The sequence below is a fragment of the Xiphophorus hellerii genome, chromosome 14 (assembly GCF_003331165.1).
Source record: "Xiphophorus hellerii strain 12219 chromosome 14, Xiphophorus_hellerii-4.1, whole genome shotgun sequence".
In the NCBI taxonomy this organism is placed as follows: Eukaryota; Metazoa; Chordata; class Actinopteri; order Cyprinodontiformes; family Poeciliidae; genus Xiphophorus; species Xiphophorus hellerii.
This window is the reverse complement of record NC_045685.1, coordinates 22804237-22917970: the sequence shown is the minus strand read 5'-3', so window position 1 is coordinate 22917970 and position 113734 is coordinate 22804237. Positions and strand designations below refer to the sequence as shown.

The window sequence follows — 113734 nt, the reverse complement described above, 5'->3', positions numbered from 1 at the left end:
ATGTAGCTAAAGAGCATTTAAATATCCAGTATTTAAACTGTATTAGTGCAAATAACCAAACCAAAGATGGAAACCTAACAAAAAAATAGGATATTATGTTTAAACAGGTTTATGTAATACAAATAAATATTAAGGACAGCAGTAGAGCAATTTCTGCAACTAGCCAAGCGGTGCTAGCCATCAGCTAGCTATTCAGTCATTTTTCATTTAGTAATAAAGCCCAGTGTCTGTTGTTGCTAGCCAACATTTGGGAAGTTTTAACCTGTTAAAGTATAACAATGTTTGTAATCATGTTAGAAAAATGTGGCAGAACACACAAAGGATTCCTAAAAACTGAAATAGGTCATTTTGAAAATGAAAATGTTTCAAAACAAAGACACAAAGGCAACTTCGTCCCGTTTGTGTTTTTATATAAATGTGTTTATAGGTATTTTGAATTGTTTGTCCGGCGTGGGTTCAGACACACAGGTGCTTTATTGGCTTATGAATTATTCTCAGTGTCACAAAAAGCATCACAAAAAGAGCTGCTAATTGAAAAGATGGAATAATAAAAAAAAAAAAATCATTGAATTATGTTAATTTGATCACTTTAATTAGCCTCTACCAATAACACGCCACTCGGTGTAAAAATGTGGTGAATATATTGGAAAGAAATTATGAGAAGCTTGCAGAAATTCACAATTTAACCAGGTTAAATTCTTTTAAAGCATGGTTCGTATTACATATTAGTTACAGTTTCATTCTGCCAGAGTAAAACCAGATATTTGGTTAAAATACAAATCAAAATTAATCAGATCACGAAACTGGACCTGAAACAATTCCTCAGTTTAAGTTATTCTGAACAAAAATGAAACAAAACTTAAAAAACATAAAGACAGTGAACATTAGTTAACTGGAAGTAGGTTTAAAAAAATACAAATTTGTATGTTTCCATTTATTTTCCAAAGCTAAAATGGATAAAATGTTTGATAAAACTGCAGATTTGATTTAATTGGTTGATAAAAATTACTGATTGTTTGCAAACATTTATTAAATTTCTTTAATACTGTGTTTTAAATAATTCCTTTAAAACACACTGACATTTGTAGAAGGGTTTCTCCATTGGGGAAAGAAAAAAAAAACTCAGCTTAATTCATTACATTATAATAATTAATTATTACTAATTAATTAAGCAGAGTGCTCAAGTTTTAGGTTTTGTTTTTTTTTTTTTAGCAATGATCCAGTTTTGCCTCTTTAAGGGCTTTTTATGTCCTGAGTGAAACTTTAGTGAGTTTAAATGTTTGTTCAGGTTTCATTTGAGAAATGGGAAAACAAAACGATTCAGATGTAAAAAGTGTTCATATTAAAAGTAATTTCTCATTTTCATTGAGCTTCTTCAGACTCAGCAGTTCTCTGGGTTCAGTTGAACAGAAGCTGCTGTTCTGCTGGTAGTTTGTATGATCCTAACATGATTTCTGAAGGTTTCTCATAACTTCTGTCCGCTGTGGTAAATCCTGGTCCGGTTCTGGTTCTGTGTGTGAAGGTTCATGTTTTATACTGACTCGTTATGAAGGGAATCGTCAATGAGTCTCTGAGATATTTATTAGGATTTCTAACATTGTCGTTTTGTAAAAAGGTTTGAAAGGGAAAGGAAACTCAAAGATTTATTATTTGAAGTTGAATTTATTTTAGTGAACCACCTGAAAATATTTCAGACTCTTGTTTTTGTGTGTGTGTGTGTGTGTGTGTGTGTGTGTGTGTGTGTGGGGGTGTGTGTGTGTGTGTGTGTGTGTGTGTGGGTGTGTGGGTGCTATCAGGGTGCTGGTTTCCTTGGTTGTGATAAATGCAGTTGATCTGTTTTTACGTTTTTATTTTGTTTTATTAGGGTGCGCTTGTTTTGATTCATCTCAGCTCTCCATTACACTGCAAAAACTCAAAGTCTTACAAGTATATCGGGTCTAGTTTCTACTGCAGATATCTCAGTTTTCTCTTATTTCAAATGTACTGTAATTTCTTGATATTGATGGAAAAAGTTCCAGTACATTATTTCACTTATAATAAGGAAAAAATCTGCCTGTGGAACTTTTACTTACTCTGAACTTTTTATGAATTTGTTTACTTAAAACAAGCTCCTATTTCTTGCTGAAAAGTTATTTGTAAGTTAGTTTTATCTTATTTCAAGTGTATTGAGATATTTTGACTAGAAACTAAACAAAAAGAGTTTGTTTTTGCAGTGTAGAGGGTAGTTTTAAGTCAATAATTCCTTAATATTGATTTATTTTTTAAAAGTCCAAGATAATTTCACTTATAACAAGACAATTTTCTCATGTTATAAGTGAAAAACTCTAATCAATATTAAGGAATTATTGACTTAAAACAAGTTTATATTTCTTGCTGAAAAGTTTCTTATAAGCTTTGTCTTATTTTAAGAGTATTGAGACATTTGCAATAGGTGATATTTTGTTTTTGCAGTGTCTAACACTAATTAAGATAAAAATCCAACACAGGTGAACAAAACAAGCGCACTCCAACTAGCGTGAAGGAAGAAGCTAACAGTTAGCTGCCACCCAGACAGTCTTTTGGCTCATAAAACCTGTTTTTTTAAATTTAAACAAACCCAAAAGTGTCTAATCTAGAACTGTTGTCACACATTAAAACCCAGTAAAAAATGTTTTTATTTGGAAAACTCTGAGGGGAACATTTTACTGTGCAGTTTAGAAGAAGTAGCTCTGAAGCTGACAGAATGTCTTTTCTTAAATAGAGGTCAGCGTTTGTATGTTTCTCCTGCAACGGTTGGTTTTGAGTGAAAACCGAGTTTGATATCTTGTGGTTTCTTGTTGAACAAGTTTACAGCTGAACTCTGTTTGCTTTAAGATGTTGTTACAATCTTGATACCGTGACCGGTGTATTTTTTTCTTTCTTGACATGCTGCTCGTTATAATCCAAATAAAACCGATGTCTTTTAATCTACTCTGCCTCAACTTGACGTGTCTGACCCACGGATTTATACACTTTAAATTTTGCTGATTTAAATACACAGAAAGTGACATGTTTCATATAATCTGGTTAGTTGAGAGAAAGGGAAAATAAGGCTGATGGAATATTAAAGTCTAACACAAGACAAGAGACAGACCATAGTCAAAATGTTTTATTTTATTGAAGTTACCTAACGTTAAAGAGTGTCTGCCTAAAACTATTTAGTATGATTTATCAAAGTCAAAGCGAAGCAGAAAAATATATGCAAACCTAAGTAGAATAAAAAAAAAATACAAGGCATAAATTGCGGATTAAATCGGTAAATATATTCAAATCAAGGATGAAAAATATAAAAGCTGCAGCAGTACAACTCCTGAAATGAGAGCAGAAAGAGAAAGTTTGAGGAAATATGCAGGAAAATATATGTAAATAAAAAAAATAAAATCACATATACCTGCCTGGACACCTTGCACTTTCCATGATTAAACACCAGATGTCGCTGTTGCATTGGCTAGCGTCCTGCTGCTTTTCAGAAGAAGCAGAGCGCTGTCGGATGGCAGCCCCATGCTCACCAGCTCATCTTTAATCTGGAAAATAATTCATTTATTTAAAAAAAATCTAAAATCTATCACTTTGTTCAAACTCAAAATGGTTTTGCTTTTGCCTGCAGATTAAACAAAAACTAATCTGCGTAAACTTTGTTTTAACTTATTAAACGTATTAAACATTGGTGTAACGAACGTAGTCATATGGGGGTTTTTTTTTGTACATATTTTGGGGGTACCGTTTGATTGGTGGCGTCATCTGACCACCTCGGTAATTGGGTCGTCACTTGGTCACGTGATGCTTTTGGTAGAGAACTTTAAGTTTCGTTTTATGCTCAGTTGGTGTGCGCGGGCGGCAACGAGAAAGACAAAGAACTGAAATAAGGAAGAGGTGGACTTCTAGCGGCTCCTAACCTTCTGGTTGGAGGGGCATACGGTATGGACAATTGAGTGGAATGTTCTTGTGTTTGTACATGTGTAATAAGTTTCATTTGAATAATTCCTATAAGGGAACATGACGGTTTTATTGATGTATATTTGTCACCGTGTATTTTATTGCAGTGTTCACGGTGGTCTTGGACGTTTATGCGGCAAAAATTCATTTAATAAAACGTTTGAAACCATCAGTCGAAGTGTTGCACCTTCATCAACCAGCGAGAAAAAGTTGGGAGCAGCTACAGTGAACACGTGCACCGTGTGCAGCTCAGCTCGACGACAGAGAACAACGAGGGAGGCCGCGAGGTGAAAACAAGCTGTAAACTTCTCGCCAGCCATGTTGAGATGGATGGAAAAGGACCGTTGCAGCTTGAAGACTACAACTCGCCTGCAGCTTAAAGAAAACTACCGCTCGTCTTTCAACCTTGCAATCTGCTCGGACCGTTGCGATTGCAGTGACTTGCAAAATATGGTGTCGGCGTGCAATGAGGACAAGGATTGAGACTGCGCCGTTTCCACAAGTCATCACAAGAGAGCAACAGCGCGCGTGGTTGTGAGTGATATTACCAAGCCCTTGGCTTTCAGGTTTTCAGTTGATAAGAAACATTATCACTTGTAAATATTTGAATTTTAAGCGTGAAGGCCATCGTGTGTATATTTTGTGTGAATATTTCTGGCCTGTGTTATTAAGGAACTTGATATTCCTACTTTGGATTTCTTGTTTGGTTTTATATGTGTGTGCTTGGTATTTGAAATTAATACTGAGGATTACTTATAGCACAAGTTGAGGTTAAGGTTTTGCTTAAGATTTTGATTATTAATAATTCAGAAAATGGATCAAAGTGAAGAGAGTGCTCTTGTATTTGAGGGAGTAATGCAGGCCCTTGAAGAAGAAAAAATAAACTTACAAACCAAGTTAGGAAATGAAACAGATGCAACATTAAGAGACCAAATGACAGAACGCATTGTTGAAATTGATTACACTTTGCAAGCACATAGCGTAGAGAGTCAGAAACCAATTTCTGAATCTGAACAACCTAGGCGATCAGAAAGAGAGCGTAGACCAACGGAAAAGTGGCTTAACTATGCAAAAGAAGAGAGTGCAAAAAAGGAAAGAAAGTTTATGTTAACTTATGTAAGTTTCAAAGGTGAGGTGCAGTACATTAGGAGCCAACTCAAAAAAGAATGTGACAAAGAGAGTCTTGAAAGTATGACAGCTACTTTAGAAGGATATGAGTCACACCTAAAGCAGGAGTACGAAAGCTTACGTGCATTGACCACACCAAGCCACGACATAAGACGGCGAATGGATAGCTGCACCTTAGTAACTAATGAAGTAGTTGCTCTGTTGAAAATGCGTTGCTCAGAAATAGGCAAAGAGTTCGATGCTGCCGCAGTGAAGGAATCACTCGTTAAATTACTTCAGATAGACAATGCGAAATCAATATATGGGTCTACTGTATCGAGAGCTGGCGCAAGTAGCGTAGCAGGAAGTCAACTATCAATAAAAAGAACAGAAGTAGCTGCACGCTTAGCATCTAAACGTGCTGAAATAAACAGAGAGAGAGAAATAGCTGCACAAAGAAAGGAAGTGTTTGCTCAACAAGAGAGGTTGAAAATGCTGGAAAACCAAAGGGATCTGGAAGCTATGCAAGCTGAATATGATGTGTATGAGGAAGAGGAAATGAAAATGGATGTTGAAGCTGGAGAAAGGCAAGAAATAACTCTGCCTCCAAGTCAGTTCCAAACTCAGTATAACTCAGTGCCATGTGCTCAGATTGTCCATGAAACACCAGTCCCTCCTCGTTCTGAAAAACAGTCAGAGCAAAAGTTGAATGATGCGACACTAGTGCAAGCCTTCAAAGAATCTCTGATGATGACAAGACTTCCGGTACCAGAGCCATCCGTTTTTACTGGTGATCCTCTGAAATTCACTGAATGGCGTACCAGCTTTAAAGCCTTGATAGAGACTAGCTGTACAAACCCAGCTCATAGACTGTTTTATCTCAGAAAATACATAAGCGGAGATGCGCTGTCTGTGCTGGAAGGAACATTTTACCGAAGTGATGATGAAGCATATACGCAAGCCTGGGATGCACTGAACAAGCGCTACGGACACCCATTCATAGTGCAAAGAGCCTTTAGGGGTAAACTTAGTAGCTGGCCCAAGATAGGACCAAAAGAGCCACTAAAACTAAGAGAGTTCAGTGATTTTCTTGTGTCATGCAAAAATGCAATGCCTCATATATCAGGTCTTAAAGTTCTAGACGATTGTGAGGAGAATCAAAAGTTACTCCAGAAACTTCCTGACTGGGCAACAACTCGATGGAATCGAATTGTCACCAAGGAATTGGATGACTGCAAGCCATACCCAAGTTTTGAAGCATTCTCAAACTTCTTAGCTGAGGAGGCACGCATTGCCTGCAACCCGGTTTCCTCGCTTCATGCTTTGAAGAAGACAGACGAGAAATCAGGCACAGAAGTAACGCGCATCAAAGCTAGAACCCTAGTGACAACAACAAAGGTTGCTCAAAGGAAAGATCCTCCAGCTAAGGATTCAGGTGAATCAGCAGGCTCGACAGATAATTCATCTGCTGCTCAAACAAAGAAGCAAATAAAATGCATATGTTGTCAAGAGAACCATTTCATTTACAAATGTGAGAGGTTTGCTGCTCTGACTTTTGAAGAAAAGAAAGCGTTTGTGAGAACCAATAAAATGTGCTTCGCCTGCTTGAGAGTTGGCCATGTTGCAAAGGATTGTCGGAAAAGGGCTACATGCAATGTTTGTAGAAAAGGCCATCCAACTCCGCTTCATGACGAACCGGTTCAAGAGGAGAAGTCTGAAGTTAACCAACAGAGAGACAGTACCGCCGCTGCTTCGTGTAGTATGAACATGGTGAATGCTGACCGCACTTCAATGATAGTCCCAGTGTGGCTGTCTAGTACTGTCAAGAGTAGCCCAGAGATCTTAGTGTATGCTCTGTTAGATACACAAAGTAGCAATACGTTTGTTACTGAAGACGTGTGTGAAAAACTAGAAGCACACACTGAGCCAGTTAAGCTCAAGTTGTCAACAATGACTGGCAGGTCAATAGTGAATTGTCACAGAGCCTGTGGGTTAAAGGTCAGAGGATACAGTTCCGAAGAATGCATTGAACTACCACCAACTTACACTCGAGACGATATTCCGTTGGAGAAGACCAGCATTCCAACTCGGAAAACAGCTAAAGGATGGACACACTTGCTTAGTATAGCTGAAGAGTTGCCAGACTTGCTAGACTGTCCTGCTGGACTGCTAATAGGCTACGATTGCTTCAGAGCTCTAAAACCGAAAGAAGTCGTATCCGGAGCGGAGCATGAGCCATATGCAGTGAAAACAGACCTCGGGTGGAGCGTGGTTGGTGCCAAAGTGCCTAATACTGGTGGAGGAACAAATGCAGGATTCTGCTATCGCATCTCTGTAAAGGAAATTCCACCTATTACACCTGCATGTGCGATTAAGGCTCTTGAGAGAGATTTTCAGGATACAAATCCTACAGATGGAACGGTTTCTCAAGAAGATATTCAGTTCCTACAAATTATGAAAGAGGGAATCCATCATAATGACAATGGTCATCTGGAGATGCCTCTGCCTTTCAGAGAGCGTCCCCAGCTTCCTAACAACAAGCATTTAGCCACAGTTCGGCTGGAACATCTGAAAAGAAAAATGGAAAAAAATCCCAAATACAAGAAGGACTATGGTCAGTTCATGGTCAATATTTTCAAAGATGGTGATGCAGAGGAAGTCCACGCAACATCAAAGGATGGGAACACCTGGTACATACCACACCATGGAGTGTACCACCCGCGAAAGCCAGACAAGATTAGAATTGTCTTCGATTGCTCTGCCAAATATGAAGGCACTTCGTTGAATGACCACCTTCTCACGGGACCGGATTTAACCAACGCCTTGACTGGAGTGCTGTGTCGGTTCCGACAGTATCCAGTTGCGATCAACTGTGACGTGGAGAAAATGTTCCACCGCTTTCATGTTACTCCAGAAGATCGGGATTTCATGAGGTTCCTGTGGTGGGAGAATGGGAACACAGCGAGTGAGGCCAAGGAATACCGCATGAAGGTGCACATATTTGGAGCGGCGTCATCGCCAGGTTGTGCGAATTATGGCATGAAATACCTCGCCACCAAATATGAGCATGAGTACCCCATGGCAGCAAGCTTCATCCGTAGGAACTTTTATGTGGATGATGGTCTTGTCAGTTTGGATACCGTGGAAAAGGCCAAGCAACTTGTCCATGAAGCAAGAGAAGTCTGTCAGAAGGGACAGCTGCGTCTGCACAAGTTTATTTGCAATAACGAAGTGGTCTCGGAAAGCATTCCAGAGAGTGAGCGTACTCCACAAGTCAAGGACGTGGACTTAAACTATGCAGAGCTACCAGCTCAGAGAGTGCTGGGAGTTAAGTGGAACATCGAAAAGGATGTTTTCTCTTTCAATGTGGTTGAACAAGAAAGAACAGCCACTCGAAGAGGCATCTTATCCACAGTCGCCAGCATATATGATCCGCTAGGATTTCTGGCCCCCTACATCTTGACTGGGAAAAGAATCTTGCAAGAAATGTGCAAGCGAGGTGTAGGTTGGGATGAGCCTGTCCCGCCAGAGCTAAATACGAAGTGGGAGACATGGCTCAATGACCTGAACAATCTTCAAACCATTCAAATAGCAAGGTGCTTTGTTCCCAACAATCTTGGCACGATCCAGAAGATAGAGCTGCATCACTTTTCCGATGCATGTAACGATGGCTATGGGCAGTGCTCATATATCAGGATCGTGGCTGAAGAACAAGTGCATTGCACTTTAGTTATGGCCAAGGCTAGGGTAGCACCCATGAAGATTGTCAGTATCCCACGTCTAGAGCTCACCGCAGCCACTATCTCGGCAGCCGTAAGTAAAGTTCTCAGAGGAGAGCTTGATTTGAAAATCGATGCTGAGTACTTTTGGACGGATTCACAAGTGGTACTGGGATATATCAAGAATGAGGCCCGGCGTTTTCACGTCTTTGTTGCGAATCGGATCCAGAAGATCATAGACTCTACTGACCCCAATCGATGGTTTTACGTTGAAACAAGTCAAAACCCAGCAGATTATGCATCTAGAGGACTCAAGGTGGCAGATCTAATGACATCAGATTGGCTAAAGGGACCTAAGTTCTTATGGGAACAGGAAATTGTGACTAATCCAACAATCTCAGAGCTTCTTATAGGTGACCCAGAGGTCAAAGTCCTGAAAACTGATGTTGTGCAGAAAGATGACCTTCTGATAAGGCTGGCAAGGTTTTCAGACTGGGTCACTTGCCTTAACGTCATTGCTCGCATTCGGAGGCTGGCTCATGGAGACATATCTGGGCCTGTTACAGTAGAGGAGCGAAAGAAAGCAGCTCTCGTGCTGATCAAGGCGGCGCAAAAGGAAGCATTTGGAGAAGAGCTGAAGCTGCTAAGCCAATCACAGAAACTCAGGAGAACTCACAAGATGTATGAACTCGATCCGTTTCTTGAGTACGGAGTGCTCAGAGTTGGTGGCAGGTTGAGAAGGTCATCAGCGTCGCTAGAGTTCAAACATCCCATAATACTCCCGAAAGAAGGCATCGTAACGCATCTGATACTTGATCATTGCCATAAAAGAACACAACACCAAGGCCGAGGGCAAACACTGAACGATCTCAGAGCCAACGGCTACTGGATTATGGGTGCTAGTAAAGTTGTGGCCAAGCACATCAGGAGTTGCGTGACCTGTAGGAGGGTGCGGGGTCGACCTGAAGGACAGCGTATGGCTGACTTGCCTGTTGATCGCATAGAACCATCTCCTCCTTTCTCATATACAGGCATCGACTGTTTTGGCCCTTTTTACACGAAGCAAGGTAGAAAAGAGTACAAGAGATATGGGCTGTTGTTAACATGCCTAGGCTCTAGGGCTATTCACATCGAAATGCTCGAGGACATGACAACTGATGCATTTCTAAATGCATTAAGATGTTTCATTGCAATAAGAGGAACAGTCAGACAAATTAGATCTGACCAAGGTACAAATTTCGTAGGAGCAAAGAGTGAGTTGGGAAAATGCTTGATGGAACTTGACAAGGAAAGGATTGCGACCTATCTCGCAAGAAAGGAATGTGACTTCCTTATGAATGTTCCCGAAGCCAGTCATATGGGAGGCATATGGGAGCGTCAGATTCGGACGACAAGGAGCGTGCTGAGCTCTGTCCTAGCCCAGGCTGCCGGAAGACTGGATGACTCCTCATTAAGAACGTTCTTCTACGAGGCCATGGCCATAGTCAACAGTCGCCCGCTGACAACAGACACCCTAACAGATCCCAAGGGAGCTGAACCCTTGACACCCAATCACTTGCTTACTATGAAATCTACAATACCCCTTCCACCTCCAGGAAAATTCGTTCAAGAAGATCTGTATGCAAGGAAACGGTGGCGCAAAGTACAGTATCTCTCAGAACAGTTCTGGAACAGGTGGCGTCGAGAATACTTAACTAGCATCAGCCTTCGTCAGCAGTGGCATACAACCAGACGAAACGTGCAGGTTGGGGATGTAGTCATCGTTAATGATGAAAACACTCCCAGAAATGAGTGGCCACTAGCTAGAGTAGTTGAGGCACAGGAAGATGATGATGGTCTCGTGCGAAAGGTGAAAATACAAGTAGGCCAAACTAAATTAGGACCAAAGGGTGAACGCTTAACACAACCTTCATTTCTTGAGCGTCCAGTGCAGAAATTAGTTGTATTGGTTGAATATTATTCAAAATAGCTCAGCATTAACATGAAAATCGGTCACTTGTTGTAAGACCTATTGATGGACATTTTGGGTGAAGGTTAATTTGAAGTTGTTGAAAATTACATGTTTTGCTTCTTTGAATATGGTGAAGGTAAACCTTTTGTAATTTTGGTGGCAGTGTAACGAACGTAGTCATATGGGGGTTTTTTTTTGTACATATTTTGGGGGTACCGTTTGATTGGTGGCGTCATCTGACCACCTCGGTAATTGGGTCGTCACTTGGTCACGTGATGCTTTTGGTAGAGAACTTTAAGTTTCGTTTTATGCTCAGTTGGTGTGCGCGGGCGGCAACGAGAAAGACAAAGAACTGAAATAAGGAAGAGGTGGACTTCTAGCGGCTCCTAACCTTCTGGTTGGAGGGGCATACGGTATGGACAATTGAGTGGAATGTTCTTGTGTTTGTACATGTGTAATAAGTTTCATTTGAATAATTCCTATAAGGGAACATGACGGTTTTATTGATGTATATTTGTCACCGTGTATTTTATTGCAGTGTTCACGGTGGTCTTGGACGTTTATGCGGCAAAAATTCATTTAATAAAACGTTTGAAACCATCAGTCGAAGTGTTGCACCTTCATCAACCAGCGAGAAAAAGTTGGGAGCAGCTACAATTGGCCCTAGGGATGTTAGACTCAATCTGAAAACGAAGAGATTAACAGATTATATCAATTTCTATGCAAAGTCCATCAAAGAACATGATGTTGGTTATTCAAGAAAGAGCAGCTGTACGTAAACATATTTTTACTCAAGTAAAAGTAAAAAGTATTTGGTCAAAAGGCGACTCAAGTCCTGAGTAACTAATCAAATTATCAATCATTTAATATTTAAAAAATACATCATCAGACGGACCAAAACATAAAGTTAAATGGACATTTTGATATTTTAAGTACAAAAGTGACAGTAATTCTTATAAGTAACTAAAAAAATAACAAAATCAGGCAAAAGAAAATTTTTCCAAATCGGTGTTTTTAAAATAAAAAACTTATGAAACTTTAACAGAACTGCAGGTGTGTGTCTGTCTGGTGAATATTTGATTAAAACATGTTTGTTTTTCATTCACTGGGAAGAAAATCCAGAAGTTTTACTCAAGTAAGACCAGAAATACTTCATAATTCAATTACTCAAGTACCGTGATCCTAAAAATTTATTTATTTATTTTTTTCAAAAAACTTACTCAAGTAAATGTAAATTTAACTGGCTACTACCTAACTCTGTTGGTAATAATTTCACCATCATTACAAATTAAAACTCTTTATCTGCATCTATGTGCCAAATTCGTATCGTTTTTGAATGGCAGTCGTTCAAAAACGAACGACTGCCATTCGTCGTTTGTTCGGCCACACAAAAATCAGTCCAAGTTCCAGGAACGGCCCCCGGGCCACCCTTTGGACACCCCTTATTGTAAGTGATAAGAAATGGGGAGAAGCAGCAACACTCTGTAGTTTTCAGCCAAAAAATCACCTTTTGCAGGACGACTTCGTTGACGCTTCCTCCTTGTGACAATGAAGACAAAACCTTCATGTTCAATCGAACCACCATCCCTAAAGGATAGCAGGTTCAGAGCAAGTCAGTGGAGATTTGAACCAGATCATGCGTTTAATAAACAAGCATAACTGAACTGAAAGTACTTGGACTGACAGATCAAGATGAGATCGAGGAGTTTACTCACCAAGCTCGACTTGCACAATGACGCATCGGAGCTCAGAGTGATACTTCGCTGAACTGTGACAAGAGAGAATTGATTCAATGAACTGCAGACCAGCGGTGTGCAAAGTGCACAAGCAGTGTTTTTAAAGCTATAGCATCATTTCTAGTAGAAATATGTTAATACACTTGAAATAAGACAAAACTATGTTAAAAGATATGGGAGCTTGTTTTAAGTAAACAATTTCTTAATTGTGATGAAAAGGGACTAATTTTATTGGCAGATAAATTCACTTATAACAAGACGATTTCCCCATGTTACAAGTGAAATAATCTGCCAATGGATCTAATACTTTTTCATTAATATCAAGTAATTGTTTACATAAAACAAACTCCTGATAAGTTACTTTTGTCTTAATTCAACTGTGCTAAGATATTTGTGCTAGAAACTGGACAAAAATCCTTGATTGTGTGTTTATGTAGAGCTGATATGCAGGTTTTATTGTTGAGCAGAGAATCACAGTAAGCTAATTTTTGCATTTTTAATTTAATGAATTTTGTGACCCTACAGTAGTTTAAATTTGCTAGTTTTGGACACCACTGGTGTAGAGCACAGTTAACCTCTTTCAAAAAGCTGAATATAGATCTCTAGACTTTAAGTATTTGAGCCAACTATTAGAACAGGAAACCAAATAAACTATATATTGAACAAAGAACCGTCGTTATGTTGCAGATCAGAACGTTACCTTTCCATTATCCTGCTTACCTGCCTTTCTTCCACCGAGCTCCAGAGATTAATGCACACTTTTCTTGTGTCCCAACATGCTTGAAACAGGCAATAGTTCAATCTGGACCAGACTTTCTCAAACTGTGCACTGGTTATTTGACATAGCATGAGCTTAAAGTGCAACAGTTGGCTTAGGAAAAGGATTGTGTTAAAGATAATAATGATAAGTGGCTTATCACCAAGTCATTCGAAAGAAAAGCTGATCATACCAGTGACAAAAACACAATGCCATCGGCAGACAGGTCAGGAATGTTTATGTTAAGATTTGAGCGCTATGAGAAACTCTGAGAGTCTTTGACAGCCCAGCAGTCAGTTTTTATCTCAAACAAAGAAGTTTGAGTATTGTGACGTCTTGCTGGCCATAGCTGGAACAAGAAGCAGGAGATGGACAGATACAAAGCAGAGCTTGCGATTTACCGGCATGTCTACGTTCCAACCCTGATCTGTAGTCAAAGGATCTAGATCACGACCAAAAGAATGAGATTCCAGATAAAAGTGGCTGAAGTTAATTTCCTTCAGAAATCTACCAAACAATACAGAACCGAGTTCAGTAACTAAACTATGTCTTCAGTGCAGGTTGGCATTCAAATCCTTTCAGTGTTTGTCCTGTTTTTGAGAAAAACAAAAAGCTGCCAAACAACCAATCAAACATCTGAGGAGGGCGGAGCCACTGAGAGTGAGAGCTGAGCACCGAAAGGGAAAAAAAGTGGAAACTTGCTCATGTGATGAAAGTCGGCTTTTTTTGCTCACTATAAAGAAAGGATTCTCAGATTTAGATAATTTATGGGCTTTTTCCCTAAAAATAATATCCCTATTTATTGATTATTACATTTCACATATTTGGGGTTTGACTAATAATTTCTTGTGTTATTTATACATATTGTACATTTTAAAAAATCCAGCTGATACTTTATTAGAAGATACTCACTTCAGCGTTGCCTGGACAACGAAACAGATGGGGTGGCTCTCTCCTTCTTCATTAACTGATGGCGTCCATGTCAGAGTGAAGTTTCCAGATCCTGATGAATTCTTAACCACACCGGCCGGCCCGCTGAACAGCAGCTCAGAGATTCTTTAAAACAGAAAAGAAAACATACATTTCATAGAACAATGACATCAATAAGTGAACTTATGATTACAGCAATACTATCAATCATATCAAACCTTTGATTCATATTTCTGAAGTTATTGTTAGTCAAAAACAAACTATTTTGTTTGGTTCTTTGTCTTGATTTAACCTTTATTTCATTGAAAACAATTGAAATATTTTTTTTTCTTGATGACACAGACCTGTGATATTCTAGAAACAGGTTGAATACTTAAGATTTTTTTTAAAAATTCAAAGCAGTGAGGAATTTCAGATGACATTTTCAATGAAACAGGGTGAAGCTATCACTAGGAACATTTTTTGTTTCAAAAGTACCAATAAAATGTGCCAAATATGTACCATCAGTGCCTGTTGATGCATATTTTACACACACCAAAGACTAAATTGGAGGCACTTTACCATCTAGTGGTTAAAGTTATGCCACCTTTTTACTTGGCTAAATTAATATCTATGAATTTAGATAGGTTTGCTAATATTAAACTTCTACCAAATAGACATTAGTAATACTAAAACTTATAACTGGTAAAAGAGTTTGTACAAAAGGTACAACTGGATTTTGCATGAAGTATTTAAGGTCAAGCCACATTTCGAATGGAGGAGATGTTTTGGTCTTCACTCACGTAGCATTAGCAGCCTCGGCAGCGATGCTAATTGTCAGGGGTTGATTCACGTTGGAGAGAAACGTGGCTCTGTGTTCTGGAGTTGGAGGAAGAAACTTTGGAAGAAACAATCCTTCTGTGCAGGATGGTACCACAGGGTCCACTGTAATGAAACAGAGAAGCACCTCAGTCAATGTAAAAAAAAAAAAATAAAAAAATGCAGGTGATATAACCTAAAATCAATTTATTGGGCGGATCATCTTGAACTTCCCGTCAAGGTAATTCAAATGTTTTATCTATTATCAAACTATTTGTGTTGAAAGTGTGAAGTTTTATTTCTCCTCTTTGCTGAACATAATTTGCACTCATCTTTTGTCACCTTCGTTCACCTGGAAATGCCTCCATGCCGCCGGCATAGCTCCTCTTCTTCAACCCGGCTGGTTAAAGTCTTTTATAAATACAGTACAACTACACACACGGTATCGGACGATGTCGGCATCGGCTCATCCCTATTTAAAGTCACAGTACCGCCCAAACTGCTATGTCTGTGCGATGTTACAAGCTCTATTGAGAGTTTAAGATAGAAACTCTTACCACGTAAAACAAACTGGAGTGGTATTTTGCTGATTGCCTGACTGGTCGTTTTGGTTTGTTGAGCCCCATAAATACTAGTCAATGTAATAGTTTGCTGTGGGAAATCCTCCAGTACCAGCTGCACTGCGTACAGACCTTCACTGGTGCTATTGGTGCTGTTGAAGGAGAGAGTGCAGGACTGCACAGAAAACCATTGGTTTAGTCAGAGGAAGCATTTCATGGTGCATAAACCTGCATAGAGGTGGAAGGTTTTACTGCTTGTCACTCACTGATGTCAGGTTTAGGACAGATGGAGGAGCACAAGGGTCACATTCATACAACGAATCAGATCCAAATCTGCATTTCACGTTGTCTCCATCAGGGTCAAACGCCATCAAGTTGAAATCTCTTTGACAGTTTGAAGGAACCCTGAAAGACAAAAGTTACTGGCTGTTGTCTTCACTCAGCTTTTCATTCTGATCCCAGCTTTTGTTTTTCAGCGTTGAACTGGAACACAAACGTCTTTATGTCTCGCTGAACCTGTCACCCTTCTGGTTTTCTCAAAGTTTCTGCCTTTCTGACGCTCTGTTCACGTTACCCTTATTTCTGACAAGTTCTGACTGTTTTATTTTATTTAGGTGTTATCCATCTTTGTCTGTCTTCAAACTCACACATTTTCATCGTCGGAACAAAAGCACATTTTTGGCAGTTATCCTCAATAAGATCAAAACATCTCAAATTCCAATCAACTGACGGATCTTTGTGGTTGTTGTTAGTCGACTAACAGGTTCTTCAAGGAAGCTTCTGTTGAACTTTGGGATAAACAGTAAACATATTGTAAGAGTTTGTTATGTATACTGCTCTTTCTTTTTTAAGTTATTCTCAGTTATCTCTGTAAACTTCATCCAAAAAAATGTACACTGCAAAAACGAAAAGTCCTACCAAGTATTGTTGGTCTAGTTTCTAGTAAAAATATCTCACTACACTTAAAATAAGACAAAACTAACTTACAAGTTACTTTTCAGCAAGACATAGGAGCATGTTTCCAGTAAATAATTCCTTAAAATTGATAAAGAAGTACTAATTAGATTGACAGATTATCATTACAAAACATTTTCCCCTTGTTATAATTAAATAATCTCCCAATGGAACGAGAACTTTTTCAATATTAAGGATTTACTTGCTTAAAACAAGCTCCTATTTCTTGCTGAAAAGATACTTGTAAGTTAATTTATAAATTTCTAGGCAAGGCCCATGTGAACTTAACTGTCTTTTTTAATGTTAATATAACCAGTAAGCACTGGGTAGACTTCCTGTGAACCTGTAATGTGGGAATCTGAACCACAATAACTATTCAGGTGCAGAACATGACATGAACTGGGACATCAACGCAGCAATCATGGAGTAAAACACGCTAAAAACATGCAGCTACTTCAGCTTAGGAGGCAAATCCAGAGAAAATTTAGATAACTGGAACAGAAATGATCTTAGCAGCTACGTATTTTAAGTGTATTCGGATATTTACTCTAGAAACTCCAACAAAAATACTTGGTAATATTTATTGTTTTTGGAGTGCAGTGAAGATGCGTACCTCACAGCTGGAATGATGGTGCTCTGAGGGGAAATGTTTGGCTTTTTGGTATCCGATCGTATTCCCAGTTCGACAGAAGTCAAAGCTCTCCAAGCCACAACGTTATTTTGGGTATAATATACCCAGTCGCCACCCGCAAGCCTTTAGTGGAAAAAGAAACTCATATAAAACAAATATGGTAATAAGGCTGTTTCTGAGTCTTGAAAATGATAATATAGCTTTTATAAAAAAGTAGCTTAATGTTCTTGTGCTTTTTCTGACAAACAATTTGTTGTTCCAGACAGAAGCTGATCACAAAAAAGTCTGTTTACTGCTAGAAAAGTAACTAAAATGTATTTTTTGACTAAAGAAAATGACAGATAAACCAAAACCAATCATTAACAACACTATAACTCAAAATATTTCACTTTATGACGTGAACGATTTACCCCCAAGATGTAGGTAAATGTTAAAAGCAACTGCAACGCGTGTTTTTTAAAAGCGCCCTTACACAAGCTGGGCTAAATAGTATGGATAAATAACTGTAGTCATCGTTCCTTCTCGCTGACACCATTCACCGCTGGGCTCCATGTCGATCTTCTGCAGTGTGGGAATCAGGTTCCCACAGTAACCATTGCAGTACCAGAAGTCATAGTGGCTGCAGGAGGTGTAGGCCAGCTTGTAGCGTAAACTCACCTGCAGAGTTAGAGGCAAAAATGTTCAAATAAACACAACCCCACCTGTAGATGCTAATAAATGGAGTTATTAGGTACCGTTACGTATCCATCTTTATGAACTTGCTTTGGGTAGTAGGTCATCATTGTGCCCAAAAAGTGAGAGGCGTGTGTGCCGCTGAGCAGCAGCAGCAGCACCAAGCGCAGCATCGTGACTGTTGGAGGTCAAGAGGAAGAATGTCAAATTAAAGGAACAACTCAGACACCTCGTCTTCTGCCACGCCTTTCTCAGCAGCAATCAGGTTGGACAAGATGTTTGTCTTCTTTTATCTGCTCTGATAAAACAAGACATACATCTTTTATCATTTTTGGACATATATCTTTTATCACCAGCTTTTACACTCAGGTGAAGCTCCCCAAACATCTGCCCCCCGTGGTTCCCTCTTTCCTTGGTTTGGTCCAAAGTTACTGGACGACAGTAACGTTGGACTGTCTTGCAGTCCAAAGTGTTTTTGTCTCTCTTGATGGCAAAAACATGTTTGTTTTCCTTTCGAATTCGATCACTGCAACCTTTGGAAGAAGCGTCATCTCTGAGTTCTGAGATCGGTTTTACCCGGCAGACGTCACAGAGAACAATGAAGAGATACTTTATGGTTCTCCACCCAGAAAGGAGCTTTCGCTTTGAGCCACATACCATCCGCAGCACAATGCTCTGCTACAAACACAGCAGAGAACTGAATCAGTCGTAACAAAATGCTCCACCATTTCACTGTGGTTCTGATATCAACCAACAAAACTTTTTAAAATTTGTCTTGTGTCCATGAATGTGCATCTTTCTGCCTAGACTCGATTGTATGGAAGCTTCCCAGCAGATAAATGTTTTCCTTAAGTTTATTTTTTGCTTTTTTTCAAACTTTTTTACTAGATTTTTGTAGGTTTACAAACACATTCACATAACAATAGCAACCACACACAAAGTTTTTATTTTAATTGGACCTTTTTGATAGAGTTTATTAAATATATCAATGTGTTTTAATCAGGTAAAGTGTATGAAGGGGGGGGGGCTCTTAAAGAGACAGAGGCCCAATTTCAGAGTGCTTTTAATGGACACTATTAAATATCAATAAGCTGGACATTTTTATAAAAGAACCAGGTCAAGTTTTGAATTTTGTTCACAGATAAACTCTTAATGAATTTCTGTTTCTAAACAACATGTTTGTGACCTTTGCATCTGGACATTTTCTATTTCCTCTTATGAATATTATCTCTGGCTTTCAGAAATTTTCCCCAAACCAGGTAACATCCTGGTCCGTCATGCAAATCCAGACCAGGACGTTTTCCATGAATGGACCAGAGGTTGTCTGGTGACGTTTAACTGCATTTGCCTCTGAAAACTTTAGTTTTTGATCTGGAGGCTTTAACTCTGTCAACATGTTGCCGCCTGTGAGGCTGCTGCTGTTAATCAGCGGAGCTCAGGCTGCTTATTATGGTGCAGTCTTTACCTACGCCGTTGGAAACCTTCCGCCAGGTGGATATCCAGTAAGTTGAGCTTCCTTATTAATACCGTATTATATTTTATTCTGGTAAAAAAAGAGCAAGATGTATTTACGAACTCTTCACTGTGAATCCACAGGCAGTCAAAGACTTTAAGGCGAGCTTCAGCTCATGTGAAGAGTTCGACTCTCGGGTTTGTTATGGAGACTGTAGTGGGATGCCAGTTTATCCAGTCGATGAAATCAGAGGTGAATGGTGTCAGAAGGGATACACTTGGACTTACTACCCTTCATATCTGGGTGTAAACAATGGAGAGTAAGTCTACTTCAGCATTAAATGGAAACTTATTTTAATATGTTCGTATTATTGTAACCAAGAACAGTGTTTCCTAAACTCCTGCAGGACAGATTCATCAGTTGGGCTGATTAGGTTATAATCAGATGGTAGAAAATATCAAGTTTTGTCTGTTTTTAGAGAGAGAGAGCGTTACATGCTTACATTGCAGAACTGTATCATCCACTGTAGGTTTGATGCTACAAACTGGATAGGAAACAGAAACGGGATTGAAACGTCAAAAGCAGTTTTGCACTTTGACTATAGAAAACGTTCTGACATCAACAAACCAAACTCATCACCCCAAACCGCCATCATCCCCATGTTCAGGTAATTCTGGTTGTCATTTTTAATTTCATTAAAAACAGACCTTTTTATTGACAGCAGAGTATTTAGATGACTATTGTTTATGTTTTGTTTCATAATCATTACAGGTGAAACTCTGTGAATCCGTCATACTGAACCAGAGGCCAGAGTTACACGAAGCTACAGATTGTTATCGTCATAAAAAATTGACAGTTGTTCCTATTTCTTTTAAAACAAAATCAGATGAGTTCACTTTGAACCAAAATTCGTTTTGGTTCAGAGTGAACATTAATCAATTTAAAACAAGTGATTGGATAAATCAGTGTTACATAAATTTAACTAAATTTGTTCTGTAGAGACAGCTCACTAAGAAACTAAAACATAAAATGATAAAAAACAGAATATTCTGGAGAAAATAACCTTTTATTTTTTAAAATAATCAAACACATGAGAGGACTGGATGTAACTTGTGTTCTGTGTTTCTTTTTCTGTCAGAGTTCCTTCAAACTGCCAGAGAAACATCAACTTGTCGGTTTCTGACCCAGATGGAGACGACGTTCGATGCAGATATGCAGCTGATCCAGAGTGTTTCACTTGCACACCTCCACCTGTCCTCAACGTTTCATCAGTGAGTATCAAATGTTGACATTAAAGAAACCAGGTTTTCTTATTTTTTTATTACATGTGACCATTGAGTGAATTAGAAAGAGTTCACCTCTCTGGGACGCATTACTTAACTTTTTAAAACTCTCATGAAGCTGGAAAACCTGAGAGCAAAGTGGTTTTCTTAAGTCAAGATGAAAATATTAGTTATATATATTAATATTAGTTTGAGGTGTCTTGAACCTGTCGAGCATCTGTCTAAAAGTAAAATATGTTTATCTGTTTCATTATCTGTTGAATGATCTCACTGGAACCTGACATGTTTTGTTGAATCTTATTTATAGTAAAATCACAATAAATAAATGTAAGTATTTAAATTCAGTTTTAATTTGGATCTTTTTCTTCTCCTTTCTGTTCTCTTCCAGTCTTGTTCTCTGTCATTCAGTCCCACTAACAGCAGCGTTGAAGGTCCGTATGCGGTTCAGATGGTGGTGGAGGATTTTCCCAGACAGAACGTCACTCTGACTGATAGCAGTGGTGGACAGGAAGTGAAAACTACCAGCGCTGCCATCAGCAGAATCCCTGTCCAGTTTGTTTTCAGAGGTAAAACTGCATCATTTGATTCACCTAAAGTACATGAAGGAATGTGAAAACAAAATTTAACCACAGCGAGAAATATCTGGTTAGATTAAATACTCTCCTTCCGGCATCACGTTCTTTGATTTAATGACCAAACCGACCAGTTCCTTTCAGCTTGAATTAATTTGTTTCTTTGTTATTTTCTTCCAGTGGATCCTGCAGCTCCATCCTGCACAGAAAGTGAATATCTGCCCAGGTTTCTGCCTCCAACTCCTGAACATGGAGCTCAGATCCTCACCAACTTTAAGCAGGCTCTGAAAATCAGCATCAGAGCAGAAGCAAGCCAAGCTGTGTGAGTGACTAATACAGGAACTTCATAAAATTAACTTTTCAGACAGAGGTGAAGCTAATCTGATGTATTAAATAACCCCAATCCATTTAAGTAACATTGATGCTTCAAAAATAAAATGAACTAGCAAAAGATTTGGAATTGTCCAAACATTACTGATGTTATTGAAAACATGCTGCCAATGGCAACACAAACGGTTGTTTTTGCATGTAGAGACGCTTTGGACATGTCAGTGCAACAAACTGTTTATTTCCTGTTTATTAAAGGATCTCTGAGCTCCTGTTCAGCGGACCGCCCCGTTTAGCCAAGAGTTCATCTGGATCAGGAAACTTCACCCTGACATGGACACCACCTGCCAGTGACGGAGGACTGAAACAAACTATCTGCTTTGTTGTCCAGGCAAAGTTAGGGCTTTATCTTATTAATGCAAGGAGAAAAAGCTTAAATTATAAATTTAGCTCTGTGCAGCTTATTGAAATAAAGCTGGTTCACAACAAAGGCTTTGCAGTACATGAGCCCTGTTAGGTCTAGCTGAGGGTTCATCTCAGTCTTTGCATGTTTGGTACCAAAACCAATGATAATCTATGTGGTTTACATGAAAATGAAGGATAATTCTGACCCATCTGCTCATTTAAACTTTAGAAACACTGAGTGTAGAGACACCGAGACATAAAGTTATGAGCTGGCTGGAAATATTGTGGTTTTCTCTCACAGTGGTCCAAGACTGGAACCTTGAGGAACTTCAGAAATAATTTTAGTTCACCCAGTTCAACCATTAAAACTGGTAAAATTTAATGGTGCTACTGTGTGCTACTGTGGGTCTGAACCATTTTGGATAAACACTGAAGCATGCAAATGAATTGGAAACACTCCTTGTTATGTTCTGGATCAAAACATAAGGGGAAAAAAACTCATCTAACCTGTTTCTGATACACACAAGGAGAGAAAAAAGTCAAATGAGTAAACAAATTAGTACCTATTTTATTACGTTGCATTTACTGTAGGAAATAACAAATGTTAAAACAAACAGTTTTAATTAAAACATGGAAGTCTCATGTGCTGGTGCTGTTTACCAGCAGTTAAAAAAAACCTTATGCTGAAGGTTTCATGTCTTAGATGCAACTTATTTTGACTCCTAAAGATTAAAACTTACATCCAGCAGCAGTTTAACACGTCACCTGGATTCCAGCCAGATTACTTTTGCACAAATTTAGATGCTGAAGCCAAGATTTTACATTTTTACATTTTGATCACAACAGAATCATAACTGTGTTGAGCTAAAATCTTAAATCTTTAGCAGAGATTTTTGCACTGTATTGATTTTGTTGAAGTTGTTGTTTTAAGACTTAAACTGAAACGATTAGTTGTTTTAATAATTTTCCATCTAAGCTGTTGCTCTAATTACCTCCCCAGTTCCTCCGGCTCTGTGTACCAGTCTGACCTTCGATGCGTCTTTGTGAAAACTGGGAACAGTGAGTGGAAATCTCAGTTTGGTCTTTAGGAGGAATTCAATTTGACTTTTTCCTTAATGATAACATTAATCTGCTGCTCTGTTACAGCGCCTGTTCCCCCTCCAACTACAGCTGCACCCACACCACCACCACCCAGTTATAGACTCATGTCTAGTTTAACAACCCAACCTTCAGTTACCCCTCCACCACCAACAACTACACTCACAACTACAACTACATCTCCACCAACTACAACTACACTCACAACTACAACTACATCTCCACCAACTACAACTACAACCAGCCAACTCACCACAAACCACCACAACTACACCTCCACCTACTACATCTACGACTATGCTCACTCCTACTACCAGTCTACTCCACCAACTGCACCCCCAACTACAACCAGCCAAACCACCACATCTCCACCAACTACAACTCTCACAACTACAACTACACTCACAACTACAACTACACCAACTGCAACTTCGGTCACAACTACAACCAGCCAACCCACCACAACTACATCTCCACCACCAACAACTACACTCACAACTACAACTACACCTCCACCAACTGCAACTTCGGTCACAACTACAACCAGCCAACCCACCACAACTACATCTCCACCACCAACAACTACACTCACAACTACAACTACACCTCCACCACCAACAACTACACTCACAACTACAACTACACCTCCACCAACTGCAACTTCGGTCACAACTACAACCAGCCAACCCACCACAACTACATCTCCACCACCAACAACTACACTCACAACTACAACTACACTCACAACTATAACTACACCTCCACCACCAACAACTACACTCACAACTACAACTACACCTCCACCAACTGCAACTTCGGTCACAACTACAACCAGCCAACCCACCACAACTACATCTCCACCACCAACAACTACACTCACAACTACAACTACACCTCCACCACCAACAACTACAACCAGCCAACCCACCACAACTACATCTCCACCACCAACAACTACACTCACAACTACAACTACACCTTCACCAACTGCAACTTCGGTCACAACTACAACCAGCCAACCCACCACAACTACATCTCCACCACCAACAACTACACTCACAACTACAACTACATCTCCACCAACTACAACTACAACCAGCCAACTCACCACAAACCACCACAACTACACCTCCACCTACTACATCTACGACTATGCTCACTCCTACTACCAGTCTACTCCACCAACTGCACCCCCAACTACAACCAGCCAAACCACCACATCTCCACCAACTACAACTCTCACAACTACAACTACACTCACAACTACAACTACACCAACTGCAACTTCTGTCACAACTACAACCAGCCAACCCACCACAACTACATCTCCACCACCAACAACTACACTCACAACTACAACTACACCTCCACCAACTGCAACTTCGGTCACAACTACAACCAGCCAACCCACCACAACTACATCTCCACCACCAACAACTACACTCACAACTACAACTACACCTCCACCACCAACAACTACACTCACAACTACAACTACACCTCCACCAACTGCAACTTCGGTCACAACTACAACCAGCCAACCCACCACAACTACATCTCCACCACCAACAACTACACTCACAACTACAACTACACCTCCACCACCAACAACTACACTCACAACTACACCTCCACCAACTGCAACTTCGGTCACAACTACAACCAGCCAACTCACCACAAACCACCACAACTACACCTCCACCTACTACATCTACGACTATGCTCACTCCTACTACCAGTCTACTCCACCAACTACAACCAGCCAAACCACAACATCTCCACCAACTGCAACCAACCAACCCACAACAACAACTACACTTCCTGGAACCTCCATCACAACCTCAGCGCTGGACGCAGGACCATGTAAGTTGACTTTAGAGAGCATCACCAAACCTGGTAAATGTAGACTGTTTCCTGAAGCCTTTTATTATCAAATATGTCCTTTGGACACACAAAAATGTGTTTTGAAATTGTGTAAAAAAGATGTACAAAATAGCCACTATTCATAGTTCTTATTCAAATATTATTTAGATGCATGACATTTTCTTTTTTACTTTCATGAATGTGATTCATTTAAACCTGCTGCTCCGTCCACAGTTACAGCTCCTGTTGCCCCTCCGGTTACATCTGCACCCCTGGGTTAATTATGCTGGTGAATAGTAATGTTGACTCTCTGTGCTTCTAGATTATGTTTTGGCTCTAAATGCAAAGATCTCCACCACACTGTCAATGGAGACTGACTCTGGAACCATCATAAACCTGGTCAGTAACCTCCTTCACTTTAATATTAATGACAACAGTTTCATTCTGGTCCAACAGGTTTAGCTGTTTCTGCAATAAACTGTTTTGTTTTTATCTTGTGGATTGATTTCTTGTACTTGAATAGTAAAAATATTACTCTATCTTAAGAAATTTGTAAGTGTAGAACCCATTTAGCCCAAAGCACCAAATCTCAACTTTGATTTTTAGCATGAAAATGTACTTTAGTTTTGTTCTGTGTGGCTTATTATTTATATAATGTGTTTTTTCTTCAGATCAAAGATGAGCTGATAAGACAAGGACTGCCGTCAGACATAATTGTGGAGCTGCTCAGCAGTGGAGCAGTAAAATTTACAACAGTCGCCCCCTAGTGGCTAAACATGAGAATGAACTTGATCTTGAAACGTGACTTTATATCTCTCGTTTTTCTTTAATCTCTCATCTGCATCATGGAGTTATAGTTATTTGAATCAATTAAAATGAAAGGTTTTTATTTTTTTTGTTGAATGTGAACAAAGACTGTGAAGCCAGAATACTCTGATAGAAATTGTTCACCAATTGATGCAAGCAATAAAATGTCCCTTGGCCTAATAATAACATCAAGTCTTTTAAAATTTAAGGGACAGTTTGTGGATAAATAAATGGTATAATGAAAGGACATCCTTAAAGATCTATAACATTTCACACTGTAACTGGAAAACATGGTATCTAGCATCCAAAATAAATAAACAAAACAACAGAAACAACAAATAAAATGATTTATAAAGTCTCTAAACAAACTTATCCTTCAAAAAAAGGGTTAGTTGAGACAAAAACACCAGACTGGAGACTTTTGTTATGCAGTTTTTGGTAGAAAAAAGAGAAAAAATCATGCAAGTGGAAAGGAATTTGTTTTAATTTATCATGTGATTAATTGATTTATTGCTTATTACAACAAGTTTATTCTGACTTGGATGCTTTCTAGTAGAGACTTTCTGGTTGGAGGACCCAGTGGAATAAATTAATATTAGATAAATTAGGAAATTAATTTTTTTATTTTGTATACGGTAGCAGTAACTGTACATGTCAACTTAAAATTTAATATTTGTAGATTCTGAAGCAGAAAACTGGTTGACAATTGATCCAATGGTTGCACATTCATGTTTGGGAGGCGGGACTGCACATTTTATTAACCATTCAGACTAACAATTCAGTACAGACACAACCAAAACCATCAGATGGCAATATAACCCAGTGAAAATAACTCAAAACAGTCCAAATAGTTGGGTGTATTTTTTCTTTCTTTTCTTTTACAGAAAGTTTCTGTCATGTTTAAGTTTTAAAGTTTAAGTTGGGATTGAAAGCCCATGTTCAGCCTGTTTTGTCTCTGGCAGTTTGCACACACACGTTTATGGTGTAGTTTTTGGATCCACCAGAAGAAAACAATATAAAACTTCAGATATCTTACAAATGAGATATTAAGATACATGTAAAAGCCGTACAAAAACCTTATTTGTATCAGAAAGTGTTTTAGTATTCAAAGTGCAAAAGAACAATTTCCCCATGTCCCTAGGGGCCAGCATCATTAATGAACAACTCAGACACCTTCCTTTCTGCCCCAACTTTTTTAAAACTGATATTTCTCATGACACAGTGTCAGTGAATACTCCATCATAACAAGACATTTGTATTTTTTGATGTCCTCTGTTTGCATGTTTGTTTAAATTCACAATTTTTTATGGCTCCAAGATGCCAAATGTGTCCCCAAGTACCTGAACCCCCCGGTTTCCTCGTGCCTTTGCTCGGTTAGGTTACATGCTGTGAAATCTGTCTCGATGACACAAACATGTTTGGTTTCCTGTCAGATTCCACCACTGCAAACCTTTTGAAAATATCAGCTTTAGTAGAACAGCTTCACAAGACAGATGCCACAGAAAACAATGAAGACAGAAGTGCAGCGCAGTCTATGCACTCCGCCCGTAACAGAGCTTTCAGTCGGTGCCAAATACCATCTGTAGGCTAAATAAAGGACTCACTATGTTTGTGTTCTCTTCTGTAAAACTGACTTTAAAAATATTTTGACTGCAGCGTCATTTATCTGGCAGACATCTGCATGAATTACTTGTATTTTCATGACTGTCTACTAAGCGTAGCTGTTGGTGTGACCTTTACTCTGTTGCTTTGCAACACACAGACTGATGATTGAAAGAAGCTGCAGGAAAGATTGTATTGCTGAGATACAATCAGTAATATTCAGAAGCGTATCGCTGTCAAAGAGCACAATAATTATATTGTGTATATTGTAAATATTTTACTCCTGTTTGTAAATCAAACTTTCTTTGTGAACGTCACTTCTCCCAGGAAACCAACTGGAATAGGATATCAGACTGCAGGAAAAAGCTTGTCAAGTTCAAATGTATTGAATCTCTGCAGGCTGCATTTACATTGACAACACGAGCGTAGGAGTTTTGTGTTAAAGACATTTACTTTCTAATGAGTTTTGGCACTGACAGTGGAGAAAAATATCACACATAAACTATACAAAGAAAACGTTCTGAAAGCATGTACAGAAAGTTACTAACCCTGATGTTCCTCCCAACTTCAGCACTACACTTTACCTGCTTGTTTTCACATTGTTTGGACTCAGATCTTTAAATCTGGATATGTTTTGCATTGTGTTTGTCTCTCTCTTCCATCAGTTTTCAGTTTCTTCAAACTAATTTCTTTTCGCCCTCAGGACAGAAGCTTTGTGTTTGCCAACATCACAACCTGGGAATTCACCTGTTTCTGGGTTGGGGTACATAAAACCAAACGAAGCCAGAAATGTTTTACATTCCAACCAATTGTCTCTCATGCAAGTTGGAGTAACTGACTTGACACACCGGTTTTTCCCAAGATCAGAACCAGGAAATATTTCTCCTTCTGTAAACTTTAGAATGAAGTTGAGACGATTTAATGGGTTTTGCAAATTAAGAAATGCTTTTTTTTAGTGTTTCTTCTCAGCTGCCATTCCCACCAGACATTAGGCCGGACAGTATCTTCAGTTTTACCGCATTCCCAGCTCATTCATGGTACATGTCCAGTTACCACCCTGTAAACAATAGTGGGAAAAAGGAATAAAGTTTTTATGTGTTCTTGGTGACATTTTGGACCTTAAATGTCCTTCAGCTGGAAACAAAATTAAAAGAGCATCTGGTTGAGAGTTGACTTGTTCTGTAGCACTGTCTATGTTTTCAGGCTCAATGTTGCCATTGACAAGTTACCAGTAACGATAGTCATAGAGACATTAAATATGTCTCGTTTGAATGTCCTTTTCAGCCATAGTAACCTTATTGGCAAATTTGAAAGAAAATTCAGAGTTTTGTCAAATCTAACCACAATAAAGAGGATTTTGAATCCATCTATGCTGAACATGCTTCGTTTTGTAAAGTTGTTCAGTTATTGATCATTATAGTTCTAACTCTACATAAGATTTTGCTTAGGCAGTACAAATTTATTTTCAACCTTCCATCCATTTGTTAATTTAATGTTTAAGGTTTATACTCAGGGCTGCACAGTGGAAAAATTACAGTATGGTCACACCTGCTAGTTGTATTGCTATATGTTTATTCTAAGTTCTGTACATTCCCACCAAGTTAAAGCTGTTTGGGTTACATGCACAAGGTTGGACGTTGTTTTTCCACAGCTGCATGGGAACCAGTCTGATTCCCAGGCTTTGGATCCCTTATCCCTTTGTACAAAACTCATGTGTTGTCTCTGCCTGGCAGAGCTTTCCGTTTCAGACTTGCTTCATTATTGATTGTCCTGTGAGCTCTCTGAGTTGTGCGCAATTCATGAATAAACCTGATTGAGTGATTTTACCTGAACAGTGCTTGGAAATAGTATTTTTCCACGACAGGCGCAGTTGGTAGAGCTATTGCCTTGCAGCAAGAAGGTCCTGGGTTCAATTCCTGGCCCGGGGTATTTCTGCATGGAGTTTGCATGTCCAAAAACATGAATAACATTAAACTGTCAGGTTAATTAGTTTCTCTAAATTCTCCCAAAGTGTGAGTGTGTGTGTGCATGGTTGTTTGTCCTGTCTGTCTCTGTGTTGCCCTGCGACAGACTGGCCACCTGTCCAGGGTGACCCCGCCTCTCGCCCAGAACTTTAACTGGAGATAGACACCAGCACCTCCCGACCCCTTTAGGGACAAGGGTGGATGGATGGTTTATACTCAGTTCAGAGAATGTGTATCAATGTGTGGCTGCATTCAATAGTGTGAATATTCAGTTTATAAAGACCCATTATTAGTTTAATACCAAGAAGCAGTTTTGGTTGTGTAATTAACCGTTTTTGGGTTCAGTAGGTATTCTCTTGAGATGAGTATCTCAGATCAATCAATCAACCAATCAATCAATCAATCAATCAATCAATCAATCAATCAATCAATCAATCAATCAATCAATCAATCAATCAATCAATCAATCAAGTTTATTGGTATAGCACATTTCAGCAACAAGGCAGTTCAAAGTGCTTTACATCATGAAAACATAAAAACATAAGAACACCATACAGTCAACAATTGTGAAAACCAGTAGCAGATATTGCATGTTAGCATCATCAATACACATCAAATATGTTGATCAATGTTGGATTTTTTATGGTTTGAAAGCAACCTTAAACATTGTCTTGATTTAAAGGAACTCAGTGTTTCAGCTGTTTCGCCGTTTTCTTTAAGTTTGTTCCAGATTTGCGGTGCATAGAAGCTGAATGCTGCTTCTCGGTGTTTGGTTCTAGTTCTGGGGATGCAGAGCAGAACCAGAACCAGAAGACCTGAGAGGTCTGGAAGGTTGCTATGACAACAGCATAAAAGAAATTATAAAGGTTGACTGATGGTTTTGGATAAAAAATCACCCCAAAAAATATATTTATGACTTCTGAATATACATTTCCCTTTAGAGATCAGTTAGTTGTTGGTGATGTTCCTCTAGGGGCTCGGTGTTGTGACGACCACTTGGCCGCTGCTCAGGAGGCGAAGACTTATGGTGGAAGGCAGCCCTTTGTTAACCAGTGTGTCTTTAATCTGCGGAAGAAAAGACAGGTTGTTAAGATGATTGATTGTTTGTTTGCTTGAGACACTTAAGACTTTACAGGATAATCAACCCAACCTGTTTGGCTGAAACTGCTTCTTTATCATTTGTAGTCAAGAGGTTTACTGACCAGAGCAATGATGGCATCAGAGCCGTCCTCCATTGACAGCGTGGTAGAGATCATCATATTCAGAGCGATGATATATGGGCCTGTAAACAGAAAGCCAGATTTACATTAACCGCAGGAATGAAGAAAACCCCTGATGCACTTTAAAACACGATGAATAAGAGAGAAATCTACTCACCGTTTCCAACCGTCACGATAACACACCGAAGGTCAGAGTGTAACAAAGTGGTCGAGTAACTGTGGAAGTAATTTAAAACAGAAGTTTTATTACTAGATTGTATATAAAGTTGAACAGTGATTCCAGAAACAAAGTAAGTTTATCTATGAGAACATATGAGAAAACGCAAATATTCCTACAGTTACAGCTGCAAAGATCAAAACATTTTTGTCATAAATGCTAATATTAATTATGACAAAGTGTTCTAACTAACTGTATGGACCTTCTTCATTAAGACTGGTATCAATTGGTAAACCAACTGGTTTACAAAACCATATGGTGTGGTAAACCAAACCGCACCATTGCTGGTTTGGAGTAAGTATTAAGGAGTATTGGTTGGTATTATATAACATGTCATGTTAGTGGAATTAAATTAAAACCTATAATATCTACATAGTGGAAGATCTTTGAATTGAAAGATGATAAATGTAAAATACATTGAAACCCACTGATCAGCCCAGTTAAACTAGCCAGTTAAATACTTTATACCCAAATGATACAGCTTTACTTTATCAGCAATGCTCTTCAGTGTGGATGGTGTTACTAAGTAAAGAAGACAAAAAGTTAGCTGCTTTCTGTATCAGTTAAATATTTTAAGCTCCTTTAAAAGAAACTATGTTTTCTGCTGTTCATTCAGGATGCTAGCATAACAATTAGGCTTATTATAATTATAATTATAATCACTTAAATCTAGTTTGTACCTTATTTACATCCTCGGCCTGCAGTGGGGGATGCTGGGTTTGGAAATATTCCCAATGCAAGTCTGTCCATCAGACATCACTAATATAATATAATTTAAATATTAATGACAGTGTAGTCATTATTTTTCCCACTTATGATGATTTGTGGAAAAGGTATAAGTACCTATTACGTCTCAAGAGGAGCAGTGGGCATATTTGAAAGCAGCTGCAAAACTCAACCATCAGGCATCACTAATGTAATATCATTGAAATATTAATGACATTGTGGTCATAACTGGTCATCACAAGACACTGACTTTGCCTGGACAACAAAACAGATGGGGTGGCTCTGTCCATCTTCACTGGCCGATGGCGTCCAGGTCAGAGAGAAGTTTCCTGATCCCGATGAATTCTTCACCACGTTGTAAGGTCCGCTGTACCGGAGGCCGGTGATGCTTTTAACAGAACACAAACAGATTGGTTTGGTTTTTCTGCAGGTCTTAATCTAAATAATCTAGAGAGTCAGATGAATTTCCTTGACTGTGGTTTTCTCATACTTAACACGAGAGGGATTGTCGCATAGATTTCTTTTGTTTTAGTGAACTTCCTGCTTCTGTCGTGCAGTTATGTGACAGAACATGCAGAACCGAATTCCTGACTCTGGGTAAAACCTGCAAAGCTGGTATCCAGTTTGGCAAGTTTTTAAGTTTCATTAACTGCAGGGTGGAAGTTTGGAAGGAAGCCAATGCAGGTCAAGTTCTTAGAAGCAACTACAGATTATAATTAGACTTTAGTATTTAGTATTTCATTCATTTATGTTTTGGCAGAATAAAGTTTAGCAAAGCAAAAGAAGGGCTTAGTTTTTGGGTTGAGTACTTTCCTTTCTTTATTGTCTTACTTTAACAGCAGTAGGTTATTGATAAGACATGCAAAGTCTAAGCAAGAAAATGTCTAAAAGTATACTCCTATGATAACCACGTTTATTCATCGATCATCTAGAATTCAAACTTTGCCCGTCAGTGAATTTCTGGAAATATGCTTTGATTTCACTTACACAGACTGAGTCGCCTCAGCTCTGATGTTGATTACCAGAGCCTGACCAGCGGGGGCGAAGAGCTGAGCTCTGTTTTCTGGAGTTGGAGGCAGAAATCTGGGCAGATAGGCGCCATCTTCACAGGACGGTACTGGTGGACCCACTGAAGACAAAAAGAAGGAAAGAAACTGAGCCGAGACGTTAAGAACGTCTGACAAAATTTCTATCAGGGAAAGAAAATTTTTTATTTGGAATCTTAATGTTTGAGACTTTTGTGTTGAACTCTTGTTTTCCTGCATGTGCAAACATTTTATTGATTTTACTTATAGATGTCTACCTGCAGATGTTAAGGTATTGTACCAAGATTTTGGTCAAAGAAAATCATAAATGGACTTTTTAAACTCCAGAGCATCATTTCATCGCCGTAAAACAAGACGCCGTCAGTGTGGCTTGTACCTTTCAAAACAAACTGCAGAGGTATCTTGCTGATGGCATCATTGGTAGTTTTTACCACCTGTGAGCCGTCAGTTTGAGTCAGAATTATGTCCTGTTTGGGAAAATCCTCGATCACCAACTGGACGGCGTATGGAAGCACAGTATTGTTGTAGGTTGGGCTGAATGACAGAGAACAGTTCTACAACGAGACAGAAAGGAGACACTAACATGAGCAAAAACTTAATATTTTATAATTATTAGCTCTACTGGATTGTCACATCACATGAGAAAAACCTTCAAATTTTACAATTGTTAGAATTATTTCAATTTCTAATAATTAGACAGTTCTCCACTCACACCTGTGTTGTCTACATTTGTAAAACTTTGATTATATTAATACCAGGATATTTTATACACAGTTTTTATTCATTTATCAAATCAGTCACTTTTAAAACTCTACAACCAATGAGCTGGGTGCATCATGAAAATCAGAAATCAGGATGTTGTATTTATTATTTATTAAATATCTGGGGCTGGGTGACTTTTTAAGTGATTTTTAACAGTAAAGATGTGGCCCTTGCTCTCACGTCTCCAGTGAAAATGTTGCTTCAGTGTAAAATTATTATCATCGTCTTTAAGATTAAAACCTTTGAACTTCCATAAATTATTCAATATTCTATACAGACAATCTCTTTGAGACAGGAGCTCTCACTCTGCCTAAAATAAAATAAAATGCATTAGAGTAAAAAAGTATATGTTGCTGGACAACTTAAATAGTCTTTTAGGTTTTAAAACATTTTTTTTTGCCCAATGGAAAGCGACATGTCAAAAACAGACAAACATATGAAACATCTAAACTGATCTTATTAATGCATCACGGAGGGAATAACTTTAATAACTGTGATAAAGTTTGATGAAATATTTACTTAAACTGCAAAAATCTTAGAAAGAGGATGACCATAAATGTGTAAAATTATTAAAAGATTATTAAAATTCTCTCCAACTGTTTGGATCACCAATAAATGTGACCTTGTTACTTACGGATGAGACGCTGAGGACAGACGGCGGTGTACACGGGTTGCACTCTGAAGCTGATGTGTTTCCATATCTGCACCTCACTTCGTCTCCATCAGGGTCAAAGGCCAATAAATTTATGTTTTTGGCACAGTTTGAAGGAATTCTGGGAGAGAAGAAACCTCCATTTTAATATCACAAACCTTAATTTGTGGCTCAGTGGGCAGAGTATTTGTCATGCAGTCGGAAAGTTTGACTCCAGACACCGAACACCAAGTTGCCGACTGATCTGCATATGATCTATTGAAGATGACTTTACTATAAAACTGCAGAAACAGTTTTGCAGAGTTAAAATCAGAGGATCTGTGGAGGAACCTAAAAATGAGGGTGATGGCAAAGACCCCATCCAAGATCCATGGTGCTAATTGTCAAAGACAAACTTTGAAAAATACCAGACAAGTCATGCAGAACTCATCAGAAATTTTAAAATATTTCAGTCCCAGTTAGAGTTTTTCCATTGGTTATCAGGAGAGGTGTAAATTATTTTCCATAAGCAAAGTTTTGCCAAATGTAATAAAAATTAGAAGAAGCTCTTTTCCCCCAAATTAAATCCTCTGTGCATTGGCTGGGTTTAATGAAGCATCCATATCGTACATCGTACCTCAAAGCAGGGAGGATGGTGGTCTGTGGGGATGTGTTGGGTTTTCCGATGTCCGACCGGTTCCTCATTTCAACGGCAGTCACAGCTCTCCAGGATACAATCCCATTTTGTATGCTATTGATCCAGTTTCCACTGGCCAACCTGCAGTCGACATTATTGAACAGGTTTTCAGACATAGCAAGAGTTAATTCAGATCCACAAAACCTGGGAAACAGCTACATAATGCATATCTGTGATTCCTGATCATATTTGTAAATATTTCTTTATTATTGAGAGGAAGTGTTTTTTATTGGCTGAATAAAGTTGTGAAAATAGATCTTTAGATTTGGTTACTTCTCAGTGATATTTTTAAAGTGAAGGACTCACAGAGTCTCAAATCCAGTGTTGTTGGGCAGCAGACGAGTTATCGCTCCTTCTCTCTGACACCATTCACCACTTACTTCCTGAACCACAGACAAACCGAGCGTTTGGGTTTGTGCTCCACAGTTGCCATTACATTGCCATGCATCACTATCTATGCATGAGACAAAATTCAACTTATAGCGAAGGATCACCTGTGGATTTAAAGCAAAGACATTTTAAGTGCAATCAAACCCTAAAAGCCAAATAAAAAATTTGCCAAAGAACCTTGTCTTACTGAGACTGAACCATCTGCAAAAGTTTCCTCTGGGTAGTAGGTCATCATGGTGCCCAGAAAATGAGAAGCTTGTGAAGCTCTGACCAGCAGCAGCAGCGGCAACAAGGAGAGCAACATGGTGAAGGAGTCAACGTCTCTTCATAAATGCTGGGAGACAACAGAGACGAGGAAACACTTATATTCCTCTCCGCCTCTGTTTCAAATTATTTTAATGTGTCTTGACAGACAGATGGTGGAATGTTGTTAAACGTGTGGTTAAACCCATTAACACCTAATCGCTGTGTGACAAAATCAGGATGGTAAAAAGGAAGTACAGTATTTTCCGCACTATAAGGCGCATCTAAAAACCTTCAATTTTCTCAAAAGCCGAGAGTGCGCCTTATAATCTTATATATGGACCAATATTGAGCCACAACTGGTCTCGCAACTACGGTAAGCAGCCTCCGACTTCATTTTCCCCCGTAGAAGAAGAAGCTCGCGGTGCACGCTGGGTTTTGTGTAAAGACCTCAAAATGGCTCCTATTAAGAGACGCTTACGACGCAGAGTTTAAGCTCAAGGCGATCAGTGACGCAGCAGAACACGGGAATAGAGCAGCAGCCAGAGAATTTAACATGAACGAATCAATGGTTATAGCAGAAGTGGATATATATTGTGATAGCACTAATGTTTGATTTACCGTAACAGTATCAGACTGTTTTTTACGTGTTTATTGAATCGAGGAAAAGTTCCCCTCCACTATATGTTATACCTTGCTGTTGTTAAAAGATAAACTGTGTCACAAAAATACCACGTCACTGACTTTACCTGGGGGAAAATAATAAAACAGCTGCTTATTCATTTTGGGAATGAACGGAGTTTTCAGAACGCTGGTTTGTAATCTATTAATAAAGTTTGACTGACCTATCTGACTATTTTGTTGACATTCCCTTTATCGCAGTTCCATCTAATGGATGCATAGTTGCTTTTTATATTGACAGTATGTTATATTTTATTTTTATTTTTTATTTTGTCTACAATTGCTACTCCGTGGTGGTTGTTGTGTCTTGTCTCTATGCTGTAACTGCGAAGTAATTTCCCTGCTGCGATGAATAAAGTAATTCTATTCTATTCTATTCTATATAACGTAACCCCAGCCTCTACTGTAGCATCTATTGTATGCGCCTTATAATGCGGTGCGCCTTATGTATGAAAAAAGTTTTAAAATAGGCCATTCATTGAAGGTGCACCTTATAGTGCGGAAAATACGGTACATTTTTATTTGTACAGCACTTTTCACTGGATTAATTGAGGAAGCTAAGATCCTTCAAAGTTTGCACCAAGATGCTGTAGATCTTCTATAAGTTGGTGGTTGAGAACATCGTCATCTGTTGGGGTAGCAGCATCAGAACCACAGACCTAAAAAGGCTGAACCGCCTGATAAAGAAGGCTGGTTCTGTTCTGGTTCTGTTCCGGTTCTGTTCTGGGGACGACTGAGGAACCTCTGGAGATGATCATGCAAAGAAGGATTCTTCATAAAATCGAGAAGATTATGGACAATCCTAACCATCCTCTTCATGAAACTGTCTCTTCAGTCAGAGGATTCTTCAGATTTGCTGTAAAACAGACTGCTACAAGAGATCGTTCCAACAAACATCACAATCTAAAACAACTCTGAAGAATTTAAATTAATGAGCTGCAACAACATTTAATTTCCCTTTGGGATTAATAAAATATTTTTGAACTGAATTAAATTTAAATTGAATATAAGCAGTATCTGCACCCACTACCAGTGTCCAGACCCAACTCTCAAAAGACAAGTTTTCCTCTGTAACAGAGTCAACAGGCTGAATTTACGCTCCATTAATTAATTACATTACCATTGTTATCCAGTAGGGGCCGCTGTTGTAATTTCTATGATTTCTATGGTACCGTTGTTGGAAAGCCTGTTATGGACTCTGTGTCTTTCTTTCTCTCTTTTGTCATGTTTTATCTGCTTACACGGACATGCTGCAGCTTATGTAACCATCTTTTTGTGTGACTGTCGCCAGTCATACATAAACAGCCTGAAACTGATTAGACTCCTTTAGGGAGGAAACAGATTGCAGAAAAAAATAAAAGCTAAACTCTTCCTACAGTCTTCGCCTCACTCGGTTCCATCCATAAGATGAGCTCAGTGTGGCGCAGCGCTGGACGGGTGAATGAAACTAGGGCACTTGAACGCCTCATTGCGCCAGAGCAGGGTGATATCTAGCTGCTAAGTTGCTGCTGCATGGAGGTGATGGGAGCGTTTTATGGACACTGAGTTTGACCCACTCAAGCACTTCCATAGCACCTTTTCTTGAATATTTGTTTAGATGTGTTACCTTGAGCTAGTTTAGCAGCGTTCAATCGCACTGATGTTTGTATCTGCTGTCCAGGAATAGCTAGAGTATTACATGTGGAGTCAGGCCTTGCATTTGTTTATATCAGTTCACAAGTTTGTGCATAGATGCTGTTTGTATGTTTATGATAGTGACAATTCTGCTTCAGATGTCTGACGTTGGGAAGGAAGCTGTAGCTGTTGCTCAATGTTTTGAAAAGATATCCTCACCTGACGTTATTCTACATCCAGAAGGCAACTGCCTCTTTATCGGGTAAAATATTTAAATCAAACCAGAAAGAAATTAAAGATAACATTACTATTAACAGCTTTAATAATAATTTATTTCAAAATGTGAAATAAAGAAAAACAGTATGAGATAAAAACCACCAGTCAAAAAGAGTATTTATGATTTCTGAAGATATATTTTCATGTAGAGATCAGTTAGTTCTTCATGATGTTCCTCTAGGGGCTCGGTGTTGTGATGACCTCTTGACCTCTGCTCAGGAGGCGAAGACTTATGGTTGAAGGCAGCCCTTCGTTAACCGGTGTGTTTTTAATCTGCAGAAGAAAAGGCAGGTTGTTAAGATGATTGGCTGTTTGAGCTTTTCACCTATTTCCCACTTGTCATGTTTAAAGATTATCATGCAAAGACACGACACAGAGGAGGAAGACACTAAAGGCTTTACAGGAACATCGTCCCAACCTGGTCAAAAAAAGGTAGAAAACAAGAGGATTTCTGACCAGAGCAATGATGGCATCAGAATCATTCTGATATAGACAGCGTGGTAAAATGTTGTTAAACTTGTTAATTAACTCAGTAAAACCATAAAATCATCTGGTATGATGGTATTAACTGGAACTGAAAAACCGACTGTGCAGTTTACATGTCACAGGTCACCTTTTATAAATCAAAGATAAAATATTTTTTACATTAAAGTCAGTCAAGTAGTTCTGTCACACATACAAGCGTTATCTTTGGGTAAAAAGAAGAGACATATTCCTGTACTCTGAAGTTTCTCTTTGTCTTTTTCTGTCTTTTATGTCTGATTTTTCTCATCATATTTACATGCAGCGAAGGCGAAGAAAGAGGCTGTAGATGCCACAGTTGTGTTAACCGAATATTTTCCTTCTCTTCAAATCTGAATGCATTTTTTCTTTTTCACAGATTGCAATTCACACCTTGTTCATTTGGTGAAGAATAAGCATATAAATGATCATTTATCTCTCTTGATAAATAACTAAAATTATCACAGCAGCTCAGAGTCAGCTAATGTTGATAAAAGAGGTAAAAACAGGGATTGATGCAGTGGTGGATGAAGACAAAGTAGCGATCAAGCAGCAACAAGGAGGCCAGGAGGAAAAGCAGAAGTTCTTGTGTCTGAGAAGGAAAAATGGAAAAATGTTCTGCAACAAATATAAACTATGATAACAGGCAGTTATCAACGGGTCGCAAGCCCCACCCAGCAGGTAGGCCGACTCCTTAAATTACTCCTTAAAGATGTTGCCATTTAAATACTTTTAGCCTTTTAGTTGTATTATAACACATTTTGAAAAATGCATTTAAAATTCACACTTAATCATAAATTTTCTAAAATATTTTCAGACAATGAATAAAAAGTGCCTTTATATAGAACTGTTTCTCCTATAAAAATATATTCCATATATTCCCTAAAGCTATTTATATCTGAATTAATATAAACATATTTTCATTATTTTTTAAATTAAAAATCCGCTACTTTAAACAATAATGGCTATGCATGCCCAAATTATAATACTAATATAAAATCCACATTGCATTAAAAAATTTTTAAAAAATATTCTAAAATGTTTTTGGCAACAAGAGGAATGATTTTAACTGTTCTATGTTCTTATATTTTTCAATAAATATATAAATATACTAAGTCATTCAAATATAAAAGTATTTCCAGGTGGCCAGGTCTAGATGTTGAATTGCATAAGTAATTTATAAAGTTCATCAATTTAATACTTTTTCAATTAAAATGTTAGATTTAATTTTATTACACAATAGCCCAGATTAATAAATTAATGAAAAATCCACAATTCATCAGAAAAGTACCAAAATATTCATCATATGAATAAATGTGAAATCCTGTTCTCCATGTCCATGAACTTAGTCATATATTTTTTAAATAAAACATTATTATCTGCAATTTTATACCATAACGACCAAAATTAATAGATTTTTTGATAGTCCACAATTCATTAAGAAATTACCAAAATACTCTCAGATGAACATATCTACAGATAAAATCATATTCCTTTCTTCAAATGTCTCTAGATGAAATTTTTCTTTAACAAGCTGTTAGCTGCCATTTTACCACACCAGTCAAAACTAATAAATTAAATGAAACTCTGTATTTTATGAATAAAATGGCAAAATTTTTCAGAATGTAATGTTTGCATGCAGAATAAGATCAAACTTTTCTCAGGTCCACAGATTAAATCCTGTTTCACCCCCAAAATTATCAAAATATCCTCAGATATTCATGTACATGTGGAAACATATGGCTATATTTACCTGCTACATTTCAATGGTGTTTCAGAAACAAATGTTAACTATCATTTTATTCCATACAAATACAGATTTTTGTAACATAAAATCCACAGAAATTACAAAAAAATTCAGATTATATGCGGAATCATATTGTTATATTTTCTTATACCCAGAAATTATACAGGTTGATTGATGGTGTTAAAAACACAAAAATATATTTTTTTAAATCACCCCTAAAAAAAAGATATTCATGTCTTCTGAACGTATTTTCCTGTAGCGATCAGTTAGTTCTTGGTGATGTTCCTCTAGGGGTTCGCTGTTGTGACGGCCACCAGACCACTGCTCAGGAGGCGAAGACTTATGTTTGAAGGCAGCCCTTTCTCAATCAGCTTGTTTTTAATCTGCAGAAGAAAAGACAGGTTGTTACCACGACTCAATGAGCTAAAATCGAAACTTCTTCTGAAAAATTCCAGTTATTTCCCAGTTGGCATGAGCTGTTCATGTCAAGACGCGAAGATGCCACACAGGTTTACAGGAGGAAGACGATTAAGACGTTACAGGAAACTCAGTCCAACCTGTTCGGCCGAAACTGCTTCCTTATCTTTAAACAGGGCTACTAACCAGAGTTATGATGTAATCAGTATTATTTCCCAGCGACAGCGTGGTAGAGATCATCATGTTCAGAGCGATAATATATTCTAGAAACAGAAAGAATCAACTTTATGATCTGGGCCAGTAAAATATGCTTAACTTTGTGACAGAAACTGCAAACTCACGAGGTCCTGGAGCCGAGGTTGTTACGTTTGCTCCGGTTGAAGCCAGGGTGGTGGGGGTGGTAGTAGCTGTAGTTATAGCTACGGTGGTTTGCTCGGTCGTTTGGTTTGTGGATACTACAATGGGGATTGGTGTAGTAGTAGTAGTTGTAGTAGTAGTTGGAGCTTCGGTGGTTTGCTCAGTCGTTTGGTTTGTGGATACTACAGTGGGGATTGGTGTAGTAGTAGTAGTTGCAATTGTAACTGCTGTACTTTGGAGAATGGTCTGGTTTGCAGCTGATACAGTGAGGTTTGGTGTAGTAGTAGGAGTTGTTGTAGTTGTAGTTGGAGCTACGGTGGTTTGCAGAGTTGTTTGGTTTGTGGAAGCTACAGTTGGGATTGGTGTCGTTGTTGTCGTTGTTGGGCCTGCAAATAGAAAACAAGTTTTGTTTTAACCTCGGGAATGAAGAAAACCACCAACTGACTTTAAAACATGAACGACAACGGAGAAATCTACTCACTGTTTCCAACCGTCACGATAACACACCGAAGGTCAGAGTGTAACGAAGTGTTCGAGTAACTGTGGAAGTAATTTAAAACAAAAGCTTTATTATTGTATTTTTATAAAAATATAAAATGTAACAGTTATTAAGGAAACAGAATAAGTTAATCTATCATAGGGTGTGAGAAAACTAAATAGTTCTATTGCGTTTGCAGTTGAAAACGTCATCAAGTTTTTATCATCCATCCATTTTCTTTACAGCCTAGTGAGGTCAGGAGGCTGTCGGTCTCCAGCAAGACATTTCAGACGAGAGGCGGAGTCACCCTGGAGACAGAGTCACCCTGGAGACAGAGTTACCCTGGAGACAGAGTTACCCTGGAGACAGAGTTACCCTGGAGACAGAGTCACCCTGGAGACAGAGTTACCCTGGAGACAGAGTCACCCTGGAGACAGAGTCACCCTGGAGACAGAGTCACCCTGGAGACAGAGTTACCCTGGAGACAGAGTCACCCTGGAGACAGAGTTACCCTGGAGACAGAGTTACCCTGGAGACAGAGTCACCCTGGAGACAGAGTCACCCTGGAGACAGAGTCACCCTGGAGACAGAGTCACCCTGGAGACAGAGTTACCCTGGAGACAGAGTCACCCTGGAGACAGAGTCACCCTGGAGACAGAGTCACCCTGGAGACAGAGTAAGACAGACAGGACAAACAACCACACACACCTGAGGAGAGTTTAGAGAGACCAATTAACCTGTGGGAGGAAGCCGGAGTACCCAGAGAGAATCCACCATGCACAGAGAGAACATGCCAACTCCATTCAGAAAGACCCTGGCCAAGAAATAATCTGCCAGGGGAACTAGATCTTTTTCATCAATACTAAGAAATTCCTAACTTAAATAAAGCTCCTGTTTCTGGCTGAAAAGTTACTTGTAAATTAGTTTAGTCTTATTTCAAGCATACTAAGATATTTGAACTAGAAAGGGATGATTGGCCAAAAATACTTGGTAGAATTTTGTGTTTTTGCAGTAAAAGTGGAAGACCTTTCGATGTAAAGATGTTTGCTCTGGTAAATGTGGACAGGCATTTATAAATGAGCTGATTTTCAACCTGATCAACTGAACAGATACTCCAACAGCAGCACTGGACACATTTACAGCACTGGTTGGTATGAAAGGGGAATTACATCACAGTCATAAAGTAAAAGTAATTTAAGATTCAGCAGAAGAGACACTGACCTTGTCTGGACAACAAAACAGATGGGGTGGCTCTGTCCATCTTCACTGGCCGATGGCGTCCAGGTCAGAGAGAAGTTTCCCGATCCTGATGAATTCTTCACCGCGTTGTAAGGTCCGCTGTACAGGAGGCCGGTGATGCTTTTAACAAACAGACACAGACAGATTGGTTTGGATAAGTTTTTATCAGATTATTATCTAAATGATCTGGAGAGTCAGGTGAGTCTCCTTCACGGTGGTTTTCTCATACTGTGCCCAGGAGGGACATGTTTTTCTTGTGTTTTTGTAAACGTTCATGCGTCTGTGACCCAACAGATAAAAACCAAATTCCTGACTCTGGGTAAAACTTGTCAAGCTGGAATCCAGTTTGGCAAGTTTTGCAACTTTCATGAGCTACAAACTGAAGGTTTGGAGGAAAAGCCAATTCAGCTCAAGTACTTTAAAGCAACTTCAGGTTGCTGCTGGGACGTATTCGGTTCATAATTAGACTTTGCTGTTTTTTTAAGTTTCCCCAGAATAAAACTTGGCAAAAGAAAAGAAGGGTTTCATTTTCGGGTCGAGTAGTTTGCATATCTTGTCAGTAACCTGCAGCTGTTAAAGACGACAATGTTACTTTGAAGAAAGCAAAGCCTCAGCAGCAAATTGTCTAAATTTACGTAAAGTGACTCTTTGAAGGATAACCAGATTTATTTTGTTGAAACGTACTTCAGTGATCTAGAATTTAAAGATGAAATATGTTTCGATTTCACTTACACAGACTGAGTCGCCTCAGCTCTGATGTTGATTACCAGAGCCTGACCAGCGGGGGCGAAGAGCTGAGCTCTGTTTTCTGGAGTTGGAGGCAGAAATCTGGGCAGATAGGCGCCATCTTCACAGGACGGTACTGGTGGACCCACTGAAGACACAAAGAAGGAAAAAAACTGAGCCGAGACGTTAAATATGTCTGACAAAAATTACAATCTTTCTCACTATCAGGGAATTAAAATGTCACTTCAGAAAATCAATCTGCAACTTTTATGTTCAACTTTTTGCAGCTCAACTTTATTTCCTGCATCATTGAGTGTATGAATATTTAATTCCCTGTACTAAATATCTATCTCAGAAGATATCGTATCCAAACTTTACGTCAGTGAGGATCATAAATTGACTTTTTAAACTCCAGAGCAGCATTTCATCACTATAAAACAAGACGCCGTCAGTGTGGGCTTGTACCTTTCAGAGCAAACTGCAGAGGTATCTTGCTGATGACATCATTGGTAGTTTTTACCTCCTGTGAGCCGTTAGTTTGAATCAAGTTTATGTTTTGTGTGGGAAAATCCTCGATCACCAACTGGACGGCGTATGGAAGCTCATTATTGCTGTAGGTTGGACTGAATGACAGAGAACAGTTCTACAACGAGACAGAAAAGAGACAAAAACATGAGCAAAAACTTAATATTTTATAATTATTAGCTCTACTGGATTATCACATCAAGGTTTAAATATGTCAAATAATTAGCTGCGCACTTATTCCAGTGCTTTTGTACATTTCTAAAACTATAATTACATATTTAGACATTATATACAAACATAATAATCACATTTTTATTTATTTATCAAACGTTTTCAAAATGACCAAGTTCACTTGGTCATTTTGAAAACTCTTGAACTCATATTAATTATTTATTATAAAGCAGGAGTTTAAGTTTTTTCATTTATTTATTTTTTATATATAGATTTTATGGTCAAATGCCAGCAGCTGTGATTACAGGAATTTCACTGTAAAATTACAGGTAAAACATGAAAACCTAACAAATTAATGTAACAAACCAAATAAACACAAATGTTTGAAATGAAAATTCCCATAAATAAAATGATTATTTAATTTAGGCAACCTCACATCAAGCCAACAGTGTTATTTTTTTCATAGTTTACAGATATTTCCTGTCATTTTTCCTGTTTATCACTGCTAAATATGCAGACATGTTTTTACAGTGTATGTCTCATGATGTAATCATCTGTTCACATTTCTCTAGTGGTGATGTTGCTTCACTGTGAAATTACTGCCATGGTTTAAAGATCACAACCTTTTACAACCATAAGTTATTTAATTCCCTTAAATAACTTAAATAACTTAAATTAAATGACCTACTGTCTTTGAGACAGGAGGTCTCACTCTGCAAAAAATTAATTAAAGTGAACAATAATGTTCTGCAGGAAAACCTAATTATATTTTTATGTTTTGTAGGAATTGTTAACCCAATGCAAACCTAGATTTGATTGAAAACAGCAAAAGCAAACAACAGATAAAACATCTAAACTGATGCCTGTTTTTTAACACATATATTTATTTTGGTTTTAAGACCAAAGAATCTTCATTAAAGGTTTGTAAAAGTTTATCAAAGGTAAAAAATTGTTAGGTACAGTTTCCCAGATGGAATCAACATCACAACTCTGAGAAAGTAAGAGAAAAGTTTCATTTTAAAATGCAAAGACCTTTAATTATAAATGTGTAAAATTATTAAAAGATTATTAAAATTCTCTCCAACTGTTTGGATCACCAATAAATGTGACCTTGTTACTTACTGATGAGACGCTGAGGACAGACGGCGGTGTACACGGGTTGCACTCTGAAGCTGGTGTGTTTCCATATCTGCACCTCACTTCGTCTCCATCAGGGTCAAAGGCCAATAAATTTATGTCTTTGGCACAGTTTGAAGGAATTCTGGAAGAGAAGAAACCTCCATCTTAATATCACAAACCTTAATTTGTGGCTCAGTAGGCAGAGTATTTGTCATGCAGTCGGAAAGTTTGACTCCAGACACCGAACACCAAGTTGCCGACTGATCTGCATATGATCTATTGAAGATGACTTTACTATAAAACTGCAGAAACAGTTTTGCAGAGTTAAAATCAGAGGATCTGTGGAGGAACCTAAAAGTGAGGGTGATGGCAAAGACCCCAACCAAGATCCATGGTGCTAATTGTCAAAGACAAACTTTGAAAAATACCAGACAAGTCATGCAAAACTCATCAGAACATTTAAAATATTTCAGTCCCAGTTAGAGTTTTTCCATTGGTTATTAAGAGAGGTGTAAATTATTTTCCATAAGCAAAGTTTTGCCAAATGTAATAAAAATTAGAAGAAGCTCTTTTCCCCCAAATTAAATCCTCTGTGCATTGGCTGGGTTTAATGAAGCATCCATATCGTACATCGTACCTCAAAGCAGGGAGGATGGTGGTCTGTGGGGATGTGTTGGGTTTTCCGATGTCCGACCGGTTCCTCATTTCAACGGCAGTCACAGCTCTCCAGGATACAATCCCATTTTGTATGCTATCGATCCAGTTTCCACTAGCCAACCTACAGTCGACATTATTGAACAGGTTTTCAGACATAGCAAGAGTTAATTCAGATCCACAAAACCTGGGAAACAGCTACATAATGCATATATGTGATGCCTGATCATATTTGCAAATATTTCTTTACTATTGAGAGGAAGTGTTTTTTTATTGACAGAATAAAGTTGTGAAAATAGATCTTTAGATTTGGTTACTTCTCAGTGATATTTTTAAAGTGAAGAACTCACAGAGTCTCAAATCCAGCGTTGTTGGGCAGCAGACGAGTTATCGCTCCTTCTCTCTGACACCATTCATTGCTTACTTCCTCAACCACAGACAAACCGAGCGTTTGGGTTTGTGTTCCACAGTTGCCATTACATTGCCATGCATCACTATGTGAGCATGAGACAAAATTCAACTTATAGCGAAGGATCACCTGTGGATTTAAAGCAAAGACATTTTAAGTGCAATCAAACCCTAAAAGCCAAATAAAAAAATTGCCAAAGAACCTTGTCTTACTGAGACTGAACCATCTGCAAAAGTTTCCTCTGGGTAGTAGGTCATCATGGTGCCCAGAAAATGAGTGGCTTGTGAAGCGCTGACCAGCAGCAGCAGCGGCAACAAGGAGAGCAACATGGTGAAGGAGTCAACGTCTCTTCATAAATGCTGGGAGACAACAGAGACAAAGGACATTTATACTCCTCTCACCGCCTCTGTTTCTTATCTTCCCACTGGGACTCGACCCAGAAACGGTGGAATGTTGTTAAACTTGTGGGTAAACTCAGCAAAACCAGGAAATCACCTGGTATGTGAACATTTGTTGGAACTGGGACACTTATCAGATCAGATACGTATGAAGGTCATGTTTCTTTATACATTTAATGTTAGAAAAAACAAAACTATTATCTCTGATAAAAATAAAGCTGTTTGTCTTATTTTGTTCTACTGGTGGGTTAAATTATTCTCATTTCATTCAGATTTAGAGAAGACAGAGAAAGAGGTTGCAGGTTCTATCGCACTTAAAGATGATATCATTTTGAGTTTTTACGTAAATCTCTGACATGCATTTCTTTCTGCATGAATGATTTTGTTCAACGTTAGTTTAGAAACAAAACCCAACTCCTCATCGCTGGCTCAGAAAAATCCTCCCTTGCAAAAATAAAAACCACTTTCTAAAGCTTCTCCAGCACCACAAGATTGTTTTTTTTACTCTGATGTATTAGTGAGAGGCTAAATTTAGATATCAGGGAAAGCAAAAAATTAGTTTAATATAAGAAAAAATATTTTCCATCTTACTTAACATTTTCCATTTATAAAGAAATACATTTACGTGAAAAACTATTTCAGCGTCAGTAAAAAGTTACAACATTTGATTTCCAGTCTGTTCAGCTGCTCAGTTAACATGAAAAATATTTTTTCCAAAATATCTTGAATGGACAATATACATGGAAGAACATGAATCTGTGCAAACTTGTGGTTATCCAGCATATTCTGTAATCATCTGATTGCTCTAAATGGCTGCTATTACCAAGGCTGAATTATGCATTAAAATGTCACATAAGAAACAAAATCAAGGTAAAGACAGGAAAATTTAACATTTTTTTATTATTCTGGCACATCTAAACATTTAGCTCATAAGTAGTTGTCTTGAATTTATTTACATCATGAGAGACGTTTACATGCATTCTTTAGAAATATAAAAAATTGTTCCAGGTTCCAACAGAGAACCAAATAACAGATGACAAAAACCATTTAAACCACCAACTTTCTAACGTTCAGTAAAAAAGCTGTTGATATGACAACCTTAAGGAATCCACACGAAAATTTATTCGACAACCAGAAATAAAATTGAATTATCCACATTATTTTCACATGTGATTTATAAATAAACAAGTTAAATGCATGTATAGACATCAAATAAAATATAGTCAACAACAGGAGATGAAACAGTGAAGCTGAATAAGAACATCTGGAAACCCATTTCATTTTTCCACAGAGTTCAGTAACAACTTTTAGCCACTAGGGGGCAGCTGTTGTCATTTCCAGTGCACCTTTTCTCCGGATGGTTACGATTATGTTTTGTGGTAATCCTTTATCAGTCAGTTCATTCTGAATCTGTAGAAGAAACAAAAAGTTTAGTTATGATTCATCTATGTTTGGATTACACAGATTATTCAGTTTTCTTTCACCAAACTGGTGGATCCGTCACTAGACATCAGAAATTATCTCTTCATCAGTTTTTGTCACATAGTTTCAGCATAAAGTAACTTTAAGTATCTTTTGCACACAAACAGATGCATGAACACTGCACAAACATACAGTATGATCTTGTTCATTAATTTTTACACATAGTCATGAGTTCCTGAAGATATAGTGATAAACAGTAAAATTGACAAAAAAACTTCCAAAGAACTATAAAGCTATTTCAAATTGTTGATTTCATGTGAAGCTGCCACAATTAAGTTAATAACAGCAATTTGTACATTTTGCCTTTGTAAAATCATCTTATATGTTGTTTTTATGTTCATTTTAGGAAAAACATTGTTTTCCTTAAGTTAAAACATTTTGTTTTACAGTAAAACAATGACTCCAACATTTTAGAAAATAATATTACCAATGACAGAGCCATCTAACCAGGAAAGAAAAAAAAATGTTTTATCGTAATTTTACAGACGTATTCTGGCAACCACAGCTGCCGGCATTTGACAGTGAAATTTACTTCTTTTTTTTTTACAGTGTACGATGAAACAATAACAGTTAAAATAATAATATTAATAATAATAAAAGAGCAGTTTTGGATGTAAGAAGAGAGATTTTTCTCTGAACATCAAGTGAAATCTACATTTCTTTTACTATTCCACATTCAGAACATTTTCTAACTGCACTAATAACTAAAACAATTTGAAACATGCAGAAGACGTTTGTTGCTGCTCGAGAGAAAGTCACATAATTTACGAACCAGTTGGATGATTGTGTTGTAGTCATTCTCCAGTGAAAGTGTCGTTGAGATCTTTGCGTTCAAAGCCATAACATAATCTAGAAAAAAAACACGGAATCAATACAATAATCTATCACAGAAAAGCTTAATTTATATAAATACTTCAACTTCAACAACATCTCACACATTTTTAAAAATTGAATTTATTTATACAGATTCGTTGCACATGGAGTGATCTAATTTCATCATCAAAATCAATTTTTCTTTATTAATTATTATCTGGATTATAAATAATAATGTTCATTTCTATAACTCAATAATTGGTTGTTTTGATAGCTGCCTTCAAGTTGTTTCCATATCCTTGTTACAGGTTAACCTTTTCCTGCCACATTTTTTATTTTTTTTTATTGTCTGAAACTTAATTTTGGGTTTTCATCATCTGTAGGCCATGATAATCAAAATGACAATAAAGGATTAAAATATTTTAGTTTACATGATGAATCTTTAAAATCTATTAGACTCAAAAAAATATCCAACTTTTTTAAGATTGTCAGATTTTTTTAGTTGTACCTGTAAACACATTCTGACAGTGAAACTACTTAACATACGTTGGTCATACTTACATGGTCCTGGATCCGATGTGCTTGTAGGCGGCGGAGTTGTTGGCGCACTGGTCTGAGTTGGTGGTGGCATGACTGGTGGGGCTGTTCCGAAGACAACTGTAGTTGTAGTTGGAGCTGTTGGTGCGGCTGTAGTTGTAGTTGGAATGTGGGTTGTTGTCGGAACAGTTGTTGGGAAAACAACAGTTGTAGTTGGGAATTGGATGGTTGTTGTTGGCATGGGTGGCATGGTAGTTTCTGGATAGGTGGTTGTTGTTGGCATGGTAGTTTCTGGATAGGTGGTTGTTGTTGGCATGGGTGGCATGGTAGTTTCTGGATAGGTGGTTGTTGTTGGCATGGTAGTTTCTGGATAGGTGGTTGTTGTTGGCATGGTAGTTTCTGGATAGGTGGTTGTTGTTGGCATGGGTGGCATGGTAGTTTCTGGATAGGTGGTTGTTGTTGGCATGGTAGTTTCTGGATAGGTGGTTGTTGTTGGCATGGTAGTTTCTGGATAGGTGGTTGTTGTTGGCATGGGTGGCATGGTAGTTTCTGGATAGGTGGTTGTTGTTGGCATGGTAGTTTCTGGATAGGTGGTTGTTGTTGGCATGGTAGTTTCTGGATAGGTGGTTGTTGTTGGCATGGGTGGCATGGTAGTTTCTGGATAGGTGGTTGTTGTTGGCATGGGTGGCATGGTAGTTTCTGGATAGGTGGTTGTTGTTGGCATGGGTGGCATGGTAGTTTCTGGATAGGTGGTTGTTGTTGGCATGGTAGTTTCTGGATAGGTGGTTGTTGTTGGCATGGTAGTTTCTGGATAGGTGGTTGTTGTTGGCATGGGTGGCATGGTAGTTTCTGGATAGGTGGTTGTTGTTGGCATGGGTGGCATGGTAGTTGTTGGGACGGCTGTAGTTGTAGTTGAAGCAAGATATTAGCAGAAACATGATTAGCAGTGCAAAATAAAGAATTGATTTATGAATAATAGGAAATGAGAAAAAATTTTACTCACAATTTCCAACTTTTACAGTGACGCATCTAAGGTCAGACTGATACACGGATGAAGCCAAGCTGTGGAAATAATTTAGTTTGGTAGCTTTATTATTATAAAATTATTGCCTTTATTTTAACTTAGTTAAGTCTAAAACCAAACATTTTTATAGACACATTTGTCATACCTAAAAAGATTCATTTGCATGAATTTAAATGATGAGTACTTGGCCTTTATTCACTCATAGCCAGCTTTTAGCATCTCTGCTAGCTTCTGAGATTAGGCTAAATGGTCACTCTACAATGAGCTGCGTGTGTCTATGGTTGTTTATTCTGTGTTGCCCTGGGAGGAACTGGTGTCCTATCCAGCCTGATGGACAGGAAACAAACCGACCTGAAACCACATCTTACAACTATTTGAAGAAAACCAACTTACCTCGACTGGACAACAAAGCAGATGGGATGGCTTTCTCCGCTTTCAAAATTAGATGGCGTCCATGTCAAGGTGAAGTTTCCCAATGCCTGTGAGTTTTTCACCACATTATGGGGACCGCTGAACAGGAGACCAGAGATCCTTTAGGAAACAAAACATTAAGATGTTTTTAGGTGATAAACGCAGTGCTTCCCAATCTAACCTCTGTTGTTTTGCTTCTGCCTACGTGGATTGAGTGGCCTCTGCTCTAATGTTGATTTCTACTCCTTCATTGACATTGGTGAGGATCTGGGCTCCGTGGTCTGGAGTTGGAGAAAGGAATCTGGGCAGATAGACTCCTTCAGAGCAGGATGGCACAGCAGGATCCACTGGAACAACAAAGGAAAGCAAGAAATTTAGCCCTGGTGATATAATTTAGGATGGAAAGCCTGATATTTATTTCCACAAGTTGCACCAAAAGTCTCTGAGTAGCATAACAATGAAACTACTTGCAAACTCAACCATAAATGATAAAATGCCAACTTCTCAATGCTAGATTGGACTTTAAAACGGCTCCTAATGGTTGTAAAACCCTGAAATCTGAAAATAGTGTTGCACCTTTCAAAACAAACTGGACTGGAATCTTGCTGATGGCTTCGTTGGTCGTCTTCTGCACCGAGGAGCCGTCGGGTTGAACCAGATTTATGTTCTGCCTGGGGAAGTCTTCCATCACCAGCTGCACTGCGTACGGCCCTTCGTTGCTGCTGTTTGTTGGACTGAATGACAGAGTGCAAGACTGCAAGAGGACAGAAAAGATCAACGCTAAGTGATCTAGATCAGAGGTGTCAAAAGTGTGGCGCAGGGGCCATTTGTAGTCTTGGACTGATTTTTTTGTGGCCCCCAAATGCATTTCAAAAATGATACAAATTTGGCCCGTCGATGCAGATGGAGGCTTTTAATTTGTAATCAGGGTAAAAATTGTTACCACATGATTTTCTTTCACAGGTAAAATACAACACAAAGTATTTGTCTTATTATAATCAAGTTTTAACAAAAGATAAAACCAAATTTCACCGGAGACTTTTAATAAAAAGCCAACTTTGCTGCACAGAAATCAGCTTTTATTCTTTCTTGAATTTGGCTAAATATAGCAAATGTTTTGAAACGAAGCGACCCAAATCCTGTTCTTCTTAATGGAAGTAAAAGTATTCACTTGAGCCCAAATGGAGCTGAAAATTAGATGTTTCTTTTTACTACAGCAAACATGCAAAATTAAAGTAGGAATAAATAGAAAGCTTATGACAATTTTGAGAGTTCTTGGAAAATTTCCAGAACAAACAAAGAAATTTGCTAGAATTTTTTTTTTTAAAGTTTTTAGGTTAATAGAAATTTTCCCCCAAAAAAATTTAATTTCTGCATTTCAATTTTTTTTTGTAAATTTCTGAGATTAATCACAAAATTTCTGAGTTTTTGGCAGAAATTAATTTTTTCCATATAAAATGGCGCTATTACACTTTAAAGTTTTGAATCTACAATAAATATTGAGCTACTTTATTTGCTTAATTGTTGCTTGTTGTTCTTGGGTCCGCTGCTACTTTGGAGTCCACAATTTTGGCCCATGTGGTAAAAAATCTGGACGCGCCTGATGTGTCTCTTCACATATGTTTGCCATGTATTTTGAAAGCGCCAATAAAAACCAAACAACGCAGAAGCGTTTTGTGAATTTAGGCGCCGTTACTTACAGATGAGAGGTTGAGGACGGACGGAGGTGTGCACGGGTTGCACTCTGAAGCTGATGTCATCCCATTTCTGCATTTGACCTCGTCTCCATCGGGGTCAAACGCCAACAAGCTGACGTTTCTCGGACAGTTTGAAGGAATCCTGAAATCGCAGGAATAAAAAGCCACAAATAATTTTCCACAGCCACGCCCAGACTCCTTCGCCTTAATGTGCTTGATAAAAGTTGCCTAACTTGTTCTTTTGAGATTTTATTTTCGTCAGGACATTAATGTGATTCATGCGTTAATCTTCTCTTTAGGGAACAAAGTGGTAAAGACACTATAATGAGTCTGGCTGAACTTTTCTGCGATTGTTAAATCTTTTTTTGGAAACCATCCTCTCAACTTAAACACATGACTCACAATTAAATACCTGTAGCAAGTCCTATCTTGACGGCCAAATTGTGTGAATATAACAAAAAACGGTTTGCAGTGTTAATACACTGCAAAAACTCAAAATCTTACCAAGTCTAGTTTCTACTGCAAATATCTGAGTACACTTGAAATAAGAGAAAATCAGCTTACAAATAACATTAAAGCAAAAATATATGAACTTCTTTTAAGTCAATAATTCCCCAATATTGATGAAAAAGTATGAAATTATTTCACTTATAACAGGATATTTTTCCTGTGCTTTTATCCTATAATCTGCTAATGAAACTAGAACCTTTTCATCAATATTATGGAAATATTTGACTTAAAACAACCCTATATATCTTAATGAGAAGTTACTTCTAAGTTAGTTTTCTCTTAAATGTTTTAAGATATTTGCACCAGAAACTGGACTAAAGATACATGGTACGGTTTTGTGTTTTTGCAGTGTAATGTCCACATGTGTGAAACTTTTGCGCCATTTCTGAATCATTTTAAGGTTCATGGACCTCCTCTTTGTGCCACTCTAGTGCAAAAATGAAGATTCACAGAGATTTAAATGCAAACATTGCATCTTAGAAGGTACATTTAAAGTGTAACAAAGCTGAAAAATTGAATCCTGCAGGTTCACCTCAGAGCTGGGAGGATGGTGGTCACTGGCGAGGTGTTGATTTGGTTGCTATCAGACCGGAAACTCAGCTCTACGTCGGTCACGGCTCTCCAGGACACGATGCTGTTTATGATTCCAGTTATCCAGTTTCCACCATCCAACCTGTAGGGGGAGCAATTGAGAAGCTGAACTTAAGACCTTTAGAGACGTGACGATGGAGGTGCAGAGTTTTCATCGCTCATTTTCAATTTAAACATCACAAGAGGTGGGTAGTAATTAGTTCATTTTAGTTTACTACTACACCATACTTTTTACTTTTAATTGAGTAATATTATTTTGAAGCATCTCAACTCTTACTTGAGTAAAATTTCTTGATACTTCACCCAATGCGAGTTCTTTCACTTAAAGAAGAACAAACATATTTTAGACAAAAATGAGATAGATGTACAATTTCTGTTAAAGTGAGACCTCTTGTTCGTAGACAAGCTTTGTTGTTCATGCTATTTTCTATCTGCTGAGACTTTTGTGTTGTTTAGAGATCAAGTAAACATTGATATACTGATTTTACCCTGTTTTAGCATGCAGTTGACACCAGTTATGAATAAAAACACAAATACAAAACCAGACCAAACTTTTCTTGTTTTAAATAAATCAGAATGACCTAAATTATTTCAACTTGCAAAATGCCACAACAATAAGAGAAAGAACGAGTTTACACACATAATGGTTACTATCTCTTTTAACAATGAAGACAATGTGGCTTCAGAAACCTTTGGTAGGCCGACTGAGACATTTAAGTTAATTAGAGTCACGCCTGTGGATGTACTTTAAAGCCACACCTGGAACTGTCTGCTCTCATGTTTGACACGATGTGAAAGTAAAAAGAAATCAGCCAAGATATCAGGAACTGTGCAGCTTCACCAGCCTGGTTCATTCTGGGGAGGAATTTACAGACGCTTGATTGTGCCGTGTTGATATGTCCAAACAATTATATGAAGTACTGACATGATGGAAATGTCCAACCATCATACCGCTCAGGAAAGAGATGGGTTCTGGTCCAAAATGTGCAGATTGGCCCCAGAACAAAAGGTAAAGACCTGAAGCCATTTCTCCAAAAGAAACATCACAATCCGGAAATAGTTTGCAAATGCGCAGAGGGACAATAAATTCATTTTTTCCAACATCTCCTGTGGTCTGATGACACTAAAGTGGAACAGTTTGATCATGATGACCATCGTTACTTTTGGAGGAAAAACGAGGATCCTTGAACAATCCTAACAGTGAAGTACAGGGGTGGCAGCATCATGCTGTGGGACTGTTTAGCTGGTACAATAATAACCTTCAGCATGCAGCCAAAGTGGTTACAAAGTGGCTTCAGGACACGTTAGTTTGGTGTGGCCCACACAAAGCCCTGATCTCAGTCCGATGGAGAAGTTGTGGGTTGAAACGACTTCAAAAACTTCAGGAATTTCAACGTTAGACCCAAACTTACAGCTTGACAGAAAAGTATTCCTGATGCTCACATAAAAATCTGAATTCAAAGAAAGCTACAAAATCTACTCGCAAAGGTTTCCGTGTTTATTTGGTGTATGTAAACATTTGGTTTCCACTTTACATAGTCATTGTGTATTTTATGTTTCAGTTTTATAAGTTTAATATTGAAAAAAAATTATTTGCAAAGTGTTTCACCTGCTTAAGGTTTGACACTGAAAAAACACAAAATCTTACCAAGTAAATTTGATCCATTATTTCTTGTGCAAATATCACTTAAAATAAGACAAAACTAACTTATAAATATCTTTTCAGCAAAATATGAAGGATTGTTTCAAGTAAGTAATTCTTTAATATTGTTGAAGAAGTTTTAGTTCCACTGGCAGATTATTTCTCTTATAACAAGACATTTTTCTCATAAATTAAATGATCAATTGATTAGAACTAGTCCTAGAACTTAATTGTCAATATTAGGGGATTACTTAGTTGAAAGACCAAATCTTTCTTGCTGAAAAGTTACTTAAAAGTTAGTTTTGTCTCATTTCAGGTGAGAAAATATGGATCAAAACTACTTGGTAAGATTTTGTGTTTTGCAGTGTAACTTTGTTATTTATTTGTAGGATTTTTTTTCATCTTAGTTTTTAAAATGTCACAATTTGCTCACAACTTTACATTCTTTGTCTGCCTGGAAAACGTTACATTATTTCACAGGTTAACTTTTAATTCGTACTTCTGTAATTTGCTTCTGCTGGAGTAAACAAATGTTGAAGTAGTTTTAGTTTTACTCGAGAGCAACCTGACCATCACCAAAGCCTGACTCACGAAAGCTGAAACGGAGCGGTGCCAGACACCAGGCGGGTCGCGACGCCTTCTCTCTGGCACCATTCCCCTGGGCTTTCCTCCACGACGCTCAGCTCAACATCCGCCGTCTCACTTCCACAGTTGCCGCTGCAACTCCACGTGTCGTTGGCTGCGCAAGCGGCGAAGCTCAGCTTGTAGCGAACGTTCACCTGCAGATTAGTAACAAAAGGTGTGAAGGGAAGCTGAAGTTTGGAGGTTGTTTTCAGGGAATCTCATCTTACCAAGAGAGATCCATTGGTCGTCATGTCCTTTGGGTAGTAGGTCATCACGGTGCCGTAGTAATTGTCGGCTTGTGACCCGCAAACCAGAAGCAACAGCAACGCAGAGAGCAACATGTTGACAGAGTCGACAATGAGCTCTACACTTTCAGAGTCAGCCTCTTATCCGCTGCCTCTCCTTGTTCATTCTCATAAAAATAAGATGAAGGTGTGGTTCCCAATCAAAGAACATGAATTACACAGCAGGGATTAACTATGCAGCAGAACAGGACCTACAGAACCCAGTGGGTCTAATTAAACCAATCAAACTGCAAAAATACAAAATCTTTCCAAGTATTTTTTGATCCAGTTTATTGTGAAAATATCTTGGGAAACATGAAATAAGATAAAAGTCATAGGAGTTTGTTTTAAGTCAATTATTTAGTAAAGTTGGCAGATTATTTCACTTATAAATGGAGAAAAATGTCTTGTCTGCCGGTGGAACTAAAACTTTCTCATCAATATTAGAAACTTAAAACAAGTACCAATTTCTTTTTAATTATTATTTCTTTTAATTTAGTTGCATCTTGAGTTGTATGATTGCTCATGTTTTCAGTTTCTTTGTCAGCAACTTCATAACTTCAACTGCTACTTTCAAAGCCTCTTCCTGCAAATTATACAGTCCAGGTAACAATGTGGGAATATTTCAGTAAATTAATCAGTCGAAATTCTGTTTGTTCAACTCACAAAATGAAATTAATTTCACAATATATGGCTCATTACACACTATGATATGTTAAACACATTTATTTGAGTTAAATTTAATGAAAGATACAGAAGAAAACACAAATATTCAGTTTCTTAAAACGTTTTGAAATGACAACATCGTGGTATAAAGTCTGATCAACTGAGAAAGAGATCAATAAATAAAAATTACGTGTACAATCACTTTGTTGGGCTCCTTTTACATAAATTACTCCTTTAATTTATGTAAAAATTACATTTTTACATAAATTAAAATGTAATTTTAATTTACATTTTAAATGGAGGTATTTTACTCAAGCAAGAGTACAAATACTTCATAATACAATTATGCAAGTAAAAAATAAAAAGTACAAGGTAGTAAAAATATTCTTAAATGGAAATTTTTAAAAAAGTTAATTAAGTAAATGTAAATGAATAAACGTAACTCTGTTCCTTAATCTACCAAACATGCACATATTTTTTAATCAAGGCTGGATGGATAAAATGATCTGAATTACTTTTAGATTTCAGATTAGTTGCTTTCACTCATTTGCTTCTGACGTTTTGACGTCAAAACATAAAGTCCTGCCTTCAAATACCACAATTAAATCTGACATTTACCTCGTCGCCTAGCAACACATTTTACTTTAATCACGTAAACAACGCCAAGCCTTCGAGGCAGCTGCTTTTACTTTCTGTTTGTTACAAGAAAATATTTGTATGATCAGATTAGGCGAACGACTGCTGCGTAGCAAAGTAAAAAAAAATATTTAAACAAATTAAATTCAGTTTATTTTTGTAGCTCCGATTTACAATTTGTCTGTTTACAAAAGAACTCAAGTCAAATAAATCATACAGGCGGATTCTAAGGTAAGTTCATCCACTCCAATTAATTCTGGTTGTAAAATAATGCAGTAAAGTCCAGGTTTTTATTCAGATTGGTTAGAAAGTTTTCTATCCAAGAATATTTGCAGCATTCACTCCTGGAGAATCATGCAGCGACAGTTTTACTCAACGTTACATAACAAAACAAGAGGCGGAGTCTCACCGGTTTGGTAAATATGAGGTTGACAACGTAAGTAGCCATTCCTGTTTATCAAAATAAATATTAAAATAGACACAGAGGAGAAGAAAACAGGAATTAAAAGAAAAACAAAACAAAAATCTATGAAGTTTAGTAAAATCTGTCTTGGCCAGTTCAACCAAGTGAAACTGTAGCTGTTGTAAAGTCTGTTCATGAAGGAGGGCGGTGACCTGATTTACAAAAAGCCTCAGTTTTTGTTATCCTGTGTCACTTTTTCATCAATATTATGGAATTAATTGACTTAAAACAACACTTTATATCTCATATTTTACTCTAAACACTTAGAGTAAAATATGAGGAAGTAGACCAACTCTTATGTCATCACAATTTTTCCGTACTCTACCCTCATGATAAACACAGGAAGTCATCGTTAGATTACCGTAGTCTAAAAATATATAAGATAACAAAATAGATTAAAAATCCTAATCATTCATTTTTCTTTCTGTCTCCAACAGAGAGGCACTGCTTTCAGTGAAAACACATTTACTTTACAACTTTACTACTTGAAATCTGCATAAGTGAAACATATCCGGTTTTCTTTTGTGGCTTAGTTTGATTTTCACTTTCCATTTCAAAGTCTTGACACTACAGACTCATGCATGTCTCTTTGACTGTCAAGATACAAAAGATATAATTAAATTCCTGGCTTGTTTACCTTAATTGCTGCTAAATGTAGCCAAACCAGAATCCCTCCTGAATAACAACAGCTGCTTGTTGGCGTCCAGCTGGTGAATCCTTTTTAATTGTGCTTTGTTTTTATGTTTGTAGATGGATTTTCTTCTGCTTTATGCTGTTTATTTCACCCCACAAAGTCTGAAACTTTAAAAGTGCTTTTTTTTTTTTAAAAAAGGAAGCATTCATGAGATTCAGTTTATGCAACAGCCAGAGTTTCACACTACTGTACACAAAGTAACTTTATAACCTTGTTGCTTTTAATGAGTAAACCAACCATTAAACTTTGACATTTTCATCTCAAATAAACTCAAACACGGATCTAAATTATCACATTTTGACACTAATGTCAACCAGATGTGTTTAGAGCAGCCAAAATGGGATAAAAGCAGAATTACTTATAAATATTTGTTACTGAAGTCCACAGAAAAAATGTAATCATCTAAACAATGACACAAGTAATAGGAGAGTTGGGAAGAGACTAGTTACATTTAATTTAACTGAGTAACTGTTTTGAAAAGGTTTAGCTTTAGGAGTATTTTTACTTTTTGTTTTTACTTGAATACTTTTATTATGAAGTATTTCTGCTCTTACTGGAGTAAAACTTCTGTATTTTCTACTCATTGAATGAAAAACAAACATGTAAGTCCCAGTAAGCTTTTCATCTGGACACTTAGTAAAAAAATCATAAGCTTGAATTTTTTATCCTGATCTGACTTAGAAACAAACCACATGAATTCTGCAGAATTTTACCACAAAATTAGTTTTGCGGTTCCTTAAGTGACTGAAAAAAAATATGAAAAGAACGAAGCAAAACTGACTTTGTCTCATCCTTCGCCTCTTCCTCTATATTTGAAATTCAGGACAGAGACGGTGTTGTAATTTCCTGCATAAACATTTATGATTCCTGAGAAAGGATCTGAGAACGCAAATCATCCTGAGTAAACAGCAGCAGGCGGGGAACTGTGTTCAGCTCCAAAGGAATCATATCAATCAACGTGTGAACAACAAAAGTGTCCAGTAACGACTTGCTACATGTCAGAATTGGTCAAATATTTAATGCTCCAATATGCATCAGCAAATCACCAATTCAGTTCAATGTAAATAGAAATTAAATGTCGTAATATCCAGTATCAAGCAGTCTTCTAAAGACAGTGTTGCCGTCATGGCATGCTAACTGTTCCAATAGCTAACATTGGAATATTCCAATATTCCAATATGGATTTTTCTATATCTAAATGTGACTGTGCGGTGAAGCTAAAAATTAAACTACTGTAATAATTGGTGCAACAACAGTTACATTTTGTCAGAAATATTTACAAATAAAATATAAATGGGGCATATGGGATCATTTCACCTCCTCTGGGTGTCACAGACACAGAATCTGAGCACCGGCAAGAGGAGCGTTCATATCTACTAGCTGGGGTTTATTTTACTATTTTTATGATTTACTTCATTTGTAAGAAATAAGCTATGTAGGAATATGTGTGTGTGCCTGTGTTGCATTGTGCGTGTTTGTGTTTGTGTGGGTCAGACACACAACGTGTCCACATTTGTGTGGCTCATAAGCATTGTGTTGATTTTGTGCTCCACTTACATGAAGCTTATTAGGGTTGTGTTTGTGTGAGTCGTGTGGAAATTAGGGCATAAGCAAATTATCACTGATATTTAAGATAAGTTATAATTTGCTTATCTTAGAGATAAGTGGATTATCTCTAAGATAATAAGCAAATTATTACATATCTCTAAGATAAGTAATAATTATCTTATTAATTAAGATAATTATTATTAATATGCAAATTATTACATATCTCTAAGATAAGTAATTGTGTGTCTGTAATAATTTGCTCGTCTTAAGCAAATTATTCTCAGGTAAGAGAAGATCCTACATCATGGTCCTGCTGCTGGCCTCTGGTCTGTTGTCTCCTCCCCGACTCTTTGCTCCTTCTATTGTGACAATAAACATTTCTTTAAAATATATCAAAAGCAACAGTGAGAACAACTTTTGCAAAGAAAAAAAACAGGACTGGGTTTATTCCTGGCAACAACTAGCTATCAAGCAATGCAACATGGCTCAACAGCAACAGCAAGGGCCCCTCCTTTTCCAGTTCAGGCATTCGCCTTGTTAGGCCTACGACAAAGATTATTTGCCCACAGCTGATGAAGCCAATAGGACCTCATCACATCTGCAAAAAGCAGAGACGAGATGCTAAGGCCACTAAAACGGATCCCATTAAAAAACCTTGACTGCATCTAGAAACTGGAGTCAAAGGGCAACCTGTGGAGGGCAACCTGCGGAGAACAACCTGTGGAGGGCAACCTGTGGAGGGCAACCTGTGGAGAACAACCTGTGGAGAGCAACCTGTGGAGAGCAATCTGTGGAGGGCAACCTGTGGAGAGCAACCTGTGGAGAGCAACCTGTGGAGAGCAATCTGTGGAGGGCAACCTGTGGAGAGCAACCTGTGGAGGGCAACCTGTGGAGAGCAACCTGTGGAGAGCAACCTGTGGAGGGCAACCTGTGGAGAGCAACTCTCACTATGTTTCTCTAATCTGAACCATTTGCAAATTCAATTTTCTAGAAATTAATACCTTTTTGAGGACAATGTACATTAGTCAATAACCCCAATTTAAATAATTTTTGAAATCCTGGGGGGAACCGGAGCACCCGGAGAAAACCCCACACTAACACGGGGAGAACAGACAAACTCCCACAGAAAGAGGCGCCTGGTTGAGAATGAAGAACGCTTTTCTGTGAAGATGCAGCGCTAACCACTGCATCACCGTGTTGTCCTTTTTTGTTTTTTAGTCTAAAATGTAAGATGTAATTTGGGGTTTTGAAAATGGTTCAGGACTGACCTGGACTCTTTAACTAGTTGCTTGTTTTAGAGGTTTTCTTGCTTTTCTCACCACAAATGTTTCTCCAATCGGAACCGTTTGCAAATTAAATTTTCCAGAAATTAATACTACCTTTTTTGAGGACAATTTACTTTGGTCAATAACCCTAATTTATATGGTTTTGGAAATCTGTGGGAAACCGGAGCACCCGGAGAAAAACCCACGGCCATTTTTTTGGGGGGGATCTAAAATAAGAAATATATTTTGGGGTTTTGCAAACGGTTCAGAAATTACATTTTTTCCTAATCGCTTTATTCAGAGGCTTTTTTGCTTTTCTTCTTGAACATTTGTGGTTTTCTTAGCCCCAAACAGTGTCGTATCTTCTTCCACACTGATTTTTCCTCGGCGACTGCCCCCACTGGTTCCTGTGACAGATTTTCCACAGAGCGGTCCGTCACGTCCATGGATTCCATGTTACTCGGCATGTTTTCCATAAAGTCGTTTACCTGGTTGGGAGAGGCATCAGGAACATCAATGTTTTCTGACAGGGTTTCCTCTGTCAGACGGTCCTGATCCATGGACGCAGTGTCAGAAACCTTGTTTTCCGGGGTAGTGTCTTTCTCGTTTGGTTCTTTTTGTCTCTCAGGTCCTAATTCGTGTTTGAGTTGATGTTCAGTTTTCATGTTTTCCTGCTGTGAGTTAAGCTCACAGCCGGAGGGAAGTTGTTGAAAAGCAGTCAGTTGTTTTAGGAGACTGTCCTTCTCAGCTTTAAGCTCGGTGATAATCTTCAGGTCACTCATCCTTTGCTCTGAATAAGTTTTAATCTCTTTATGTGCATTCTGCTTAAATGTTTTTAAGTCATTTATTAGACTCAAAACCCTTCCATCATATGCGGCTCCTAGTACTTTGTAAGTAACTGTTGCGAATTCCACAACAGATTGCAGATGTTTTATTACCTTAGTTGATTGCCATTTCAGGAAAGAGATATCTTCTGCATTTTTCTGATTGAGGTTGTCCTTCTCTGCTCTGAGTGCCTTGATGAGCTCAATAATATCATGCTTGGTTTTTTCCAAATTAGCTTCTTTCATATGAGTCACATCTGCTTCATACCTCGACTTTAGTTCTTGGTATGAACCATTAATCTGCTCTAGTTCTCTCACCAGGCATTTCTCGGTAACCTTGAAGCTTCTGATCTCCTTGGACATTTTCTCTATTAAATTTTGGTCCTGTCTGATCTTGTCTTTATTGACCATCTGCATGTCAGCCTGACGTTTCCTCTCACTAATGTCTGCTTCAGATTTGGACTGAAGCTCCTCGTATTTAGCCTTCATGTCGTCCAGCTCTTGTTGGAGTGCTCTGTTTTTATCTTTTAATTCCTCAATCCTTGACATGAACGCTCGCTCTGTGGCAATAGGATCTACCTTCACTGTGTCTAGGTCCTCTTGCAGCTGCTGTTTTGTTTCGCTGTCCACCTCGGAATCGATAATTGCAGGGCTGAGAGTCTCTGGATTGTTGCACTTTTCAATTGCCTGTAGTTTTTTCTTCAACTCGATGCTCCTGCCGATGAAAATCTCCTTAAGAGCTCTCTGCGTCTCTACCTCAGCTTTTGTTTCCTCCAGTTTTGTTTGGGTGTCGTCCAGCTTTTGGTTCTGGTCAAACAATTTTGCTTTCTCCATTTTTAAAAGAGAGGCAAGTCGTTGTATCTCTATGTGGAAATCAAAGGGAGGAGGTCTGTTTCCTACCCACCCATACTGACGTCCTTTGGCTATCTCACTGATGGAACAATTTTGGCTTTGATGTGCCATGTTTTGACAAAATAATACTTGTTCAAATCAGTCTGCTAACAATCTCACTGTAAAAGCGCTTTGCGTGCGTCTGAACTCCTCAGTAGTGCAGCAAGCAATGACAAGAAGGTAGAAGTTTGTTACATAGATAGAGTGCTGATGACATCACAAGCATGACTCTAGTTGTGACATCACAGAGTTTTCCTTCATCTTTGGAATGTGTTACCGTTGGTTACACTGTCTATGTTGTTATACAAGCAGTTTATGGAGAGACGTTTTTTTTGGCAATATTTACATAAAATGTGTGAATTTAGATTTCCAGATTTGTTTCATTGTGTCCAATGAAACATAAAACCTTTCAAAAGTTTTCACACACTCACACTTTTACAAACCTGAAAGTTGCAAAGAAAAATGATACTCTCCTTTAAATCTTTGTTTTAATATGTAGCGTCGCTGCTGGCTATCTGTTTGTATTGGGACTTTTTTGTCCTCCTCTGTGATTCTGTACATTCATTTTCGCGTTTAGATGTTTTCCTGTTGGCCTTTCTTTAAACCCCTCAAGAGGCTCGGCAGCACAAACACTCAGCGATGATCGAGATCAGCGGGAGCTTACATCCATCAATCAGTTCTTGGTCCATTAAAGTAACTCTGCAAATAAAACCTTGTTTTTCAGGTCGAACACAGAGACAGCTGAGGTGGCAAGTCTGATTATCCCACCAAAGAGCAGGAGGAGAAAGGTGTCTTTCAGACCAAGTACAAAGTATTGGGGGGAGAGGAAGTTTAACCAAAAACCCACCAGACACAAACACACACCTGCAGTTTTTGTTAAAGTTTCAAACATTTTTTATTGACAGAAAGTGTTTTAATTTTTATTTTTTATTTTTGCTTGATTATTATTTTGTTACTTAAAGTCATTTTTCCCATTAAAATCCCCAAATTTCCAAATGACTTCATATTTTGGTCCGTCTGATCATTAAATTTTTAAATATTAAATGATTCATAATTTGATCAGTCACTCAGTACTTGAGTAAACCTTTTACCAAATACTTTTTCAAGCTACTTTTTACTTTTATTTGAGTAAAATTTTTGAATACTGAGCAATAGTACAAAAAAAAGGGTATTTGGGAAAACTAGTATTGAAGTGTTGCATAACTGTTTCATCATTACGTCTGATTTAATTTTAAAGTTATGCAATCATGTTGTAATAGTTTAATCATTATGATGACTCAGCTCCAACAGCTTCACTTTTCATTTCTACTTGTATAAAAGGTTTAATTAGCAAAGTTATCAAACATACTGAGGGCGAAGATGGTGGGAAAAAAGCAGAGTTGTAATTTATTCTCCACTAATTTTGTGTTCTTTGATTTTGTTAGGGTGAGTTTCACCTTTCACCTTTCACCTTTCGCCTCATGATTTCTGCAGATTGTCAGGATCTGTGTTTTCTGTGTTCATTTAGAGTTTTTTGTGTCCTTAAGTCTCTTCGTTGTCCTGTCCTCCCCTTGATTGTTCCCAGGTGTGTCTCGTCTCTGTGATTACCCTCCCGTGTATTTAACTCCACCTGTGTTCCTTGTTCCTCGTCGGGTCCTCGTCAATTTTTCGTCGTTGTCAATGTTTAGTCTAGTCTAGTCGTGGTCAGTGTTTCCTTGTGCCTGCTACCTGTTGCTGGGTTAATTTATCATTAAACATCCATTATTCATCTCATCTGGGTCTACAGCGTCTGCCTCACCACCTCGCACCCGCACACCATGACAGAAGGACCCGACCAGAGAGAACGGTGAGGCACGCTATTTTTATTTTTTTCATCATGGACCCAACGGAGTTAAAGGAGCTAACAGATACCATCGGCGAGTATGAGGAGGCAATGGCCAAACCATACGCTGCCTGCAGACGGCTCGGTTTCGCCATCCGCTTGGGAATGCTGCTGGACTATTGGGTTCCTCGCTTTCCGCACCCGGGGTTGGTGGAGTTGCAGAGGGAGGCAGAGTGGGAGCGTATGGCGGCTCTAGCCGTAATGGCTGGCGAACCTCTGCCTCCCAAGCCGCACAGTTTCTCCGCCAGCCCAGATCCTGCTCCAGTTCCGGGACCAGCACCTCCAGCTCCACCTCCGCTGTCTGCCCGGAGACAGCGACGTGAGCCGCCGGCAGACCCGGCCCCTCGTCGCTTTCCGGAGCCGCCACCTCCACGGTCAGCCCGGAGACAGCGACGTGAGCCGCCGGTGGACCCGGCCCCTCGTCGCCTTCCGGAGCTGTCACCTCCGCAGCCGTTTCCCAGGCTTCGCTGCGGCTCGCCCCCGCAGCCGTTTCCCAGGCTTCGCTGCGGCTCGCCCCCGCAGCCGGTTCCCAGGCTTCGCTGCGGCTCGCCCCCGCAGCCGGTTCCCAGGCTCCGCTCCGGCTCGCCCCCGCAGCCGGCCCCGAGGCTCCGCTCCGGCGCACCTCCAGCTCCACCCGAGGCCGAATCAGCCGGCGTTCCAGCCGGCGCACCCGAGGCCGAATCAGCCGGCGTTCCAGCCGGCGCACCCGAGGCCGAATCAGCCGGCGTTCCAGCCGGCGCACCCGAGGCCGAATCAGCCGGCGTTCCAGCCGGCGCACCCGAGGCCGAATCAGCCGGCGTTCCAGCCGGCGCACCCGAGGCCGAATCAGCCGGCGCACCAGCCGGTGCATCAGAGACCGAGACTCCCTGTGTTCCTACCGAGACTCCCTGTGTTCCTCCTGAGACCCTGACCTTCTGCGTTCCTCCTGAGACCCTGACCTTCTGCGTTCCTCCTGAGACCCTGACCTTCTGCGTTCCTCCTGAGACCCTGACCTTCTGCGTTCCACCCGAGACCCTGGCCTCCAGCGTTCCACCCGAGACCCTGGCCTCCAGCGTTCCACCCGAGACCCTGGCCTCCAGCGTTCCACCCGAGACCCTGGCCTCCAGCGTTCCACCCGAGACCCTGGCCTCCAGCGTTCCACCCGAGACCCTGACCTCCAGCGTTCCACCCGAGACCCTGACCTCCAGCGTTCCACCCGAGACCCTGACCTCCAGCGTTCCACCCGAGACCGAGACTCCCTGCGTTCCACCCGAGACCGAGACTCCCTGCGTTCCACCCGAGACCGAGACTCCCTGCGTTCCACCCGAGACCGAGACCCCCAGTGTTCCACCCGAGACCGAGACCCCCCAGTGTTCCGACCGAGACCCCCTGTGTTCCGACCGAGACCCCCTGTGCTCCGACCGAGACCCCCTGTGCTCCGACCGAGACCCCCAGCGTTCCGACCGAGACTCCCAGCGTTCCACCAGAGACCCTGCATCGGGGGGCTCGTCGTCGCCGTCTGTGGGCGGCCCCCGGGGCTCATCATCGCCACCTCCAGGGCCGCGGACGGCCGCTGGACCGCCTCCTGGGGTCCCGCCTCCGTGGTTCCCGCCTCCAGCGCCGCGGACGGCCGCCGGACCGCCTCCGTGGTTCCCGCCTCCAGCGCCGCGGACGACCGCCGGACCACCTCCGTGGTTCCCGCCTCCTTTGCCTCCGCCCACCCTGTGGGTAGTTTTTTGTTTGTTTTTGGACTCTTGGCCCCTCTTGTGTTTCCGCCCACGATGGTGGGTTGTTTTTTGTTTTTCTGGACTCTGGCCCCCCGTCCAGCGCCCCTCCGCCCACCCTTGTTGTGTTTTTGTTTTTTCTGGACTCTGGCCCCCCATCCGGCGCCCCTCCGCCCACCCTTGTTGTGGTTTTTTTTTTTTTTTTTTTGGGCGTCTGGTAGCCGCCCTTGAGGGGGGGGTACTGTCAGGATCTGTGTTTTCTGTGTTCATTTAGAGTTTTTTGTGTCCTTAAGTCTCTTCGTTGTCCTGTCCTCCCCTTGATTGTTCCCAGGTGTGTCTCGTCTCTGTGATTACCCTCCCGTGTATTTAACTCCACCTGTGTTCCTTGTTCCTCGTCGGGTCCTCGTCAATTTTTCGTCGTTGTCAATGTTTAGTCTAGTCTAGTCGTGGTCAGTGTTTCCTTGTGCCTGCTACCTGTTGCTGGGTTAATTTATCATTAAACATCCATTATTCATCTCATCTGGGTCTACAGCGTCTGCCTCACCACCTCGCACCCGCACACCATGACACAGATTTTCACCAGCAGCTTCGCTTTTATAAGTAATAAAGTAATCAGCAACTAAGTAATTATTTTAAGATGGCCAATAGTTTATTAGGCACCAGTAAATCATAATAAATACACTCTGAATCATTCAGCTTTTACTGTTCTGTTTTAATTGACCAATTGTAACCCCTCTGTGACATGACTGTCGATCATTTATTGATCACTACAGTTTTTGACGTCTATTATATCCAATTCTTTCTGATAATGTGATGACAAAGGTATATTCCCAGTTATAAAATGACAACTGGTCATTGAGAAATAAGTCATAATGCATCGAAATATGGACTCAATATTTCACTGTTTTCACCATAATGTCGACTTAATTTCATTTGAACTTTGATTCTGATCAGTTTATGACAGTGATTGATTATTGGGGTCTTTCTGCATTGAGTCTCTCTACTCTGGCTAATTTTAAATGATTTTGAATTAAATTTTTCTTATGTCAAGATGAATCAATCTAATATCTTTAGTTAAACTTTTAGGTATTTTCATAATTTCCTGTATGTTGTTATGAGCTGATTGACTCTTGCATCATGGGAAACATTTGTTTAGAGTTTGGCTCTTAATCTACTGTTATATAATCAGTTTTAATTAGTGCTGTCCACAACTATTTAAATTCTGACCCTTTATTAAAGAAACTATTTCGTTTTTGTTTTAATTTTGTGGAATTTACAGTATCTATATTACTTTTTTAAAAACAAAACCTGCTTGTTGTATTCATTTTTCAGATGTACAGTACAGACCAAATGTTTGGACACACCTTCTAATTCAATGGGTTTTCTTTATTTTCATGACTGTTTATAAGGTAAGAAATCCCACTTATTAACCTGACAGGGCACACCTATGAAGTGAAAACCATTTCAGGTGACGACCTCTTGAAGCTCATCAAGAAAATGCAGAGTGTGTGCAAAGCAGTAATCACAGCAAAAGGTTGCTACTTTGAAGAAACTAGAATATAAGGGGTATTTTCAGTTGTTTTACACTTTTTTGTTTAGTGCATATTTCCACATGTGTTATTCATAGTTTTGATGCCTTCAGTGTGAATCTACAATGTCAATAGTCATGAAAATAAAGGAAACTCATTGAATTAAAAGGTGTGTCCAAAGTTTTGGTCTGTACTGTACTTCGTTTTTGTGTCTGGATATTTAGTGAGAAACAATAGACAAGACAATTTCCCTCCATCTTCTGGTCTCAATTCTGAATTACATCTTGTGTTTGCTCCTGTCATTTTTACCATTACCAAATTATCACCCCATAAAAAATGAGTAACATTCTAAATGTGAAAGTAAAATCAAACTTTCCTATATCCTAAAGTATCCTAAAGTCATTTTTTATGACTTAGTTTGCTGAAAACTTCAGGAATAAGTTGGATTAAGACGTACAAAGAAATCAGAAAAGCAAACACTTTCCCCTGCAGGAATCAAGCTTCATTCTCACAATTTTCCACTAGGGGGCAGCAGTCATGTGGTGTTATTTCCACTGAGTTGGAGTAACGAAGAAGAGACTAGAAAAAGAAAATCTGAACTGGTCTGGAAGGTTAATACAACAACAATAATAACAACAACAATAATAACAGATCAAACCATCCAGTGATTTACAAACCAAGAATAAAAAGTTTATTTCTTACAAAATACTTGAATAATCCTGCCTTCACTTTAAGGCTGTATCACGCAAGCATGTTTTTAATTAGGACAAAATTTTAAATTAGTGCTTGAATATTTGAAATCTTAATCTTTTTAATATATGTATATATTATACCAAAGTAATAAACTAGATACTCCTATTCAGGGTTGGTAGATAAGTATAGGTAAACATGCTCTGGTCTAATTCCTTTTCTGGGTTAGAATAGGAGTCTAAAAAGTCTAAAAAGTTGTTGCTAAGGAAATTTTTCTGGATTCTAATCCTTGTTCTGAGTTGCTAAATAAATGTAAGTAAGTAATTATTCTCTGGACTTTCTAAGTGTGCTCTGAATTTGTGAAATTAATGAGTTCTCCACCGTTTTATATTTTCTAAGAAAGTGCAGTGTTGTATAAAGTACTGAAATCTCAGAGTCAAGTAAAAGTATAGGTACCTCTCCAAAATATGACTTTGGTAAAAGTCGAAGTCACTGACTGAAATGTTACTTGAGTTAAAGTCTTAAAGTATCTGAAACTTCTTGTACTTAAGTATGGAAATTACTGTAAAAATGGATGTACTCAAGTAATGTAATGAAAAGTACAAGTAAAAAGTAAAACAAAGCAAATGCAGTTTGAATTACATTTTTTATATTTTGGTAAACTTGTCAAATACACTTAAAATAATGTACACAACCAAGTGCAGGCAAAATTAAACCTGCTAATAGATATACCTGCAGGCATCATTTAGTTAACAAAATTAGGTGCTTTACCTATAGCACAAGGTTAACTTAACCTGCTTTACACTGAACCAGCTTCTTAGTATACCCTCCAGGACAGAAAATACAAAGTTTTTGTAAGCCTTAAGTTTTCCCTTCATGTAAGGTCAGTGCTGAAAATGAGAAAAATAAATAGTACAGAAAATGCGGCCAACATGAAGAAAAAGAGCTGTTACGATTACTCTACTTCACAAATCAGTGAATCAGTCAATGCTACAGTCAGTAGGTGGTGCACACAACTGGTCATTATGCAAAAGAAAAAAAGAATTGGGAGGGAAATGCAGCTTATTGGCATCTGTAAACCTGGTTTTGAACTTGCATGCCTTTCCTATATTCGTTAAATTCAGTCTAAATTGCTATCGCTATGGCTTCTATCCCCCCTTGAACAGAGGAGTCTAGGTAGCCTGCTACAGTCAACATTAGGCCTAAGCTAAATACACCACGTGTGGAACTGAAACAATGCCAAACAAAGTTCATTTATGGTCAACATTTCACAATACAGTAGTGCCTAGTGACCACGCTATAGTTACTGAAACAGGAGGATTATAACCATTTCATAAGACGTTACCTCGATGTGTTTCTTCAAGTTGGATGGGGAGTTTTTGTAAGATAGAATTTCCACATCTTCGGGCAGGAATAACATAAACTGCATGCGGTACAACGAATCTTTAACACCCACGAAAGAGTGTATTGTATTTAAATAAGGCCATGGGCTCTCATCACCAGCTGGTGGTTCCCCTGGAGCCGTGTCCGACGTAGTTGCAGTCGTTGTGGTCTCCGTCTCCTCCTCCATGTGGCTGCTGCTGATTGCGAGACTTGCTTTGTGTTTAATGGGAGAAACGAAACAGGTGTATCCTATTGGTGGTGATGAACAAGCCCAGGCAAGTAGGCTACGGACTTTGTTCGGTAGCCTGCTTGCTACTTGCCAATCAGTAGGTGGGATCAAAACACTTGCGTTTCTCTCTCGCGCTTTTTTGTAACGAGTAACTAAACCACACATTGAAAATGTATCGGAGTAAAAGTACGCAATTAAGTTTGGAAATATAGTGAAGTAAAAGTGAAAGTCATCAAAAATTTTCATACTCGAGGAAAGTATGAAGTACTCCAAAATATACTTAAGTAAAGTAGTGAAGTGTTTTTACTTCGTTACTATACAACACTGAGAAAGTGTTTAAGTGTTCAAATGAAAAAAGAAGTTCATTCTTTCTAATAAGTTGCTTCTACTTTGTCAGATAAGCTGCCAGGCCTGGAGTTCACCTGGTATGAGGAAACGATCTACAAAGCAATCGGAGATTAAAATCTCACACAGCAGTGAGAACTTCATGTTTGTAGATCACTGAATCAATATTTCCTACCCTGTAACGTTGATACTTCATTACTTTTTTTATGTTATTTCAAATAACAGAAAATAAGATAAGAAATTTCTTTTCAAAGACTTTTAAGAGATTTATGCAACCCTTCCAGATTCAACTAGAAAAGTTTGAGTCAATAAAATGGGCACCAGGTTGGTATTAACTTTTAAATACTTATTTTATTGCAAAACAAGCATTTTTTTGTATTCAAAATAATTTTATTGTATGTCACATCTTACTTCAGTCTAACATTCATTCCCAGCTAAGCCATGTAAAATCAAAATGAAATCGAATATTTTGATGTTTATCATCATGCAGAAAGCTTCATAAATGTGGTTGATTACAGAGTGTGAGAAATAAAATCCTGAATCAACGAGTCACTAAAATCATTTTCCTGCAAGAAGTCGCCACTATGTGGCATTTTTTACTTCCAATGAACTGCTGCTCAGGATCCTAATGCTGATGGTTTGTGGCAGCCCGTAGCTAATCAGTTCTTCCTTAATCTGGAAAAGAAAACACACAGTTGTAAGTGAGATAGAATCAGTGCATCATCATAAACATTATTGATTCATTTCTGTGCTCAGAACAAATTTAAAATGTGTTTAAAGCTTAATAATGTCATGATGTGTGCTTTGATGGTTGACTGAAATGCAGAATGGCAGAGAAGTCAAGTAAAAGAAAATGTTTAATAACAAAAAATGATGGAAAACTTTTTCTTTTCTTTTCTTTTTTTTTAAATCACAGGGAGCCAGAGCAGAACAAAAACCATAAATCCAATGGAAAGGCCAGCAGGGAACCAGGGAAGAATGAAGACAGTAACAGGGTTTAACAAGAGGAACCAGGAAGGAGTGAAAATGAAGTCCTTAAGTACCAGGAAGTTGAATTATGAACAAAAGAGAGAGAGAGAGGGAGAGTGAAAGAGAGAGAGAAAAGCAGTTTAACTAGAAAAACCAGCTGAAGCTGGGATTGCTGTTACTCACCAGCTGGGCGAGGGCCTCCTTATCATTTATCAGTGACACGGTGGCTGAGATCTTTGCATTCAGGGCAATAACATAATCTAGAAGATTAGGACACAAATTTAGCACAGAATAGTTCAGATTAAAAGCTATTTCAGATTAAAGGTCCCAGTAACAGCTTCAAAAGTGAAACTCTGATACTTACATGGTCCGGGTTCAGGTGTTGTTTGGTTTGCAGAGGTGATGATGGATGTAGTGCTGGTCGTTGGTGGTCGGGTTGTTGTTATGCCCACTGCAGCTGTTGGTGTACTGGTAGTGGGTCCGGTTGTAGTTACAGCTGCAGCCGAGTCTGACAAAACAAGAGATCAGCAAAGAAAAATCAGAGGAGTTCAGGAACAAATGGCAGCCATTTTTAAAAAAAGGAGAAAGATTGAAGGCTTCCACTCACTTTCTGCAACCGTCACAACGACGCAGCGAAGGTCAGAGGTTAACACGGAGCTGGAGAAGCTGTGGAAGAAAATCAGAGAAACTTTATCAACCCTTTAAATACAGTTTACTCACAGCGATGCGTTAATATCCACAGTGAACACATTTCAGAAAGATTTACACCCTTTGATTTTTCATATTTAGTAGCATTACATTCAAACTTCAGTGCATTTTATTAGACTGATGGATCAACAGAAAGTAGTTCTGTTGTCTTTACTATTATCAATTTTTTAAACTATTGAAAAAGATTCTACAATAAATGACTCAAACATTACTAGATTATGGTAACATTTTAGTCAGGATACAGAAAGTTGATTTTTTTAATAATGCCACCACCTCTAGAGACATTTACTTTGTAAATCACATGTTGATCTCACTTTTATAACACAATTAAATAAAAGGTAAATAAATTAATATGAAAATAAAAATTATTTAAAGCGATATTAATTCTTTAATTGATCAAACAATGACATCATGTTGTTCTGTAACAATTTAAAGTGAATTAATTGCAGTCGTTGGAGATAATTACAGTGTTCAGTGTTAAAGTGTCTTAGACAGAAGATTATTGCAACACAGTATAACTTACTGGTATCCTGCAGATCTGTATCTATTTAATAGTTTGTCTTGTACTGACCGCTGATGTTTTACACATGGCAGATAAAAATTTCATAGATATAATTGATGAAGACGACGCCGCCTGTGCTAGCTTTGATTATACTTTGAGACCAACTGCACTTCTGATTTTAACGTGTCTAACTGGTAAATGGAAAAAATTAATGTTTTAATTGCTCATTTCGTGTTTTCATGTTTTAAAGTGCTATACACATAAAACTTGATTAGATTTTTTGGATTTGATTTTAAAGCTTTACAGTGACTTTCTTCAGTTTCAGTGTTAGTGAAGACGTGTTGGACGGTCGAACATTACGGATGAGTCCAGTGAAAACCTGAAATCATCTGAGATGTGGACCAAACTGCTTCTCATCTCATCTTGTGAATATTTTCAAAAAAATATTGAAAATCACAAACTGTGGATTGTCTGTTAACAATTTGAAGGCACATTTTTCTGAGATAGTCCCTTATTGACTCTCTGCCACAAAGAGTTTCTTTTCTTTTTAAGATTTTTTTTAGCATTAGTGACCTTTAATGACAAAAATGAGACAGGAAATGGGCATAAAAAGGAAGCAAAGATATGCAGCAAAGGTTTCAAGGTCTGGAATTAAATTGAGGATGGATTTTGCAGACTTTCATGTAATAAAAAAATATTGATGAGAGTGGATACTAACTTTGCCCGGACAACAAAGCAGATGGGATGGCTCAGTCCTCCTTCAGAGTCAGATGGCGTCCATGTCAGGGTGAAGGTTCCTGACCCTGATTCGCTCCTGATCACATTGTACGGGCCGCTGAACAGAAGGTCAGTGATCCTTCAAAAACAAAAATCAGAACTGTTTGGTGATATTTCCAGAATTTCCACACGACTTCACATTTTAAATGACCTCCTTTGTCCATCCGTCTATCGTCTATACACACTTATGCTTGTAGGGTTGCAGAAAGGAGACTGACTGCTGGAAACAGTGATTTTTTCCAGCAGTCATTGGGTGAGAGGCAGGGCACACCTTGGACAACCACACATACCTACAGACAACTTAAATCAGGGGAATCCAAACTTTTTGTCAAATGTATACACAATAGTATATTCAAACGTAATCACGTTTGAAAAACCAACACACCTAAAATCAAGCTAACAAAGTAGCTTCATATTTATTGTTAGACCAAAACTTGAAAGGAATTTTTGCAGCGGTTTATTCAGGCCATTGTAGATATATAAAAAAAAGGATTACATTTCTGCCTAAACCTTTTGTAATTCATTTTGTGATTAATCTCTGAAATCTTCCAGAAATGTGGAAATTTATTACTTACTACTCCTTTAATTTTGCATGTTTGCTGTATTACAAGAAACACAGTTTTCAGTTTCTCTTGGGCTCGATTGAGTAAATTTATTTTTAGTAATAACATGATTTGGGTCACTTTCTTTCAAAACATTTGCTATATTTAACCAAATTCAAGAAAGCATAAAAGCTGATGTGGGTGCAGCGCAGTTGCTTTTGCTGCACCCACTGGGTTTTACCTGTTGTTAAAACTTGGTTATGAAAACATGAATACTTTGTATTGTACTTTACATTTCCCTGCGTAAGAAAATTATGTTGGTAGCAAATTTTACCCCAATTACAAATTAAAAGACTCCATCTGCAGTCCCAGAGCCACAAATGGCCCCCGGGCCGCACTTTGGACACCCCTGATTTAGCGAGACCAATTCAGAGTGTGTGGAGAAAATGCAAACTCCGTGCAAAAAGAGTTCAGGCCTGGATTTGAGCCCAGGACATTCTTGATGCAAGCATCAAAGCTACCAGTAAACACTACGCACTTTGCTTCTTCGCAGTGAAACTAACACTGTTGCATGACTAATAAGAAAAACAGTCAAGTTCAATCCTACCCCTTGTTTCTACTTTAAGCTCAATCCAGTCTCAACAAACCCGTCGAACTGGAACCAGTTCTTTCTACCAGGTTGTTTGTGTTCAGCTCAGCCTCTTTGAAACAGTTTTTGCTTTCTCTTACTCAGACTGCGTTGCTTCGGCCCTGACAGTGATTTCCAGGGTCTGATTGACGGTGGTGCTGATTTTTGCCCCATTGTCTGGAGTTGGAGGCAGGAATCTGGGCAGATAGACGCCTTCAGTGCAGGACGGTGCAACAGGATCAACTGCAACAGAAATAGCACATTTGTAAAGCGCATCATTAGAATCACTTCAGGTGTTGGTGTATAAGCACAGATCAGTCTTTCTCAAGCTGTGCCCCCAAAACCCTGGTGGTCTGCAGATGCCCCCTAGTGGTCCTCGACGTACTGCATATACAGTAAATGACCGTTTATTTAAGCTCAAAGTGCGACACTTACAGTCAGCTTACCAAAGAATTGTGTTTAAAAATAACAATGGATAATTAGCTTAAGCCTGGGTCACTCAAAAGAAAAGCTAAAGATGCCAGGATTACCTATATGATCAGAGGAATTCATGTCTGCAGAAATATTATTTTTGCAGTTTCTCAGAGCGAACGTCTGTTTTTAGAACATTATTACAATACATAGCATGCCACCAACACCGCTGCACCCCACGCTGACTAACTGCATCTTAGCACCTAAAATAAAATGAATATTTACTTCAGGCTTTCTTTGACTGACAGAAAACTTTAGTTTCTGCCAAAGCAATTCAGGTTTATTATTCTTTTATTATGCTCCTAAACTATAAATGTACGTGCAGTAAAGCACTGTTTTTAATCTTTTTTATCTCCATGTGTTTTACATCATAGGAAAACTTAGAATCTACACTTTCAGAATCTGCAAAGAACTCAAAAAGTAGACTTATTCATGGCTTACAGCATAGCACCATCCATCTCATTAGGATGAACAAAGAAGACTTGAGTAATTTTCTGTACATGTAAAAGAGTTTAATAAAAGCCTTTGTTGTACCTTTAAAAACAAACTGGACAGGTATCTTGTTGAGGACGTCTCCTGTGTACCTCTGTGACATTCCACCATTTGCTTGAGTCAAGGTGATCGTCTGTCCGGCAACGTCCTCCATCATGAGCTGCACGGCGTACGAACCTTCATTACTGCTGCTGGTGGGGCTGAATGTCAGAGCACACGACTGCAAGAAAGCAGAAAGAGAAGAAAGGGTCTAAACTAAAATCACAACAAAATGTTTACACAAGCTGAAACCCTAAAGGCCGAACAGACTCAGGAGAACTGAATTATTTCTGTGAGCGCATGATTCAGATTTCAGTAAAATATAACAATTGCCTACATTTCCTGTAACAAATTCCTTTATTTCTCTCAATCTGAAAGGATGTTGGAAAGTTTGATGAGCTCCCAACTCCACAGAGTGAATACATGCATGTGCATTTAGATCAGTGTTCAACCGAGTCAGGACCAATAATACAGCTCTGGAACAAATAAGAGCCCACTGCACTGAACCCCATTGAAAACCTCATAATTATCCCACCAAGTATTGATTTCTGAACTCTTCCTGAGTTAAAACGTCAGTATTGTTGTTTCTAAATGAATGTAAACTTGTTTTCTTTGCATTATTTGAGGTCTGAAATCGTTGCATCTTTTTCCTAATACTGACCATTTCTCATTTGCTGCTAATAAAAACTAAATCGTTGCTTGGGAAAAAAAGAGACATGTTGTCAGTAGTTCATAGAATAAAAGAACAATGATCATTTTATTCAAACATATAAAAAAGCAAGATCAGAGAATCTGGCCAGTTTAAGTGGTCTCTTAACTTTTTCCAGAACTGTATTACTTATTACTCTGATGTCAAATTTTGCTCAGTTTATATGGTATATAAAATGATCACCAGCCAAATAGAAGATTAATTTTAATTTATAAGACTCACATTAAGGTGTCATTTTCTTTTTATCTTTTTTACCTTTGACTTTGGAAGAGTTTTCTTGATGACTAGAGGACAACTGGCAGATTTCTAGTTTTTAAAGCTTATCTTTAACCTGATTACCTGTCTAGAAATATAAATAAGTTTATATATGGTATGTGTATATATATATATATATATATATGCAAAACGTACTTAAATTTATAGTTTGGTTGGTTAATCAGTTTTAACCTGAGTGAGTTAGACTTGTTTAATTCACTGGCTAAAATAAAGTTTAATTTATTGAAAATTGCATAGATATTGTTTCTTACTGTAGCTGCAGAATTCTTATAATTGTCATTAAAGAATAATTAGTTATCTGTTCTTTTACTACAGACCTGATCCAGGTGTTACTTACGGATGAGAGGTCGATGACAGGTGCCGGTGTGCAGACGTCACACTCGGATGCATTTTGTGCATCTCTGCATCTTATTTCATCTCCATCCGGGTCAAATGCCAACAAGCTGATGTTTCTCTGACAATTAGAAGGAACTCTGGAACAACGAAACCAACAAATGTTTTACACCCACATTTTGATCCTATCAGTGGTTAAAACCCTCAGTTTGTTCACAGTTTAAAAGAAAAGTGTTGTGTCCTACTTCAAGTATCTTGACTGATCAGTTCTTCTATGTTTCTTTTCTCCACATTGTTTTTGTTTCAGCTGCATAAAAAGCATTTCGTCCTTTAAGGAAAAACTTAACCTAACAGAACCCATTCTCTCCTTAAGTACATCATTTACGTCATAAAACATTTTCTTGTATGTAGTTTTTGAAAAAGACTTTAGCAAAGTGTGAATGTTGTTTTGTTCCTAAGGAAATATGTGAGAGGAAATGCTAGATTACCAAAATATGTTAATTTTCATGTTGTTTTTTGTATGTTAGCATTATTGCTTAGCGTTATTGTAAAGATAAAACTGACTTAGATGTAAAGCCTGTCGTTTGAAGACGGGATTTACAATCAATAAGACCAAAAATCAGATTGAGGTTTAACAATTTTAACAATTATATTTGATGCAAATATCAAGAAGGGAAAAATTAAAATCACCTCAGAACAGGAAGGACCGTGGTCAGTGGAGATGTGTTGGGTTTGCCGGTATCGGAGCGGATTCCTCCCTCATCCTGCATTTGGACTCTGAACGAAGCAATCCCATTCCTGTTGTCTGTCCAGTTCCCACCAGAAAACCTACAAAGGGACAAGTTAGAAAGTTTTCAGACGTAACTGGTAGCCAGAGAACCCAAAAAATTTACTCAAGCAACAGAAGCACTCAAAAATTAAAAAGGTATAAAGTATCCATCCAAGAAATGACTCAAGTTAGAGTAAAAAGGTATTTTGTAAAAAGTCTCAAGTACTGAATAACTGATCAAATTATTAATCGTTTGGGTGAAAATTATATCATCAGATGAACCAAAACATAAAGCTAAGTGGAAAGTTTGCTACTTTCAGGACAAAAATTACAATAATTCATGTAAGTAACAAAAATAACAAAATCAGGCAAAATAAATGTTTCCAAATCCGTTTCCTTCAATGAAAAACTTCAGAAACTTTAACAGAAACTGCAAGTTTTTGTCTGTCTGGTGAATTTCTGGTTAAAACATGTTTGTTTTTCATTCAGTGGGTAGAAAATCCTGAAATTTTACTCAAGTAAGGATAGAAATACTTGATAATAAAGTTACTCAAGTAAAAGTACAAAGTACAGCGTAGTAAAAATACTCCTAAAAGAACATGTTTCCAAAAAAGGTACTTAAGTAAATGTAATTGAGTAAAAGCTACCCAATTCTACTAAGTATCTCCAGAGCAATGATTAAATGTCTTCACGTTGATCAGTTCTGAGTTTATTCCTGTGTTACTCTGAGGTGAACTCACCCAAACTGACTCAGCTGGCTCCCATTATTCACACTGGTAACCAGTCTTTCTTTCTGACACCATTCGCCGCTGATTTCCTGGATTTTGTTCAAGGTTATCTCTGAAAAATTGCAGCCGTTTCCACAAACCTGTGCATCAACCTCTGCACATGTGCTGAAGCTGTACAGGTAGCGAGCCACGATCTGTGGATTGAAAGGAAGAGAGTTTAATAAAATCCAGAGGAAAGGAGAAGCTATAAAATGCTTGAACTCACCGGGAATCCGCCTGCTTGGAGGTCTTTAGCTGAGTAGCTGTACACAAAGCCATAATAATCAGCCTGTGACCCGCTGATCAGAAGCAGCAGCAGCAGGACAGACGATAACATGTTGACTGAATCAGTGCCTCTATGCACAGACTGGATGTTGTTAGAAACAAAAGGCTTTATGCTTGAAGAGACTCCCACTCCTTCCCTCTTTGTCTGCTAAGCATCACAGATACTGAAGGTCAGACAGGATAAAGTCACACAAAGGAAACAGACTTTACCTGGAATGAGGAAACGTCGCCGTCTTTGGGGTGGAAGGTGTTGAAATACAGCAAAAACAAATTACAAATTACATTTAAACAGGAATTTAATTCAGTAAAGGGACTAATTTTAAACTCAGATATTTGTGAAATTGTACACACAATATTTCTATTTATGTTTCTTATAGGATTTTATTTATTTATTTATTTTACTCTCCGGGTGTTTTTCACAGTTCACTGTATTGATGGACTTTAAAATATTGTTGTCAGTTTATAAATCACTGGTTCTGGTTGTGGTTCTGGTCTGAATCCCCAGAACCAGAACCAAACCTGGAGAAGCACAAACCCAGCGGCTTAGAGTTACTTTTGGATATTAATAAATGAAGCTTTGACCAACATTTTGATGTGCAATGATGGCACTTGATAAAATGCAATGTTTACTTGCTTACTGTTTTTATGACTCTCTATTTTTGTGACTTTGAACTGCCTTGTTTTAAAAATAAAATTGATTGATTGATTGATTATGCGTTTCTTGGTGAATTTATTTGAGTTTCTCCTGCTCCGCCTTTTCTTTTTGCTTACGCCATCAAATTTTACTGCTACATTTCTCGGAACAGGTTCCTGTTTGTCCCTGTTGTTCTGCCAGGAAACATGTTGGCATAATGAGTCAGTCAAACCTCTTAATGGGTCACATTCATCACTTCACCTTCTTTCACACCTGGATGAATGTACCAGCAGAGCGTGATCCACCTCGGACATGACAGACACGTCCCTGAAGGCGGCGTTTGTTTGACCTCTCAGTTTTTCATTTTTACTCCTATTGCATAAACTTGTGGGAAAGATTTCCTTTTTTTTTTCCTTAACAGGACGGATTACTAGTCCTGGTATATTTAGTTAAAATTACTTCTAAAGATAAAACCTTATCTGAACAAGGACAGATTTTACATATCTTTTTTCCTTCTCATAAATACAAGCAAATCCATTTAATTGCACAGAAGAAGCCATAGTTTAATACAAGTGTTGAAGGATTACTCTGAAACTCATCATGTTTTGGTCATAAACTTTATTTACATAGGGAGAACAAAAACAACAACAAAAAAAATCTGTTTTCCCATTTTCTCTGTTTTTATTCTCACATGGCCCTGCTGGTGCATAAAACACAATAATGCAAGAGGGAATACATCAAATAATTGGTTAAGGCTTCTAATTTTTTACCTTCATGTTGATGGTGAGTGTATGTAAACTTCTGAGTTGAATAAAACTCGTCAGCATTTCATAACAGAACAAGAGTACATTTACTTTCATTTGGAGCATTCCTCTCATGCCAAGTTTTGTTCATAACCACAACTTTTCACTTTCGCCTTTTCTGCTTTTCACGTTTTTTAACCATGACAGACTGTATCTGCATGAAATACTTTTAACAGAAATTTATTCTGCACAAAAACAGAAAGATAAAGCCGTCAGCAAAATATCATCAAGAACCGTTTCCAGCGTAAAATGCAAGGAATGCAGAAAACCTTGATTTTAACATCGAGAAGCTAGTCTGGGATCCTAAATGAAGGATCTTTGGTTTTGTTACCAAGTTCTTCTGGAAACTGAATTTTCTCCAAAAGCTGTCTTTTTAAAGGCTTTATTCTATTACTAGGAAAAAAAAAAACAGTGTTACTATACAATTTTATAATTGATAAACAGCTGGAAATATTATGCATTAGAGTATTCTGGATAATAACTTTTCATTATGGTTCACCAAAATAAGTATAACCCCCTGAATGTGAAGAAAAACTGAAGGAAACATATTTCTAGCCACATCGAGGCTCAGACTCAGGCTGTCGCCTTCACCACACCATCACTTAACAGCTTTAACATTATATCTGGAGGCAGCCCTCGTCTTTTCAGCTCATCTTTGATCTGGAGAGGAAAACACAATTCCCTAAGTTAAAATAACATTTTGTCAAGGAAGAATAGCAACGCACAAAAGAAAAACAAAAGTAATTTACTGCAGAAACAAATAAACTTAGCAGACTAGAATAAAACTGATAATCATTAACATTGACCAAGGTTACTGACCAGCTTTATGATGGTTGCAGAGTCATTCTCCAGTAATAGTGAAGTGTAAAGCTTTACATTCAGAGCCAAAGCATAATCTAGAAGAAGCACAGAGAGTCAACATTACTACTTAAAACAGGATCATTAATCAATAAGAATCATTTTTTATGTATTCTGTGATGAGTCATCTTTTCCAACATTTAAATCTTTAATATCCATTTTAAACCAAATGCAAAAATATGTGTCCCTATGGAATTTTTTGTCCATTAGCTCCCATTCAAAGTCCTTCTTGTTGAAATGCAATTTAGTTTCTGTTTTCCTGGAATTTAAATTCCTCAAATATGTTTTACAAATGTCTTTATTCATTATTTCCGTAAATAGTGATAGTAATTATCATTGTTATTATTATTATTATTATTATTATTATTATTATTATTATTATTATTATTATTATACTCTTATTACCATAGCAACCAGTAACTGGCGGCTCCTCCCCCTTTTTTCTGTTGCTGTCTGTTAACTGTGTTAGCATCAGCTCTGTGTTTTCTTTACAAGTATTATATTTTGACATATATTTTCAACCAATTTAAATGTATACATTGATTCATGTGTATTGTCATTATTAATGCTGCGCATTTTAGCTGTATTTAATTATACAGCTAACTGCTGCTAACTGCTGCTAACTGCTGATTGGGAAATATTGCCCTGTAGTTTGTTTAGGGTTATTTGCTCTTTTTTATTTAATGTAAAGGGGCAGAAGCTGTCAGACTGATGTTAACTACCAACTTGATTTTCTCTTTTAAATAAATACAATGAATCAGGTTGCCTCTGTTGTGAAGTCGGCCATATTGGACCAGAGATGAACACAGAAGAGTTACACATGCACAAGCCAACATTCTTGTTCGTAAGTGCAGATTGTGTTCTGTTTCAGTGAAAGTGGATTTTTCTAAAGTAAACTGTACTCCTTTGTATTCAGTATACAGAAATTCAAAGTGGCATGTAATGATGTGATGAGGATGTAATGAGGATGTAATGAGGATGCTGCTTAGGATGCGGCAGAGCAGTTGATGATGAACCATCTACTGTCAAACAATATGTGGATGGAAACTTTCAAAAGACCATTTTTTTAGTTCCAGGGACAACGATGGAGCACTTTATCAAGAAAAATGTAACCATAAATGTTGCTCCTAGTTCCCTGCCGTTACTTATAATAGCAAATCTAAAGAACTACAAATTTACCAGGTTTGGTGAAGATCTCTAACTTCAACTTCAGTCACACTTACATGGTCCTGGTGCAAATGTTGCGGTGGGTTGGTTGGTAGTTGGTGGGAACACAATCGTAGTTGAAGGAAGTGCAGTTGTTGTGGTGGGTTGATCGGTTGTAGTTTGTGGAGGTGTAGTCGTAATTGGTGGGGTTATGGTTGTAGTTGGTGGGGGTGGAGGTGCAGTCGTAGTTGGTGGAGGTGCAGTCGTAGTTGGTGGAGGTGCAGTCGTAGTTGGTGGAGGTGCAGTCGTAGTTGGTGGAGGTGCAGTCGTAGTTGGTGGAGGTGCAGTTGTAGTTGGTGGAGGTGTAGTTGTAGTTGGTGGAGGTGCAGTTGTAGTTGGTGGAGGTGTAGTTGTAGTTGGTGGAGGTGTAGTTGGTGGAGGTGCAGTTGTAGTTGGTGGAGGTGTAGTTGGTGGAGGTGTAGTTGGTGGAGGCGTAGTTGTAGTTGGTGGAGGTGTAGTTGGTGGAGGTGCAGTTGTAGTTGGTGGAGGTGTAGTTGGTGGAGGTGAAGTCGTAGTTGGTGGAGGTGCAGTTGTAGTTGGTGGAGGTGTAGTTGGTGGAGGTGTAGTTGTAGTTGGTGGAGGTGTAGTTGGTGGAGGTGTAGTTGGTGGAGGTGTAGTTGTAGTTGGTGGAGGTGCAGTTGTAGTTGGTGGAGGTGTAGTTGGTGGAGGTGTAGTCGTAGTTGGTGGAGGTGAAGTCGTAGTTGGTGGAGGTGTAGTTGTAGTTGGTGGAGGTGCAGTCGTAGTTGGTGGAGGTGAAGTCATAGTTGGTGGAGGTGTAGTTGTAGTTGGTGGAGGTGCAGTCGTAGTTGGTGGAGGTGCAGTCGTAGTTGGTGCAGTCGTAGTTGGTGGAGGCGTAGTTGGTGGAGGTGTAGTTGGTGGAGGTGTAGTTGGTGGAAGTGTAGTTGTGAATGGAGGTTGGATTGTCATGAACATAGTTGATGGGGTTGCCGTTGTAGTCGGAGGGGAAACAGTTGCTGCAGCTGTGGATTATGCAGCAGATCAGCAGCAACATTATCACTTCAGGAAAATGTTGCTTGAATTCAAACTGAAAAGAAAAGTTGAGATTTCCACTCACTGCTCCCAGTCGTCACAAAGACACATCGAAAGTCAGACTGGTACACGGAGCCGGAGGAGCTGTGGAGGTAAATAGAGAAACAGCTTAGATATAAAACTATAACCCATCAATTCAGTTTAACAACATATTAAGAAGGTAGATTATACAAACACAAATTAAGCACTAAATGATTTTGGACTTTCTCAATAATTAACCAGGCAGATCCCTTTGGTGTTAAGAGATCGGAATAGAAATAACAAGACCACACGTAAAAAATATGAAGCAGCATTTTGAGAAATATTAAGAGTTTAAGCTTTTTTCCATACATTAATAAGATAAGACACTAACTTTGCTTGGACAACAAAGCAGAGAGTTTGTTTCAGTCCTGCATCCCTGGCTGATGGTGTCCATGTCAGGCTGAAGTTTCCTGATCCTGATGAACTCTTGGCTAAACCTATTGGTCCGCTGAACAGGAGCTCAGTGGTCCTTTAATAAACAGGAGAGACAGTTTGTTACATTTATATTTCCAATTTTTCCAACCTGCAAAGGCATCAGGTGTTTTTAAAGTCACACACTCAGGTTATAAAATGTGGATTCAACCTTCAAAGTCATAATTCTACCATGTTTTTCATCCAGTAATAAATATCACAGTTTCAAATTAAATTTTTAGCCGTCTAATTAGTTAATTAACCAACTAAATATTTAAGTTGAAGCTAAATATTTTGCTCATAGCTAAATATTTAGGTAATTAAGTAAAGTAAGTTCACTTGCTGGTAACCGTTAATGGACTACCAAAGTAAACTCCTGCTTTCAAATCAGTTCCTGTCATCTCTTTATAATCATTTCTTGCTTTCTTTTCTTGTACATTTCAGCTTAAACCAAGAGATGAGCCATTTTAAAGTTATGACAGACCCTTAACAATGGATCTACAGCAACAGTTACTGCTAAGGAAGGATTCAGTCTGACCAGGAAGTGACATGGACGTTCTCAAGACCCAGCTTTTATTTTGATAGTCAACATGTCAAAGTGCGGCTGTAGGATGGTGAGGTAGGCGCGGTGGATCCAGGTTATGGTGAGAAAAATGATGATTTAATTATGAAAGTACAGAACATCCAGGCAGCACAGGTGAGCAAAAGGCTAGGAGCTCAATCTCTGGTAGCAACTGGTACAGGGCAAAAGCAAAGACATGTGACACGACAGGATAAACACAACAGGGATCCGACAAGGAGCAGAGAACACAGATGGGATTAAATACACAAGGAAGGTAATCAGGGGAAATGAGGGACAACATGGAGACAAAAAGGGAACACAGAAACCTAAATAAAACATAGAAAAACCAAATCCTCACACAACATCCACTTATTGGTAGTGAATTTGCATATTAACACAAACATGCTAAATATTTAGTTTGCAAACTAAGTATGCAGCTTAAAGTTGAGCTTAGAGCTAAACTAAATATATATTGATCTAAATAAACAGCTTGCTAAAAAATTTAGTTTGGAGATAAAAAATAAATTTTGAGCTAGATAACTAGTAGGTAAAATAAATATTTAGCTTGACGGTAAAACTGTCATTTGGAGCAAAATATATAACTGACAAATTAGCTTGCTTATTAAATATTTAATTTGAAACTGACATTTATACACGAATGAATAAAATGGTGAAAATATGACTTGTGATATGTGACAGGCTAAATCTTTGCTGATCAGTTTTGACCGTGTAACTTTAAAAACGGCAGCCGGCCGTTTCTGTTGGCATTAGCAACGCTTTTTGTTGGCATCATAACTGTTATGCTTAGACAACGGCTGTTGATACTGTTTTTTCAGTCAGAAACAAAATGAAGAAAACTTTTCTTGATTCTTGTTTCATTTGTATTTGATTCATCAATGTTGCTGCACTTGATGGGAGTTATTTAATGCATGAGGTTAGATTAAACTCCAGAATCATGAAGGGTTAATTTTAGAGATCACTCACTCAGCCTGGGTTGCTTCTGCTCTGACGATGATTTCTAGAGTCTGGTTAACGTTGGTGAGGATCTGAGCTCCATGTTCAGGAGTTGGAGGCAGAAACCTGGGCAGATATTCACCTTCTGTGCAGGACGGAGCTGCAGGATCCACTGGAAGAAAATAACAAAGAAACAAATGAATTCAAGCTGAAAGGAACTGGTCATTAAAACAAACAACATGAAGCTGTCATTTGATAGGTGAATATTTAATGTAACCAGATCTTTCTCCACCTCACCTATGGATATATTTAGCTTGGTTGCATTCCTTCTTATATATTCTGTAAAATGTGTAACTCTCTGTATTAATCTGTAGTTACTGATACTTCAAATCTAATAAACGCAGAACAAAAGCAGATTTTTCCAATCCAGCTCGGCTCTTTTTGGGTTCAAACAAGTTCAGAGTTTATTTTACCTCTGAAAACAAACTGGACAGGGATCTTGCTGATGGCGTCATTCTGAGGTTTCACCTCCTGTGAGTTATTGCCATTAGTCAGAGTGATGTTCTGCCCGGTAAAATCCTCCACCACCATCTGAACCGCATACGGACCTTCAGCGCTGCTGTTGGTGGGACTGAATGACAGAGAACAAGACTGGAAGAGAACAGAGAGGAGAAGAAAAAGATCCAAATTAAAACTGAATCAGGTGATTATGGATTAAGTCAAATCTATTTATTGCCATTTTTCTGTAAAGTTTGTTTCTCTGTCATCACTGAACTGATAAGAATACACATATAATAAAATAGATTAAACAGATAAACCAAAACACAAACAAAATACATCATGTCTATTTAAGTGCCTCATTTTAGCAACAGTTCAGCTTTTCAACAGGCTGATGGAGTCTAGTGGCTCTTAAACAGACTAGATTAGATCAACGTTATTGCTTTTCAGACAACAAAGAACAATTGCAGAGAAAATGCAAAAATAAATTTAAGAATTGCAATAGTAGCTTAAGCTAAAGGCAGCATTGGGCGGCCCTCGCATCTCTGCACTGCCACTCCATTGCAATTGTGAACGCTCTCATGACATCTATGCATTTGAATGTCACAAATGCATGACATTCAAGCCATTTTTCACATTTAATGACAAAGTAGAAAAATCCAGACTATCCTGTGTCACTGACTGCAAATGTCAACATTTAATACTCACTGATGAGACACTGAGGACAGACGGAGGAGTGCAGATGTTGCACTCTGAACCTGCTGCATATCTGCATCTAATGTCGTCTCCATCTGGGTCTGAGACCAGCAGGTCGATGTTTCTCTGACAGTTTGAAGGAACTCTGACAGAAGAAGAAACATTTATTAGAACATCACAACCACACCTCTATCAGTTCCTTCAGGTATTTGCTTCACAATTCAAGCGTGTCTAACTAGTTCTCCAAGGTTTCTTCACCACAACTATTTTATTTCAGTGGTTTTGCTTTCTTATGGAACAACCTCCAGAATAGTTTCAGTTCAGTTTTTCTAAAGATGAACTCTCTCCACAGAAAACACCTACTTAGATTTAGTTTACATTTATTTATCTGACAGGTTGTTTTAAGTACAACAATGTTCACTTTGTAGAATAACAATAACCTCTGAATTATCCCATCAAAACATCAACATATGTAACCGATTTTGTAAATCAGGAATAACCGTCCGATTTTTATTATATTGATTATCTTTTGCTTCTGATTTGCAGAGTTTCATCTGTATATGCTGATGAAGAATAAAAAACAAAACAAACGACAGTTATCTAAATATTTTTGCTGTCAATAAAATGCTGTGTTTGTAGATAAAATATTGTAAATGATAACCAGAATTACCTCAGCAGAGGGATGATGGTGGTTTGGGGTGATGAGTTTGGTTTGTTGATGTCAGAACGGTTTCTTATTTCAAAGAGCAATGTAGCTGCCGACAGTTCAATCCCATTTCTGTTTTCTGTCCAGTTTGTAGCATCAAACCTACAATAGGTGATATTGAGATGTTTAGGAAAATAATGCTGCACGACCATATCATCAAAGACCAATAAAACTAAATAATCAGCTGATTGTAACAGGTTTTCCTCCTTAGAAAGTAGGAAAACCCAATCAGCCCGACTGATGAAGCTGTTTGGTTTAGGATTTTTCAGCATCAGTCCTCAGTTTTAATGTGAACATAGAAAATTATATTTTCATTAATGTTGAATTGGACTTACGGATAATCTAACGCAGACAGGAATGAGACTGGAAGAGTCTGAATGTAGGATGTCTGACACCAATCACTTCGTCTTTCATCAACTGGATAAACTGGGAACTCGCTACATTCTCCACCACATAACCAAGAGTTAAACTCTTCACAAGAGCTGAAGCTCACCTTAAAGTTATTGGATTCCTGTGAAATTTCAGTGAGGAGGTGTTGAATACACTCTTTATAAAAAGCAAGTGTGATATTTTATAAAGAAGCTCAACTTACTGGGTATCCATCTGGCTGAAGGTCTCCAACAGAGTAGCTAAAGACGACGCCATAGTAAGAAGCTTGAGCTCCGCTGATGAGCAGCAGCAGCAACACAGACGACAACATGTTGACAGAGTGAAGGATTCCTGAGAAAGACTGAAAGTTATTAGTGTCGAATGAAGTTATTCTTCCACAGACAGCCTCTGGTCCACACCCACTGTGCCATTTATAGAAGATTTAATGGTATGCTCTGATATAGTTGGCCTGAGGCTACCTGCTATGATGAAAATATCTGATGGCTGAATGTTTACATTCAAAAGTGCAAAATGTGAATGATGAGTTGTAGTAACTACAAAAGTCACAAAACATTTGCTTAGAAATACGAATAAATTAAGAAGAGAAAAGATTTTAAACTCAGCTTCTTTTATAAAAATATCAATATCTTCCAGCCTATATTTATACCAACACAGCTAAATATTTAGTATCATCCACTGAAAACCAGCACACAGAGTAGCTGCCTTTGTTACAAGATACAATGTTTGATTATTAAAAACATGAATTTCAACCATCCATATATTTTCTTGTGCTTATCTGAGGCTGGGACTCGGGGTTAGCAAAGCAGGGAGACCCAGACTGCATGAAGGTTGTGGTTGATGAACACAGTAGTGGTTTACATAAATTATTTGTTTATAACCATAACTCTTCACCTTTCACCTTTTCAGCTTTTCCATCATGACAGGATGTATCTGCCAAACAAAAATCTAAAACCTGCAGCTGTGGTCATCAACAACCATCCCCAGTGTGAAAAACAAAGAGGCTTTTATGTAACTGCAAGGAAGGCAGAAAAACTTTATTTTAGCATCATGAAATGAGTTGGGATTCAGGGACATGAATGATATGAAAGATCATTCAGGTCTCTTTTAAAAAACTTGATGTTGTTAGGCCAATAAACAGTAGTACCATATAATTTTATTCTGTTTGTGTTGGGAACTGAGGTTTTGGTTTCTTTGTGGGATTTTTCTGCTTGCCTGCTGCTTTCCCCCTTCATCCACTAGAGTAAATGAGGAGCAGACTGCCAGCACTTCAACGCCTGGGTGTTTGGCAGTAATGGTACTCTGCGCCCTTCCGAGCAAGCGCTCTGTGTTATCCCTGAGATGACTTCTAGTAATCATCCTCTCTCTCTCAGGTGTTTCCTTGTGACGCCTTGGAAATTCCCCTGTGAAGCCCAAGTTCTGGCTTTCTGGATTTTCCTCCCTCGTAACGCTGTGGATTGTTACCCACTGGTTGCCCGAGTACCATCTTCATCCCTGCAGATCTTCAATAAACTGTTCCTGGATTCTCAGCTGGCAGTCGGTTTGTTCCTCTTTCCTCCGCACCTGAACTTACCTGTCCGCCCTCTACATCCCCAACAAGAAACTCACTCAGTCAAGACCTCACACTGGAACCCGGATCACTTCAAGGATACCCACAAAGAGACCATACCCTGGAGACCACTGTATTACCCCCTGGTGGAAGATTTTCTTCATATCAAGTAAGATCAGTCTAATTCTCCCTAAAGTTCCAATTTCCGACAACCTCAAACTCACCATCTCATTCTCACTGATCTTCAGTGTACAGACGACACCGGTTGCCAATTCCCAAGGACAAGAATCACACAATCTCACTTTTTATCATTGTTAAAATAAACTTTATTTATCTGATCTTCTGTTCTCCTGGTGGTTTTCTGTATGTGGGTAAAGAAATTGGAACCCAACATGGCAGACTGCTTTTATTGACAATTAGAAATTATATGCCTAAGAACATTTTGACTTTAAAGTATTTGATCACATTTAAGGCAACAATATAAACTTTTCATTTGCATTAATTAAAATAAGTTTTACCCAGTGATAGATGAAAGAAAGATGAACAGTTATAGAAAACACATTTCACAGGAAAGATCAGATTTATTCTCATTTTTAGCCACTAGGGGGCGGGAGTTGTAACTCCCACTAACCTACTGCTCAGCAGCTTTAGAGTTATGTCAGAAGGCAGTCCTTGTCTTTTCAGCTCCTCTTTGATATGGAGAGTAAAAACATGAAATCAGTTTTAAATTATATGAACAATAAGTCACACAACAAAACTCAAACACAGTTTCTTGCTCAAAATTAGAGTTGAGCTTTGTTTCAGGTATACAAATCCTTCAAGTTAAAGTCATATTTTGTGTAACACTATACAAAGAAAAGACATCCATCCATTTATTTCCTTCCTGTTATCTGATGTTGCAGCCCAAAATGTGTCTACTCAGCATTGTCTAGGATATCTGTTCCCTTTGTGACCTGTGTTTGGTTGAGGATGTTGGAGTAAGAAATTCCTTCTACAGCCTGTGAAAATAAATGATTCAAACAAAAGGAGATGTCGGTATGTCGGCGTGCGTTTACGTGTGTGTGTGTGTAATAATTGTAATAAGATTTTGTTGCACATCCCTGCTTCAGAGCAGAGGTAGAGCTGGGTTGTGTTGTTACTCTGTCCTTCTTGCATGTGAGTACTTTGACATTGTCAACCATCTTTGTTTATGGGTTTCCCACCATCTCATCCTTTCAGTGATTACTGAAAGCTTGTGATCATAGTTGAGGGAGGGAATGCAGATCGACCAATAAATCAAGAGCTTCACCTTTCGACTCAGCTGTTTTTCACCTCGATAAATGTGTAGAGTTCCAGCAAATCAGAAACAAAACTCTGGCTAAACCTGCTAGACTAGAAGGAATCACATTGTTGTCTTTAACATTGACGTCAACAAGGTTACTGACCAGGTTCATGATGGTTGCAGAGTCAGTCTCCTGTGACAGTGAAGTGGAGATTTCTGCACTCAGAGCCCAAACATAATCTAGAAGCACAGAGAGTCAACATTACTATTTATAACAGGATAATTAATCAATAAGGTCACGTATTCTGGTTTGAATTTTAGGTTTCCACATTTTTCTCTTGTAAAACTGATTTGCTTGATGAATGTCTTTTTGTCTATTGACTCTATGGGATGGAAGTAAAAAAAAAACATTTTCATAGTTTTTAAAATTATAATAATATTGAAATATGCATTTTGAATGGAGAGGACTGAAGGTCAGAATAGAAGCAGAAAATTAAAAGACCCCTAAGGCTAATAATGAAAGGCTTCTGTTAAGAGTCTACATTTATTCATGAACTTCTGTCACACTTACAAGGTCCTGAGACTGGTGTTGAGTTTAGGATGGAGGTTGTAGGAGGTGTAGTTGTTGTGGTGGGTTGGTTGTAGTTGTTGGCGTAGTCGTAGCTGGTGTAGGTGTCGTTGTAGTTGGAGGGGAAACAGTTGTTGGACCTGTGGATGGAGCAGCAGATTAGCAGTAACATTATCAGATCAATGAAAAGCAGATTGACTTCAAACTCAAGACCAAAGCAGAGATTTCCACTCACTCACCAGCTCTAACAAAGACACATCAAAGGTCAGACTGGTGCACAGAGCCGGAGGAGCTGTGGAGGTAATTAGAGAAACAGCTTAGATATAAAACTATTATTTAAATGACCAGTCAATTCAGTTTAATGAAGTCTTAAAACAGCAGTTTCAGCAGAATTTCAGAAACATGACTATGATTCAGTTGTGATGAACTCAATGTTTCACCATTTTCCTCTTTCTTCTCTTCGTTTGTCAGAGTAGATTTTAAAATTCCATGATTGGTCCATAAAACTCTTAATGTTATTGGCCCGAAATATATTTGACTTGTCTCTCAAGAATGAACCGTGCAAGAATTTCTGCTGTTAACTGTTAATACTGTTAACAGCATCAAAACTAAACCATGGAAGCAGCACTTTGTCATGGTGGGTGTTGGCAAAAGACTGCAGAGGTAATATGACATCAGCAGGTGCTTTGCAGAATGATGCATATTTATCAAACTGAAGACAATATTTTGCAATCAGGATGCACAAGCTGGATAGTCACATTAACAGATGGATAACAACATATGACCAATGAGTGAACAAGAAACACAAACCTGGCAGAACTACTGTTTTTGGTCCCAAAAATGTGAGGATCAAGATCAGTCCTGCAACAACCAAAATGCTGCTGCTGAGTCCTGAACAACAGTGGTTCATAAATCACTGGACAAGCGCATCTTCTGGACCCTTGGGTCAGTGAATGATCATAATGACTGTGTTACCTTGCTGGCCAGACATTTTGCCACAAAGCAAAGTCATAGTGGGCCAGATTGTCTAATGCCAGCTTCGCCAGCGACCAGGTGAGTCAGTCCATCTTTTCATAACCGACCTGCAATGTCTGGCAAGCCTTTGTGAATTTGGAACTTTAGAAGAGGAGATTATTTGAGACCAGCAGAACATACAGTACAGACCAAAAGTTTGGACACACCTTCTCATTGAATTCAATGAGAAAGTGTGTCCAAACTTTTGGTCTGTATTGTACATCCAACCCTAATCTATGGAAGATACTGTTTATGTCACCAGACAACTTCTAGCTGTCACAGGCAGTTGGCATGAACAGCTGGAGTCTGGTGCTTTGCTAACATCTCAGCTAGTACTTCCTGAACTGGCTCCTTTATTATCTGCCACGCTGGCAGAAGTCGTAACCCCAACAGCTCAGCTTTTCGAACCTACATCTCTTCATTGAAGTAAACGTGGCGGGACACCAGAGTGCCACAAAACCCCAATCCTGTGGTAAGTGTCGTTCACCCTCCCATCTCACATTTACACCAGCATGTCCATCCTGGGGACAGAGGTGCCAACGCTGCAGAAAACTGAACCATTGCTCTAAAGTGTGTCGCTCTTCCTAACGCCACAAACTCTCCCCTTACTCATTCAGCCCAACAACCATTCACTCTGTGGACTCCTGCTGCAGGCCGTTTAGATGATGCATGGTGGATTTGGACAGCGTCTGCTGTTGGACACCACTGTCTCCATATCTTTGCTCAATGAGTCCACAGCCCGGCGGCTCTTTCCCCATCAGGTGATCACAGAGGCCCAGAGACTTACGGCTATTGACATTAAAATTGACATTTTGTGCAGTGCCACCTTTTCTGTCTACTATGGCACAAAAACTTTCCCAATAATCACATTCACAAGTGTATCTTTTCAGCATCTGTCATTGAGTTTGCTCCATTCAAATGTGGACACCTTAATCCACACAGCTGTGCAGGAACTCCTGAGTATCTAGTCATGTTGGTCATGATCAGCCTTTCACACAGTTTTATTCCACCAGCCTGTTTCAAGCTTTCTTAAACTTAGAGGTTTTTTAGCATGGGGGGTCTGATGTAGCATATAATATACTTCAGCCTGACAACTGCCACAGGTGAACTGAGTTGTAAATGCAGAAAGTTAATAAAAGAAAGACATTGTAAATACAAAACAAGATTTCTGGCATGTCTAAATAATCAAATGTATTTTCTAAATTCTAATTTGTGCAGTTTTATGGTCAATGGAAACACAACTAATAAAGATTATTAGATTAATCTGTTAACTGGTACGATTAATTTTTAACCACAATCTCCAGCTTTTTTTGGGAGATGATATAATGTTTCCAGGACAGTAAGGATGTCCTGGAGGATTTCCTCCAGAAAGTATCTACTAGAAAGCATCCAAGAAGCATTTTAATCAAAAGCCTGAAATTAATTGAGACCTTTCACCTCTTCAGTTTTCATCTTGTCAATCAATCAATCAATCAATCAATCAATCAATCAATCAATCAAATTTTATTTGTATAGCACATTTCAGCAGCAAGGCATTTCAAAGTGCTTTACATCATTACAAACACAGAATCACAAAGCAACATAGAATCAATCATTAAGTCAAGTTACATCAATAAATTTGTAATTGATTACGTTCAAATAAACAGGTGAGTTTTTAGTCTAGATTTAAAAGAAGTCAGTGTTTCAGCTGTTTTACAGTTTTCTGGAAGTTTGTTCCAAATTTGTGGTGCATAGATGCTGAAAGCTGCTTCTCCTCGTTTGGTTCTGGTTCTGGGGATGCAGAGCAGAACCAGAACCGGAAGACCTGAGAGGTTCTGGAAGGTTGATACAACAACAGCAGATCTTTAATGTATTGTGGTGCTAAGCCGTTCAGTGATTTATAAACTAACAACAGTATTTTAAAGTCTATTCTTTGAGCTACAGGGAGCCAGTGGAGGGACTTTAAAACTGGTGTTATGTGCTCTATCTTCCTGGTTTTAGTGAGAACGCCAGCAGCAGCATTCTGGATCAGCTGCAGCTGTTTGATTGATTTGTTGGACAGACCTGTGAAGACGCTGTTGCAATAATCAATACGACTGAAGATGAACACATGGATGAGTTTCTCTAGATCTGGCTGAGACATTAGTCCTTTAATCTTGTCAACCTTTATTAGCATCAGCAATTTATTCTGCAACCAAAAAAATGCTAAAACCTGCAGTCAATTTCTTCAAGAACCATCTGTAGTGAAAGGAAAGATGAGTCATTGATATAACTGCAAGGAAAACAGTAAACCTTTATTTCACCATCTTAAAGTGAGTTTGTGATTCAGAGATTTAAATGACATGGAAACTTTCAACCTGACATGATTTTATCCAAAAACTGTCATTGCAAAGTCTTGATGCCCAAGCGACAATTATACCTGTAGGGATTTGGTTTTTCTTTGTGTTTATTTAGTTTTCTGTCCTCTGTTGAGTCGCTGTGTCTTGTTTACCTCCTTGTGCATTTAAACCCACCTGTGTTCCTTGTTCTTTGTCGGGTCCTCGTCTCGTCTTGTCTTCTTGTCTGTCGTCAGTTGTTCGATACCTACCAGAGACTAGTGCCTAGCCTTGCTCACTCTGTGCTGTGCTTCTTGTGTTGTCGTCATGAAACCATCATTTCCTCTTTATAAGACTATGGAGAGTTCTCAAAGAGTTCATTCAAACTATCAGAAAAACATCAACTTGTTGGTTTTAGACCCAGAAGGAGACGACATTAAATGCTGATGAGCAGCTAATAAAGTGTATTATCTGCACTTCACTGAATGTCCACAATGTTTCATCAGTAAGAATCAAATGTTGATAATAAATAAGATGGATTTGCAGTCAGCTTCATTAATCAGTCTGGATTAGAAAGAGTTCCCTCCTCTGAAATGCTTTACACAACTTTTTAAAACTCCTACGATGATGTAAAATCTTAAAGAAAAGTGGTTTTCAATCTTAATTTGAAATCAAAATATTGGTAATAAAATATTTGTCGGAGGTTTGCTGAATGTTTCCAGGATCTCTGCAAGCTGCTGCAGGATCAGAGCTCTGAGCTTCCTGACACAATCATATTCTTTCAGCTGCTGGTATCAGACAAATATAAGTCTAACAACTACTAGACTGTTTCAACTTATTAAGCAGTTGAATTATCGTTAAAATGATCCACTTTGTATTATTTGATTTTTTTTCTGCTTTGATGTATTTGAATTTTATATTTTTAATTATTTTTTCTTCATTTACTTATCTGTTGAATGATTCCACAGGCTCCCTGTCATGTTTTGCTAAATGTAACTTACAATAAAATGAACATAAAATATATTTCACTTAATCTGTAATTGTCTGATTCAGTTTTAATTTCACCTAAAATACATGAAGGAATGTAACAAAACTAAATTTAACCTCAGGTGAGCTGGAGAAATATATGGTGGATGAAATATTTACCTTCCAACCAACAGCTGGATATTATTTAGGTTTACAAATAGCAACCACAAAACCAACAACATTTTTATTTTAAATTAACTTTTTTTGACACCATGTATTAAATATATGAATCTGTTTTAAAGCCATTAAATGTTTATCAATATAAAATGTCATTAAATTTGTTTAATCTCTAAGTTGATGTTTTTTCCAACAGGTTTGTTGACATGAATTCACATTTTGAATGATCAAAGCATTATATTAAATAAAGGCTGGATTTAATGGATGCTGCTAAATATTGAGCTGTGTTGATATAAAAACTTGACGTTTCTTCAAAAGAAGCTGGTTGAGTTTTAAAATCTGTTCACAGATAAAATTGTTTCCTCTCACTTAGTGAATTTATTTTCTTAAACAAAAGGTTCATAACTTTTTCAGTTACTGTAAATCATATGTCACATTATTTAAGTATGAATATAATCTTTGAGCCATCAGATTGTTTCCTCATACCAGGTAAAGGACATCCTGGTCCATTATGCTGTGACATACCAGTGAACCATCACCAGTGGGTGTGGACCAGAGCCTGTCTGTGGAAGAATAACTTCATTTGTCTCTAGTAACTTTCAGTCTTTCTCAGGAAACCTTCACTCTGTCAACATGTTGTCGTCCGTTTTGCTGCTGCTGTTAATCAGCGGAGCTCAAGCTTCTTACTATGGCGTCGTCTTTAGCTACTCTGTTGGAGACTTTCAGTCAGATGGATACCAAGTAAGTTGAGCTTATTTGTAAAATAAAGTATTAGATTTTTTTTCAGGAAAAAGTAAGATGCATTTACCAACTCTTCACTTTAATTCCACAGAAAACCGAGGACTACAGGATGAGCTTCAGCTCATGTGAAGAGTTTGTCTCTTGGTTGTGTGGTGGAGACTGTAGTGGGAGGCCAGTTTATCTAATCGATGAAAGCAGAGGTGAATGGTGTCAGAAAGTACATATTGGGAGTGGCTCGTCATCCCTGAATACATTTAGTAGTATGTAAGTACATATCAGAAATATATTTTATTATGTTCAAATTATAACTGAAAACAGATAAAAATGCTAAACTCCTGCAAGACAGATTGATCAGTTGGGCTGATTAGGTTTTCCTGTTTTCTAAAGAAGAAAATCTTTCGTCAGTTCATAAAAAAATACATAGTTTTGTTTGTCTTTAGAGATTTTATCTTATATGCTGCATTATTTCACCATAAAATTGTAGATCTTATCATCCACTGTAGGGTTTCTGCTCCAAACTGGATAGAAAACAGAAATGGGATTGGATTATCAGGATTTGAAGTGCACCTAGACTTGAGAAACCGTTCTGACATCAACAAACCAGGTTCATCACCCCAGACCAACATCATCCCTCTAGTGAGGTAATCCTGTTAATTATTTACAATATTTTATCCATTATTAAAGCCTTTGACTGACTGCAACGTCTAGAGATGACCATCGTTTATATTTTGTATTTATTGTCAGCATTTGCAGATGAAACTCTGTGAATCAGAAGCAAAAAATGATTATTAGCTTTTTTACAAAAGTAGATTTTATTTATTTGATAATTCAGCTGATGCTGTTTCTTCTAAGTGAACAATATTGTATTTGAAACAGTTAATCAGATAAATCAATATAAAATAAATCGGTAAGTTTGTTCTGTAGAAAGTTCATCATTACAAACTGAACTGAAACGATTCTGTAGTTTGTTCTATAAGAAACAAACCAGGAAAAGGTAAAGATGATTAAAACAAAGTCTTATCAGGAAGAAACATGAAGATCCAGTCAGACAGGTTAATATTATGAAGCAAACACCTGAAGGACTGATAGAGGTGTGTTTTTATTTTTCTGTCAGAGTTCCTTCAAACTGTCAGAGAAACATCAACCTGTTGGTCTCTGATCCAGATGGAGACGACATTAGATGCAGATATGCAGTTTATCCAGAGTGCAACATCTGCACTCCTCCATCTGTCCTCAATGTCTCATCAGTGAGTATTAAATGTTTGAGTTACAGGAACTGGATTAGGCTGGATTTACTTCATGCTTTATTAAACGTGACTAATGAGTGAATTAGAAAGAGTTCATTCCTGCATGCAACCCATGCACTTTCTAACATTGGACTTTTTAATAAATTTATTTGTACTTTACTGTATTTTTATTCATCTAGTTTACTTTTACTTACTTATCTGTTGAATCTGATTTTCAGTAAAATGACAATAAAAAATATTCCACTTAATCTTTGATTCAGTTTAGATCTTTTTCTTCTCCTCTCTGTTCTCTTCCAGTCTTGTTCTCTGTCATTCAGTCCCACTAACAGCAGCAATGAAGGTCCGTATGCGGTTCAGATGGTGGTGGAGGATTTTCCCAGGCAAACCATCACTCTGACTGAGGACGGTGGTGGACAACTAGTGACAACAACCAGTGATGCCATGAACAGAATTCCTATCCAGTTTGTTTTCAGAGGTAAAACTGCAGTTTATCAGCTTAATTTGAACTACATTGAGCTGCTCTGGACTTGAAGTGTTTGTTTCTGAGCTGAATATGTTGGATTTGTTGGAAAACATTTGAGATATCAACAATTACCGATTAAAATAGACAGTCACAACTTTGGCCCAAAGTTCATGAAGGAACTTGACAAAACTAAATTTAACTTTCCAACAGCTTCATGTTTGATTTAATAACCAAACTGACCAGTTCCTTTCAGCTTGAATTAATTTGTTTCTTTATTATTTTCTTCCAGTGGATCCTGCAGCTCCATCCTGCACAGAAGGTGAATATCTGCCCAGGTTTCTGCCTCCAACTCCTGAACATGGAGCTCAGATCTCAACCAATGACAGCGAGACTCTAGAAATCATCGTCAGAGCAGAAGCAACCCAGGCTGAGTGAGTGATTAATACAAATTAAAGCTGGATTGTGTCAACATTTTCAGGAGACAAAATCTGGTGTTAAATTTCTCTGACTCTAAGAATGAATAAAGTAAAAACATGATATTGTAACACTAAGATGTTGGGTAAATTTATGTTACCATAAAATAGGAGGTCATAGGTGGAGAAACAGCAGAACACTGAGAGGAATAGCGTAGCTGTCCAGACTTTTATTCAACCTTCAAGTTAACAGACCAGAACCCGTCTCGGGCCCTCCTTACAAAAACCCACGAAGAAGAAGCAAGCAGCTCATCTTAAAGGCACAGCGCATTTCCTTAGCTATAGATCAACGTTAGTAAATGACTGGATGTAGCCACATTAATTGAAAAGGAAAAATAAATCGTCTTACAGTATCAATAAAGAAACACAAGAAGATCCTGTCTTTGCAGGTGGAGAAGCTTTGGACATATAAATCTAACAAACTGTGTCTCTCCTGTTTATTAAAGGACCACTGAGATCCTGATCAGCGGGCCGGCAGGTGTAACCAAGAGTTCATCTGGATCAGGAAACTTCACCCTGACATGGACACCAATTGCCAGTGATAGAGGACTGAACAAAACTCTCTGCTTTGTTGTCCAAGCAAAGTTAGTGTTTTATTTAATTTACTGTTGTTTCAACTGTTAACTTTTTGTTTTCTCTCAGATATTTTTCTCTCCATTGAAGCTCCATCTGGTCTGGCATTTTGTTTGGTCTGATTCTTTCCTGGACGGCATCAGCTGAGATAATCCTGCTGTCTAATAATCAATCTCCCTCTAACATTTTAGTTTTATGAACAACAGAAATAATCCTAAATCACCTAATTAATCTGTTTCTTTCTTCTCAAACCTCCATTCGTGGCAGACGGCCACTTGTATTGACCCAGGTTCTGGTTCTGGTTCTGCTGGAGATTTCTTCCTGCTATAGAGGAGTTTTTCCTCTCTATTGGCTCAATGTGCATGATCGGCATGAGGGATTGCTATAGAGTCACTGATGCAATACAAGAGCTACGTGCTCATCCAGGAGGAATGAATGTTGCAACTCAATGACTTGATGTAATCTGCTGGGTTTCCTTACATAGAATGTTTTTAATCTAATTTGAATAATTAATTGTTATTTAAAGTCATAAAAGAACAAAGATGTTAAAAACAGGGCATTAGTGATTGTTGGGTTCATCACAGCAGAATCATAATTTAATTTTCAGAAATCGTGGCATTGATAGTTGCTTTATATCAGCTTAATACTGAGTTTGTACAAACTGTTGTTTAAAATCTTCATTAAACTGAATTATCTGCTTATTTTATTAATAGTTTTATATCAAAGCTGTTGCTTTTGCTTTATTTACCTCCACAGCTCCTCTGGCTCTGTGTACCAGTCTGACCTTCGATGCGTCTTAATGACGGCTGTTTCCCACCCGAGTACGACTACACCTCCACCAACTACAACTACGCTCCCAACTACAACCAACCAACCCACCACAACAATTACACCTCCTGCGTCCTCCATCCAAAACTCAACACCAGTCCCAGGACCAAGTAAGTGTGACAAAAGTTCATGTTAGAAAACATCACCAAACCTGATGAATGTCACCTGAAGCCTTTTTATCAGTAACCCCATTAACCTGCAGCTGAACGCCTGCATGTCGTTTCTCCATTGTATTTTCCAGGGTAAAGAGGTTTTAACCTTATGGACACTTTAAATCTGCTCTTGACCAAAAATATGTTCATGAAATGTTTTCTTCTTCACAAATGGCTTTAAAAATAATGCAAGACAACAATTAGCAACATTGATAATGAAACTTTTGATCCATGTGTGTTCCTGGGGCATAAAAAGTCTTTTCAATGTTTTCTTTAGCGATATGACATCATCTCTTCTTTAACAAATGCAATTATTAGCTTCATTCCTTGTGATAAATATTGTAGTTTTTTACTAATGTAAAATATAAAACCTGTATTTTCTTCTATCCCATAAATTCTCTCCTTTCTAACACAACGGCCTACCCCATTTAAAAAAATAAAATAAAATAAAATAAAAATAAATAAATTAACAATCAGCACCTCTTTCTATCCTAAAGATGTTTAGGGCAAAAACAAACAAACAAACACAAAAAAACCCCAAAGAAAAAACAATTTTGGCAAAAAATAACACTTTAGGACATTATTTTAGGAATGTGGTGATATTTAAATTGGCTTATTTATTTTACAAAATACCTTCACCAACTGGAAAATAATGTTATTTCTGAGGAATTTCAACACCAGACATAAAACAGAAACTAAATTGTATGATGAACAAAATGGAGTCTGAATGGGAATTAGCAGCCCAAACGTTGCCAAAGGGACAGAAAATTCTGCATTTAATTTAAAAGGTGCATTAAAGCCTTAAAGGAGGGAAAAATATGAAAATATAAAACTTGCATGAAAATTCACCGCCTGATCAATTTCTTCTAAGTTTGCATAAACACAGCCAAGTGTTGCTTATGGATTAATGATCCTGTTTTAAGTAGTAATGTTGACTCTTTGTGTTTCTAGATTATGTTTTGGCTCTGAATGCAAAAATCTCCACTTCACTGTCACTGGAGACTGACTCTGCAACCATCACCAACCTGGTCAGTAACTTTGTTGACGTCAATGTTAAAGACAACAATGAGGTTCATTCTAGTCCAACAGGTTTAGCTGCTCCTGCAATAAAGATTTATTTTTGTCTTCTGCAGCATTCCTTTTTAGATGAACAGATTTAGACAAAATGTTATTTAACATAAATGTTAATATTTTAACATAAAGAAGTTGCAAGTGAAGAGCTCATTTAGCTCAAAGCACCTGATTCAAAGCTCAACCCTGATTTTTAGCATAAAAATGTGGTTTATTTTTGTTCTTGTGATTTTCTGTTCATATTATTTTAGCTCTGATTTCATGTTTTTTCCTCTCCAGGTCAAAGAGGAGCTGATAAGACGAGGACTGTCACCAGATATAACTCTAAAGCTGTTAAGCAGTGGCGCTGTGCAAGTTACAACCGCCGCCCCCTAGTGGCTAAAAATGAGAATGAATCTGATCCTTGCTGGGGAAAGTGATTTAATGTATAAGGTTTTAATCTCTCATCTGTTTCTTGTGGTTATACTTATTTTAATTCATTTAAATCAAAACGTTTTTATTTTAATCTGAACAAATACTGTAAAGTACTTGTTCAGTATTACTCAGTAATACTTGCTAACTGAGATCAAGCAGCTAAAGATACAAACTGCCGAACAAGCAAAGAAAATTGACTTTTTGGAAAACAGAGTTGCAGACCTAGAACAATACTCTCGAATAAACGATGTCTTGATAACAGGACTGGATATAAGATCAAGCTATTCTCAAGCTGTGAGAGGGAGCAGGTCTGATACTAACTCTGAACATGAAGCTACTACCGAGGAACAGGTTATTGCATTCCTGCAAAGTAAAGACATTGACATTGAAAAGGAGAATATTGAAGCTTGTCATACTCTATCAGTTAAAGGTCAAAGAGGGAAGAAAGTACCATTACCAATAATTATTCGGTTCACAAATAGAAAACATAAGATTGAGCTGCTTAAACAAGGAAAAAATTTGAAAGGTACAAGTGTCTACATAAATGAACATCTCACAAAAAAGAATGCAGAAATTGCAAAAAAAGCCAGAATACTGAAGAAACAAAATAAAATTCAGGTAACATGGACGATGAATTGTAAAGTTTATATTAAAACAAAGGATGCTCCTGAAAATGCTCGAGGTATATGGATTAGATCCTTAGAGCAACTGGACAAGTAAATAGTGGATAAATAGAGGATGTTCAACAAACAGTGAGGTGGCTTTATGTTAACATTATGGGTTTATTAAGTACTTTTTTGTTTTTTTATTTTTTTCCTTTTTTTAAATTGGATTCTTTTATATTAAAATACAATAAACAAAAATAATGAATGATTATGAATTTTCAGATTCTAAATTGTATGATGTAAACTTGATAACTGCAGATCCCTTTCCAGATATTGAGTGTGAATACTATGATGAGGAGAAATTTAACAACAGTAAAATGATAAAAGCAGGTTTCTCTGTAATTCACCTAAATAGTAGAAGTATGAACTCTAATTTCTCAAAAATAACAGATTACTTAAAACGGTTAAATGGACAATTCAGTATAATAGCAGTTTCAGAGACTTGGTTGAATGAGGAAAACAAAAACAATTTTCAAATAGATGGATATGAATTACATTATGTGAATAGAAGTAGTAAAAGAGGTGGGGGTGTTGCTTTGTTTGCTGATAGTGAAATAAGATGTAAAATAAAGGATACTATGTCAACAACTGTTGAAGGTGTAATGGAGATGATTACTATAGAAGTGTTAAGTGAGAAATCGAGAAATATAGTGGTGAGTTGTGTGTATCGAACACCAGGATCTAACTTAGAATTATTTACTGAAAAATTAATAGAGCTTATTGAAATGAGTAAAAATAAAACATTATTTCTGTGTGGAGATTTTAATATAGATTTAGGAACCCAAATTGATTTAAATAGGATGTTTGTTGATACAATGTGTAGTTTGGGTTTCTTTCCATTGATATCAAAACCAACAAGAATTACGACACACTCTGCCACAATAATTGATAATATTTTTACTAATATTACGGATGGAGAGGTGCTGAGTGGACTCTTCAAAATCGATATAAGTGATCATTTACCAGTTTTTGCGATTTACAAAAATCACCAGAAAATTATTACTGTACCTGTGCCAACGAAAAAAGTGTTTAATATGTCAAAAAAAAATTTGGATAAATTGAAAAATGATTTGTGTCAACAAAATTGGAATAATGTATATGTGGATGATGTACACAGAGCATATGATGAGTTTATGAATATTTTGGGAGTTCTGTATAAAAGACATTGTATGACAACTAATTTTGTTAAGAAAGATGCTGTTGACAAGCCATGGATGACAAAAGGGTTGAGAAATGCTTGTAAAAAAAAGAATAATTTGTATTCATCCTTTTTGATGTTAAAAACGAAAGAAGCAGAGGATAGATATAAGAAATATAAAAATAAACTGACATGGATTATAAGAAAACATAAAAAAGAATATTATACCGACCTATTAACAAAAAGTAACGGTGATACAAAAGCAATATGGACAGTTATACATAGTGTTTCTACAAAGCATACAATAAAATCTGGTATTGCAACACACTTTTTAAAAGAAAATACTGAAATTTATGATCGGAATGAAATAGCAAACGAATTCAATCATTACTACGTAAATGTTGGTCCAAGACTTGCTGCTCAGATACCAAAAGATGATAGCGATGTTACCCAAAAAATTGGGAGTTGTCCAAACAGCATCTTTCTTGGAGAAACGGATGAGAAAGAAATACTGAGTATTGTAAACAAAATGGCGGATAAAAAATCAAAGGATTGGGTAAATATGGATATGAAATTTGTAAAGGAAATTATGTCTTATGTAATTAAACCATTCACCTATATCTGTAATTTGTCATTCTCATCAGGAAAATTTCCAGACGCCATGAAAATAGCAAAGGTAATTCCCATTTACAAAAATGGTAAGAAATGTATGTTTAGTAATTACAGACCGATATCGTTGTTGCCACAGTTCTCAAAAATTTTGGAGAAACTATTTGTAAATAGATTAGATACATTTATAGATAAAAATAATATATTAAGTAGTAGTCAATATGGATTTAGAGCCAAAAATTCGACATCAATGGCCCTTATGGAACTGATAGAACATATAACAAATGCTATTGATCAAAAACAATATAGTGCTAGCATTTATGTCGATCTAAAGAAAGCATTCGACACGATTGACCATAGCATTTTACTCAAAAAACTTATTAAATACGGGATTAGAGGGCCGGCATTACAGTGGATTTCGAGCTACCTGGAGAATAGAAAACAGTTTGTACAAGTACATGATACTAGATCCGAATTTTGTGAAATTACATGTGGAGTTCCACAGGGCTCAGTACTTGGACCAAAGTTGTTCATTTTATATGTAAATGATTTGGTAAATGTATCAGGGTTTTTCAAATGTATTCTATTTGCGGATGATACCACTTTTTTTTGTCAGGGTAATGATATAAAAGGGATGTTAAAAGAAATGAAAAGAGAATTTATGCAAATACATAAATGGTTCAAACTAAATAAATTATCTTTAAATTTGGACAAAACAAATTATATGTTATTTACAAGGAGACAAAGAATTGTAAATACTCCATTTAAAGTTGATGGTGTAGAGATTTGTAGAGTTAGTGAGGTGAAATTCTTGGGTGTGATAATTGATGAGAAATTATCATGGAAATCCCATTTGAATTATTTAAGAACAAAATTAGCAAAATCAATTGCAGTGCTTTATAAAGTACGGGATTTTCTGAATGATCATGCACTATTTATGTTGTATAATGCACTAACTGTTCCACACTTGGTTTATTGTGTTGAGGTATGGGGAAAGGCATGTTATACTAGTATAAAATCTGTTTTTGTTTTGCAAAAAAGGGCAATAAGAGTTATTGCTCGAAAACATGGTAAATATCCAACAAATACATTATTTTGTAATTTGAGGTTTTTGAAATTCAATGATTTAGTTGATTATAATATTTTGTTGGTTATGTATAAGGCACATCTAAAAACATTACCCTTAAACATCCAAAAAAATTTTGAAAAGAGAGAGAGTGGTTATAACCTTAAGGGGACACAGATTTTTAAGAAACCTAAATTCAGAACTTGTTTGAAAGAACGATGTACTTCGATACAAGGAGTCAAACTGTGGAACGACCTGCAAAACGATGTTAAAAATGCTAAATCATTACACATGTTTAAAAGAATGTTAAAGATTGTTTTTTTGAAGAAGTATGAAATAGTATAAAGTCAAAGTATAGTATTGTTCAGTTGAGATTGATGATTGACCTTGTTTTTTTGGTCTTCCTTTGTTTTCTTTTTTTTTGTCACATAAGACAAATCAAAAAAAAATTTTTAGTTTTTTTTTTTTTTTTTCTTGTTTGTTTGTTTTTTGTTGTTTTGATCCATAGTTGAGAAAAAGGGGCAGATATTATAAGATTATTTTCTTCTTTCTGCTACCTTTCATTTCATTTTTTTAAATTATTTTATTTTTTTTTCCTTGTATTAAAATTTTTTTATTTGTATTGAATGAAATGAATAAAGATAAAGATAATAAAGTCGGAACATTCTCATGCATATTATCTCCAGTTGTTCATTATTGCAAACAGAATAAAATTGCATGATACTGTCATGATGTGTTGTGGTGAGATGGTGAGGCAGACGCAGTGGACCAACAAGTTTATGTTTTTCTGACAGTTTGAATGAACTCTGTGAGAAAAGTCAACAGTTATGTTTTCCATGTGTTTGTTTCATTATTTAAAACCTGTTTTTTCCCCACAACATTTTGTTTTTACTAAAACAACCCATTCAGTTTCATCTAATTATAAACTCAACTACTGTACACGCACAATCAAATTTATTTTATGCTGAATTACCTGATTAGGTGCTTTAAATAAAATAATGTTCACTTTGAAGCATCAGATTAACTTTCCCATCAAAGAATCAACTTTTGTGATCGATATTGTATTTAACAATAGGAGTAGCTGTGAGGTGATGATGAATGTAAATCATAAAATCCTAAATAATTTTAGTCAAGAAAGTCTGAAAAAGTTTAATTATACTCCGGGAAACTTATTTTTCTGCTGTGCTAAAATATCTTCTAATATTTAGACACTATGTCTGTTTTCCAAATAAGAAACATTTCACATGTGAAAGTTTGACTCAGTTCTGGTTTAAACAGTTCATCTGTGACAAATCAGGGAAACATTATCAAGATACCTGATGGAATAAGAATAAGTAGAATGACTTTTTGTTTAGTTGTTATAAAAACAAAATACATTAATCTAAATAATAAACCTTGTTGTGGTTCAGATGAAGAAGGATTACACTGGGACAAATTATATATTTTTCAGTTTTTATTGTCTAACGAATTTCAAATACCTCTGCTGTCACACATTCTCTTTTCTGTGCTGTTAGTTTGCTCTTGTGGTTGTGCTACTAAAGTTGGAGGATGGTGATCTGTCAGGTTTGCTCACCTAGATCATCAAATTCAGACACAAGGAAAGACAAGAGACAGTTAGATTCTTTCGACTCGCGAGGAGAACGGACAGAGACGTACTCCAGTTACAATCTCTACCCGCTCTGAAAACACAAACCGCCGCATCCTCTCTCTTTATTTCATTCAGGGCGTTCCCTAGTTACAATGCACACTTCATCTCTAAGGTCACACAGCTGCAACGTGATTCAGAGTTACACTGCATATCTTCTGGAACACATGTCCATGTACGATTAAACTAAAACAAGTTATACAGATTCACGCAATCTTTCATGTCAAGGGCACAGGAACTTCTTGCCGAGCGATTATCTGCTGAAACCGGCCGCAACCGCTCCCTTACTCAAAACATTCATGCCGACCGCTTCCTTCAGTCCTTAAATATAATGATTAGTATTTATATAGGTTATAATTTTAATTCTATTATGATCAGCGGTGGTTTCAGGAAATCATTAAGACACAACAATGCAAAAAGGAAAATAATGATTATATCGATGGTGAGCAAATGTAAACTTTAGAGTGGAACAAAACTCTTCAGCATCATTAAAATATTGTTGAATTATATAACTTTGGTTTGTTTATAACCTTAAATGTTCACCTTTTACCTCTTCAGCTTTTCCATCATGACAGAATGTATCTGTTAAAGAAAAAGCTAAAACCAGCATACAGAGAAACAAAAAGAGAAACAGACAGAATTTTTATTATTATTATTTTACCATCTGGAAGTGACTTGATGAAAGATCTTTGTTTAGTTCTCCAAGATTTCATCCAAAAACTTTGTTTAAAAGAGGTGATATTATTACTCCAAGTAACAGTATTGGCATATCATTTTATTATGTTTGCTGTTATTGACAATTAGAAATTATGAATGAGAACATTATCACTTTACAGAATTTGCTCATATTCAACACAAAACTATTACATTTCCAATTTGCATTGATTAAAATAAGTTTTATCTCATGAACCAGATGAGAAGTTATAGAAAACACATTTCCCAGGAAAGATCAGATTTATTCTCATTTTTAGCCACTAGGGGGCGGGAGTTGTAACTCCCACTGCACTACTGCTCAGCAGCTTTAGAGTTATGTCAGAAGGCAGTCCTTGTCTTTTCAGCTCCTCTTTGATCTGGAGAGGAAAAAACATAAAATCAGTTCTACATTATATAAACAATAAGTCACACACAAAAAAACTAAACCACATTTTTATGCTAAAAATCAGAGTTGAGTTTTGAATCAGGTTTACAAATCCCTCAAGTAAAAATCATGCTTTGTGTTACATTATATAAGGAAAGTAAGTACATCCATTAATTTTCTTCCTCTTATCTGTTGTTGCGACTTCAGTAGGGAGTCCCAGAATGTGTCTACTCAGCATTATCTAGGATATCTGTTCCTTTTGTGACCTGTGGTTAGTAGAAGATGTTGTTCTAAAGCCTGGGTAAACAAATAAAGGAAACATGGTACGTCTATGTGTGCATGCGTGTTTCAGATCAGAGCTATAGCTTGGGGAAGCATTGTGTTGTTACTTTGTTCTCCTTGTATGCAAATATTTTGACATATTGTCAGCCATCTTTGTTTAAAGGTTTCCATGTCACCACAATCTCATTCTCTCAGTCACTACCCAAAGCTCGTGATCATAGATGAGGGAATGCAGATCGACCGACAAATCAAGAACTTCACCATTCAGCTATTTATCACCTCGATAAATGTGTAGCGTTCCCGCAAATCAGAAACAAAACTCTAGCTAAACCTGCTAGACTAGAATGAAACTGAATATCTTTAACATTGATGTGAAAGAGGTTACTGACCAGGTTCATGATGGTTGCAGAATCAGTCTCCATCGACAGTGTTGTTGAGATCATTGCATCCAGAGCCAAAACATAATCTAGAAGAACAGAGAGTCAACATTACTATTTAAAATAGAATAATAACAGAAAAAATTAAGTTTATACATAATATGTTATCCTCTATATCCTTTAGACATAATCTAAACTATAAATGAAGGAAGCCATCAGGTTAGGACCTTGGTAACAGTCTATATTTAACAGGTTTGGTGATGTTCTCTTACATAAACTTCTGTCACACTTACTTGGTCCTGGGTCTGGTGTTGCATTTGGGGTGGAGGACCTAGGAGGTGTAGTTGTTGTGGTGGGTTGGTTGTTTGTAGTTGGGAGCGTAGTTGTAGTTGATGGAGGTGTAGTCGTACTCGGGTGGGAGACAGCCGTTACTAAGACGCATCGAAGGTCAGACTGGTACACAGAGCCAGAGGAGCTGTGGAGGTATCAAGTCATTGAGTTGCAACATTCATTCCTCCTGGATGAGGACGTAGCTCTTGTATTGCATCATTGACTCTATAGCAATCCCTCATGCCGATCATGCGCATTGAGCCAATAGAGAGGAAAAACTCCTCTATAGCAGGAAGAAATCTCCAGCAGAACCAGAACCAGAACCTGGGTCAATACAAGTGGCCGTCTGCCACGAATGGAGGTTTGAGAAGAAAGAAACAGATTAATTAGGTGATTTAGGATTATTTCTGTTGTTCATAAAACTAAAATGTTAGAGGGAGATTGATTATTAGACAGCAGGATTATCTCAGCTGATGCCGTCCAGGAAAGAATCAGACCAAACAAAATGCCAGACCAGATGGAGCTTCAATGGAGAGAAAAATATCTGAGAGAAAACAAAAAGTTAACAGTTGAAACAACAGTAAATTAAATAAGACACTAACTTTGCTTGGACAACAAAGCAGAGAGTTTTGTTCAGTCCTATATCACTGGCAACTGGTGTCCATGTCAGGGTGAAGTTTCCTGATCCAGATGAACTCTTGGTTACACCTGCCGGCCCGCTGATCAGGATCTCAGTGGTCCTTTAATAAACAGGAGAGACACAGTTTGTTAGATTTATATGTCCAAAGCTTCTCCACCTGCAAAGACAGGATCTTCTTGTGTTTCTTTATTGATACTGTAAGATGATTTATTTTTCCTTTTCAATTAATGTGGCTACATACAGTCATTTACTAACGTTGATCTATAGCTAAGGAAATGTGCTTTGCCTTTAAGATGAGCTGCTTGCTTCTTCTTCGTGGGTTTTTGTAAGGAGGGCCCGAGACGGGTTCTGATCTGTTAACCTGAAGGTTGAATAAAAGTCTGGACAGCTATGCTATTCCTCTCAGTGTTCTGCTGTTTCTCCACCTATGACCTCCTATTTTATGGTAACATAAATTTACCCAACATCTTAGTGTTACAATATCATGTTTTTACTTTATTCATTCTTAGAGTCAGAGAAATTTAACACCAGATTTTGTCTCCTGAAAATGTTGACACAATCCAGCTTTAATTTGTATTAATCACTCACTCAGCCTGGGTTGCTTCTGCTCTGACGATGATTTCTAGAGTCTCGCTGTCATTGGTTGAGATCTGAGCTCCATGTTCAGGAGTTGGAGGCAGAAACCTGGGCAGATATTCACCTTCTGTGCAGGATGGAGCTGCAGGATCCACTGGAAGAAAATAACAAAGAAACAAGTTAATTCAAGCTGAAAGGAACTGGTCAGTTTGGTCATTAAATCAAACAACATGAAGCTGTTGGAAAGTTAAATTTAGTTTTGTCATGTTCCTTCATGAACTTTGGGCCAAAGTTGTGACTGTCTATTTTAATCGGTAATTGTTGATATTTCAAATGTTTTCCAACAAATCCAACATATTCAGCTTAGAAACAAACACTTCAAGTCCAGAGCAGCTCAATGTAGTTCAAATTAAGCTGATATACTGCAGTTTTACCTCTGAAAACAAACTGGATAGGGATGCTGCTGATGGAGTCACTGGTTGTTTTCACTTCCTGAACACCACTGCTATCAGTCAGAGTGATGGTTTGTCTGGGAAAATCCTCCACCCTCATCCGAACCACATACGGACCTTCATTGCTGCTGTTAGTGGGACTGAATGACAGAGAACAAGACTGGAAGAGAACAGAGAGGAGAAGAAAAAGATCTAAACTGAATCAAAGATTAAGTGGAATATTTTTTATTGTCATTTTACTGAAAATCAGATTCAACAGATAAGTAAGTAAAAGTAAACTAGATGAAACAAAAATACAGTAAAGTACAAATAAAATGATTAAAAAGTCCAATGTTAGAAAGTGCATGGGTTGCATGCAGGAGTGAACTCTTTCTAATTCACTCATTGGTCACGTTTAATAAAGCATGAAGTAAATCCAGCCTAATCCAGTTCCTGTAACTCAAACATTTAATACTCACTGATGAGAGGCTGAGGACAGATGGAGGAGTGCAGATGTCGCACTCTGGATAAACTGCATATCTGCATCTAATGTCGTCTCCATCTGGATCAGAGACCAACAGGTTGATGTTTCTCTGACAGTTTGAAGGAACTCTGACAGAAAAAGAAAAACACACCTCTATCAGTCCTTCAGGTGTTTGCTTCATAATTTTAACCTGTCTGACTGGATCTTCATGTTTCTTCCTGATAAGACTTTGTTTTAATCATCACTGTGTTTCCTTATGGAACAAACTACAGAATAATTTCAGTTCAGTTTGTAATGATGAACTTTCTACAGAACAAACTTACCGATTTATTTTATATTGATTTATCTGATTAATTGTTTCAAATACAATATTGTTAACTTAGAAGAATCAGCATCAGCTGGATTATCAAATAAATAAAATCTACATTTGTAAACAAGCTTTTATTTTTATGATAATCATTTTTTGCTTCTGATTCACAAAGTTTCATCTGCAAATGCTGACAAAAAATACAAAATATAAACGATGGTCATCTCTAGACGTTGCAGTCAGTCAAAGGCTTTAATAATGGATAAAATATTGTAAATAATTAACAGGATTACCTCACTAGAGGGATGATGGTGGTCTGGGGTGATGAACCTGGTTTGTTGATGTCAGAACGGTTTCTCAAGTCAAAGTGCACTTCAAATCCTGATAATCCAATCCCATTTATGTTTTCTATCCAGTTTGGACCAGAATTCCTACAGTGGATGATAAGTTCTACAATTTTATGGTGAAATAATGCAGCATATAAGATAAAATCTTTAAAGACAAACAAAACTATGTATTTTTTTATGAGCTGACGAAAGATTTTCTTCTTTAGAAAACAGGAAAACCTAATCAGCCCAAGTGAACAATCTGTCTTGCAGGAGTTTAGCATTTTTATCTGTTCTCAGTTATAATTTGAACATAACAAAATATATTTCCAATTATTTCTGATATATACTTACACACTACTATATGTATTCAGGGATGACGAGCCACTCCCAATATGTACTTTCTGACACCATTCACCTCTGCTTTCATCAATTAGATAAACTGGCATCCCACTACAGTCTCCACGACAAAACCAAGAGTCACACTCTTCACATGAGCTGAAGCTCATCCTGTAGTCATCGGTTTTCTGTTTATTTAAAGTGAAGATTTGGTAAATACATCTTATTTTTTCCTGATAAAAAATCTAATACTTTATTTTACAAATAAGCTCAACTTACTGGGTATCCACCTGACTGAAAGTCTCCAACAGAGTAGCTATAGACGACGCCATAGTAAGAAGCTTGAGCTCCGCTGATTAACAGCAGCAGCAACACAAACGACAACATGTTGACAGAGTGAAGGTTTCCTGAGAAAGACTGAAAGTTACTAGAGACAAATGAAGTTATTCTTCCACAGACAGGCTCTGGTCCACACCCACTGGTGATGATTCACTGGTATGTCACAGCATAATGGACCAGGATGTCCTTTACCTGGTATGAGGAAAAAATCTAATGGCTCAAAGATTACATTCACACTTAAAAAATGGGAAATATGATTTACAGTAACTGGAAAAGTTATGAACATTTTGTTTAAGAAAATAAAATCACTAAGTGAGAGGAAACAATTTTATCTGTGAACAGATTTTAAAACTCAACCAGCTTCTTTTGAAGAAACGTCAAGTTTTTATATCAACACAGCTCAATATTTAGCAGCATCCATTAAATCCAGCTTTTGTTATTTAATATAATGTTTTGATCATTCAAAATGTAAATTTATGTCAACAAACTTGTTGGAAAAAACATCAACTTAGAGATTAAACAAATTTAATGACATTTTATATTGATAAACATTTAATGACTAAAACAGATTCATATTATTAAAAAAAGAGGTAATTTAATGCTAGCTTTGGACAAAACGTTTGGTTCCTTCTTCCTCTTTTAATTTTGCCCGGGATCGGCGAGTGACGTTCTCCGTGGGCGACGTGCAGCGACCGCGTGCTGCTAAAACGAAACAACAACAAGGCGTGTTGACGTCACAGATCACAGAGTTTAATCTCATACAAAGCAATCGACAACAAAGCTGCAGAGGTACAGAGATATACATTTTATCACAAAATAAGACACACAAGGGAAGACAAACGAACACAAAGACAGACAAAGGCGCCCACGTGGAGAAAAGATGGAAAAAAACTCTCTCTATTTTAGCGCTACATCTAACTTTTATGCTGAGTGGGTGTTTCCTCACTTTAATATATGCAAAGAAGGCGTTCTGTTGTTCGACCACTCAGAGACCTGTTCGGCCCCCAAAGAAACTTGGAAACTCCCCTCCTTACAGCTCAGATGTCTGGTTTTTATCTAAGTAAGAGGGACCACTTCGCGCTCATCTCCGACTGATACGGGCAGATCCCTGACGCCAAAAAGTCTCTTGCCCCTTCGGACTGTAAATTTTATTGCTGTGTCTGTCAGCGGGGGAGGAAAAAAGGGCCCTGCTTTGTCTGCTTACCGCATCTCAGACGAGACCTGTTCCAAATAAGAGTATTGTATATAACTGTTACACATGTCGTAGATTAGCTGTATTAAACATTAAAATAATCATTATTTCTTAACAATATATTTAATACATTGTGTCAAAAAAAGTTAATTTAAAATAAAAATGTTGGTTTTGTGGTTGCTATTTTTAAACCTAAATAATATCCAGCTGTTGGTTGGAAGGTAAATATTTCATCTACCAGATATTTCTCCAGCTCACCTGAGGTTAAATTTAGTTTTGTTTCATTCCTTCATGTAGTTTAGGTGAAAAGTGTCTATATTAATGTGTAGTAATTATT

General features: G+C 37.8%; 8 protein-coding genes across 10 annotated transcripts; 2 read left to right on the top strand and 6 right to left on the bottom strand.

Moving 5' to 3' along the window:
• Window positions 1-3120: 3120 nt before the first annotated feature.
• LOC116733363 (uncharacterized) lies at window positions 3121-17976 on the bottom strand. The gene is made up of 11 exons (XM_032584180.1): window positions 17832-17976; window positions 17570-17754; window positions 17080-17220; window positions 15779-15917; window positions 15510-15687; window positions 14937-15078; window positions 14137-14280; window positions 12447-12499; window positions 12239-12318; window positions 3410-3542; window positions 3121-3328 (listed from the first exon to the last, which is right to left on the bottom strand). The coding sequence occupies exons 1-10, from the start codon at window positions 17940-17942 to the stop codon at window positions 3438-3440; spliced, it is 1278 nt and encodes a 425-aa protein (XP_032440071.1). The 5' UTR covers window positions 17943-17976; the 3' UTR covers window positions 3121-3328; window positions 3410-3437.
• A 1073-nt stretch (window positions 17977-19049) lies between these two features.
• LOC116732052 (mucin-2-like) lies at window positions 19050-26024 on the top strand. The gene is given in 15 exon segments (XM_032581984.1): window positions 19050-19271; window positions 19366-19541; window positions 19752-19889; window positions 20361-20493; window positions 20894-21071; window positions 21258-21399; window positions 21663-21800; window positions 22810-22868; window positions 22956-23164; window positions 23166-23223; window positions 23226-24015; window positions 24017-24078; window positions 24081-24770; window positions 25093-25169; window positions 25442-26024. Coding segments are annotated over 15 exon segments (3054 nt in total). The 5' UTR covers window positions 19050-19163; the 3' UTR covers window positions 25538-26024.
• A 4055-nt stretch (window positions 26025-30079) lies between these two features.
• Window positions 30080-46371, bottom strand: LOC116733398 (uncharacterized protein PB18E9.04c-like). 2 transcript variants are annotated; one of them, XM_032584234.1, is made up of 11 exons: window positions 46286-46357; window positions 35020-35109; window positions 34749-34936; window positions 34383-34523; window positions 33749-33887; window positions 32729-32906; window positions 32294-32435; window positions 31557-31694; window positions 30521-30579; window positions 30346-30425; window positions 30080-30208 (listed from the first exon to the last, which is right to left on the bottom strand). In XM_032584234.1, exons 1-11 carry the CDS (start codon window positions 46316-46318, stop codon window positions 30113-30115), a joined length of 1284 nt encoding a protein of 427 aa, XP_032440125.1. In that variant the 5' UTR covers window positions 46319-46357; the 3' UTR covers window positions 30080-30112. The 2 variants fall into 2 exon arrangements, with proteins under 2 accessions (XP_032440125.1, XP_032440123.1); XM_032584232.1 differs by lacking the exons at window positions 30080-30208; window positions 30346-30425; window positions 30521-30579; ... (5 more) ...; window positions 34749-34936; window positions 35020-35109 and adding exons at window positions 39723-40277; window positions 40498-40574; window positions 40653-41054; ... (5 more) ...; window positions 45564-45704; window positions 45931-46118 and having other exon boundaries at window positions 46202-46371.
• Window positions 46372-47268: 897 nt separating this feature from the next.
• Window positions 47269-56112, bottom strand: LOC116733397 (mucin-2-like). The gene is made up of 11 exons (XM_032584231.1): window positions 55946-56112; window positions 55686-55873; window positions 53394-53534; window positions 52355-52493; window positions 51231-51408; window positions 50860-51001; window positions 50637-50774; window positions 50223-50281; window positions 49244-50119; window positions 48642-48718; window positions 47269-47797 (listed from the first exon to the last, which is right to left on the bottom strand). The coding sequence occupies exons 1-11, from the start codon at window positions 56057-56059 to the stop codon at window positions 47702-47704; spliced, it is 2148 nt and encodes a 715-aa protein (XP_032440122.1). The 5' UTR covers window positions 56060-56112; the 3' UTR covers window positions 47269-47701.
• Window positions 56113-71073: 14961 nt separating this feature from the next.
• On the bottom strand, window positions 71074-79652 carry LOC116733401 (uncharacterized). The gene is made up of 11 exons (XM_032584237.1): window positions 78938-79652; window positions 78685-78866; window positions 77866-78003; window positions 77180-77315; window positions 75861-76038; window positions 74957-75098; window positions 73627-73764; window positions 72306-72364; window positions 72063-72206; window positions 71882-71958; window positions 71074-71404 (listed from the first exon to the last, which is right to left on the bottom strand). Exons 1-11 carry the CDS (start codon window positions 79046-79048, stop codon window positions 71312-71314), a joined length of 1398 nt encoding a protein of 465 aa, XP_032440128.1. The 5' UTR covers window positions 79049-79652; the 3' UTR covers window positions 71074-71311.
• Window positions 79653-80233: 581 nt separating this feature from the next.
• LOC116733232 (mucin-5AC-like) lies at window positions 80234-88121 on the bottom strand. The gene is made up of 11 exons (XM_032584013.1): window positions 87988-88121; window positions 87731-87906; window positions 87360-87497; window positions 86702-86834; window positions 85969-86146; window positions 85526-85667; window positions 83900-84037; window positions 83573-83631; window positions 82515-83477; window positions 81253-81329; window positions 80234-81093 (listed from the first exon to the last, which is right to left on the bottom strand). Exons 1-11 carry the CDS (start codon window positions 88093-88095, stop codon window positions 81007-81009), a joined length of 2199 nt encoding a protein of 732 aa, XP_032439904.1. The 5' UTR covers window positions 88096-88121; the 3' UTR covers window positions 80234-81006.
• Window positions 88122-89874: 1753 nt separating this feature from the next.
• On the bottom strand, window positions 89875-112334 carry LOC116733403 (uncharacterized). The gene is made up of 10 exons (XM_032584246.1): window positions 112146-112334; window positions 111882-112054; window positions 111495-111632; window positions 110890-111022; window positions 110414-110591; window positions 109992-110133; window positions 109366-109503; window positions 108727-108908; window positions 108446-108522; window positions 89875-90027 (listed from the first exon to the last, which is right to left on the bottom strand). Exons 1-10 carry the CDS (start codon window positions 112251-112253, stop codon window positions 89932-89934), a joined length of 1365 nt encoding a protein of 454 aa, XP_032440137.1. The 5' UTR covers window positions 112254-112334; the 3' UTR covers window positions 89875-89931.
• Window positions 96208-101679, top strand: LOC116733404 (uncharacterized). Of its 2 annotated transcripts, none has more exons than XM_032584247.1 (10): window positions 96208-96352; window positions 96444-96616; window positions 96856-96993; window positions 97467-97599; window positions 97897-98074; window positions 98352-98493; window positions 98982-99119; window positions 99865-100046; window positions 101040-101116; window positions 101439-101679. In XM_032584247.1, exons 1-10 carry the CDS (start codon window positions 96245-96247, stop codon window positions 101532-101534), a joined length of 1365 nt encoding a protein of 454 aa, XP_032440138.1. In that variant the 5' UTR covers window positions 96208-96244; the 3' UTR covers window positions 101535-101679. The 2 variants fall into 2 exon arrangements, with proteins under 2 accessions (XP_032440138.1, XP_032440139.1); XM_032584248.1 differs by having other exon boundaries at window positions 96237-96356.
• Window positions 112335-113734: the final 1400 nt, after the last annotated feature.

What these genes read in the sequence shown, in the direction of transcription:
- LOC116733397 (XM_032584231.1), bottom strand. Translation starts at nt 56,059, where the DNA reads ATGTTGCTCTCTGCGTTGCTGTTGCTTCTGGTTTGCGGGTCACAAGCC. An exon ending in CCGTCCTCAACCTCTCATCT is followed by an intron (nt 51,409 to 52,354) that starts GTAAGTAACGGC and finishes GTCCTCTTGCAG; the next exon opens with TCTTGCACTCTGTCATTCAG. An exon ending in CACTGTAAAAGTTGGAAATT is followed by an intron (nt 50,120 to 50,222) that starts GTGAGTAAAATT and finishes CTACAACTACAG; the next exon opens with CCGTCCCAACAACTACCATG.
- LOC116733403 (XM_032584246.1), bottom strand. Translation starts at nt 112,253, where the DNA reads ATGTTGTCGTTTGTGTTGCTGCTGCTGTTAATCAGCGGAGCTCAAGCT. An exon ending in ACCATCATCCCTCTAGTGAG is followed by an intron (nt 111,023 to 111,494) that starts GTAATCCTGTTA and finishes TTTTTCTGTCAG; the next exon opens with AGTTCCTTCAAACTGTCAGA. An exon ending in CTGTCCTCAGCCTCTCATCA is followed by an intron (nt 110,592 to 110,889) that starts GTGAGTATTAAA and finishes GTTCTCTTCCAG; the next exon opens with TCTTGTTCTCTGTCATTCAG.
- LOC116733404 (XM_032584247.1), top strand. Translation starts at nt 96,245, where the DNA reads ATGTTGTCGTCCGTTTTGCTGCTGCTGTTAATCAGCGGAGCTCAAGCT. An exon ending in GCAGAAGCAACCCAGGCTGA is followed by an intron (nt 98,494 to 98,981) that starts GTGAGTGATTAA and finishes TGTTTATTAAAG; the next exon opens with GACCACTGAGATCCTGATCA. An exon ending in TGCTTTGTTGTCCAAGCAAA is followed by an intron (nt 99,120 to 99,864) that starts GTTAGTGTTTTA and finishes TTACCTCCACAG; the next exon opens with CTCCTCTGGCTCTGTGTACC.
- LOC116733232 (XM_032584013.1), bottom strand. Translation starts at nt 88,095, where the DNA reads ATGTTGTCGTCTGTGTTGCTGCTGCTGCTCATCAGCGGAGCTCAAGCT. An exon ending in TGTCCAGTTTGTTTTCAGAG is followed by an intron (nt 85,668 to 85,968) that starts GTAAAATAAACT and finishes ATTTTCTTCCAG; the next exon opens with TGGATCCTGCAGCTCCGTCC. An exon ending in TGCTTTGTTGTCCAAGCAAA is followed by an intron (nt 83,632 to 83,899) that starts GTTAGTGTCTTA and finishes TTACCTCCACAG; the next exon opens with CTCCTCCGGCTCCGTGTACC.
- LOC116733398 (XM_032584232.1), bottom strand. Translation starts at nt 46,318, where the DNA reads ATGTTGCTCTCCTTGTTGCCGCTGCTGCTGCTGGTCAGCGCTTCACAA. An exon ending in ACCATCCTCCCTGCTTTGAG is followed by an intron (nt 45,069 to 45,563) that starts GTACGATGTACG and finishes CTTCTCTTCCAG; the next exon opens with AATTCCTTCAAACTGTGCCA. An exon ending in TGTTTTGTTGTCCAGACAAG is followed by an intron (nt 41,209 to 42,367) that starts GTCAGTGTCTCT and finishes TTACTTCCACAG; the next exon opens with TTACTCGAACACTTCGTTAC.
- LOC116733363 (XM_032584180.1), bottom strand. Translation starts at nt 17,942, where the DNA reads ATGCTGCGCTTGGTGCTGCTGCTGCTGCTCAGCGGCACACACGCCTCT. An exon ending in ATAAAGATGGATACGTAACG is followed by an intron (nt 17,755 to 17,831) that starts GTACCTAATAAC and finishes CTAACTCTGCAG; the next exon opens with GTGAGTTTACGCTACAAGCT. An exon ending in CATTGTGCAAGTCGAGCTTG is followed by an intron (nt 12,319 to 12,446) that starts GTGAGTAAACTC and finishes GCTATCCTTTAG; the next exon opens with GGATGGTGGTTCGATTGAAC.
- LOC116733401 (XM_032584237.1), bottom strand. Translation starts at nt 79,048, where the DNA reads ATGTTATCGTCTGTCCTGCTGCTGCTGCTTCTGATCAGCGGGTCACAG. An exon ending in TCCAAGCAGGCGGATTCCCG is followed by an intron (nt 78,867 to 78,937) that starts GTGAGTTCAAGC and finishes TTCAATCCACAG; the next exon opens with ATCGTGGCTCGCTACCTGTA. An exon ending in AACACCTGAACCCGGACCAT is followed by an intron (nt 71,959 to 72,062) that starts GTAAGTATCAGA and finishes CTAATCTTCTAG; the next exon opens with ATTATGTTATTGCCCTGAAT.